Source organism: Neopelma chrysocephalum, unplaced genomic scaffold (assembly GCF_003984885.1).
Source record: "Neopelma chrysocephalum unplaced genomic scaffold, ASM398488v2 Primary Assembly neopelma1_96234, whole genome shotgun sequence".
NCBI classification, from domain to species: Eukaryota; Metazoa; Chordata; class Aves; order Passeriformes; family Pipridae; genus Neopelma; species Neopelma chrysocephalum.
Window position 1 is genome coordinate 452,031 of NW_020924883.1, and position 121,896 is coordinate 573,926.

At 38.2% G+C, this 121,896-nt stretch overlaps 3 protein-coding genes across 8 annotated transcripts in view; all 3 read left to right on the forward strand.

The window, feature by feature from the left end:
• Positions 1 to 23,447, forward strand: part of CARNMT1 (carnosine N-methyltransferase 1) — a 27,051-nt gene extending 3,604 nt beyond the window's left edge. Inside the window, exons 1-9 of one of the 5 annotated variants that reach the window (XR_003538347.1) lie at positions 2,012 to 2,356; positions 4,835 to 5,030; positions 6,002 to 6,165; positions 13,384 to 13,524; positions 17,646 to 17,824; positions 18,854 to 18,967; positions 19,935 to 20,038; positions 20,285 to 21,443; positions 21,563 to 23,447. Coding sequence is in view for 3 of the 5 variants with exons in the window: in XM_027708421.1 (XP_027564222.1) it covers positions 2,037 to 2,356; positions 4,835 to 5,030; positions 6,002 to 6,165; positions 13,384 to 13,524; positions 17,646 to 17,824; positions 18,854 to 18,967; positions 19,935 to 20,038; positions 20,285 to 20,386 (1,320 nt within the window). In the remaining 2 variants the exon portion in view is untranslated. Of the gene's footprint in view, positions 1 to 1,989; positions 2,357 to 2,378; positions 2,582 to 4,834; positions 5,031 to 6,001; positions 6,166 to 13,383; positions 13,525 to 17,645; positions 17,825 to 18,853; positions 18,968 to 19,934; positions 20,039 to 20,284 lie in introns of those variants that run through there. The other 4 variants (XM_027708422.1, XM_027708421.1, XR_003538348.1 and 1 more) reach the window with 4 other exon arrangements.
• A 377-nt stretch (positions 23,448 to 23,824) lies between these two features.
• CUNH9orf40 (chromosome unknown C9orf40 homolog) lies at positions 23,825 to 29,239 on the forward strand. Its single transcript, XM_027708431.1, has 2 exons — positions 23,825 to 24,163; positions 27,919 to 29,239. The coding sequence occupies exons 1-2, from the start codon at positions 23,840 to 23,842 to the stop codon at positions 28,072 to 28,074; spliced, it is 480 nt and encodes a 159-aa protein (XP_027564232.1). The 5' UTR covers positions 23,825 to 23,839; the 3' UTR covers positions 28,075 to 29,239.
• Positions 29,240 to 59,421: 30,182 nt separating this feature from the next.
• TRPM6 (transient receptor potential cation channel subfamily M member 6) lies at positions 59,422 to 121,547 on the forward strand. 2 transcript variants are annotated; one of them, XM_027708419.1, is made up of 36 exons: positions 59,422 to 59,586; positions 59,951 to 60,164; positions 60,980 to 61,104; positions 61,889 to 62,060; positions 63,347 to 63,521; positions 64,844 to 64,967; positions 68,219 to 68,291; positions 68,408 to 68,508; positions 72,051 to 72,185; positions 72,634 to 72,687; positions 75,019 to 75,159; positions 76,538 to 76,624; positions 76,958 to 77,238; positions 78,283 to 78,511; positions 79,115 to 79,270; positions 80,635 to 80,769; positions 81,847 to 81,975; positions 84,039 to 84,290; positions 85,218 to 85,392; positions 86,983 to 87,097; positions 88,821 to 89,020; positions 91,394 to 91,526; positions 93,851 to 94,995; positions 95,708 to 95,820; positions 96,735 to 96,861; positions 97,737 to 97,834; positions 100,046 to 100,104; positions 101,661 to 101,686; positions 103,346 to 103,396; positions 106,766 to 106,831; positions 109,195 to 109,481; positions 109,736 to 109,818; positions 110,352 to 110,557; positions 112,472 to 112,523; positions 117,570 to 117,676; positions 118,545 to 121,547. In XM_027708419.1, exons 1-36 carry the CDS (start codon positions 59,521 to 59,523, stop codon positions 118,664 to 118,666), a joined length of 5,814 nt encoding a protein of 1,937 aa, XP_027564220.1. In that variant the 5' UTR covers positions 59,422 to 59,520; the 3' UTR covers positions 118,667 to 121,547. The 2 variants fall into 2 exon arrangements, with proteins under 2 accessions (XP_027564220.1, XP_027564221.1); XM_027708420.1 differs by lacking the exons at positions 117,570 to 117,676; positions 118,545 to 121,547 and having other exon boundaries at positions 76,490 to 76,624; positions 112,472 to 112,744.
• The last annotated feature ends 349 nt before the right edge of the window (positions 121,548 to 121,896 follow it).

The following is a 121,896-nucleotide window of genomic DNA, read 5'->3' on the forward strand; positions in this document are numbered from 1 at the left end:
ACTAGTGACAGGTCAGCAGTCTGATGTTACCCCAGTCACTATTACTCTCTGTGCTTGACCTGTGAGCCAATTGCTCACCCACCACATGATGTGTTTATCCAGCTGTGGGCTGGATATTTTGTCCAGAAGGATCCTGTGAGAGACAGTATTGAAAGCTTTACTGAAATCCAAAAGATTACATCAACTGGCTTCCCCTGATCAACTAGGTGGATTATCTTATAAAAGGAACTCAGGTTTGACAAGCAGGTTTGATAAGACTGTGTTGTCTTTCACATGTTTTTCAATACCTGCCAGAATAATCTTCTCCATAAATTTATCAGGCACTGAAGTGAGAATGAACTTCTGTTTGGGAGATAAAAATATTTCGAGTGCCCTTACAAAAACTTAGAGAACTTCCTTGCAATGTTGCCATGTTGGCAGAATGCTTCTGCTTTAGAGGTAGTTCAGCCCCTGACAGGAAAACTCTAGTTTGCCCTTGGCAAATGCAGTTTGACTGCCAGGGCTGTGCTAGCTATGAAGTGGCTGCGGAGAGCTGCATGACAGGAGCCTGTGGTTCTTTAGTAGTGTTACCTCCTGCTCACAGCAATTTCAGGCTGTCACAGCTGAAAGCAAGCTTTGCTAAGTGTCTTGCATATGTTCAGAAACACTGTAGCAATAGAAGTGGTGTTGTTCTGTAGAAGGCAAATGGCTTATGTAAAAGAAGTGCAGAAATGTCAGTACGTGACTAGTTTAATATTTAGGTGATTTCCTCATGTCAAAATAACAGAACATGACAATGTACTAGTCATAAACACTGATGTAGCAGGTACAAATGTTTCATCTTGCAGAGTTATTGATCCTGCCCTAACCTTCAAAGTCTAAAAGCTGAATTTCTGTTTAGGCTGTGTATCATTGATTTAGATGTTGGTTTTATCACACACAAGGTGCTTCCTAATTAACAAAACCAGTAATGTGCCCTTGGGAACAATGACTCCTTTGTCCATCAAACTAAATATGATGTCTGTGCTTCCTCTCTGGCACTGCCACTGAACACAGTGTCCAGTGTCCACTGATATCCAGTGTCCCATCAGTTAATGGAGTTGCAAGAGAGTAGGAGCAGTGTGAAGGTAAAGAATACTGGAAAACATTGAGAGTAAAGTGAGAGTGTTAGGAGGCTGATGCTCCTATTTCTACGGAGAGAAGGTTAGTATGCCAAAAAACTTCTCTGTTCCTGTTACATTACTTGGATTACTAAATGACTACCATTGTCTTTAGACAGACAGCTACGTAGGGCATGCTCTTCAGCATCTCAAAATGGGGATGGGCTCTTGGGATCAGCCACTTCTTCTCAAAGCAGTTTGGAAAGGCACATAGTGACTTGCTGCAGGACGCAGGGTGTCTGCATCCAGTGAAACAAGTTTTGTCAGGTGAAGGAGGATGGGCTCAAGTGTCATCAGGGCCAAGGTGCGTTGTGGGGGGAAATTTAGTATCTAGAAACTCACGCATGGCAGTTAAGCGTGCCTCCTTGCTTTTCCCTCCCCATAGTTGGTCCTTGCATTTCCTTCTAGGAAACATAATCCGGCTTTAGTCTGGCGCAGAGGGTCTTGCAAAGTACTGCCTCGTCTCAGCACAGCTGCTCTGCTCGTGGCTGCCTGCTCAGCGGGGCTGGATGCATACCTTACCACAACCTGCTGCACGCAACCCGGCGGAGACCTGAGCTTTGACTGCTGCACCAGGACTTGACTGCGTGAGGACTCCGAAGGGGAGCATCCGCGTCAGGCACGAGAAAGAGTGCTTCAGCGTCACTGCCGCCGTGTGCCAGCCCCGCGGTGCCACTTCTCACACTGGCGGGGACGAGCAGTGCTCCACAGCCCACGTTGCTGCTGACAGCCGACTCCAAGGCAGGGAACACCCAGCCAGGACACCGACCCCGCCACCACTCCGGAGCTGTCCTGTCCCGCCCGTCTTCTCGCGATACTTCTTCCTGCGCCGAGCGGCCGGCGCGCGCCGGAAGGGAAGAGGGGCGCGTGCGCGCCTGGCGCGGGCGCGCGCGGGGAATGTCGGCCACGTGCGCCGTGTCCCGGAAAGCTCCGCCGCCGCTGTCCCGGGGCGAGGGGGATCCGTCGGCCAAAGTGATGCGCAGGGGGCTGCGGAGAGGCCGCGAGGAGGAGCAGGAGCAGCTGCCGTGGCCGGGGGAGAGCGCGTGCGGCCGGGGCGCGGAGCCCGAGGGGGAGCAGGCGGCCCCGCTCAGGGACGAGCGGCGGAGGCGGCAGCCGCTGGAGCCGAGGGCGCTGGCGGCGGCGGCCAGGGAGGAGGAGGAGGAACGTCTGGAGCGGGAGCATTTCCGGAGGATCATCAACGCCTTCCGATATTACGGGTAACGGAGACCTGATCCCTGTGCGTGGTGCCTGCGGGGGGGCCCTGCGCTCGCTGACCGGCCCCCGCAGGGTTCCGGGCTATCCTGCAGCTCCCGGAGCAGGGCGCTCCCCCGTGCGATCTGCGCTCCCTGGCGAGCACTGTGCCGGTGGCGGGGCACAGCAGCCCGAGTCGGGAAGGGGCTTCTGCGCCACTTACCTTTCTGGATACGCTCAAAGTCGCTTTGATACTTGTCAGTTCGGAAGCATAAAAGAAAGCACGAAACCTGAAGAGAATGTGAAAGATTTCTTAGGAGATAAAATACTCTAAGATACTGTAAAGTCTTCAAAACAGTAGTAGTTCGTGCTGGCAAAGAAATGCAAATAGTGTTTCAAATATTGCGGAAATCCATGAAAGATATTTTAGTTTGCACGAGAGATAAGGGCTAATGGCTGCCATTTTTAATAACATCTGTTGAGTTAGAAGAGGGCTTACTGGCCCCATAGAAATGAGATAAATCTAACTTTATGATTGAATCCATTGAATAGAAGAGGAAACAAGTTACTAAAATGGCGTGGTGGTGGAGACTGGCTGAAAAAGTCCAGTCTTTTTCAGTATTTTGATAAACTTTCCTGTTTTTAGGTTTGGGAAGCAGATTTGGTATGTAGCAACACTGTATATCTCTGTACTTCAGTTGACCAAGCCCCATCATGTGACTCATTACTAGGTTTTGAACCCTTTTTGTCACAAGCGTAATTTTTACATGATAGGGAGGTTCTTGATAGAAGTGGGTGATATTTATGTAACTTCTCCTGTTTGAGGTTTTCCTGTCTTCAGTTTTATTTGTTTTCCGGAATTAGTGTTTGAGCAGGGAGGTTGGTCTAGATGATACTTCAGTGTGTCTTCCAAAGTGAATTCTCTAATTCATTTGGGACGTATCAAAGACTTAGTTAAAAGTAGCCATTGATACTAGTGGCTATTAATGCAATTCCCAACTGTAATTTACTCATGAAATTTTATCCTCAGGCCTGACAAGCTGGGAACATCATTCTCAACCTCATGCTGAACTGTGGCTCTGGGTTGCTTTTGAATACTTGTTCTAGTAAATACATAAGAAAAAGATGTGACCTAAATTTTCAGTACAGAAGTTCAATTAAATTACTTCTGTCTCACAGAAATAACTCTGAATGTAGGTGAAATTACATATCTCAGTAGTTTAAAATAATTGGAATTTTTGTTTACATACAGATGTTTATTAATTGGGAACATCTGTATGAATAAGGCAATAACACACTTTCAGATGAGTCCAGATCTTGTTCTTCTCCTCTTAAGAGAAATAGACATAACTTCATTATTTGTAGTTCTGATTGCAGTGAATTATTAATTTTGCTAGATGGCTGCAATTAGCATGAAAGGGTGGAGAATTAGGTTCAAAGATATTTTTTTTTCGGATAAAACCTTTCAAGAAGATGATGTTAAGTTAAGCTGATGTGTTCTATATTGAGGATCAGTTTATTTTTCTATTGTTTCTTCTCTGTTACTTAATGTAATTTTAAACCAGTGTAGCTATTGTAGTGAAGAAGCCCTTCTCAGAAACATATGCATGAAATATTAACTGGTCAAATTTCAAGACTGAGGTTGCAACTAAAATTGCAGCAATTGCACCTTACTCTCACTGATGGTTAGTTTTCAACTTTGTACGGCTTTATGCTAACATAAGAGTTTGGGAAACTGCAGTATGACTTGACCAGCCTAAATGATTTGGTGGACAAAAGGGGCAGTGTCTCTTGTCCTGGCTTTATGACTGTGCTCAGCAACGAGACTTCTGTCAGTTTAGACAGAAGTCAAATCTAGAAAACTCTAGCAAAATCTTAGAAGGTTCACCTTTTTTGTGACACTTTTATCTTGGAGAAGTAGAAGAGGTATTTTTAGCTTGTATCAGTTCCATGATCAAATTCACAGTACTAATACTTAGGGTAATATGCTGTTAAAAGGGGGTAGGTTAGTATCTTAGTGTGGCTGATGGAACTCTGGCATGGTCCAGCTATGACTTTTGCAGTTCTTTCAGAAGCAGTTTATCTTGAGGATCCCAATTTGCACTCCATGTCATTATTTCTGTAACCAAAGTTTACCACTGCATCTAGCTATTCATTCAATTTAATTTGGATTTGGGAAACAATCTTGGAGATGGTTGTTTGTTAAATTTTGTAGACCCATGGATTAAGGTAGTGATCACCTGCTCTGGAAATAAGTGGCTAATGATGAAACTTAAGTCCTCTTAAGCAGGAACATGTTAAAAAGAGTGATAATGTAGAACTAGAGCTTTAAAAAATTTTTGCCTAAAAAATTCTTGAGAACTTGTTATCTTGTAAAGAATTACAAAGTCTGATCACTTTCTGTGTATAACAAAGTGAATAATTGTCATTGGAATAGCTTACAGTGAATTATTTACATGTAATTTGTGTATTGGTTCTAAATATCTAAAACTTTTGCTTTTTAGAACGAATATGCATGAACGAGTGAACAGAACAGAGAGGCAGTTTAAGTCTCTCCCAGCTAACCAACAGAGTCTTCTTCCTCAATTTCTTCCGCACCTTGACAAGATTCGGAAGTGCATTGATCATAATCAAGAGATACTACAGACCATTGTGAATGACTGCGTTCATATGTTTGAAAATAAAGAATATGGAGAAGACGTATGTGAAAGTGGACTTTTTCTTGATCCAAAACTAAAGTCTGTATGCTTTGGGATTTTCTACATTTGTTTTTCACACCTCTAGGCCTCCAACTTTCTTTCCTTTTGCCTTTATTTTCTCATTGCTTGTTTCTTGCTTGCTTACACTTTTCTCACTCTTTCACATTTTGCTAAGCTGATGCTTACTAGAGCTGTTTCTTGCTGGTTCTTTTAGTTACACTTAGGAAAACTAACTGTGAATCTGGCAAATGTTTGTAAAAAGGTATTTTTCTCTGTGGAGTTCTAGCTTTACTCTGCTTACATTTTAAAGTTATTTTTTCTATTAACTATGTAGAACAGAAATGATATTGTCTGTCTTACTGTAGGTTATTATATGTTACAGCATTCTGAATTGGTTGCAATTCTAGATAGGCCAAGTATTTTTAATGTTGTTATTGGTGAGCACTTTTTTACTACTTGACCTGCTTTTTTAGTGTGGTGTCTCTGTCAAACAAAATGGCCCTCAGACTTAAAAGACTGACAGAGATGGAAACTGAAGTCCTTTTTGGTATCGGCAGACAAAATTCAGTAATGGGCAACTCTAAAGTGAGCTTCTTAGTGTTGCCATACCAGTACCTAAAGGGATCCTCTTTTCAGAGTAACCAGTTCACCTTCTGCACTAGCTAGGCCCTGATCCTTTCCTGAATAAGGACTACTAATTTGCTTTGCTATGCCATACTGTGTATTTTTTTCTGATGTGGAAACTGGTCTGTTGGATGTCAAATGGAGACAGCAAACTCAGTTTATTTAGGATATTAAGGTGGACTTGAGCTCTGGTCCCAGGAATGAAAGGCAAGTGCTTTGTCAGCTAAAACTCCCAACAGCTCTTATAGCGTGGCATTTTTCTGTTTATAATTTCTTTTTTTTTTCCCCCAAGACTCAAAAAACTTTGTACATTTTCCACTAACTTTTTTTTTTCCCCACGTTAATCAGGGAAACGGGAAGATTACACCAGCTTCAACATTTGACATGGATAAATTAAAGTCCACATTGAAACAATTTGTGAGAGACTGGAGTGAAGAGGGAAAGTCTGAGAGAGATTCCTGCTACCAGCCAATCATTAGTGAAATTGTAAAGAACTTTCCAAAAGAAAGATGGTAATAGTGTCTTAAGACTTATATTTATGTGGAGATAAACTGTTGCACAAATCTAACGAAGTTTGTGTGGAGTAATGAAAAACTTTGTTTCAAAATATAGGAATTTTTGTGAACGCAGTGGAGTTTATTTTTTAATCAGGAAAGTTTTTATTTCTAATACAAGGTGTTGAAAAAACCCATATTAATAAACTTCACAAAGTAATACCAGGTAAATCAGGAATAGTGTTTTGTTGTTGTTCTGCAGCTTGGTGTACCAGAATGTATTTAACCTTTCAAGTAAAAGACTTCAGGAGTGTGTGAAGTTAACTCAGTTATGCTCAGCAAGGTAAAGTTTGCAGGTTAGCAGATTATCAAAGTGTGTGTGCTACAGATAAAAGCAAGGACCCTTGTGACAGCAGGAAGTATCACTATTGCCCTTCATGATGGAAGTAAGGAGGAATACTCTTAACCTCTAGTGCAGTTGCACTTAGTTGCACTAAGAATTTACTCTGAAAATAGTAAATTCTAGCCTTGGTTTCAAACAGGTGTTACAAGACAATTCTTAAAAAGCTTTGCTGCATGTATGAGGGTAACTTTGTAACCGTATTGGCTTGTTAACACTGTAAAATAGTTGTTGATGCAGGGTTTTTTGGGTAACTTCAGGTAGAAGTATACTGGTAAAATCTCAAAAGGTAGTAGTGCTATAAGAATTCCATATTTAATGATTCTGTCAATTAATCAACTCAGCTATCTTAAAGTATATTTTAGGTAAAACTTAACAGTCTTACAGTTAGAATATATGAGAACTTTCTACTCACAAATGTAACAAGCCACAACTTAGATTTGATATAGGTGGGTATTACTCTGCGTTTTTTCTCTCTCAGTAATTGTTAATAATGTACTAGTACAAATTCGGAAAATCTCTTCTACTAGCCATTTTTTAGTTTCCTCTTTGTGGTGGCAGAACATGGAGTGGATGTGGTTGATTTCTATTTTGCTTTGGACTGATTTATGTCAAGATAGAAAATGTTTTATCTGAAAGTGAACTTTGCAATGCTTTTTAGTGCTAATAGTGCCCTACATAAGATAAAAATGAATTAAATACTGCAGGTTACTTGGTGCATCTCTGATGTGTGGGTCTATAGGAAAACTCATAGTTAGGTAGCAGTTCACCTTTTTCTCTTGTATGCTAGGCTTTAATGGATTTTGTTTATGAGAGAGAGAGCTTATGTCAGATCTTAAAAGATCCATGACTGAGGCTGAAAAATCTTGACTTTTACATTTGTCATCAATGAACTCTATTTCAAAACCGCCAGTATGTATTAGGAAGCAACATGTGGTAACAGTTTGGGTGAATCTGAAGTTGGTGGGTTTGTGCTTCTTTACCAGGAGTTCTGGTGGTGGTCAAACAGAACTAATGTGACAGAGCATGTGTCCCTATTATGGTGGCTCTGAAATACCATTTGAGTTTATTTTGTCTCTACCAAAATCTCAATACATCACTGTATAGATCAAGCATCTCTACTACAAGTTTGAGTTTGTCAAACTACATGGTGGGTTTTTTAATTTCTTAAATATGTTTTAAATAAATACGTATTTAAAAGTTTAATATTCATTATCACTATGGAGCTGTTGTAGCACTTGTATAAAACCTTTTCTCTGTTCACATATTGTTAGCTACTGTCTAGCTCATTCTTTTTCCCAGTTACCAAAGGCACTCTCCTACTTATGTATACTTACCTCTTTGAGGTAAGAAGCAGAATCATGTACTATCAACTGGCAGTGCGAGAAGTAACTTCCCTGGCAGGGCATGCTAGCTAGTCGGTCTGGTATACAATTTTATACAACCTTCACTCTCATCCCCAGTGACAGGACTCGAGGAAAGAGCATGAAGCTGAGTCAGGGAATGTTTAGGTTGGATATCAGGAAAAAGTTATTCACCCAAAGGATGGTTGAGCACTGGAACAGGCTCCCCAGGGAAATGGTCACAGCACCAAGCCTGTCTGAGTTCAAGAAGTGTTTTGACAATATTCTCAGGCACAAGGTGGGATTTTTGGGGTGTCCTGTGCAGGGCCAGGAGTTGGACTTGATGATCCTGATGGGTCCTTTCCAACTTGGTATATTCTCTGATTTTATGATTTTGAAGCATAGCGGGTTTTTCAGTTTGAGGGGATAGACAGGGCCTGAACTGACCATAGTGGAGTTATTCTGTCTGTTGTTTATAGTGGGAGAGGACTAACTGTGGACACTAATGTATGAAAACAGGTTGTAGATGAACCTCAGAGTTCAGCTTTGCATTTCTTTAGAGTTCTCTTTTGTGCTGAAGTCTCCTGAGACGATGAAATGAAAGTGCTAGACAAAAAGTACATTGGTGGCACTGGATGATGAAAACAACTTTTTCTAGATGTATTTTACATTAAAAATGATAAAGAAATAAATATTTTAAATTTAAAACTGTCAGTGCAAGTCACTTTTTACTTTGTAAAAGAAATTGTAATACACATAAAATTTGTAATACTCAATGGAATGGTATATGCAGTTTCTAGTTAACATAATTTGTTAACATTATTGATTCCGTGCATTGGAATAATGTGAAAAAGGAGTTTAAATTTTTGAAACTATTAAAGTATATTTCGCTCCATGCACGCACATGTTGTAGTATGCTCTTTGCAAGATTGACCTGTATGGGTTCAGTTGGTACCTAAAGAACAGAAAAGCAGCGAAGTATTGTATATGCTTGCTCTTCTGGGAAGTAGAAGAAATACAAGCAACGGTTGAAAGTAGCTGTAAATTACAACAGTCTGAAGAGGTGCTACTGTTATCCTGTGTTTCAGTGTAGTCTTCTGATAAGACTGTCATCTAAAAATAAAATACATGGCCAGAGCTATTCCTGCCTCTTATTCCTCTTCAGAAATAATTCATTCTTTCTTCTTAGCAGAATCTGTTACTAGGATCAACCAAGCATTTTTAAGTGAAATCCCATGAGATCAGGTCTTCCTGAAGAACTGATAGATTTCCTGCATTATTCATGTTGGAATTTAATAGTGTTTCAGCTCCCAGGTGCTCTGTAGTATTTAAATTTCTTGTATTTCTTCAATCTGAATGAGCCATGATCACTGCTTTCTGAAGGAGAAAATAGTAAAACATAGATACATTTTTATTTCTTGATGGACTGTTTGTTAAAGCATTTTTGCAGGGAAGCATTTAAGTTGAAAATCTAAATAAGCATACTGATACATTTTTTCTGATTCCCCTTTTTTCTGTCGTCTTAATTTCATTTCACTTCTACTGTTGTTACCCTTCCTGTTTAAGTGAAAGGATGTAAAGATCATCAGCTTCTTTTCCAAAAGAAATCTAAGAAATAATTAACCTTTCTGTTAATTAAATTAATTAAATTTGTTAATTTAATTAATTCCATGGCCAAGAACAGTATACTTAGGTATTTTTTCCATTGTTTGCTTCTCATTACATGGCCTCTGGAATCAACTATAATTTGAAATTTATCTTTGTTATCCTGTCCAGCAATCAATTGCATTTTCCAAGGTGCTGGCAGAACAGCCCAAAAGAGATCACCAGAGCTTAGTTTCCTTTTTATAAGAAAAACAGCTTATTGGTCCTGAGCTTGGTTATACTTCTTGAATGTGCTCAGTCACATTTATAGTAGAGTTGAAATTTCTGCTTTATTTGAATTTTATTTAACTTTATAGAATATACATCTGTCCTTGGAGGTTTTTGTACTTAGCTTAAGCTTCCCTTTAAACATTGGACTTAAGAGCAAACTGTATTTTCAGTGTTACTACAGTCCACTGAGTGCTTTGCAGATCTTTACGTGACAGTATGTAAAACTCAGCTGCCAAGTTTGAGAAAAATTGGTCTTCAAATTATTGTGCTGTTCAGTGTTTGTCTTTAAAAAGTCTCTGAAAATATGATTTAAGTAAAATAATGAAAATCCTTTGCTGAGAATGGTATTTAAATATACAGACATTGTAAACACCAGGAAAGGATTCCCACAGTGTGATTTTATTTTGATATTTGCGCTGATCAGAAGCCCATCTCTGTATGGGATGTGTATTTATCACTTCTTTTCATTACATAAATTGAACTGCAGTGTTCAGTTTATGAAAATGAGTTTCATGTCTCATCAGATACACTAATTTTTATTTTGCTGAGCATGTCTACCACTTTAGCACCATTATTTTTGTTTACAGCACAATATGCATGAAATAAGCCTCTGTTTTAATCATGTTTAATGTTTCCTGTTAAAAAAAGCACACCTTTAAAAAAGTTAAAATCTTCCTTAAAAGCTGAAAATATATCACACTGCAAAATGCAGTACAAAAATGTCATGACAGACATGGTTATTTCTGATATTTCTCCACTATCTTTTTTTAAGAGACTTTTGCAGTTTCAGTAGTTGAGCCAAATAGAACCATGCAGCCCTCTTGCCTGCTTTCCCTGGTCTTTGGCTAGCCTCGTCTCCCCATACCTGCCAAGTTAATAGGCTAATGTTTCTACTCTACTGGACCACAATTATTTAGTGGATATTTGTTGGATACCCATTTATGTTCCTAACTGCTGCTAGATGTGTCATAGAAATCCTGCTGCTGCTGACTGGGTCAAGGCTAGTTTTCACTGTGGATAACTTTGCGTTATTATATTATTGCAGGTTTTGATTTTTTTTTTTAATTGTCTTAGCTACTGCTGCAATCACATATCCACCAAAGGAAAGTGTGTTTTTTCTAATCTATTAAAGGACTGTGGCCATTAAAAAAGCAGTTTCTGTGCAATTAAAGATTTTTAGCTATTGTCACGATTTAAAATTCAACACACATAGTGCATTGGGGTGCTTCCACTACCACAGCTTTCATACCTTGTTTTTTTTTTAATTCATTAATAGGTTGTCACAAACAATTCTTTCTAAGTCTTGAAAAGAAAAAGGTGTTTGACCATTTTTTCTGAAAACAGGGCACTACTTGTGTCACTACTTGTTATGCAGTCAGTTTGCCACATACCTAATTTCTCTGACTATAAATTAAAAAAAAATGCTCTTGAACCATTTTGGAAGGCTAGTTCAATGTTAGTGGATTGAGATTTGGTTATATTGTATTTTATTAGCTGTGCTCTGTAGGCTGAAATGAAGTTGATGGCCAGGGCCAGTGTCTGGCAACTGATGTAAAGAGTACAGGTAGAAATTACATTGCTAACAAATTTCCAGACAGGCTTTAATCCCGTAATAAAGGTACAAATGAAAGTTTAGTTAAGACTGCACTAGAAAAATACAATAGAAAACTACTTACTAAAAGAGAATTTGGAAAATTTGTTTAGAAATACGAAAACTTTATATTGTGAATGAAAAGGTACAAGACAATTACATGCAATTTAAAATCAACTCACTTTACTGTTAGAGGCTTTATCTTGTTTTAGGAGGCATAAAGGTGCAGATTTCAAAATACGAATACACCTGCATTATTAGGTTGTTTTAAGAAAAGTCTTTTTTCTAATCAATGTATCATAATCTTAAAAGTGGCTTAAGGCTTTTCAACCCACTCATTGTAGAAGTGTCCACATGGGTGCTAAAATCTATGTAGAACTAGTCTAAATATTTCATGAATAAAGTGAAATTGTAAGGAAATGAAGAAATAGATGAAGTTAGAAATAGATTTAGAATAACAGTGTATCACTATGAATAGGAAAAACTTTAGATTGAGGCTTTTCTAGCTTCTTCTGGAAAGTGCATTTTCTTCCTTCTTCTCCTGGTTCCATATTTTCAGAAGTATTGTCTTGAGCATGTAGTTTTCTCCTTAATTAATGTTTTGTTTTTTTTTTTCAGTAGGACCGTCTTCTGGCTTCCCTTGTAGAGTAGAGGTAGTAAGAACCATTGCTTCACAGGATTGCTCTTAAGAAATAACAAAGTCTTGATTTCCTACTTCTTTTTAATCAGAAAAAGAGCCTGCATATATAATGGAAATGAAATGAAAGGAATGATTTTTCCGTTTCAGAGGCGTCATCACTAATTACGTGATTAGGTCAAAACCCAAAAGACACTGTCAAAACTTCTTTGTTACGTTGTGTGCCCTTTAGAAAAGAGTAATACTTTCTGTTGATTTTTGGGTAATAGTGTTCAGAAATGCTTTTCAGAATTTACATAACTCCTTCAGTCATCTTTGTGCTTATGCAGCATGCTAACTCTTGAACCCTTCTTGGCATGCTGAATTTTTAAGTTGTCAAAGGCTTTGCATTTTGCTCTCTGTGCTTGGATCTTCTGTTTGTGGCCTTCTCTTCCATTTAGTTGTATATAAATTGATAGACATATGTTTTGTCTTGGCACATGACATGCAAAACAGAGAGTAGTATGAGTGTTCATGCTCTTTTTTGGTATATGAAATAAAGTCTTGTTCATGGCTGGAAACTGGAAAATTATTTCTTTTTAGATTAGGTATCTTTTCAGTTTGGCATGGGAGTGGGTTTTGTTATATGAGTGGAGATTTTATTGCACTGTGGTGGAAGCCTGATGGTTACAATAAGTCTGTATTGCCTTTTCTGCCTCAAAGAGGAGCAAATTTTGAGATTTTTGGTTCTCTTATTCGTTAGTTGCTGCACTTGGAAGATGGGAGAGATTTTTCTAGGTATTTCAGTAAACACACTGCAGGATGTCTTCTGGTTGTCTTCAACTTCATGCCTGGTTAGGGGTAAAGGGTTGGAGAGCCAATTTAGGAAATATGTCACTTAGACACTTCAGGGAAACCCACAGTTGCTGATGGTGACCAAGGTTTTTATGTTCTGAATTGTTCATCAGATTATGCAGGTTTTATGTTTCTCATTTCTCATGTCAAAATACTTGTTTATTTTTCATGCAAAGTAACAAAAGTGTATCTAGAATACTTACTGATTATCAGCGGGACTCGGACAAATATGTGGTTCTATATGATACTATTCTTCTATTCACTTAAGAGATTTTTGGCTTGATAACTGTAAAAGTTTTAAGGAAAAATATCGTTCACTAATTGTGCTCTGTATTCTGAATGAGGGTTGTGTATGTTCTTTTAGGTAGTTTCTGTGTATTGTTTTGACTGTACAATTAACCAATCTGATCAGAACTGGCTCAGTTTCCATTTAAAAGTAAAGTAATACAGGAAGTATAATATCTAAGTATATGGGGGGAAAATGTTTGAGTGGACCTCTAAGTTGTGTTAAGAGGTATCAGATAAAGACTTAACTATTATTTTTGTTCTATTGCAGGGATTTCTCCAAAGTTAATATCCTGGTACCTGGTGCTGGGCTAGGTAGATTGGCGTGGGAAATAGCTATGCTCGGTTATGCTTGCCAAGGAAATGAATGGAGCCTCTTTATGCTCTTTTCTTCTAACTTTGTACTCAACAGGTATATAGCTTACATTTTACTTGCTGATTAAAACCTAGAGAGGCCAAGTCATAAATGAGAAAAGTCTGAATATGTAAATCTCACAAGAACAGATTTGTAAGTCCTAATACAGGACACACATAACCACTGTTTACAATGTTTTAATGAAAAAAAAAAAAAGAAGTCATAGGGATAAATGGGGAAGGAGGGATTGTACCTGAGTCATTAAAATTATAGGAAGCATGGGTTTTAAGTTATGAGATTTAGAATCTCTAGATTGCACCACAGATTTTCTGCAAAATTTTGATTAGGTTTTGTGATTTATTTCACATGGTTCTGTAAAATGCGCACCTCTCTTACTGGTGTCAAATATGGGCTCATAAATATGTTCGTGGTATGTAGTGGTCATGATTATTAACAGAGGAAAGCTGCTAAAAGAAAGTATTACATTCCATACTAAGATTTTAGGCACTGTTTTGACATGAAAAACAACCACTGAAGCATGCTGAGCATGAGTGGCTAAAGTAAGAGTTAACAGTTCCCCAGTTATGCAGAGGTAATAGATTTGAATGTAGTAAATTTCACTTTACAGGTTTAATTTCAAATTACATTTTTGTATTTGGTATTCTGCCACTTGCATTGGAAATTACTGGTTTCAGAATAAAGTTATTAGAGAGGAAAGAAGGCAGCACATGCAACTGTTCTTTTAAGAAAGAGGGTAGGAAGACTACAGGTGGGCAAGTATGAAAGTGGTCTGGGGGATGTTTTGGTGGAGTTGGTGCCAAGTTCAGAGAGACGATTTGCCAGTCATTCATCAGTCTCTAAGTGTACACCTTTGCTGAAAACACCTAAACTATTGGTTTGTATTCTGTATTACCATAAAACATAAAGATCTGTTTATAGATTGATTGTCCACAGAGCACCGTGATGATCTTACATCTCTTACAGCTTACTGTTCAAAAACAGCAAGAGGAAAACACTGTTTATGATGGCTTCCGCATCTGCGTGTAACAGTAGTGGTCAATGTGTTGAAAATAGATATTTACTGGAGGTTCATTTGTTCTTTTTTCCTACATTATTCTCACATGCATCATCTGCTGGTGAAATTGTATATTACAGTTGATCTGACTGATGCCTTGCAGCTACTCAAAGGAAGTCACATTCCTCTTGCGCTTTGGAACTTTTGAAATTATTCAAAGCAGCAAAAAAATATTAATTTCCTGTCTTTTGTAGCACTGATCAACTGTCACAGAGGTTAACTTCATCCCTACCATCCCTACTTCATCCCTACCATCCTGCCTGATGGCAGGCTTCCTTAAATAATGAGTCTTTGGCCTATATGTGGAATTGTCCTGAAGATTCACGCTTAGCCAACAGTGGTAATCATTCTTAGCATCTAGTGCTCATGTAGTGTTTCCTGTTTATATAGGATATTTAGCAAAGAGGTGTATATGCATTAAACTTGCTAACAGTATGTGATTTTAGACAGCAAAATTGAGTGTTGTATAACTGCTGTAATCTTCATCACTTCTGGGCAAATTATCAGTTACATCTCCTTGGAAGAGAATACTGCTAGCCTGACTATGAACTGCAGTCAATTCAGTTCAAATCCAAGCATTTTCCTTTCTGCCAGATCTAGATGGGGGCTTGGTGTGTCTTTTACGAAGGTCTTAGGGACTTGGAGAATCTTTCAGTTTAGTCTTAAGTGGCTGTTCACAGTTCAGCCTTCTGAAATGGACATTTTTGATTTCCTGAAACTGGAAGAAACAGCAATTATCAATATGAGCTGAAAATAATAGTTAAGGAAGAGTGGTAAAAAACAAGGATTTAGTGACTTAGTTTTTAACTATAGTCTCAAGTTAATTTCTTTTTTTCAGTTGATGAAAGCATGAGGATTTTGCTAACATGTGCTTAACAGTTTGGATATACCTTCTTTCTCTGACCATGGTTCATTTTTAGGAGGATGAAGTACTGTTTTGAGTGTCAATCCAATTGCTACAGTAGGTTCCTAGATGTACAGTGACTTAATATTTCTGTACACAAAGTGGTATCTGCTGATTTTCACATATTTAAAAAAAACCTTTAATTTTCTTAGATGGTGAACTTCTGTTACAGTGGATAGAGTTGCATGCTATGATATGTAGAGTATGTGTTAAGGCATAACTGTGGTCACTGTAAGTATTTTAAATTATTTAGAGTGTGTTATTCTGTTGAGGAAGCACTAATTTGAGAATAAAGTGATCCTGGAGTACTTAAGCTACGATGGCTCCAAAGCTGCTTCAGTTCGTTTATGGGAAATTCTACTTTTCCTTGTATGCGTAAGGTTTTTATGTGGTGTATTTTTCTAGTGTTTACATGAGTTCTGGATATAATGACAGATGTCACAGGTGATCACTAGTGATACAGACACACTTCATTTCTTAAAGTTTTGGAAGAGGAAAAACTGAAAAGCATAATCTGTTCTGCGTCTGCCGAGCAGCCTAAAGCCACAGGATACTTTACTTCCTTGTGACGTCTGACAGGAGGGGAAACAACACTAGAGTGATATCTGTGTGGATGAGACAGGAGCAGCTGGTGTGCTTGTTTTCTACAGCTGGAGATTTAGAGCACAGGGTCAATAGCCTTGGTTTCACTCACTTTGAGAAAGTTCCATTCAAGTAATATAAAATCACTTTGTACACAAGTTAAAACAGAGTTAGTTTAAAAAAGCTTTAATTAACACCAGTAAAATTCATGCTAGTAATTGATTAATATGTACATTCTGGAAAGAATTTAATTTTAGATAAATCTTGACATTTGGAGAAGGCTTGTTTGTTGCATGTCCATGAAAGCCTTAGGATGAAAACAGTTAAATTACACTTGATCTATAAACCAGTGGTCAGAAGTGAGATTTGATCTATCAGTTTTTTCCAGAACTGAACAGTAAATGCCCTGCTCCTATGGAACATAAAGAAGTATGCCACAATTGAATATGTTAGAGTTTTATAATATAACGTATGTGACACATGTTTTATTGGAATGATGGAATTGCAAAGGGCTGGAGTACTTAGTTTTGAAGTACGGATTGCTGAAGCTGGAAATGGTGGTTTTCAAGCTTGTATATGAAAAGGGGTTGGTCTTTTCTATTAAATTAGCAATTTCCTTTGGAACTGTTTCAGTATACTGCTGCTCAAATAAAAGTCGGTTTTGTATTATTTTTTAATTGATAAAAAGAAATATAAATATGACATGAAGAAGGTAAAAAATGTTATTTCAAAGACTATCACAGATGTATTCTAACCACCAGCCAAAAGAATGCACTTTCTATAACCCAGTAGATTGCTTGCAGTTTATGGAGCATTCGATGACATGTATTTTATGGGACAGCTATGTCCTCTGTTGTTTCTGAAAGGAAATGTTTTTGTTTTTTAGTTACAAACTGATTTTACAAGACCATGGGAAAAGCTTCTTATTATACTTAAATGCTGTATTTTATCACTTTTTAAAAGAAGAGTTGGTTTAGTTAGTCATGTCAACCCAAAAATTTTATTCTACAAAGACATGTTTACTTAGTGTAATTGCAGTGATCCAGAGGTTACAAACTTAAAAATGACTTCTAGTGTGCTTTGTAAAATGGCATTTATTTATTTTTTGAAATTTTAAAGCATCCTTTCCGTTAGCATCTGGAAAATGCTATGTCTCAGAACCTTCTATGATTATGGTTCAGAAAAGACTGAAAAGTCTAGAATGAGAACAAACATTTCCAATAAAATTAATGGAACTAATGTTAATCCTTTTTTTTTTAATAGGAAGATATATGATCCAGAAAATCGTAGCTTTATAGAATATAGTAAATCATAAATTTCATTATTTTTACAAAATAAAGTTATGTATTTTCTTTTCAGCAGAGAAATGAGTTGGAGAAAATTATAAAAAGTTGGAAAAGAGAATTCTAAAACTGGGCAGTTATTTTGTGATAATAATTCGTATGTCAGAGTAAAATTAATTTTTGATCAGTTCATAATGATGGGCAATCTGAAGTGTTGTGAACTAGATTAAGTCCTTTAGCAAATGTGTAGCTTTTACAAGAACTTTGACACTTATATTTCTAAGAGGTAAGCAATTAGCTGAAACTGAATTTTGCCGATTTTCATATTTTGCAGATGCTCTGAAATTAACTCATGTAAGCTTTATCCCTGGATTCATCAATTTAGCAATAACAGAAGATCTGCTGATCAGATACGACCAATTTATTTCCCAGATGTCGATCCTCACAGCCTTCCTTCTGGTTCAAACTTCTCTATGACCGCAGGGGATTTTCAAGAAATTTATTCTGAGTGCAGTGAGTAAATGCAAACCTCTAGGCTATCCATGTAACTTCATGTATCTTCAGAGTATTTGGGATAGTTAATGATTAGAGAGAGAATGGAACTGTATCTACAAGCACTAAGGAAAACTGTAGAAAAACTGTAGTAAAACTAGCTACTAACTGTAGCAAGATTTTCTTATTCAGAATATTTCTCCAGCTGTATAATAAAATGCAAATCAATAGGTCTATTTCTTATTCCAAATCAGCTTTTCTTTTGTTCTTAGTTATAAAAAGAATACGGACGCCTCCTTGTCTAACAGATCTTGCAGGACTCTTCCTTACAGTTACTTAATTTTCTGAAGATTCTCTCTTTACCATTACAACATCTGATACTGGCATAAATCCTCGACTTTTTTTTTTTTTTTATTTACAGAACTTAAAACTTTTGCAATTTCAAGAATGCAATTTTAGAGAAAAACAGGGAGACTCATGCATTAAAAGGTAGATTTTGAAAGTTCCTGCTTGTTAAATTGACCAGTAAAAAACAGCTGGGGAGATATTCTGATACTGAATAAAATGTTTTAAAGCTAAGTGATTTGTGAATGTAGACTTGTATTGTTCTCAATACTAACTAGGGAGGCCTAAAATCACTGGGTATTTTTGCAGTTATATTTTTAACACTTGTCATATGAAGTTCATAGGACAGGTGAGTAATAGCACACTTGGGGCTTCATTTATATAAAATGTTACAACATTTACATTTTACCATATATATGTCATTTTATGTGTATGACCAATTTTATGAAGTGTATACATAACTATATAATGTTTTAGAGTGTGTGTGTACATATACACACTATACGGGTCAAATTAACCCAACCATAACAATTTTTAATATAAACCAAAATATTTTATTTACTTGTAAACAAAATTAGGAGCCTTCGGATGTTGTTAGTTGAAGGTAATTCCGAGTATGTGAACAAATGCCAGGGTTAAATGATGAACTTTCACAGGGTAAAAGCATTCAAACTAATCTCTGTATACTTTGCTCTTTTTATGCAGATACGTGGGACTGTGTAGCAACTTGCTTTTTCATAGATACAGCACATAATGTTATTGATTACATTGATACTATATGGAAAATACTAAAGCCTGGAGGAATATGGATAAATGTAGGCAAGTGTGACCACCCTCTCTTTTTGACTTATTTTTGATGAAATAACAGGCATCTAATACTTGAAAAGTGTGTGTGGATGAGTGTGTCTGTGCAGAAAACTGTACAGCTAGAAAAATACAGGGCTTGGAAATTATCTCAGAAATGTTCAAAATATGTCCAGATGTTTGCTAGTTACAATCAAGTCAACACCGTGTGATTTTTAAATAGGCAAGTAAATCTTCCTAGTGGCAGGTTTAGCATTTGTGCATCAAACATTTGTTATTTGACAAATGTAGTGTTCTGTATTCTTTTTTGCTATTTTTCTAAGAAAGTAAAACTTATTCTATGTGTAAATACACTCTTGCTTTTTTTTTTTAATGTCTAATTGGTACTATGCTTCTAAGCAGACGTTTTGGCAATGAGATTTATGTATGCCTTGGATCAAAACAAAAGAGATTTAATTGAAGTCTTCCGTGGTGAAAGAATGTCAGACAAAACTCAGGCATTAAATATTTTGCATAGTAGAAACTGGTCAGTCACTGGTCAGTCAGTCACTATCCCAGTCCTGGCCAGTCACAGAGTGCAGGCAGAGCTCCTGAGCTTTAGAGAGAGAGGTGATGCTGGACTGAAGAAATGTTAAGATACAGAAAACACAGTCTGGTGGGGAATGTGACAAATTGTTGAATAAGCAGCTGAAGTAATTTGTTTTAGTTTTGCATTGATTCTGAAATTCATTATAAAAATCATACTTGAGTGATAGAAATACATTCTTTTGTCAGTATTTATAGAATCATAGAGTGATTTGGCTTGGAAGGGACTTCAAAGATCATCTAGTTACAACCTCCCTGCTGTGGGCAGGGTACCTTCCACATTTTTGAATATGTGAGTCTGGATATAAGCATTTGTTGTACTTTCAATATGTGCTCTTGATTTTTAAAACATTTTTGTCTTTTTGATAGCCATTTCTATTGTATCTTTGTACTCTAGGTCCTCTCCTTTACCATTTTGAAAACTTGGGAAATGAACTTTCTATAGAATTAAGCTATGAGGATATAAAAAATGTTATCCTACAATATGGATTCCATATAGAGGTAAGAACGTGGTGCAGTTTGCAATGAGTAGTATTGGTATAAACCAAGCAAACTGCTTTGAATAAACCACCATAAATTTAGTTCAACATAATGGTATTTATTAATAACATCTAGGACTATGTGTTACAAATTATCTGCTTTTCTCATTTTTGAGAGGTGTACAGATGGGCCTTGAAGTCTAATATAGCAATTTCTTGTATAATTTCTGTAGAGAATCTGTCTTGAAAACTGCTGCTTTGTTTTTAGGTGGAGAAAGAATCTGTACTGTCAACTTACACTGTGAATGAACTCTCCATGATGAAATACTACTATGAATGCGTGTTGTTTGTGGTGAGAAAACCAGAATAGTAGTGGTCTGAATAGGTTAATGAGAAAAAAAATGTTGGTTTGAAAGCTAGAAATGAGGGTAAAATGGTCTGGGTGATGTATGAACACAACCTCAAATAGTGGTGCCTTCTTATTCCTAAGAGGATATAGATAGTGTCTATTTTCTTAATATCTCTATTGCTATTCGGACATACACTATGCCGTGCATATTTGTAATATACTTGTGAAGGTGGAGGATGTAATGTTCACATACACTGTCACTGTGTTTTGGAGTGCATTAAAAATAAAAGCAAAAATGTTTTCCTGAGAACAAAATTAAATGTTTGCCATAAGTAGGCTAATTCTCTGCATATGTTGCCTAATATTTCATAGATTTATAGTGATTTTTTTCTATTAGCTGATATTAGGAATGCATGGAGGTGCTTACTGTATTATCTGTGTCATGTTTAGAGAAGTATTTTTAAATGTATACTTAAATTATGAAGTCTGAAGTGGTTGGAAAGTGGTAAAATTATTCTTGACAGATAAAATAGCCATCAAAACTGGTAGAGCATTTTCTGTGGAACTGAAATGAAGTAGATTATTGTATAAATGCTAATCTTTGACTGTACCACTGTTAACAGTTTAATTAAAACACAGAGCCTGTGGGCAATTTGAAATACTATGTGAAAGCAGAATACTGAGTGAAGAAAAAGCAGAATGTCACAGAGAAGCAGTATGATAACCTCAGTTGAGGAATACTACCAATTTTGATTGAGCTTTTTGTTGAAACTGAAATGTGTTAGACGCTTTGCCATCTTGTAATACGTTGATTTTGAGTCATCTTCTGACTGCTCAAGCTAAAACTTCCAAAGTTGATAAACATAGCTGAGTTATCCATGCCATGTGTAGGTAGTACAACCTAAAAACATCTGTCGGGGCAGTGAAGTTATAAGAAATAAAATAAGTTTTTTTAATTACAAAACAAAATTATAGGTGCATTGTGAAGTTGTAAGGTATCCAGTTCCAAACTGGACTGGGTACCAGGGGTCTTTTGTGGCCGGAATAAGGGAAATATAAAGTTCCTAAAAATTAAAATGTTTCTGGGCCATTTGGCAAATTTTGAACAGAAGGGTTTCTTTTTTTCTCTTTGGGCTAAGAACAAGGGAAGATCCATCATTTTTGACAGAGGAAACCTTGCAGCCAATGGGAAAGAAGGGAAAGCCCCTTTTCGGAGAAAAGGAAGCCTTCTTAGGCAAAAATTAATATATTAAACTTATCTGAAAAAGGATGGGATTTCGTAAAACTATAAAATGCATGAAATTTAAACCCAAGAGGTCTTTTCTCCCCGGGACCTTGGTGTGAGATGAGACTGGCTCATGCTGAATAAACCTTTCCTTGATGATACAGTTCCTTTGTTTCACAGGTAATTGAATCTTTCTAAATTAAATAACGAGAGATTTCTCACAAAGTTACATGTAAATATGTCCTATAACCTAATCGCCTCTGCATGAGTCAGGATATGCAGGATAACTTCAAACACTTTATCCTTCTGAATTCTTGGTTTGTTCCTTATACTAATGTGTTTTTTTCCTAGCAGATGTGGCTTAGGTGAATTTTTAATGTACAAGTCATGATACTATACAAGAGGCTGAATCTCCTGTCACTTGGAAGTTATGTACATGAGAACAACATTAATTAATAATCACTATTCTGAGTGGAGGTGGTATGTTAAGCATTTTGTTTTCTTAATATATTAGTTACCTTAAGTATAATTTCCACGCATTTTCAAAATGGTCTTTAAAATATAAAAGCATTATGAGGACTCAAGTTTTTTTCATATTTGGCCTTAATGACACTGGTCAATATCTTGTTTATTTCCCATTATTTTTAGTCCTGTCTTTCATGGTGGTGTCCTAATCACCTCCCTTTAACAGATTTGTTACAGCTTTTGAAGATTTTTCCAATTAAGGCCAGAAATTTGTGCCTTTATTCCTAAATTGAAAATCTGCAAGGAGGAAAAACACCAACTTTTTTTTTTTAGTTTGAACACCACATAAGAAAGCATGCACCTGTATATGTTTCAGTACTTTGCCCCTTTCCATTCAGAATCCTTATTGAAATAGAGGTTTCTGGTCAACAGCAGTTTTTAAGTATACCCTGGCTTAAACTAGACTTATTTGTACTCTTCTTTCTAAAAGTGCACCACCATGATTCAGTTCCGTAAATGAGGTGTCAAAGGTCTACCCTGCTCCAAGAGAGGTGTGTTTCAAGAAGAAACAATGCTATTGCAACATAAAATTAAAAACCCTTGCACACCTAAAAATAAAAAAGCCACTTGCTTTAATTTCTGTATTGTACCATTTACTTTAATTTTTGAGGGAATTTATGATTCTTTGCTTTAAATCTGCTTTTTTTTCCTACCAGAATATGATTAGCATTTTACTTAATTTTCAAGCTCCTTGTAGTCAGACATAGCTTAAGTGAATGTCAATTGTGCTATTGCTGAGTAGTATATCTATCTGTAATGTTACCCAATTTCTGCCTCCTTTCCCGTCTGTAACTTGGAATGTGGTGTTCCTGCTTTTCACAAATAGGCAATGGGACTCCTTCTTTCTGGTTGAGTGTCATTATCCTTTGTTCTGGTAGTTTTGTTCCTTGCCACCCCATGTTGTCACAGGTGCCATTTTTATGTGTTTTCTGAAAATGTTTTTATTTGCTTACATCATGTATGATATGGTGGTGTGCTTTTATTTCTGATCTAGAAAATGCTGTTTTCCCCGCATAATATTCTTTTAAATCACAACAGTCACATTAAGAGTTGGAAGTAAAATAATCTTGTGAATGAGCCGTGTTAGTTGTGTTTTACCTACCTATTTATGAGTTCCTAGAATTCACCACTTGTACTGTTATGGGGATCTTTGTGTATTATAGAATGCGATTACTGTTGTATTTGGTTGTATACGTGGGGGAGAATGCTCAAGGTGTTCACCAGATGAGACTGTTTACTTTAGGTCGTTATTAAACTGTACATGGTAACAGATGTAAAATAAAATGCTGCATAACCTTAAGTGTAAAGCTTCTTTATATGGAGTTTGACAAATGTAAAATGGCCTGGGGTTTTTTGTTTGTTTATTTGTTTGGTTTTTTAGGTGGTACATTCTGAAGTCGGTTGCGAAGATAAAGATGGAAAGTTTCACGTTTCTGCGTCCACTTCCCGCTATTTTACAGTGTGTGTAATGGACCTGGGGCTTTTTGGATATTAAAGCTTGGGGCATGGCTTGATTTCGCTCGTGTTTGACTCTGCTTTACTGCCGGGTGCGTTTCATCGCTGCAGCGCTTCCCGCTCCCTCATCCCGTGAGGAAGTGCGGCGGGAGCCCTACCCAGCTCCCAGCGGCGGCGGGCGTGGCGCGCATGCGCGGTCCGTGCGCGGGCGCGGTGCATCTGTCGGCGGAGATCGCGAGCTCCGCGGAGCTGCCGGCGCGCGGCCCCTCATGCCCAAGCGGCGCGCGGAGCCGTTGATGTGTCACGTGCCTGTCAACAAGCGGCTCCTGCGCGTGCCGCCGCTGCCGCGCGCGGCCGAGCGGCGGCCTCGGGACGAACCGGCGCGCGCCGGCCCGGCCGCCCCGAAGCGGCCGCTGGAGGAGGCGGAGGCGCCGCCGGGAAAGCGGCCCGGACCCAGCGCCACCCGTGCGCCGCCGGGAGATGGGGAGGGCGGGTGGCGGCGGCGCGGCGGGTCCGCGGCGCCCCAGGACGAGCGGGTGGCGGAAGGATGCGGCGGTGGCCGGGGCAAAGAGCGGACCTCCGCCGCCGCCGAGGTAACGGAGTGGGGCGGGCCGGGCCCCTCGCCTCCGGGGAGAGAAATGGGCGGGCGGTGCCGGTAGCACCTGAAGCGTTACCGCGGGTGCTGGCGGGCCTTAGCCAGGCATGGCACAGCGCTCGGTGCTGCGCAGCTCCTTCTGTGCCTTCCGGGGTTAATCGGCCGTGGGCTTGTTTAAAACTTTTTTTTTTCTTTCCTTTTTTTCGTTTTCGAAACAAGAGAAGTAGCATCCAGCTTTCTCAACTCCACTCCCCTTCCTTCCCCCTCCCTCCGCCATGGAAAAACTGATGGAAAACAACCTGCCAGGAGTTCACCTTACTTGAGTCTGTACTCTGCCTCATCCCTTTCCCATCAGCGTGGTGGAAGCTTGGAGAGGTTATTGTAGTAGCATGTCTGTTGTGTGAGGGTGAGGGTCAGGCTCACTTACAGCATCAACTTCTTGAACTTCGTGTTTTCCATTTATTACCAATACCAAAGCTGTCTTTTAACCAAAACATCTATTGGAGTCTGTGGTCATAGGAAGAGTATCAGTGATTTAATGATCAGGGTATTACTTTTCTGGTTGACTTTGAACAGTACACGTTCTTCTTTCTGGTTTGACTGTGCTTTACACGGTAGTTCAGAAAACAAAATTTGGTACCAAGAAAGTTTTAATTTTCCAAAAATAAAATGCTAAGCCAAATTTCACACCTATCTAGAAGTTTGATGTATATAAACTCAATTTGTGTCCCACCTGGACCTTTTAAGTAAGACCACAATATTAGATCAAGTGATATGGAAGTAGCAGAAGGTCTTCGAATTACAATTGTAGACTGGTTTTGAGATGTTGGGGCCTTTCACTGTATAACACTCATCTGTAAACCCATCTGTAAAGAAAATGGTGGCTGTTCTTTCTCTTGCTCTGATTTTTCACGTTTTCTTTACTACTTCGTTGGTTGGTTAGTGGTTTTTTTTGGTGATGGATGGTAGAATTAAGGCAAAAAGGAAAATCTGAGGAAAAATTCTATGTCCTATGAAAATTATACAGCCTTTTTAGGCTGTGCCATTTAAACAAGAATCTCTTTCTTTTTTGAAGAGGGAACAAGTGTGTTTTGAAGCATAGCAATTAAACAAATTGAGCAAACCTCTAAAGAGCAGTTTAACTCCATCACAAATATAATGCTGGATTCTTTACTTATCCCTAGGGTTATTTGGCATAGTTTTAGCAGTGATAGGAAGATCAGAAGCCCCTTGAATGTCTACACTCTAAAGAGGATTACTCTGTATAAAATATTTTTGTAGGACTGTATTTTTAACAGGTTGTTTCTCTAAGTACAGTGTTGTATAAAAAGTGTTCTAGTTTTAAAATAAAGCTTGGTTAGCACCTGAGGCAAGAATGTTTCTTCCAGTTTTTTCCTACCCATATATTTTAAATCTTTTATAACGATATTTCTGATGATGATTTTTACACCTTTCTGAAAATACAGTCTCTAGGTTGGGATTATTCTTTGCTGGTTTTGGCTTGTGTATTTCATTACTTATATTCATAAGCTTGATCAGGATACTGTTAATTTCACACTGTCGAAGTTTAAAGCAATTCCAATTATATTACAGTTGGCCAGAGAAGAAATATTATTTTAATTTTATTTGCAAGCCCACTTTTGCAACTAGAGTTGGAACACTAACTAAAATTAAACAACTTAGTCCATAGAAACTGAGCATTTGTATCTCTGAGCTTGCTACATGTTGCCTATCTTGATAGAATTTATTCTCAAAACGTGTGTTGAAACCTATTTAGCTGAAGGTGAATATTTGATTCTTTATTTTGCCTTTTAGGTGTGAATGTTTAGTGTATGTGCCTGTCTTTTGTGCTTGATGGGTTTTTTCATTTTCTCACTGAATTTGGGAGTTATTAATATACTGAAATACTGTTGCTCTGTAGATGTGAAATGTTATGAGATTAATCAAGCATGTAGTCTGAGTCCAAAATTAAGAGTATGCATATTTTTGTGTTTATGAAGTTTTAGATTCTAATCACTTTGAAACAAGCGTGCAGTCGTTTACTCTGTGCATACAAAGTACAGGATTCTGTTTTTATGTACTTAGCTCTCAGCATGAGCAGAAACTTATTAAAATGTAAAGGGAGTTCAGATTAAACATATGGGAGTATTAGTAAAGGTAGTTGACAGTTTCTGAAACTCCACTGCCAGAGATTTTTTTCAAAGAATTTGTTTGCCACCTGCCTTGCACAGTTCTGTGTGAGTGAGGCTGCCTAGTTTGAAATACAGACTGGAAAACCATCCCTGCCACACGTTGTTGATTGTTTTTAATGCTGTGCCGTACACTGGCACTATATAATTTAATTGGTTTTGGTCTCAATTCCCATTAATGGAAATTTTTGTTCTTTGTTATTTTCTGAAGACAGTCTTTTCCCAGTGAGCAAATTCACATTAGTAGTATCCTGCAGGCACAGAACTAACTTGCTGCGATGAAACATGTGCATCTTTCATCCTCTCTTAATTATTATAGGTCTTGAATAATGCAGGTTTTTGCAGTAGAAACAGGTTACCTCGTACAACAGATTATATACAGTTCAGGAGAAGTCTGTGTGGTAAAAAATAGAAAAATGTTTTCTTTAAATGGGCAGTATGGTGAATATACATGTGTCTCTCTTTTGGGAAGTGGGAAGAAGCATAATTTTCCAGTACGTTAGAGAGTATAGGGATGATAACTGCTATTGTTTGAATGTTACATTTTTTTATTCTGTGGCAAAACCAGACAAATCATGAATTTTTTCAAGAGCCATACTGTAAAGGCCCAGAAAAGTTGATGGTGGTGGTGCATACACCACCCCCGCAGGCCACACTGCGGTCTGAGAAATACCAAAACAGTTATACCAGCTTATTTGTTACCACCTATTACAGCTGAGGCAGTAAAGTAAAATATTTAAAAATTCTAATTGTATGTTAGAAAAATGCAAACAAATATTATGTGGAAATGAATTATTTTAGATTTGTGACAGTACTGACTGTTTTTAAATACCAGAAGGAAATACATGTTCAAGATCTAAGGAACAACTTAAGAATTCCTCCTCTTTGTATTGTGTCCGTAGAAACAGTGGCACAGATTGGCCACTGTTTATAACAATGACATGGTTATAAACAGGTAGTGTGTTTTCTAATAGACATTTAAAACAATTTTTTAAAAATGTAATTCCATATTAAAATAGTAGATAAGTACATGTTGCTCCAAGATTTTTCTGATACTGCTTTCCAGTTCTTAAACTTTTCTCTCGAGTATGAAATTTAGACACAGAAAAGAAGAAACAAAGTGTGATTTATGCCTTAATTATCTTGCAATTATCATCATCTGAGTTGATGTAAAGTAAGTAAATACAGTCTTCTGAATGTTTTAAATGTGCATGAAATTTGCATACTGTTATGAGAGGAAAAAGCAGTGAGCAGTTTTTGTATGCAAAGTTCAGTAACTGCACAAGTTTTACAGTATTTTTCTGTGCAAAGGTTGTAAGTTGAAGAAATTGGTGCAGTTATGAATGTATTTCACAGAGGTTGTGTGATAGTTCTTTGCAAGAGTATTTAAAAAGGCAGAATAAATTGTGATTTACTTCAAAATCATAAAATTTTAAGAACTGCTAATATAGAACAGCTGAGTAAGTCCTCCTTGTTTTAGTTTCTTGCATAAAAAGTTTCTTTTTACTGCTGGAATACACATTAATGTTTTGTTGCCTCTTTGTCTATTTGTCTCTTTTCAAAGCAAGAAGAATTCTGTCCGTATAACTCATTCCTGTATTGGAGAGCACCACTGCCTACTATTGATTTGTCTGATATTCAGGACCTAGTTGGGGAGACTCCATCAAACACAAGAACTTCTTCGAAGACTGATACCACAGAGACTGAAATGGAAACCTGATCAGTTGTTTCATAGTTGGACATTTACTTGCTGGAAACTTGTTTCCAGTGGGATTCAGGGTTTGTTACTTGACTGAATAATAAGCATGCTTATGCCATCTTGAAGAAACTGTTGTGGCAGTCTGCAAAAGCAAGTCTGAGTTGCCTAAGTGAATGGGATAATCGGTATTGGGTACTTTATAGTAAGCTCTCTGGAGGTGTGCAGTATGGAGGAGGCTATGATGCCTAACAAGAATACTTGAAAACATGGAGGAAGACTAGAAGAAAAATACAGAAAATTAGAACTTAAGGGTGCAATTAAAAGAAACAGGTGGATATGTTACATATCAAAGGGGAATGGAAAATCATTTTGTCTGTCCTGAACAAAAAGATGTAACTGTGGTACCTGAAAGTGAAATATTTAACATGTGAATTTATCATAAAGCACATGATCCGTAGTGATTTTTAATGCGATTTTTTTCTGTGTAATAGCTAAACCAAAAATCTGTCTGTCAAGACCAGACAAAACATTCCCTTTTCTATGCAAACTAAAAATTTGTGTGGCAGAGAGGGGGAACGAAAAGGGGATATTTTCTTTTGTAAGCTGCCATTCTTCTGAAAGTTTTTCACATTCTCATTGTGGAAAAGTTTTTTCACTTCCTTTTTTTCACATTACACATTAATAGTTGACACTCAGCTTTTAGGGTTTTGGTCCATTATCAAACTGTTATTCTTAGTCTTTGTGACATTAGCTCTGAACCAGTTGGTAGTGTCTAAACAGCAAGTTTGTGCAGATGTGTCAAAAAAAGTTAATGCAATATTAAATTACCGCATACACTTTTTCAGACTGTACTGACTGAGGTGTAGTTTTTGCAGAGACTACGAATTTTGCAGAAATTTTTTACCGAAGTTCATTGAATTAGTGTTTTTTGCTGTGAAATACAAACTTAATGCTTGTGATTTGCAATTTATTTACAAATTGAAGTACAATTAGAAATAATAGACTGAAGTTTATGGGAAGACTGTTACATTTTGCAAATATGATTTGTCTTTAAGGATAGAAAACATTGTATTTTTCTGGAATCATCATTAAAGAAGGCAACTTTTGAATTTTATTTTTTTTTAATAATGTATTTGCTAAAGGACAATAAAGTTTTGCCTGCATGTATTTGAAAACTTTGGGACTATTACTGTGTGAAGTTCTTGATTTTATTTCTTAAAATTGTTGCTTCTGTAACTTTGTTGATTTATTAGGTCTATTTGCTTAAAATAGTCAGCTTGTTAGCTTTCTTGGTAAACATTTGGAAACTTTTTTCCAGTATTTGTGCTGTATAGGTATCTGTATTTGTTTATTGCATATTCATTTAGCTTGTTAGGGTCTCCGAATGCCTGCTGAAGAAAGGACAACGCTTAGTGACTCAAGCATTTCGTGCTTGTTTGGATATGCTTCAACTTTCTGTTAGATTAGCTGGATACATATTTGGACAATATGTATTTGTCTCAAGACATTTTTAACATTTTAAGTCCAAATACATCAACTTGTCTTAGGAGGTACTTGAAAAATTTTTTTTTAAATCTTTTCTGACAAAAATGCAACTATTTTGTGTTTACTCTAACCAAAATAAATTAATGAAGAAATAGATTTATTGATTTGTTGAGGTGTTTGATTTGGTTATATTACCTAGGATTTTTTTTTTACCCTTGCTAACATATGTGTTCCTATGTTTGTGGGGTTTATAATATTTCATACCATCCAGTGTTCTCAGGATCCAGTATTTTGCATTATTACTTAGTATCTTAGCAGCACATTTTAGTCACTTAAAATCTGCTTGGAGGTTCATACACAATAAGTATGTCCTAGCAATAGACTGCATTTTAGTGTTAAAATCTGTCTTTCCACTGTACTCATGGGACAGGAGATGTTAGTGGCACTGAAATACATATTTGATCTATTCCATAACAAAATAAATAAGTCCTTTAAAACAAATTAGGCTTGCAATGTGTTGTAGGCTGTACGTTTACTTCATTTGCAATTATGCTGTAGGCAAGCACTTTCGTCTTAGTTTGTTCCAGCTGTGGACTCCATAATGGGCTGGAATGTTACAGCTACTTTTAGAGCATTTGCTAAGCTGATTAATTTTTTCCATTCATCTGTTTGCAAATAGAGGTAAATTTAAAAGCCTTGGAAAACTTTTTGAAATTACTCTGAGACTCAGGTTATGCAAAAAGCTGGGAAAGGTAATGGGGACTGATGATAGGTTACATAAACTTTGCTTTAGAGCTGACAAAAGGTGTGATTGAGAAATTACATTTCTCAGTGTCTGGCGTCTCCAGATGCCATGTGTCACTGTGAACTATCAAAATGCTGGTCTTGACTTTTGATTCCATTTTTCTAGCGACCTTTTGTTCAAAAGCTGTATAAAAACTGTATGTAAGCTTAAGATGTTTTAATTTGCCAGCACAAGTCCTGAGACAATTCATTAGCTACATACTAACTGACAATCTTAATTTGATGTTTTTGAATTTCAGGAAAAAAAAATTGTTTATATTCTCTTCAGGTACCTGGGAGTTTGCTGTTCTTTAAAATATTTCTGTCTAAAAGGAAAACCCAGCATCACAAGTGTAAGAACATGTAAAGGATAACTGTACCTAGACATCATCCAGGTTGATAAGGGTGCTGCATCTGCAAGTAAATTTATGGGCATAATAATAAGTCAAATGCTTGAGTTCAGTATGCTTGAGTTCAATATGTTTCAGAGCAGATTTAAACAGCAAAGTAGTACACGTCTTTGTAAATTTTCTGCGTCATTCTAAACTTGAGGCCTGTTTTACACTGTCTGATGTGTGTTTATTGAAGACCTGCTTTATAGCTATGGTTCCCAAGATAGATAAGCCTCCGGGAGAAGCTTAAAGCTCAGTCCAGATCAGGAAAGTGAAGAACTGCTATGAAAAACAGGCTGCACAGATAACCATGTGTTGGGTAAGTAGACTGTGGTAGAAAGAAAGGAAGAAAAAAATTGGGCAATGGAAGGTAGATGATGATGAAGTAGTGCAGCCTATGGGTGAAAGTGTAGTTGGCCAGCAGATCAATAACAAGAAGCATTATTTTCAGCATTAGCTCCAGCACAGCAATAGTACACTAATTTGAATACGAGTATCAACAGTAAATTTATTAGGTTTCTCAGTGTTTTGACAGTTACTGGATGATGTTTTTTCCTGTTGGCAAGGCCAAGAATTTAGTTGACAATAACAAAGCACATGCTTATGTATATAGGCTGTTGGAAAGTCCACAGGATGCTTCACGAAGAAGATAAAGAATGTGAATGTATATGTGTGTTTTCAGGTGACAACAAAGACAATTAATGTCCAGCATTTGCCAGCATGTTCTGGTTACAGCAGATTCATTGTGGGGAATTCATGTACGCTTTAGTGAAAGCATCTCACAACTGCTGCAGTAAGAGGTGTTAGACTGCAGAGACTCACTGTTTGCTGCAGCAAAACTTATGCTCAAAGAAACATTTCATAATAATTAGTACGCCTGGGCTGGCTCAATTATTTCCATGGCTACAGTTATAACCTTGACTCTCTAGGTGGCAATACACATACACAGTAAGTTACAGTGAATCTGAAAAATGGTTTGGGTATGCTTTTATTCTGAACTGCTACTGAAAATTCAAGCAGTGACATCATGAATGCTAATCATTTCCTTACTGTGATACATAAATAAAGGCAGATCAAGTCGCAAGTTCCTGATCATAAGGTGACACAAGGTTTTCAGCATAACTAGAGTAAAAACATCGTGGCAAGAATTTTTGATTCATCTCTTAATTATCTCTTCAAGTCCCTTGCCCGGAAAAAAAACAAACCAAAAGCAACCAACCAAATCCAATTATCAATTTAGTACATGGGAATCTGTTGACACTGCTTCATAGCACTGTTTCCTTTAGTCAGAACTGGGAAACAAGATTTATCTGATTGTGTGTTGGATGGAAACCTTGATTGGTGGCTGAAGGCTACTTGAAATGTAAAGTGATAATATGAGGGGGAAAAAAGGTAAGTGGCAATTCATAAGAAACTAACTCATAAAGAAGTATTTAAATGTTTGTATATAGGTAACAATATATTTGATGTGTATGAGGAAATTTCAAATAGGGCTTTTCTGGTGGTCTTATTAAACTTCCTACTTCATGCTTTTTGTATTAGAGAATTTGATGATGTATAGTATACTTTAACAGTCTATTTTAATTGCTATTGCATTTATAAGTGAACTGATTAGTTGTTAATAAGTATGTTTTAAATACTCCTGGTGAAAAAAATAGTGTTCATGACTTTTTAGTCACTTCTAAGGACTTAAAAATCATTGCTCTTTCTTCTCTTAAAGCCCTACAGGTAGTAAATAACTTTTTCCACTACTGAAAGGAAAAAATAGTTTTCTTAAAAGTGATATGTCACCATTACCAGGAGAAAAAATGTGAAAGCAGGATGGAGGCAAAGTAAATTTTTGTGAAGTGTCACATGCCTCTTTCTGAGGCCTGATGCTTTATGCTGGATGTTTCCTTTTGATGCTTCAACTTGTAGAATATGAAAATTGCTTTCAGTTTCTTTTAATTCCTGGGATTTAAAAAAACCCTAATTTTATTTCTAATTGCGTAATTATTAAGTAAGAACTACTTTGGCTTAAAGTAAACTATCAAAATCATTTGCTTTGATGATTGTTAGCTGGTAACTGCAATGCTTTTTAAATCAGATAATCACAAGGGGTTGCATCTGTGTATCCGGTAACAGTTTTTCTACTTTTAAGAAATTGGAGAAACTTGTGGTTGAAAAGAGAAAAGTCTACTTCAAACCCCTGTATTTCCAAATGTGTAATGTGCAAATGCAGGGACAACAAAGACAGCTTTTAATTGTTTAAATTTAACTTGTAAAAATAATTCAAAACTATTATTGTGAAATATGGTATGATATGAGAAGGAAAGGTATGGATAACACGCAAAAACTGTTTATACTTTGGACACATCAAATCCAGAGTGTGAATATCAAAATGCCTTAAATTTCTATGACAGCACAAAGCTTAAGGAAGAAATTGTGCTGGATTTGGTGTACAGTATGGTGGTGTTTTTTCCTTAGGTCCATACATGCAGTGCAGAGATGCCCAAAGTGCTTTAAGTACTCCAGCTTAGTTACTGGAGTCCCTTTGAGTCAAAGAACTAGATGCTGAGTCTGCCTACTTTCCTACTAGCTTTTATGCCAACAAATAGTGTAAAAGGTAGAATAGGCTCCCTGTTATTTTTCTTTCTCATTATTTTGAGCCCTGACACAGGTTCTGGTACCTACATTTCAATGCGTTCCTTTCTTCCCTTTTTATGTTGTGCAGTTTATTTGTGAATATCTTGGATTTGTCGGTGCTAACTAGTCCAATCACAAATCATTTTGGGATTTCTGTTTTACCTTTTTTCAGGTGGTCTCAAATTAAAGTGAGGTCAGAATTGCTAATTTGTAAAGACCAGTCATTTCAATAACAAATTCAGCAATCAAAACTCTTTAACTCAAATTCCTTGGACCACATTCTATGCTGATTACCAGCCTCTGTGATTGACTTACAGGAATAATAGAAGTGCATTATTAGATTTTCAGTAACCAAAATTAGAAACACTTCGCCTTTTAAAGATACAATGTTTGAAGTTCTCTAATCTAGTTGTACTGTTTTACTAGAGATCTTAATAGTGGAATTTGATTTTTTGAGATGTATTCTGATTTGCAGTTTTCTAATTACAGCGTACTCATTCTATAGAGGATTTGTGCTTTCAGGACAGTGAGCAGTAACTCTGCTAATCTTTACAAGAACAGGTCCGTTTTTTGTCTTAAGTCTCAAGTAGTCAAGGAAAAAACAGTATTTTAGTGTGTTTTCTTAAAAAAATTAAAGGTCTATTTGATCATATAATATATTTTTAAAAAATAATCAGTCATACCAATTTGAACTAAGGATGCAACCAAACTTGTTTCCTCTCCTAGGCTGCTCAGTTTTTCCTCAGAAAGGAAAAATACTTAAAATGTTTTCATATGAGGTAACAAACTCCTTAATTTCTTGAATAGAAGTAAGCTTAAATTTACTTTACATTTCTTTTAGAAATCTACGCACCTAAAGACGAAATTAGAGCAGCCAGCAACACACAGCCAAGTTAATGTTTGAAGATTTATGTTTTGGTATACTTCTGTCCTTTATTATGGGCTAGCTCCTCAAAACACAGCCTGAAAGCTATAATAATCATAACAGCGCTCTGCCTAGCTGACACCAACATCTCAATTTTACTTGTGCCTGTGGTCGACTGCTTGCTGCTTTCATCAGGGTATGGTCAATGCCATGCATGCCCTGCCGGCCAGGTACAGCTCATAGGGTTAATCCATATATGGTCATTTGCCTCTTGTGCCATGGCTTTGCCATCAAGCTGTGCCTGAGGGGAACCCTCAGGTCCAGATCCCACAATTGCTAGATTAGGCTGTGAAAACCAAAAGTCAACTGTGTGTGACTTGCCTGCAGAGCAATCAGCAATTATTAAAGGCACAGTATCACATGAATGTGGATGTGCTTTCAGCTGCCTCAAGCCTTTGGAAGACTGGCATGGATAATAGACAATACTATTCATCGTGAATCAGCCCATCTTCTTAAGCTGGATCATTTGGTGTTGCCTTAAGTCTTGTATTCTACTCTGAAAATATGTGTGCTTAGTGTGTTTTACAAACGCCCTAGTAAGTTCAGGTTTTCCTCTTGCCTCCAGCCATGGGTCATTAAAGGCAGACTTCCTTCTTTCTTAAAGAAGCACAGTACTCTCTGTACATTCATCACTGTTTAGCCCTTGATTTTCAGATAAATAATTTTTGGTTAGTTCAAACTGAAGAAGTCATGTGGATAACTTTCTTTTTTTCACTCTGAAGCAGAAAGATTTTTGTTTGTCTCCTTTCCTCTGAAGTTCAAAGCATTTGCTTTGACAGGTCTTTGAGATTGAATACTAACACAAACCTCTTTCCAATTCTATCTTCTCTATAGTGCCTGTGAGAAAGATATCATAGAATCAGAATGTTAAGGGTTTGGAATGAACCTTAAAGATCATCTAGTCCCAACATGCTGTGCCATGGGCAGAGACACCTCCTACGAGACCAGGTTGCTCAAGGCCTTATCCAAACAGGCTTTGAACACTTCCAGGGTTGTGGCAATCACAACATGCCCATGCAACTTGTTCCAGTTGCAATCACAGTGTGTCCATGCAACTTGCTCTCAACACCCTCATAGTAAAAAATTTCTTCCTAATACCTAACTTAAATTTCCCCTTTCAGTTAGTACCCATTACTCCTTGTCTTATCTCCACAGTTCCTGACAAAGAGTCCCTCTCCAACTTCCCTGTAGGTCCTCTTTAGATATCGAAAGGTTGCTGTGAGGTCTCCAGGTAATCTCCTCTCCAGGCTGAAACAGCCCCAACTCGCTCATAGGGGTGGTGTTCCAGTCCTCTTAATAGCCTCATGGCCCTCCTCTGGACTTAATTCAACAGTTCCATGTCCTTCTTATGCTGGGGACACCAGAATTGGACACAGCATTCCACATGGAGAATAGAGAGTAGAGTAGAGAGGAAGAATCACCTCCTTCGGCCTGCTGGCTGTACTGCTTTTGATGCAGCCCAGAATTTGGTTGGCTTTCTGGGCCGTGAGCACATGTTGCTGGCTCATGTTGAGCTTTTTGTTGACCACCCCCCATGTCTTTCTTCGCAGGACTGTTCTCAATCACTTCTCCCCTCAACTAGATGTGCCTAGGGTTGCCACAACCCTAGCACTTTGCACTTTGCTTTTTTGAACTTAATGAGGTTTGCCTCAGCCCACCTTTCAAGCCTGTCTGGGTCCCTCTGGATTGGCCTCCCTGCCCTCCAGCATGTCAACTGCACTACACAACTTGTTGCCATCAGCAAACTTGCTGAGGGTGCAGTCAATTCCACTGTCCATGTCACCAACAAAGATTTTGAATAGTATCAGCCAGTGCCAACCCCACATATACTGTGTCTAGTATGGGGGAAAAAAAAAAGTGGGAAAGGAAAATAGAGATTTTGAAAACTGTTTTTAAATGAGGTTTTGAGAGCTGCGGGGTCACATCTGGAGAAAGTGTCACTGAAGAATCGATATATTGTCATTTAACTCAGTCCAGGGAGCTTAAAAGGCAGACAGAGTTCAAAATTTTTAGGGGTACTCTGAAAAATGATGCCTTTGAAAAATCTGTTAATCACTCTGAGGGATACAAGAGATGACAGAACAAACTGATGACAGCCAGTGTTGCCTGTGACTATTGTACAAAACCTTCAAGACTGCTTATTCTTAGAAGTAGGAATTGTGCTATTGGTCAAGGAAGACTCCCTAGAAACTTGGAAAATTTTTAAGATGTTACTGTTTAGATACACATACCATCTAAGGAGTCACTGAATGTTGAGGTAAGGGCCACTGAAGTAGTTAACCTTTGATTCTGCGTCTTTCTTGTCCTTCTCCCCACTACCTGAAAGGAGGTTATAGTGAAGTGGGTGTTCGTTTTTTGTCCCAAGCAACAAGATAGGGCAAGAGGAAATGTCCTCAAGTTGTGCCAATAGATTGGATATTATGGAAAGTTTCTTCACAGAAGGGGTTGCCAAGCATTGGAACAGCCTGCTCAGCGAAGTGGTTAAGTTACCATCCCTAGAGGTTTTCAAAAGATGTATAGATGTGGCACTTAAGTATTTTGCTTAATGGTGGACTTGGCAGTGCTGGGTTAATGGTTGGTTGATTTTAGAGGTCTTTTCCAATTGAAATGATTCTTTGAATCTATGATTGTTGCCCTGCAAAAATACATTGGGCTTCTCTATCACTGTGAAGGATTTATTCTCAAGAGAAGGAGGTTACTACATCTTAAAGCTGCCAAACACACTCCTACACTGAGTCCTCTTAGGGTGCCTTCACTAGTTTTCCTGCCTCTGTTAAGAAAATTGAGTAACAGAGACTACAGACAGCATCTGAAACGTTATTTCCCTATTCTGGACTGTGATGTCCTGCTTTAGGAAGTTGATTTCCATTGCATCATTGCTAGAAGCACAGAAACTATTCATGATTATAACAAGATTAAGCTGTACCATTGCGTTTTGCTCTTTGGGTCTGCACTGACTTCAAAGGTATTTCAGAACACATTTTGGGATAATTATGGTTCGATATTTGTGACTGTGACCATCAAGTTGAGGAAACCTACCCCACTACATTCCTGTAAACTTAGAAGCTCTAATAAAAACTTGTAAGAAGTCAATTTTTCTCATAGAATAAGTTCTGCAGACTGTCCTGCTGACTTCAAATAGTTCTTCATGTAAATACAATGTCATAACTATTTTGAATGATTTTGAGCCATACTCAGATATCATTATCTTGCAGCTTCTGGATGATCTGCTTAAAAATCACCAAAAGACCACAAAGCATTTTGTGTGTGTATAATTCAATATTCAAAACTGTCCTCCTTCTTGCCTCATGTTGAAGCACATCTGTCATGTGAACCAGTAGATGATGGACATTTATATGACTCCCCTGAGTTGGAAGTGACCCACAAGGATCATCAAGTCCACCTCTTCAGTGAATGGCCCATACAGGGATCAAACCCATGACCTCAGTGTTATTAGCACCATGTTCTAACCAACTGAGCTAAACTCATCCTTGAATCAAAAAATAATTGTATTTTTGATGAGGGAAGTAATGTTGTCCTTTGTTGGCAGATCAGTTTCTAATATCAGTGTGCGGTGGGCAGCAGGAAGGAGTAATCTGGAAAAATCATTGCATATTTGCATACTGTGAAATAAACCATAAAGCATGACTTAAGCTCATTCCATTAGTTTGTCTTTACACAGTGTATGTAGAAGGGGAAGACCAAGGCAAAAGATTCTGTTCTGTTGTAGTCCAGAATTTGCATGGTAAAACAAGATTTATATTTTGTGCTGTAAGTGCCACAATGTCTTTCCACAGCATGCTAAAGCAGAGGCTGAAATGGTCATCATCTGATGAGTGTGTTCAATGTATCTGCTGCAAGCCTTTGGTGTTTGACTGACTTATGAGGCTTCTTTAATTATGTTGGAAGACAGAGGTAAATTAGCCTAAGGCAGGCTGATTTGTTGATGATGATATGGACTGGGGAGAAATCTAGACGAAGTCTTTACCAGTTGTTGCTCTCTTTGCTGCATTATCAGTTCTTGAAGGTCTGCTAGGGCACTGAGGCAAAGGTAAAGGTTTGTACGTAGTCTTACAAAACAATGTCTTCAGTGTGCTTGGAGATGATGAAACAATGAAACTGGGAGATCCCTCTAAAACAGATTAGTGCATGAGATAGTTTTGGCTTTTTCTGGCAGATTCTGCCTGATTAAATGCAATGGATGGAAAAAATACCTTACTGGATATAAGGTATGATCTAACAGAACATAAGAACAGAGTGAGTATGTGGATCTTTATGCCTTTACAGGCCCCCCACGGAAACAACAGAAACAAAGCCATTGCTATTTTGATAAGGGTTTCTGTTAAGCATATTATCTTCCTTTAAGAATGCTTTTTGGTGTGACATTTTTGTACTTTGAAAATAGTGCAAGGTTATACATAAATTAATGCAGTCAGGCTTTGACATGTATGCATTTTACTTACTTAGGCCATGAAAAGCAGGACATCTGATGCACTGTTCCTGATGAGCATCTGAGAAATGAGCTGGCTGCACTGCTGTTGAGGTGACAGCTTAGGCACTGGAAATATAGGACTAACAAAAAAGAAGCCTAAAGGATGGGCAAGCAAGATAGCACTGATCCCAAGGTAAGTCTGTAGAAATAAGATTGATAAGGAGAAAACATCTCAGCAGTTCTGATTTCTAGAGATAACAGGAGAGTTATATGGACTTTGAACTACTAAAATGGCTGTTTTAAAATATACCACATGTATTTTCGTATCGGTGAAGTGCTGAGGAATTGGGTGTGGGAATTTGCAGCATGAGAATTGCTTTACACGGCTTTTCAGAGAAGATATTTAGGTTTTTGTACTAGATTACAAATGGCAGGACTTGATTCCAGGGAAAATTGACAATTTCGTATGTCTGAAAAAAATCTTCACAACTTAGAAAGAAATGGCAGAAACTTAGAATTAAGAAAATACTTGCAGTCAGAGCAATATGTACTCATAGCTGTGTCCCAGTAAGTCCAGTGCACCTGTGTGTGCTGGGATACATGTGCTTCAGGTTTCTTACCGAGTTCAGCTTCATATAAAGAGTTGTCATGGACATTTATTTATCTCATTTATAAACATCAGTGATACTAGCAAATCAAGCCGAAAACTTCTATGCTGACTCAGGATGACTTGTTTGAGAAAATTTAATTGAAAATAGTATCTAAAAAGGTGTACCTAGGTAAAGAATGAGTGTAATGTTCAACAGCTGCTAAAGTTTTTAGAAGTCCATTCTGTAATTAGAAGCGGTAATGCTTTTTTAAGACCTACTGTGTAGGAAGTGCAATATAAGAAACCTAAAGAAAAAATAGAAGCAGTGTAAGAAGTAGAAAATCATGTTCGGCAGGGGGCTGGAAGCAATTTTATTATTGTCCTTGTCTTTGAAGTAATAGTTTATGTGAAACCAGTGCTAAGTTTGACAGCCACTATTTCAAAAGGCCCTGAGGTGTGCTCCTGCTCTGGTTTTTGGGGTGCTGCTGAGTTTTTGGGGTTCTTGAACTAAAAGTGAAGTATTTTCTTCCTGATGCTCACTGAGGCTCTGCGCCCAGGCTCATGCACTGGAACAGCGTGATCCAAAGTCAAGCCTCTCCTGTAGGGGACAGGGAGAGAGAGCTGAACACCACAGAGGAAGATGAGACTTGGCTGGGCAGGAAAATTAAAAATGGAGAGACCAGAAAATGGGAGAAACATTTAGAAAGAGCAAGTGGATCGGAAATACAGATAAAATCCAGAGGCAGATGGATGCTGGAGCTCACAGTGGTACAACTGAAGGCAACAAAATAAAAGCAGCAGTGGGCTAGAAGCAGATGAGCAGGCAGAGCTGAGAAACCAAAGAACTGGAGCATGGCATAGGAAGAGGTTTAGTTTGGGACAAGAGAAATTGGAGATTGAATGAACAGTGAGGTTTGAGGTAAGTTGGAGAAAATACAAAAGACTGGAAACAAAACAAAACTCAGAATAAAGGGAGAATGGTGTATGCCTGTTTTATTAGTTCACATTTGGCACAACCAGCTATAATTGCTGCAGGTACTTGATTTGGTTTGATGGCTGTGGTCTTTGAGTTTTCTTTGTCAGTGTGGAAGAAATTATACAGAAGGTATATGAAGAAGACTAGGAAGATCAAGAACCTAAGTATTCAAAAATTTGGGTTTATATCCAAATTTCATCACTCTATGAAGACTTTAATACATACACTGGTCACATCCTATTTTCTTGTTCACTGCTTGAGTTCATTGTCATGAGCTGTAATACAGCTACTGTTTCTTTTTCACCTTTTGCCTTTAATAATGTCTTGTTTACATATGATTCCAGTGTTCACAATTCAAGAAAATTGTTGATTTACTCTTGGACCTTCCTCTTAGATTTGTCATGAGTGGTGTAACTTATACCACAAATTTACTTTTACAAGACCCTAAAAAATGACCAGGATCAAAACTCGAGCATTAGGGGGGGGAGCTGAGATGCAGGCAAACCATAGGCAAAAATCATATACTGAGTTCGGGATACTTATGATCCGGTTTCCCGACGTGAGGAAGAACTTGGCAAGGTGGAAGCAAAGCGCTGTTGGGCCCGGGGGGAAGCGTGTCCGCGGAGGGCTGCAGAGAGGGTGCTCGGCGCGGCCGTCGGTGCTTCCCCGGCGGGCGGCAGCGAAGGCAGAGCCGGTACTCGGCAGCCTCGCATAGGAAAGCGTCGTCGCTGCCTTGTGGCAGCGTACACCTTCAAATACTGGGGACAGAAACAGCGAAGCACATGGCTCACTGAGAGGCCGGGGGTAAAGGACGGAGCCCCGGGAGCCGCCGCGCCCGTGAGGGCGCCGCCCGCCCGCCCCGCCGCCGCCGCCGCCGCCGCGGGACAAGGATTGCGGGCCCGGCGGGCATGGCGGCGTGGCGGGACCTGCTCCTCTCGCCGCTGGGCTCCGTGTGCCGCGGCGGCCGGGACTGGCGGGGCGACGGCTGGCGGCCCCCGCCCCGCGAGCGCGCGGACCCGCAGGTGAGGGCGGCACCGGGGGCGCCGCTGCTCTCCCCGGGTGACTGGCGGCGGTGAGGACTGATACTCCTCGTCCTCTCCTGGGCCACGGTCTCTTCGGCTCTAGAGAGGCCGTCTCCGCGCAGAGTGGGTTGTGGGCAGCTGGCTCGGAGCTAAAGCTCTGTTGTTTCCGTCGGCGTGCACGGCACTCGCCGTGTCGTGAGCGGCGTCTGAGCTAATCCGCAAATGGCAACAGGGTCCGTCTGAAAGTCCAGGCGACTCGGGGAGAGAGCAGATCGGTTAGGTCTCGGCAAATAGAACCCTCCGGGCTCCACGGAGCTGTTTCGCCAGGGATTTGATGTTCTGGTGCCGATACTGATTAGTCCCCTGTGCTACTGCAAACGGGGACTTAAGTGATTTTATACACACACATACATCTGCTTGTATTCTGGTAGCCATGAAAGGCTTATAGCAAAAAATATTGCCCACGCTACGAGCAGGACATTGCACGGCGTTTTCGTGGTAGTGCTGTCTGAATGCCATGAGGTTAGGTGTAACATGCAAGACAAGTGCCTCTGGCTCTAGTAAACCTTCACTTCTTTTTACCATGATGCTGACTGAAAGGTTTTTTTGGGTATTCTTTTGGTTTGTTTTGGTTTTTTGTTTTGTTTCGGGGTTTGTTTGTTTGTTTGGGTTTTTTCTTCGGTTTCTTTTTGTGGTTTTTTTTTTTTTTTGTTTGATTTGGTTTTGCTCTGTTTTGTAATTTAAAGATGGAACGTTTGTGATTCAGATGTTGGGAGTTTAAGAAGAGAGCTCTGCTACTATACATAATATTGAATGGTATTTCACACAGATCATGCTGTAGCAACATATATACTGTATCCATTTCTGATATACTTGCTGACAAAAATATGTTTATAGTGTAATATTCTTTGTATATCTGTTTATGAATATAATTTTCAAAATTATATTTCAAAAAAAAACCCCAAAAAACAAGCTAGTGTTTTAAGTTCTGAACACCTAAAGTTAAACTACAAACTCCTGTTATGAAAATAGAGTGGTCAGTTTTTAAAGGTTCATGTATTTTGGACCTCCCAGGGGAATTGCAATGTTACCTATAAGCATAAGCTCATACTGGTATGAGCCTGAAATGAGTTTAAGGAAATATCATCATAGTGTGTTTTTAGTGTTTGGGGTTTTTTGTTGGTTTTTTTTTTTTCCCTAATTAAAAGCATGCTCTGAAGTAGTGAAATCAGTTTACAGACTTTGGTAAGTTTGTATTACAGCATAACAACCTTATTTAAAGTAGTAACAGGCTTATATAGTAGTGTAAAAACCACAATAAGCACAAAATCGATTGTTATGTTTGTACCTCTTTCCTTCATTGTTTTATGGCTTGATAAGGAAAAAATGCTGAAGCTTTCTTGGCTGTTATGAGGTCAGAAGTGCAGAGATTACTCAGTAGTGAATGTGCTGAAGTATGTTGTCCCTGAAGGTAACCAGAATCAGGAAGAAAACATAATAATCATACAGAACTGTACCAGAAAAAGGCATGTCTCTTAGAGCTCCACCTTCACTTGTTTTTTGGTTTAGTGTTGTAGGAACAGGGAACAGATAATTGCTACTTGTTACTGCTTCCCCCTCCTCCCCTTTGTGACCACCTAAGTGAAAAGTAAAAGGCCATGTAGTAGTTTTCAAAGACCAGAAGGTAGGTGAGTTTAAAATTTCTACAGCTCATAAAGGAAAATGTAGATAAATATGTCTGTGTGTGCATACACACGATTATGCAGTGCACACAGTACTCCACTCTAGGCTGCAGGTAACATTTTCAAAAACATCTCAATTATTTATGTGCCTGGGTTTCAGTTTTCAAAAATGTTGTTGGCACCTAAGAGTGTAGGTCCCTCTGGGGCCAATGAAACGTTGCATACCTTGTGACTGGCGTTGTTTGTGGAGAACCTCATGTGCCTGACAGCTGCAGCATGTCACTCCTCCATCATCCCAAAGAGTTCTTGTTCGCCCCTGTATAACCACAGTGAGAGAAGCCCCAAATAATAGAAAACAGGTTTTAATAGTCATGAGGCCAGAATTGTCCTTGATTTATAGTATTGCCTTTAAAGTGGGATTGCAGTACAGGATAGCATGTCAGGGGAAAAGCTGCAGCAGTAAGAAGGGAAGGTCAGTCCCTTCACGTTGTGGTCAGCACTACACTGAACATGACTGGTGTTACAAATAGGATGGCGCAGACCATGCTGGACCGTTATATCCCATCTACGATGTCCATCCATTTGTGTGGCTCTAATCTGGTCTGCTGAAGCTGAACGAAACCTTCCTAGGAGGAAAATCTATGGGAACAATGTGCAATACTCTTCCTACTTCTTTTTCTACATAAATCACTCCCTTCATCCCTGCTTTTTGTGGTTTAGATCATCTTAAATTTATTTTTCACTTAGTAGCACTATGTTAACTGAAGACATGGGTCCCCCCACACGTGTCCCCCAGTAAGCCAAGCTATAGATTTTTGTGTGCTATCCAGGGAGGTGGTAGGTCCAAGCAGGGTAATCCTATTTTTTGAGAATGAGTAATGAGTTTGAGACTCCTTGGGCACAATAGGAATCTGAGGTGGCCACAATTTGGCAAGTTTTGATCTTCCTTCTGTGTTGTTTTCAGACTGGCTCTATCAACCGCTGTGTAATACATAAATCTGTTTCTAGATAAACCGTTGTGATCCACTCTGTACACTTTGAATTACTAGTTCTTTTGCTTTATGTTCTCATCTCTAACGTTTTGCCTTAGTTTTTGAGCTGGTCATACTTTCCCCTCCCAGTCCTGAAAGAAGAGAGGCCCCTTTGAGGGACCATAGTGCTTAAGCCTCAAGAAAGGCCGGATGTATTAAGTACTTGTCTTCATCATTTCCTTGGGACTGTCGTTGCTTTGCATCTCTGCCATAGTGCTGTTGCTGGTACACGCTGTTCTGAGTTGTACAGTTCCTGCTGTCTATCCTATAGGAACAGAAGGAGGCATCCAAAAACAGTTTCTGGAGTTTCTAGCTTTTCACTAGGACAGAAGCTGAGTGCTGCTGTGCTGTACCTTGATAATTGCAAGTGAGAGAAAGGGTTTTGTGACATCATCTTGTCACTGTTTCCAAATCAAAAGTCCTTGATTTCCTAATGAAATTGGTGCTTCTGGTTTTTCCTGGTTATTAAGTCTCAGTGTTGCCAGTAATGAAAAACTCTGCACAGGAATTGTGTCTGGGCAGACTTGCCTCCCAACCTTCAGTGTTTTCAGAAGAATGGTCTAGAACTTGGTAAACACCATGGCTGCACCTTGGTGTCAGTTCTGTGATGTGAAAAAATAATGTGTTTTCATTATAAAAATGGCTTCCTAGCTACCATATAGCTAGGGATACACTGACAATGAGGGACTCAGTCATATCTCTGAAGGGCTGGTGGCCTATTGTGACTGTAATGTCAATCGGCCTAGGCTGCATTGCTGAGGTCAGGTTGTGGATATAAATTTTTTACCAACCTGGCTGGGGTGGAATGATCCCAGGTTTGATCAGTCCTACTGCTATAAGCCAGTGCAATTAATTACATTATGTTGGTGCAATTTGACCCCCAAAGAGGCATATCAGAGCTTCTACTAGTACATCCCAAATGCTTATGGAGTACATCCATCTCTGTGCCTGCCATCTAGCCAGTGTTTCAGAAAGGTTGGGTGGCAGTGCTGTGCAGCCTCAGCCCTGTCAGTATGTTTGTCCTGTCCATTCTCCTTGCAGTACCCTCCTTGTCCATGGTCTGGCCCTTCCCTCATCCTCTTGCCAGAACAGCCCATGACACCATCTGAACACCATCTGATGCAGATAGCTGTCTTGGTGAGCAGAGAGTGATGCTGGAAGGCTGAGTGCCATTTGGAGCTGTGACTGGAGGGAGAAGAGTTGTCATCAGGGTGGAGCAGACAGGGGAGTATGCCTTGAAACACAGCCTGGTCTGCTGGGAGCCAGGAGCCGCAGCTCAGCTTCATGCTGAGAGGGCAGTGGCGATGGCTGCCAAGTCATCCTGTGCAGCCCGGCATAAAATGCAACTGCAGCTGCTCCTTACTGTCTGGCCCCAGTGAAACCAAGCCTTTGGGGGTCCCTTTGGCTGCTGCTGTAACCTCCAGTGCAATAAACAATGGGATAAGCTTGGCATCACAGTGTGTGTCTTGGACATGAGGCTGAAACTGCAGTAAGATCTGGTGGAGAGCCCAAGAGTGTGTTCAGGTGACATGTGGGGCAAAGAGGCAGGAGGATGTTTCCTTGCAGTTCCCATTGGCTGCTCCCATGCCATAGCTGGCTCTTCCTCCAGCTGGTTTGAGGTGACTGCTCATGCGTCTGTGATATTTGTTGAGTTAATGACATGACTTATGTTTAACAGTGAGCTAGCACTGAAAAGGATATCTTTTTGTTTGCAAGGTGGTGTGGAGGGCAGAACTGATGAGAGTGGTGAGATGTGTCCAGGTGGGAAATGTAGAGGTGGGACTAACCATACCTTCAGCCTCTTTAGAAATCACATGAGCTTCATCTTTCTTTGGAAAATGGAATTTCAGTCCTGTGACAGCTTGCCTGTCTTGTAGTGTGTAGTGCAAGGGCTGCTGTATGCAGCTGTCAGGCCCATGAAGATTTTGTTACTGTGCCAATATAGGATTTCTAGCAATGTTTCTGGGACCTGTTTCAAGGATAGAGCTGAGGAATTAAATTGAGTTTTGAGATTTCTTGTGTTTAGCTCCTTTGCAAAAGCTGGGCTGCTGTCAGAGGTGTTGAGTGCCTACGCGGCCTTTCCCACCTGGTCCACTGCCCTGGGGTCTGCAATGGAACAGGACGGTCTGCTCAGACTCTCCAGCTGCAAACCATGTCCTAAGCTAGGCGTGCTCTTGTAGAACTGCTGTTTGATGTGTTTTTCTAAAACATTACATGTTCAGGGCAGAAAGCCTTAATTGATTACTAATAAATTTAAAAAGTAAAAAGTAACAATTTAATTAAAGGTCTAGTATTTCAGATTGGGCTAAGCTTTTCCTCAATTCACTAGCTCTGTGCTCCAGGAGTTAAGGTGGACCTTCTTTGACAGGGATAGTTTTGGTTTTAGTATTTCCTGTGTTTTGTTGTCATAGCCTCACTAATACTTGCGTTCAGAAATATTCTTCCAATTGTGTTGTGCAGTCTACTCTGGGATCAGAAACACCATGTTGGAAAGCCCATTAAAGTCAAAGAGTTTTTCTTTTATTGGCTAAGCTTGAGATCAAAATATTTGAAACAGTTTTATGAGTCTTTGATGTAAGACCCCAATCCAGAAAAGCACTTAGGCATCCATACTTAGCTTTTAAGTACAGTAGATTAATTGTGAAAGAAAATGTCATAGCATTCTGTGGATTGAAGACTGAATTTATATGTTTCTGAGAAGCTGACATGCTACATTTTTTTCTGAGGAAAAAAAATCTAAAATCTCTCTTAAGCATATCTGAAGAGTTTTAAGAAGTTCTGTTATCCTGCTCTGACTTGTGTCTGTATTTATCCTGCTAGTACAGATGACTTCTGTTAATATAGGCCGTGTATTTGTGAACATCTGAGAATATTTTGCAGTGGATAAGTTTGAATTAGTTACTAGGAAATAATCACAGAAATTCTGCTATGACCTGAAATTATTTCTGTCTTTAAAAGGGGAATCTGACAGCCTGCTGAATCTGCAGTCTGCTTGCAAAGGCAGTTTGAGATTAGCTGATAGCTGTTTTATAATTGGGCATGGTGAACTGGTGAACAGTGGAGGCATTCAAATGAAATTATTTGCACAATATTCTTGTAAGTCTTTTTGAAATTTAGTGAATAAAATTTTCTGGCAAATTCAATTACTTATAATTTTGTATTTCCACAGATGTGCAATCTTGATGCCCCAGTCTTGAACACTGGGGCAAAGAAGTAGGTAAGAAAGAGTAGAAAAGCAAAAGCTGCCAAATAGTAACAGATGTACTGACCTATTGTAGTGATGAAGATAAGAGGAACCCCAGCATATCTATGTTACAAAGCCAGGCAGTCACCCTATGGCAGGGTAGCTTGAACACAAGGAAATTCTAGAAGAGTGTGTTGAAAACATTACATGGGTTCATATTTTACTGCATGTGACCCTGGAGTATTACAATGTACTTCTATCCTAAGTGGAACTGAAGTGGTGTTCTTTGTTTAACGATCAGTTGTTATATTACTTCATACCATAAGCATGCGTGTAATGGATGCTGAACCAGAAAGTTCTTGCCCTGAAAAGCTTATGCAAGACAGCCTTTTAAGTTGGAAATCTCTTTAATGCTGGCAGTAATTTACCAGTTGCCATGAAGAGTTTCCAGGGGTAAGGGTTCAAGAGATACCAATATGCTTACACCCTGAGCTGTTGTGAAATAGTCTTGAGTGTTAGCTTACAAGAACTCTGGCTGCATTTCAGGTATCCAGTGTAACTGCAATTGACTTGCTCTATGCGTAGGTAATTTTAAAAGAGTTTAATATTTTAGGACACTCTTCTTGCAGTTAATTCTTGCAGTAGCTGTAATAAGGGAAAGTTCTTCTTTCCCTCCTCTGGTGTTTATGAGTAAAGGTTGGCCACAGACTGCAGTATGCTGACTTCTCACAGGCATGCTTTCACCTGAAAATATTACCTCCCTCATTCCCTGGTACTGAAAATCGGTTTGGATCTTTACAGGTACTGTATACTTGAGTACTGATGCAGTTCTATTAGCCTCAGAACTATCTGTTGCTTTTTAAAGAGTATTTGCTTTCATCTAATACTCTTTAAGGGTAACAACTTCCTAACTGGAAAAAGATGTATAGATGTGTAACTTTTTTTTTTTTGGTTAAAATTTTTACAAACCTGGTCAACAATGCAGAAATACTGGCTCTACTAGTTATAGTCTTTTAGAAAACACAAGTTCTTTGAAAGTGACATTGTGTACTGGTTTCACTACACGCACAGTGTATGCAGAGCTGAGTTATGGTGCTTGACAGCACTTTTTAGCTCTTGAAACAGTGTTTTGGCTAAGACACTCTGTTTCTCTGTTATCAATACAAATTTGTCGACGTTTCAGTAAGCTACTTACAACTTGATTGTTCTGGCTAGTTTCCAGTACAACTGTACTTTGCTTAGGTTGACTAACCTCTTACTTAAACTCACTAGTCATTATGTGATTTCTTATTACCTGCACCTGTCTGGAGCTATGATGTATCATTAAAGGCAGTTGCTACTATTTTGTCCAATAATTGATTATATTTCAAAAATGGATGAAATTATTCTGACAGAGAGACGTGTGCCTTTTAATTTCCTTTTGCAGGGGAAAAATTGTCTAAAGCACATGCTATTTCATTAGAAAGTGTGTGTATCTGTGCCTTTCACCCTAAAGTGAACATATGTACAGCTAATAATACTAAAAATTTGTTGTTTAGTATTAGCACTGCGACCTAGTTTCCCTGAGTTTGGTACTCAACCAATGAACAGTGCTTATTGTCTGGTCTTGAAGGAGCTGAATGTTTCTTGCAGCAGTTAATGAATGCACATTAACCCTCTTCTTATCAGTGTTTAATTGGTGCAGTGCGTCTACAGACTTTGGCCAGTCCTTTACAGGAGTGGTGGTGGAGAGTTGTATGGGCTGGGAGAGAAGAAAGCAGAAACAAAAATCAAAGCATTCACCTGTTTTTGCTGGGTGGGTGAGTGGTGAAATCAGTGCGGGGAGCAGTACAGCAGGGGATTGCAGGGCTGCGTTGCCCTGTCCTCTGAGACTGGTGAGCCAAGCACTGCATACCTGACTCCACCATGGTCACCTGCCTTGCAGGTGATAGCACCCCTGCATTTTGAAGGACAGATTACCTCTGTGCTAGGCAGGATTTTTAGGTTTTGTCTGCTTTCACTGCCCATCAGCTAGGATTTGAAAGAAATGAGTGGTGCAGGTGTTTCCCTAAATTTTACACTCTGATCTCCTTCCTTAGTTCTGGAGACCTTAATTTTTGAACATTAGTTATGTTTAACCACATTTGACCTGACAGTGTCCCTTTAATACCATATTATGCAAGGATCTCAGACATTAAAGATATTGGAGAAGTGATTAAAAGCAATTTTCTAAAAACTACTCATGTGCCTTAAATTTCAGAGCCAAACTCATGCCACTCCATTGACTAAATCAGTCTAGAAATCTCCAAAGCCTCTTCTGTGGTAGGGAAGTATAAGCAGCAATCCTAATCCTCAGACTGGCAAGAAATGAGAAGCCAAAACTCACAAAGGTCTGAGGACTTCCTTAGAGGAAAATTGGAAGGAAGGTTGCAACATAAACTTGGCTTCAGGTCTTTGGTATATCAGAACAGAAATTTGCCAGTCAGAAGGAACATGTAGGTTTATTTTTGCTTCCCTTTAGGGTTTGGTGGCAAAAAGGATACACGTTCATGCTGGCTGAGTTATATGTACCTCAATATAGTGACAGGAGAAATTTTAATTTGTTGTTGAAAGTTAATTAAATTATGGCACTTTTGGAATGTTAGGATTTTGTGGAAGGAGATACACATGTTACAGAGGTCTTTTACAAAGCTAGGAACCAAGAGCAAACAGACTGCAGTTCAGAGGTCTCCTTTTTTATTTTTACTTGCCCTGCCCTGAAGTCATATATGACTGTAAAAAACATGAAGTTTTACAACCCTTTTCCTGATCATACAATTAGCTTAAAAACCTAAGTAAAGCCTTAGATTAAGAAATTAATGTTGTTGTTATGGTGTAAATTTTACATACTAAGTGAAGATTTTACCTATATTAAATTAAGAATAATGGTAAATGTGTGTGTCTCACAGGTTTTTTTGAAAATCTTAAAATTTGTGCTTCACAAGATGGAATACAGTGATACAGTCTTGCATTTTATTTTTTCCTATTGTTTTCCTATGGTTGATTGGAATTTCAATATATACATATTTTTCAGTGGTATGATCTGTTCAAGAACTTCATTAAAGAAAAAAATGGTCGACTTTGCAAATGTTGGTTTTTGTTATATTCGCATGTTTATCATTTGAGATGATAATAAATGGCTTCATCAGGATCCTGTACAGTTAATATGCTATCCAAGTACTGCTTTTTAAAATGTAAAAACTACAGGAATCAAATAGGTGAAGGTGTAGCATAGACAGTACTCTGTCAAACTCTATGTAAATGAGCAAAAATTATTGGTGAAATATCTGTATGGGAACCTATTATGTTTCTTTGGCAGGCAGGGTGAAAACTCCCGGTGTTGTATTAATTGCACTTTGAAATTTTGTTTTCAGTCCTATTTACTGAGAATCCTGAAGTGGAATTAGCTGTTGTGATGTGCTAGGGGAGTATTTGTGCCACTGGGTGAAGAGCATCCTTTGTACTTAAGAGATTCAAAGGTCAAATAAATTTCATAGTGACCTTATTCATTTGGAATAATTGGGCATTTTTTTTAATGACCTGTGTAGCAGCAAGGAAAAATTCATGGCATGTGATCCAAAGCTATAGAGTTCTTTTTTCCATTGGCTTTGTTGGACCTTGAGCCCAAACCATTATCACTGGAGTGGCCTGATCAGCTGTGGTGTGTGTCAGTCACTGCCCTTACTGCCTCAGTTGCAGAAAAGAAAAAGGTACTTTTTAATCAAATTGAAAAAGGATACACAAATGTTAAGCATTGTTATTTTTGTCTTAAGTCATAATCACCCTCCGAAATCTAGAAAATGGAAACTTTTTAAAGCACGGGATGTCTTTTAGGGGGCAGTTTAGCTGATGTCAAAAATAGTAGAGAAGATGTCTTCTCATCTCCCATATTAGATATAATGTCAACTCACACAGTGTATTGCCATCACTGACGACTGCGAGTTATATTTTGGATTGAAATAACCATACCAAACAGCTGATGTATACCAGGAGACCTTGGCATTGATTTCCAGAGTATATAATGCTGGAGGTAAAGTAGCACAATGGGAGCTACCTGAGTCTGCGCAATGCCAAAAACTTGCTCAAAGTTTCTTTGAACTCTTACTTCTCTTACTAAATTAAAGTGACAGCAGTTGAATGTTATTCTTCTCTCACAAGGCTGAGCATGTTGCCTCAACAAATGCTGTAAGGCTTGTCAACCTCTTGGCCATTCTGTCACACCCGTTCCTGTTAATGAAAAGTTTAGTAAGAGTCATTCTTATCTGAGGCATCCCATAACATAAAAAGGTTTTTTGTTCCTTAGTTCTAGTGGAAAACAAATTACCAGAAATAGTAAAGGGTTTCAGAAAAATCAGAGACCCACAGTATTGTAGTATTAGAACCATTTTGTGGTTGCTTGATAGTTCAAACAACTAGAATAAAGTGGTTTAGGAAGCATGAAACAATACTGATTACTAAGGAAAATACTACCAAAAGCCCTGCCCTCAGGTAATGAAATTTGCTTCACTGCTTCCAGTGTTTTCCTCTGGATTTAATTTTTGCACTTCATCTTTACTATGTGTCTTTCAAAGTTAATTAATTTTCTTTCATGCCAATGCTCTGCTAGCCCAGAGGATCTTCCTCACTGTTTCTCCTTCATTCAAAGCTCAAACAAACACAATTCATTTAATTACTCCCAAAAGAATACACATGCACACCAATACCAGCAAACTGCTTTTTAATTATCTTATTCATCTTTGTCAGTGGGGGTCTGTTTCAGCATACAATAAAACCAATGGTAGGGCGTCTATTAATTTTGGTGGAATGTATGTCCAAGTAACTCATCGCCCTCTATAACTGCATGACTAGTTGGGCCTGCTTTATTAAGGACCGTAATTCCACTTGGGAGATAAAAGATAGGTGTTTTTATGAGCTATTGTTGAATTCTGTCCATAAAATGCTCCCAGCAATACTCTTAATAAGTTGAATTACTGACATTCTCAGGAATAGAATTGTTTTCTAAGTCATGGTATGAAAGACACATTTTAAAAACAGATATGGAGATAAGCACCTACCATAAGTATTTTCACAGGGATGACATTTTGCAGAGGAACAATTGTTTTTAAACATGAAGAGTGAATAAGGAGTTAATGTTTATTATTTGATTACTATATGCCTTGTACACCTAACCATAAACCAGGACACTGCTGTGCCCTGTCCTAGAGAGCTTGCTGTCTATTTGTAAGCTAGACAACAGATGTAGAGTGAGATGAACATGAGAAACAATAAGGCAATAATGACCAGTATAATTGTATTTACTCTTTATGATAAAATATCTGTCCATTGCACAGTTCATTGTGGGGGTAGTTCCCCTTGAAGACAAAAACAATCCTTTGCCTCCAGTGTTTACTAAATTCAGACCCAGAGATTTCAAAGTTCAGCATCCGAAAATTATTGTTCCTTTCAGGGAAGTTGATCCTGATAGACCTGAAGAGAAAGGTTCGAAGATTCCCAGTGAGATTCTTTGAAAAAAATCTGTGTACTACTAGTGACTATTCAGTTTGCTCAGCTGTAACTGACACAGTTTTCACAGTGTACCAGGAGGCCAGCGGAAAAAGGTCACCTACCATACACTCTCAGTGCTAGGTCTAGGTCCCTGCTTTTGCATTTCACTGTTCATATGTTCAGCAAACATATGACCAGGATGAATCTATTCTGTACTCTATTAAGAATGATAAAAGGAGGACTCAACCATCTCTCCCAGGTAAAATGAAAATCTTGCTTTTTTTAACTCAACATTAGTAAGATTGCCATTTGCTAGTCTTCTGACAGAAGGAGAGTGCAAACCTTAAAGCAATTCTGATTTGTCCTTGCCACTTTCTCTATTGTACATATGTTTGATAGAACCTCTAAATAATTTTCATGGTGGCAAAAAATTTTTATATTGATCTCTGGGGAATTCTGTAAAGCTTGGAGGCGAAGGGCTAGGCCTGTTCAGAGCTGTTTCAGCTTATCGTGTTTCACCCAACATGATGGGAATTGTTCTGAATTATGTTATCTGTATATAGCCATGTTGTCATTACAGTGCAATTTTTGACATCACGTTCTGATGTTCAGGAATACAATTAAATTTGAATTGTCCTTTTAGTCCCCCAAATCTTGGATCGAAGAGGTCTTCAGTAAAAGAGAATGTGCACACATCATTCCCAGCTCAAAAGATCCACACAGGTAAAACTATGAATTTCACTTTCTTTCCGTTACATTTAGAAAGAATCAGAATAATTTTTTTATGGGCATTGTGTGTGGTTTGGATGATGGTTTTCAGTGTCCTTTTTGGTGATTGCTGGTCTATGGGTTTTCATGGATCCTGTCACCAGTACATATTAAATCAGGCTGTTCATTTGAATTAGAACTTGGCAACAGTTAACCTTCATAGGCTTCTTAGATTTGTTGCTCTCAGTCCAGGAACCAAAACTAATACGGTATCCAACTGAGTGATTGAGTTGCACAGACATACTGCTGTACTGCTTTCTCCCTTCCTCAGAATAATCCCTCTGCTGATCAGTCGAGATAGAAATTTCTCCTCAGACTGGTGTAGAGTATGAAAAGAGTAAGGAAGATAACAAATCCTCAACCTGTGTTTTAGGACAAGGGAAAGCAAACATAACTTGGCATTCCAGATGGTGTATCTAGTGGATGCTGTTACCTAAATAAACTTGATGAACATTTTTTGAGGATCTAAAATTGTGAATTTGATCATATGGTTTTGAGTACATGGTTAATGTAGCATAGATAAGATAGATAACTCATCTACGAAATGAGGATTTGACATACAGTGTGATGTGTGAAATGCCGAACAAATCGCTAAAGTTATCCAGCACATCTTCCAGGGGTTAGTGCAGAAGACGACAGCCTGTAATGCTGTTGATAAGAGTTTTTTCACACTTGAATTGATCCTTTAAGAATAGCATTACAGGTATCTTTTTTTATGCAAGTATGTGTTAATTACCAACCTTTTATCACAGATGTCCTGCAGGATGCCAGGTGTGTCAGAATTTAATCAGGTAAGAGTACATAAATATATATCTATGATTTTTATAATGACCTAATAATAGGCATTCCTAGTCAAGGAAATAATAACAAGACAAATATTCTTCCTCTTATATGTTCAGAGCAGCATTTCTAGGGGTATGCTGGAGAATGCTTAGCATAAATGTAAGTAGAATAAATTGCATGATAGCCCTTACATTATTTGAAATGGAAAATTTTGTCCAAATACTTTGCGTGGGTGAGTTTGTCCTAATCTCCTGAGGAATGAAAGGCAGAAATGCTTCTTTCAATGAGACAATTCCAGCTATATCCTGGGTTATATGAAAGACTGTGAGTCAAAAGCAATGGAGAACAGTAAGAATTATGGAAAGAAGAAGAAGAAAATGAAGGGAGAAGAAAGAACATAATAGAAACATCCCCGATAAAAGGTTTTCTGAAGATTTTTCAACTTCTGTGCAGTAAGCATTCTGAGTTCCTGCTTTTGGGAAAGCAAGCAACAAAATAGCATCACTTTGGTGCTTTCAAGTAGTTTGTGATTTTTTTCAAACAACTTGTATTTTGTGGCTTGTATTAAGACATTGCTTTCAATCCAACATTTGTCTTTCAGCTGGTGTTACCAAAGAGGTTTTGGTACTGTGTATTTATGATAAGAAATTATCAGCTGTTGGAACACAAATTTCAATTTTCCTTGACATTTGTTTTGTGTTAAAGGCTTCTGAAGGCTGAAGCAACAGAAAACAATGAGTTTCCAATACCTGATGACTAGCAAGCTGATGCCAAGTAATCCTGTCACCTGCATGAGCAGGACTTTTTATTATGCTTCACATTTTATTTTGCTTCTAAGATTTATGTGAAGGGAGGAGTCATGCTTTACAAAAATTAAATAAATTACTCCTTAACATCAGATCACTGTAAAGGGCTGATATGCAGAATGGTGCTGGCCTGTAAGGCAAATTATTTGCATGGAATCTGTTTAGAAAGTTTCAGCTCCTTCTAAGAGAGTGGTCTCATGTACATTTTGCTTTAGAGCAGAAGAAGAGAGATTCAAAGATTTTTGGAGGTTTTCTGAAAGTAGAAATGCAGGGGGGATTCTAATGCTTCCTGCTAACCTGGAGATACCCAGCTGGTTATCTAAAGTTAACGTGTCCTTCAGAATATAGTAGTTTAATTCTATCTAAATCAAAATTACAGCACTTCTGTAATCCTCACCCTCTACCCCTGCAGAGTGACCACATTGTTAATTGGTCTGGGAAGCTCAATAATAGAGAAATTACCCTGAAGAGGTGGAAAACCAAACTAAGATTACCTTTCACCAAATCAGCCTCCTAATCAAACACAGTTTAACTGCATGAATGTGAATACTACACTGGGAGAGGGAGGAAGAGAAACAGGAAATGTGCACCCCAGTGGATGGGTTTGTTTTTTTCTTTCCTGTTTCTCTGTCAAGACATCTGTACCTTTGTGTGTTTTTTTGTCTTGTAGTTGTTTCTTTCACTTTTTCCTGAGCATTTCATGCTGATTTGTCAGTCTATGTTTGCAGAATGTCTGTGGATATCTGACATTATCTTGCAAGTACATTTTCCCAGATGTTAAGTGTTCTTGTCTTCTTGTATATCTCAATGTGTACACAGAGCTTGGTTCTAGGAGAAATTTTCTGTTCGAACAAGGTGAAATAATTTTCACATGATTGTTTCGACTGGTTATACTATATTTATTAGATCAGCAATGAAACAGGTTTTGGACCTCCTGAGATCTGTAGTTTTCCACAACAGTCTAAAAATCATGTGAATGTACTTGATGCCTACTATAATTTGATCTGATATTGTAGGCAAATGAAATCTGTTAATGATTTCTTACTTGCAGAGAAATTCCAAGATTTGCAAACAGTTTATGAATGGGTTATGCAACTATTTGCTAATTCTAAGTAGAATGACTCCATTTAGCAGTTGCTAATCAAATTTGAGTAATTTATTGGCACTTTTGTCCATGCTCCCCTAGTGTGTTGAAACGGCCTCGATCTACTCTTTTGTGCAGCACTCACAGAAACATCCCAGACAGCAGTTAGACTGATCTCATGATATGAATATTTAGCAAATGTTGTGCCAAATTTCTGCATCCTTATACATTTGAGATGCTCTCACAATTTTTCTCTATATCTGACCTTTAAGGCATAATTTTTGGATACAGCTTCTAAATTGCTGCCTGGTAGGGCACTGGATATTGTAGTCTGACTACTGCAGTTACTTTTACCTCAGTGTTGATCCTCTGGGTTTCTTCTTGTTGCTCAAAGTGTGATTTTTCTAGTAGCCTGCTTTTGTGTTACTGACAATGCCCCACCCTCTCCAGGAACATGTTCTTCAGTCCCAGCCCCTGCCCAGAGCATGCTCAGCCAGGGGGGTCAGACGAGGATGCTCAGGGTTTCACCCAGTTGTGGTGTGAAACCCCAAGGAGGGACAGAGCCCACCCTCCCCAAGCCATGATTCCACTGCTGGGTTGTCCTGGAAAAAGGACTTCTTCTAATTTCCAGCCTCAGCCTCCCATGCTTCAGCTGTGCTGCTGCCTTTCACCCTCCTGCCATGCACCACTGAAGAGCCCATCCACATCTTCTGTATCCTCTCCCATCAGTGCCAGGTGTGTTGCTGGGCCCCCTGAATCAGTCTCTCCTCCCAGCTGAACTATGTCCAGTCCCACAGTCTCTTCTCAGAGAACAAGGGCTGCAGCCCCACGATGACCAGGATAGTCACTCTGCCCCTGAAATCTCACCAGTTTGCTGGTGTCTCTTCTGTGTTGGGGGCCCAAACTGGGGGTGGTACCCAGAAAGGGGCTGACAAAGACTGAGCACAAGGGACAGTCCTTGCTGTCCCTCAGCTCTCAGGCAATGTCCTACTCACACTACCCCAGGCACCACTGTCCCCTGTTGCTGCTCAGGTACATGGATGGCCCTGGCTCAGCTCACTGGCCACCAGCATCTACTACTATGCCCCAGAACTGCCCCCTCCCCAGTGCTGCATGTTCCTTCCATCCCCTCCTCCACATTGCTGGTGGAGAGGCTAAACAGGACAGGCCCACTACAGACCCTGCAGGACCCTGCTTGATAGTGGTCCACCACCCAACCAGGTCCTCACCTGTCAGCATGTCATCCCTCCTGGACTGTAATGTCACAGACCAACTACTAAAGACTGGCTACAGTGGAGGTGATATCTGCTGCTCTGTTCTCATCCCCACAATTATGTTGCAGAAGGCAGTGCATGGGTCAGTCACCCTGGGTAAATCCTTGTTTACTGCTTCCTGTCACTGTCTGCTTCCTCATGTGCCCAGATGTGGGCTCCAGGAGGTCTCGTTTCTTGATTTTGCTTGGAAGTGATGGCCAGCTGACTGGCCTGTGGTTCCCCAGGATGCCTTTTGCTTTTTGAAGGCAGGTGTGACATTTACCTTTCTCCATTTATTGGGGACCTCCCTGATATCCACAGCCTTGGAGATCTGATGGAAACTGGCTGTTCAGGGACACCAGCCACCTACCTCAGCACCTTGGGTTGCAGCTTGACAGGTCCCAGGGACGTGTGTGGGAGCCAAGTGCCCCTCTGCTCCTCTCCTCTGACTCAACTATCATCTCAGGCTGTAGTGTCACTCCTCCTTTCATCCCGTCATTCTGCACGCAGCAGAAAACATCACCAAAACCCCCACAAACATCTGTATGTAATGTTTTGCTATGGCTTCCTCAACTTTCCTGAGAGCTTCTTAGTCTTGGGTTTAGATCTTCCAGGTAGCTCAGTGTTATAGTTTCAAACTTTTTCTAAGCAAATTTTCCACACCAAAGCATGGTTGGGCATGGGGAGAGCAAGACTCCACTAGGAGGAGATAGGTATCAAAGCTTCGTTGTTTTCAAGCTCGGATTCTAATGGCCCTCCTATTGAAAAGCCAATAGCTTTCTCTGCAGAGGTGAGACTGTTTCTTCTGCTCCCTAGGCAGTGGGGGAAGATCGAGTTTCCCTGTGTAACCTCAGCTGGGGTACCAGCTCAAAGGGAAGAGTCTAGGAGGGACAGGGGGATATCGCGCGAAGGGAGGCGACAGTTAAGGCTGCTGGCACTACTTGTTAGCCCGCTTTTGTTGTGCTGCTCGGCTCCTGAGGAGGAGTCCTCTGACTGCGCACCCCCGTAGGAGCAGGCCCTGTCCCTTGCCAGTCGCCACTCCCGCTGCTGAGAGGAGCCCGGGAGAGTCCCCACCGCTGCCGGCCGGGGGGTTCCCTTTGAGTGGAGCTATGTTCCACTCGTGAACCCCTGCACAGGGGGTAATTTTTCCTGCGTGAGGTGAGCCCTCGCCATGGACCGTTTGGAGCGAGGTACCCGCCCCAGCCCACGCCCTGCGCCGGTGCTGCACATCAGAGCATCCTCCTGCGGCGGCTGTCTCCTGTCTGTTTCCCTCCCCCGCTACCCAACGGGGCACTGACACAGCTCGCGGTCACCATTCTCATTGTTGCCTCCCGGAGCCCAACAGTGGTCCCTGCTGTTTGTGGTTAGAACAGCGCCGAAAGGCAAATATACTTAATTGTTTAAAAGTTTCAGTTACAGTGTTGTTGCTTGTTCTGTACTTGTTATATATGTTCCATAGTAAGGGACTGTTATTTCCTTTTCCACACTTTTTTTTTTCCTAAAGCTTCTTAATTTTCAAAGTTATAATAACTTGGAGGGAGGCGTTTGTTTCTTTTCCTCTTCTTACCTCAGGAAGGTTCCCATCCTCCTTGGCAAACATTTTGTCTTGTGTATCTGAGACACTCGGGAATCTTTAACATCTGCTAGATGGCTAGAGAGACCAAGAATGCCTGACTGGAGCAAAGCGTGAGCTATTTGGGAAATACCAGCTGTTACTGAATCACACAGAATCACAGCATGGTTTGGGTCAGAAGGGACCTTTGAAGACTATCTAGTCCAACCCCCCAAAATTGTTATCAGTGTTCCTCAGGTAGAGAACAAATTCTATATCCAACAAGACGTATTTTTGATTTCATTCAATGTCATTTTGCCATTGTTGAGTTCAACACAGTTAATTTTTATTATATTCCATGCGCAAAACCTGCGATATCCCTCTTTGTAGAAAAGCTGTTTAGACTATTCAGGTGAAGACTCTAGAGTGGTATGCAACTGAGTTTGATATAAAATAATTTTTGTATTTTTAATGTGAGATGTTGCTGTGGACGGCTAATTGGAGAACACCCAGGAGTACAGTACAGCTGGCCTGTTTATCAGGCTGGTTCACAGAGGGATGATGGAGAATGGTCTGTGCAAAAACACACCAAGATGAGCCCAACAGATGCCTTTGGTACAATCAATTTTCAATATGGAGACCACACTTACCATGCCAAGGTAATAGACACTGTATTTATATGTCCAACTTATTTTTATAATTTCAGCTTAAGGAAGACAAAAAGTGGTATTAGGTCAATATCAGAGTGATTGTCTTAAGAGGGCAGGGGACTCTGAAAGTAAGTCAGGTTAAAGTCTGTGTATGATATTTTTGCATTTGACTTCATGTTAACGTGATTAGGGATAGGCTGTCTTGTCTGTATTACTCACAGATGTATTTTTGTGCTATCCATTTTAGTGGTATTATGACACTTCTAATCCTTCACAGAATCTGCAGGACATTAATGCTGAGAACTTTGTAATGTGTGGCAGTTTCTTAGAGTATTTAAAATATGTTTGTTTAACCCATTATTATTCTTTCCAGTATATTAGACTCTCTTATGATAGCAATTCAGATCAGCTGTTGCACCTGATGGTTAAAGAATGGCAAATGGAGTTACCAAAGCTCGTGATCTCTGTTCATGGAGGCATTCAAAATTTCAAGCTTCCCTCAAAGGTCAAGAAGGTTTTCAGCAGAGGTTTGGTGAAGGCTGCTGAGGTTACAGGAGCATGGATAATTACAGAAGGCATCAACAGTGGTAGTGTAATTATTTTTCTTTGTTTCAGTCTGCCTTTGGTGTTTTTTCCCTGCATAAGACCATATACATTTAGGTCAAATACAGTGAAATCGTTTGAAAATTGGTGATATGGTAATACAAAATAAAACTGTTTTTTTTAAGGAAAAATGCATAATTCAAAGAGTGACATCATGTTCCTTTACTGCTGACAGGCATTTGAACATTTTTAATATTATTTTTTATTAAAACTCAGAGTATTCTACATGTAATAAGAAACACTGTATTTAACCAGAAGTTATTTGCAGTCAATTTATCTGCTTCATTAAAGTATTTAGGTTCTAAGGACTATAACTGGTCTTTTCAAGACAAAACTGTTTTCAAATCTAAATTTAACTTGTGTTTTATAATTAAGAAAATTTGAATTAGGATAATCCATTAATTAGCCATTAGTATCTGAAACTCCCTTTAGAGTACTTTCAAAAACTCAGGGGTCAGTAATCCAAGGAACTGAAAGAGTTTTACTTCTTTAGCTGGTGAGCTTACAGGAGAACTGTCCTGTGCATTTATGTAAGCAATGAAGTTTTATAGATGTTGAAAGCACCATTAGCAACATACAAGAATTTTACTAATTAGGAATATGTGCTGAGTTTGAAGAATTGGTGCATTATATGTGAGCCTTATGATTCCTGAAGTGTACATCAATAACACATGTTGGGTGGGATGTTTTTGTTAAAATATAACCATAGAATAAATTAAGTGATGGGAAAACCTTTCTTGGTGTCCTGGAGTAGGTCTCAGAATATAGAAGAAAAATGATGATTTCATTATCTGTTTAGGAGTGTCCAAGCGTGTTGGGGATGCACTGAAAGGCTGTGCCTCACCACACCTGAGAAAGATCTGCGCTATTGGGATTCCTCCATGGGGTGTCATTGAGAACCAGAGGGATCTCATTGGAAAAGATGTGAGTTGGATGGATTTTAATAATAAAAGCCTTCATATTCATGGGATCTTATAGCTTTCTCGCATGCTTGATTTTCTTTTTGATCCATTTCGCTGTACTGATACATTTTCTCAGTAACAGAGGCTTAGTAAAATCAGCCACTGATTTTACTCAGCTATTCATTCTGTGGCATGTTGAGGCACTGTATTTTGCTTTTCATGTGTAAATAGTTTTAAAATATTCCTCTTCTTACAGGAAATTGCCATTCCTTTTTCAAATTTTGTAATTAATTAGGCAACTCTCTTGTGGTTGCAGATTATGTATTTTTGTATTAAGATTCAGAATGAGCAATCAGATTGATGGTGTACACAAATACGCTATTAATATGTGTGATTTTTATACACAAACTGTAACTTTATGGGAGGGCCACTGTGAGGGCCCAATCTACTTAACTGTGTAAGAGCACTTGAGAGGTAAGGTGAAATCATTCCTGATAAATGTTAGCTCATATGTATTTAAAGGGAATACAACCAAGGAAACTATGCCATTGTTTTTCAGTTATTGCAAGGATTAGATTGTAATCCTTAGATTGTAATCTAAGTATTGCAAACCTAATCAGAAATGTTTTCTGTGCTATTAATTGTGATTTTGTTGCTTTTAAGAATGAAATGCTAAGAATGAAACGCAAAAAGCTTGATGGAGGATTTCAGACGATCACAGATTGATGAATACATACATGTGAGGCAACATACATGATGGTATTTTGTTTGTTTCCTTAAGGGTCTTTTTATTTTGGTTTTCCCAGGTAGTTTGCCTGTACCAGACTCTTGGTAACCCACTTAGCAAGCTGAGTACGCTCAACAGCATGCATTCTTATTTTCTAATGGCAGATGATGGCACAGTAGGCAAGTATGGTAGTGAGATGATGCTCAGGAGGAATTTGGAGAAGTACATATCACTTCAAAAAATACATATGAGTGAGTACTACTGTGGTCATCTTTGTGACTAAAAACATATCCTAAAAGTTGTGGAGGTACTTGACATTTCCTGTTACATGTTATACATCTTGATTTGCCATAGATTTCACTGAGGTCAAATGTTATTAATTGCATGTGTCTTGAACTCTGAATATCAAAAAATGAAAAGGACAGCATTTTTATATACATAAAGCATTATGCATTTGGATGAACTCACATATTGGTTTCTTAGTTGCAGAGACATCTAAATGACTCAGATTATTTAGTAAGTATTGAGCATTTGCTCACTTTGCAGTTTTCTGTGGTCTCTGTATCAGCACTAGATACTTTCCCAGCATTTTGCTAGGTGGAAAAGTTATTACATTCAACGGAATTCAAATCCTTTTTCCTCTGTTCACTACTTTTGTCCTCATCACTCTTCTCTATTGAAACCTGTGACGTCCTCAGGTACAGCAATAAAGACTGGTTGCAAAAGTAATACCTTTAGCCAATGTTTGACAGATTGCATAACTTCCACTGTTTGCTTATAGAGTAAACCAAGTTATGGTACAGAAATCATTAATTATTTATTACATAGACAAGTATTTCTTTTTAGGCACTAGGTTGTACAAATTGTTATATCACTTTTACCTAGTCATTTGAATCTCGAGGTATGTTAAAAAGGCATTAGCAGTTATGATGTTGAACCCTTGCTTCCTTTATGTGCTCACATTATTGAATTTACAAACGTAGAAACTAACTCAATTTTTAATATGTTCATATATAGAGCTTCTTACTCAGACTCTTATTTTTTTTCTTACTGTGAGTATTTACAAGTCAGGCTTTCTGTAGTATTTTCATTTCTATTGCATTGTATTTGAAATTTATTTCTGTTTTTAAAAAAACACACCCTGCTGCTGCAAAACTTGAGAGAGTCTCTGAAGAAATGCAAGATTACCTTTATGGGTATGTAGGTAACCGAATGGATATTGAACACATTTCAAACATCCTTGCATGAGACGTCTATCATAAAGGGCAGAGGGATGTTTGGAAGGATATTTTTAATTTCTAGTGCTAGGGCCACATACAGTTTATTCAGGAGTTTTCCGTGGTCTTTTTGATCTGGTTGCAGAAGTTCTGTGAAAGTCTTGAAAAGTGTATGTCAGCTTAGAGATGGTGAAGGCATGATTTCATCTTCATTGAACCATATATGAGATTCCTTCATGAGTATTTATTTCCCAGATGTTTTGATTTTTTTATGTGTGACTGAGACCTGTTTGTGACTGATTAGGTGTGTTTTGAAACAGGAATGAGCCAAGGTGTACCCATAGTTGGGTTGGTGATGGAAGGAGGCCCCAGTGTGATCCTAATGGTGTGGGAGTACGTGAGGGCCACCCCAGCTGTCCCTGTCGTAGTCTATGAGGGCACTGGCAGAGCTGCAGATATCCTGGCATTTACCCACAAACACACAGGTGATACAGGGTGAGTAGTGGCATAATGGTCCTCCTCCTTCATCTGTCATATTGGCAAGACCTGAAAACACCTATCTCAAAACCTCGTATATATTATGAGATAATTTGTAATGCTTCTAGGATGACCCCACTATGGCCTTTTGCCAGCTTTAACTTCTGTTGAGAGTGGAGTTTATTCCTTCTCTGTCTCAAACTAGTGCTGAAATAATTATTCTGCCAAATTTACTGGGGCTTTTTTGAAGACAGAAACCTGCATGTAGCTGTTTTGAGTTATTATAAAGTTTCTCACCTTTGTGAGAGACACTGTTGGATGACTCCAGAGTGTTTGCTTGTGTTTTGACTCTGTTGTTTCTCCTGCTATTAATACTCTGTATATGGGCTTGAATTTGGTTGCATAAAGCTTTTGAGACTAGAGCTGGGGTTAGTTGCTATAGGAACCTCAGACTGCAGCAGGAAGAGGACTAAGTTTCCTTGTCTTTTGCTTTGGTTTACTCAGTGGTAACCCAGATTTGTCACTCCTGTCTAGCTGTAACTGTGCCACTGCCAGTGCAGTTTCAGCTGCAGGTGCTATTGAACCTATCTTGGTGAAAATTTTTCATCCAAACTGGAAATAAATATATGTATTTGTAAAGGCAGTTAATATTATTTGTAAAAGTTTTCAAAGTCAGAGACCTTTTTAGATAAAAAAGTCAAATTTTAAAGAGGTGGTCTGGATTCCTTCTGATTTAAGCAAATAATTTAATAAATTTCGTGACCTAATTGTTTACTTATTGTCCTTTCTAAATATTATTTTGGAGAGGTAGTATTTGCCCCTAGTATGTTCTATTGAGAACTTTTTTCTTCACTTGCTTTTTTCCATATTTGCGATATTTAAAAAAAAAATCCTTCCATTTCAAAAGAAAGTGTGGGAAATGTTAATGGAAAGATAAATAAAGGGGAGAAAGATAGGAGAGATATGAAGTCTAACAAAAAAATAGTGAGCAATTTCATTTTATCTCTATATGATTATTGAAAGAAAGAAAAAGTTTGCTAAACTTCCACTGATTTTTAGCTCTATGTTCACAGACAATCCTTTCAAAATTGTTAACTTATTCATGTGTTACATTTCCAATAGTAAATATGTATGTCAGAACAAATACCCATGGGAATAATAATTTATGTTATGTGATGCCTTCGCTTTGTTGTGCTGAAAGAAGGCAGGATTAAGTAGAAAAAGAAGAGATTTCCTATATGTCTCTGCTTAGTATAAGTTTCATCTTTTCTGAAGTGACATTTGGGCAGGTAAGAAGTAGCTAAAATATAACTGTTCTTGCTTGTATGTCTCTTTTCCAGGGACCTGTGCCCTCAAGTGAAGAAAGAGGTCTTAGTGATGATTCAAAACACATTTGGTTTGGAACAGAAACAGTCCAGTCATCTATTTCACATTTTGATGGAATGCATGGAACACAGAGAGTCCGTGAGTGGGGCTCATGCCCTGAATTTACGATGTCTTAATTTGGTGTTACCCTTTTTGCTCCTTCTGTGGTGGGTTGGCGCAGACACAGGTGTAATATAAAGATAACACAAAGGTGTCTGTGCCAATTTCTATATTGAGTAGCTCTAGAGAGCCCATTTAGTTGACTTCTAAAGTTTCAGCGGTTGTTTATGAAATGACAGCCTTTCTGATTTTAGTAAAAGGCCATACATCTTTATTTTCACTGGAAAGATCAAGTAACTCCTAGTTTTTTGTTTCTTTAGTAGAGTCTTATTTATAATTTAGAAAGGTTTCCTTCCATTCTTCTACTTAAAACAGAATTTTGCTAGAAGTTGTAATGCAATGTACTCCTGTGATTTGCTGGTATGTTTAGCAGCTCAAGTGCTCATTTGCACGGAGAATCATAGAACCACAGAATGGTTTGGGTTGGAAGTGACCTTAAAGACCATGTAGTTTCACCACCCCTGCCATGGGCAAGGACACAAGATGAGGTTGTTGAAAGCCCCATCCAACCTGGCCTTGAGCACTTCTAGGGATGGGACATCCACAACTTCTCTGGGCAAGCTGTTCCAGTGCTTCCCTCCTCTCACAGTAAATAATTTCTTTCAAACATCTAATTTAAATCTACCCTCTTTAAGTTTAAAACTGTTACCCCTTGTCCTATCCCTACACTCCCTGATAAAGAATCCCTCCTCATCTTTCTTGTAGACCCCATTTAGAAAGTGGAAGCTAGCTACAAGGTCTCCCTTGAGATTTGTCTTCTCTAGGCTAAACAATCCCAAAGGAGAGGTGCTCTAGTCATCATCTTTGTGGCCCTCCTCTGGACATGCTTGAGTAGGTCCACATCCTTCTTATGTTGGGGACCCCAGAGCTGGACACAGAACTCCAGGTGGGATCTCACCAGAGCAGAGTAGAGGGGAAGAATCACAGAATCAGTTAGGCTGGAAAAGACCTCTGAGATCATCAAGTCCAACTTTTGACTGAACACCACCATATCAACTAGATCAAGTGTCACATCCAGTCTTGGTCTTTTCTTAAGCGCCTCCAGGGATGGTGACTCTACCACTTCCCTTGGCAGTAGATTCCTATGTTTATTCACCCTTTCTGTGAAGAATTTCCTCCTAATGTCCAACCTGAACTCCCCTGGCACAGCTTGAGACTGTGTCCCTTTGTCCTGTCACTAGTTGCTTGGCAGGAAGTGCCAGTTGACTACAACCTCCTTTCAGGTAGTTGTGTAGGCTGATAAGGTCACACATGAGCCTTCTCTTCTCTAGGCTAAACAACCCCAGCTGCCTCAGCTGCTTATCATAGGACTTACTCTACAGACCCTTCACCAGCTTCATTTTCCATGTCTGGACTCACTTCAGCATCTCAATGTCTTTCTTGAAGTGAGTGACCCAGAACTGGACACAGGACTTGAGGTGCAACCTCACCAGTGCTGATTATAGGGGGACAATCACTTTCCTAGTCCTGCTGGCCACACTATTTCTGATACATTTCAGGATGCCAAGTGGCCTTTTTGGCCACCTGGGCACATGCTGGCTCTTGTTCAGCCTGATGTCAGCCAGCACCTCCAGGTCCTTTTCAGTTGGGCCACTTTCCAACTACTCTACGCCCAACCTGTAGCACTGCATGGAGTTATTGTGGCCAAAGTGTAGAACCCAGCACTTGGTCTTATTGAACCTCAGGCCATTGGTCTCGATTCATTTATTCAACCTGTCCAGATCCCTCTTCAGAGCCTTTGTATCCTCTAGCAATTTGACACTCCCACCCAACTTGATGTTGTCCTCAAATTTACTAAAATTTTACTAAATTTTACTAAATTTACTAAAATTACTAAACTTACTAAATTTACTTACACTTGATCCTCTCATACAGATCATCAATAAAGATATTGGACAGAACTGGGCCAAATACTGCTGACCATGCTGCTTTTGAGTCAGTCTAGGATATGGTTGGCTTTCTAGGCTGCCAGTGCACATTACAGTTCTTGTTGATCCTTTTTCCCACCAACATACCTGTCTTTCTTTCCGGGGCTGCTCTCAATCCATTCTCTTCCCAGGCTATATTTGTTCTTGGGATTGCCTTGACCCAAGTACAGGTCCTTGCACTTGGCCTTGTTGAACTTCATGAGGTCTGCACACCTCTCAAGCCTGTCAAGGTCACTGTGGATGGTATCTCTTCCCTTTAGGGTATCAACACCACTCGACTTGGTGTCATCCACAAACTTGCTGTGTGCATTCAATCCCAGAGTCCATGTCCCCAGCAAACGCCTTAAATAATACTAACTCCAGTGCTGACCTTTGAGGGACACTTCTTGTCACTGGTCTGCACTTGGACACTAAGCCATTGACTGCAACTCTTCTGAGTGCCACCATCCAGCCAATTCCTTATCCACGGGGTGGTCCACCAATCAAATCCATGTTGGCCTAGTTTAGAGACAAGGATGTTGTGCAGTACATTATCAAATGCTTTGCACAAGTCCAAGTAGATGACATCAGTTGCTCTTGCCTTATCCATCGATGGTGTAACTCTGCAATAGAAGGCCATCAGATTTGTCAGGCATGATTTGCCCTTAATGAAGCCATGTGGGCTGTCACCAATCACCTCCTTATTTTCCATGTGCCTTAGCACAGTTTCCAGGAGGATCTGCCCCATGATCTTGCCAGGCAAGAGGCAAGAGCTGAGACTGACTGGTCTATGGTTTACCAAGTCTTTCTTTCCAGCCTTTTTAAAAATGGTAGTTATATTTCCCCTTTTCCAGTTACTGGGAAATTCACCAGTCTGCCACAACTTTTCAAATATGATGGAGTACCAAGTATTTATTGTAGGAGTAATGAGAATTGTAGCAAGGATCAGTAAAATGGAAACTACCCAATATATTTTCAGTATTTTTTGTTTTACTTTATTTGAGTGCCTGTTTTCTAGTTGAAAACTGAGTGGATATCAAACATGTTATGTTTCTATATTTCTCAGCTTTAAAGGCTAATCTAAAGGAAATAGCCTCATGGAGACTCATGCAGTACGTTGATTCCAGTTTGGTTGAGATGCCATTGCATTAAAAAACAAAATGGTGCATTTTCTGTCTGATACAAAGGAAAATTATGTCTGGGCCTTTGCCATTGTTTGTGTTGAAATGTGTATAATTTAATCTACCACAGCCCGTACCAAGAAGAAATAACTACAGACTTCTCTGCCTCACCTCAAATAGTATACTTCTGCAATTCTAACAGATAACCATATTTGATGCGGAGTCTGAAGATGAGCAGGACATTGATTTGGCAATTCTGACTGCACTCTTGAAAGGTATTGAAAAATATGACCTATTTTCATATGATATAGAGTCTCATTGACTTGCCTGTTCAAAGCAAAGAAGTAACATTAATGTGTGAAAACTGCTAGGTCCTTTACTTGTTTCCTAGGTACACATATGTCTACTTCAGATCAGCTAGATTTGGCATTGGCCTGGAACCAGCTAGATATCGCCAAGAAACACATACTCATTTATGGACAGCACTGGAAGGTACAATTACCTTTTATTTTTCACAGTGTCTTTACACTTTATTATGATGACTAATTTTCCATGATTTACATTTTTCAAGCTTTAATTAAGAAATAGTTTGATGATTGGAGTTAGTCTCCTGTAATCTACTGTGATTTCGGAGAGGCATTATCCTTAAAACTGTGGAGTATTCAACTGCAGAGCACATCAGATCTCTTCTGTTTCTCCAGAGAGGAGTTGACAATTATCTGTTGTCAGGGATATTTCATTTAAGCCCAAAATATTATTTTCTCCAAAGATGTAAGCTCTGAAGGAATGTTGCATCTATTTTCCTAGCTCTAGACAGAAATATAGAAATCACAGTGTAAATCACCAGGTTAAAAAAAGGTAAAATTAACTGTGGTAACATGTCATTATCTTAGATATTGTTTCTTAGGAATACCCACAATGAAGGCAAGCCATGATTTAGACCTACATTATCTGTGTGAAAGAACATAAAGTAGGAATTAAATCAGTCCCATAAATTGTGGTTTCCAAGTTTTCAGATGTAATCCAGTATTTAAGGATAACCTCCCTTAGTAATTTTTTTATGTACATAACATGATTTTTATATATGACAAGTATAAAACTCTATGTGCCTTAACGTGTTTTTCCCATTTTTATAGAAGTTAGTATTTTGCTCAAGAAATAATATCTGATGGTCCCAGAAGTACTTCCTAAGTTTTCCCTGCCAAGAATTACAAGGTTGACTTTTCCAGTCCCAAGTGTGTCTTCTTCTTTAAAATGTAAATTTTGGAAAATGTACAGTTGTATATACATATTTGAGTGGCCGTAGCTGGTTGTTTGCCACAACAAGAGACCTGAATTTTTTGTCACCAGCCCATATTTTCCTGTGGTGTGTTAAGCTGAAGGAGGACTATGCCTGAGACGTCTACAATTAAACATCCATGAATTCAATATTGGATATTAGGAAAAATTTGTTCCCCAAAGCAGTTATCAACCATTAGAACAGCCTACACAGGGTGTGGTTGAGTCACCATTCCTGGAACTATTTAAAAGACACGTACAGATGTGGCACTTCATGACATGGTTTAGGGGTGGACTCATCAGTGTTAGGTTTGCAGATTGACCTGATGATCTAAAGATCATCATACTAGGTGATTCAATGATTCTGTGTGTACAGGAAGTAAGGAGTAACATCTTCCTAGTCCCCACCTCTTTGACACAAAGGAGTTTAGACAACTATTGAATAGTTCAGCCTCTTTATTCCTGGCTCTTCCAAGGTGATTATCTGTTCAGTTTTTCCGTTTTTCTGACCATATTTTCTGCTCTTCTGTGTGCTTTTTTTCAGGTGTAAAAGTCATCTATTGAGACAGGCAGACCAGCACTGTACTCAGTTTTCTAATTTAGATATTTAGTGAACTGCTAATATTTTACAGATTGTTCTTTACTCATCTAAGGATAATTATCTAAGAAAAATTATCTAAGAATAAATCTAAGATAACTATCTAAGAATAATTATCTAAGGATAAATCCTCATAGGTTGTATGCTTTTTTTACTGGTTTCTAACTTATATTCATACCTTCAGAAGGTAGGTCCACTAGAATTTTAACCTTGCTTCCACTTACTCTACTGTATTTACCCATTTTCTACTGTCTTCCATGATGCTGTTACAGGAGCTGAATTCAACTGTACTTCAGTTCTCTGGAAACTCTTAGGTGAATACAGTTTGCTACCAATCTATGGGTGACTTCTATAGTCTTTTCTACTGACACTTCAATTGGACACAGTTCCTCAGATTTCTCTGCCATAAAGAAAAGCTTCAAGTATAGGACTTTCCCAAACTGTTCTGTAGTGAGCAGTGAGGCAATGAATTAGTTTACTGTGTCTGCAATAACCTTATCTCCTTGAGTGTTTCTTTTATACCCTGATTATCCTCTGACCTTACAGATCCACTGGCAGGACCCCTACTCCCACTCTTCTGCTTCCGATATGTTTGAAAAAAATCTGTGTACCTATTTATATCTACTTCAGTACAATTGTTCAGCGGCATTTGAAATGAAAAGCCACTGTCAAATGATGACTATATTCTCCACTTTCAGTAAGACATAAAGATCTCATAATAAATAAGCCTCAGATCTTTTGCTTCTCCAAGCCAAAATTAAAATGACGTATACTCCTGAAAGTTTTTTTTTTGACTGAGCAGAAAAAAATAATCTTAAATAACAACTACTTTCTTCTTGCACTGAGAAAAAAAAAGTATAAACACAGTATTTAAGTTTGCCTTTAAATTAGTTGCTTTCTAATTAAAGAGGTGTAACCCTCTGACTGTCAGGAACTGCCAGACCTGCAATTGTCAGAGACTACAGCTTCTACAGGGTTATTTTGATTGTGTGTTCAAATTTTGAATTATGTTTTTAAGCAGCAATTTTTAGGTGATTGTGGAGTCTTAGTATATTTCTGTCTATGTAAGTGTTTCAAGGAAACATGCACAATTAGGCACAGATTGTGGCCATTTCTTTTAGAACTCTGGTCCTAGAAGTTCAGAAGGTAAAGACTGTAACGAGCTGTAATTATGTTTCTGCTTAAATGTCGAGTCAATCTCAAATGGACTTCACACCAAAGAATGTCATTCTAGTAGTTACCAAATAGCTGTCTAAACCTTTTCAGACACACTGCCAGCTCAGGGAATGACTCCTTAAAGAAATTTAATACAAGAATGGTCAGTCACTCTGAGATATTTCTGGAAGAAACACTAATAATTAAGGATCAGTGCATAAGTATTCTTTTTACATGTGAAAATTCTGTCATATTTATTGGTCATCTTTTGACATAATTTCTGTCAGACGTCAATACGTACGTGGAATGGACTAACTTCAGGCTAGCAGCAACTCCTACCCCAGTGCCAGCCTCCTCATTCTGCTCACCCCACTGCATTTCCTGTGCGTGTGTGTTCTGTAGAAAAACTTTCTATGAATTTATATGAACCTCATATGTCTAACTCCTTTGCTATTTTGCATGTAGAAACCCTGCTGAGCTCTGCGCAAGTGCCATGTAGAGTACTTTCACTGTTTGGACACTATTGTAGGTAGATTTCTGCTTCATGGTTTCTTCAAGAGAATTTATTCTAATACGTGTTCTCTCTTATTTGAAAAAAGTCTGCTTTAAAGAAATTTCAGTTCTGTAGAGAGGTTTTGAAATAGAGTACCTTGAAATATCTTTTGTCATATGTCAAAAGAAAGGCTTCCCTCCACCCACTGCATTATCCTACATTGGCTTTTGAAGCGAATTAGAGAGTAGAGAATGTATTGTCAGAGCCCAGTTGTAAAGTTACATTCGTGGAAGTCTCTACAGATGTTGAGTTTATGGTAACTCAGTTTTGCTTCTCCTCTTTGTTGGACTTTTTTACACAGATGCTTCCTCCAGCATATTTTTCTTTTGTACTCTGCACTTTAAAGAAACATAGTCATTTTGGTAAAGAGATTATTAGCTGTTCAGGAATGTTTTATTTATTTCCAAATGTAATTTTCTACGTTTTTCCTCCAACTCTGTCCATTTGGAGGTTGGTGCCTTGGAACAGGCAATGCTGGATGCTTTAGTGATGGACCGTGTGGATTTTGTGAAGCTGTTAATAGAGCATGGAGTGAACATGCACCGTTTTCTTACCGTATCTCGTTTAGAAGAACTCTACAATACGGTGAGTATTTGAAATTCCAGTGTACAACTGGAAATTAATGGGTTTTGCTAATTTTTGATTGTAATGTGGGATTTTTGGGTTGATGTACCAGCTAGTTATTTTTGATTCACTGTCTTAAACCAGACTGAGTATTCACAGGAAGCTCATGAGAAATATGTTCAGATTTAAATCCGGTATTTGATACATGCTTGTCTTGCTGAAAATGCTATGGTGTTTAGACCAAAGCTGTATCAGCTTCTTTCTAGAATATGTCATGATTTAAGATAGTAGAGGTGTTGCAGATTAGTGTTGAAATATTTTTGAGGAGACTTGTGTGTAGATGTTAAATGGGGAGAGCTTCAATTGCAGTAGCTTATTCTGAAGATTTTTTAGCTGCTTTCTTTTACTGTATTGATTTTCTAATGTAGAGTGGCATGTTTGTTTACTGTTTTTTCTTTTCACACCACAGAAACAAGGACCATCAAATCTACTTTTATATCACCTACTTCGAGATGTGAAACAGGTAATAGACATAGGAAAGGCTGGGGAGCAAAAATGGTAGCTTAGAACTTCAGTGTCCACTAGCACACTGCTATTAGATAATACAGGGAAATTTTAGGAATGGAAGTGATGGGTTCATTATTATGGTCCTATATCTGCTAAATGGTTTTGTCTTAATCCCACTGATCCCCTAAGAAATTAACTAGCACACTTCTACTGAGGCTCCCAAGGATCCTGTACTTTAATTTCAAAGCCAAGCAGTTCGTGTAGATCAGACTCTCTTTCTCAAATTACTAATGTGATATTATGAAGTGATTGTACAAAAGACTTAGTGAATTAGTGCAATAATTACTGTCATTGTTTCAGGGTTTTCCTTTTTTCCCCCAGGCTAAAATATTCTTTCCTTATTGAGCAATAACAAACAGATACTGTGACAAGCTATAATGTTATTTTAGAGTGTTGCTTTGCCTAGGAGAACAGAGGGTGGCAGTGGATGACTACTGCATGTAGCACTGGCTCCATTAGTAATTTAGTGTCAGCCTTGTTATTTGGGTACATCATTCATTTATTTCATGTTTCTGTTATCTGTTGTACCCTTCCTTAGCCAGGAAGGGATGAGCTGTTATTTAGGCATCTGGACTTCACTGCAGGGGATTCCTAGATCCAAAAGTAGATTAATTGACTAGTTCCTTCCAGGGTATGAATGCTAAGAAAAAATCCTAATCTTTGCAGAGTTCTGTTGTATTTGTGGTGTGATTTTGTTATTGTGGGTGATTTTCATGTCAATCTCTTTTATGGTTCTTTAGATAGATGTATGGTATTCTGGTCTCCATAACAGACTATTTTGTGTATTTTCCCTTATTGATGAACATATTCAAGGTCTGATTTATGTGAAAGATCTGGAAGAGTTCAGTGTTGAAAAAACATCTAACTTATCCAAGCTGAAAAATCTGTCTCCCTCACTGATACTGAAGTAATTGATATGACCTCTCTCCTAAAATCCATGCTCTGTATGTATCTCAGGACACTTTGGGAAAACTCAGTGTGATCTGAAGAGAAACTTTTGGCACTTGATATATGTTAATGGAATTTATGTAAAAATTATCTGCACAATATCAAAACTTTCTATGCCATTTTGTAAGCTAAACTTACTTGGGATCTGCACTCAGGGCTAAATGCTGTAAACCCTTTTTCACTGGAGCTTCTGTTAGTATGCGTAAGTGCTCTGTTAATGGGTCATGCAGTTGTAGTCTACTATAGTGACACAGTAGGTGGGACAGTCATCAGAGTGATGTGATCATGGATTTCAGAATATTTTCTCCATTAGGGTCACCACCTTTGATGCTGCTTCATTTGAATGGAGATACATTACAGTCTGCTCGGATATCGTAAAATGTGGGGCTTAGTGCAGAGAAGTATCTACAAGTATAGGTAGTCAGAAATATTTGCCTAACTAACTCTCAATGACAGAACTGACAAGTTCCATTCTGTGAGATGTGCTTTTGCCCCAGAGTGTTCAACATGCTGAAGCCTTCTGCTACTCAGGGCTGGGTGGCCTTAGCTGACTGTACGGAGGCTTGCTATTGAAGTCTATTGTAAAAAACCTCAGTCCAGAAGAAAGACTTTTCACAGTCTGAAAGGCATATACTGCTAGGAATACATAATGTCTCAGATCCTATTTATGTACAGGCCCATTTTTCACTTTAAAGACTTGCACTTTAAGGTTTTACCAGTAATTTTTACATCTGTGTGGAAAATAATCTATTCTTCAGAGAATTTGTCACAAACCAAAGGGTGTGAAGGTACTTTAAGCAGAAGTGGTGAGAGACTCAGAAGGTAGAGCTAATGCACATACAGTTTCTGTCCTAGTTGACAAGACAGTCTTGAGCCTCTACAAGGCATTTCCAGTCTCCAGGAACTATCTGCATCATTAAATACATGCTTCAGGTACTTCTTGATTTTTAGTTAATGAATGAGCTTAATGACCAAATCACACCATGCTAGTTTTCTCTTGTTATGAGAAGAAGATTTTTATCTGTCTGATGTTCATGATTGTCCTGAAGAACAACTACCCTCACCGTTGAATGAAGCTGGTCTTGGGATCATGCATTATATGTCCCTATGCAACGTGTGTGCAGTGAACTGTAAACATCACATTTTTCAGCCTGAAAATGGGATGCGCCTGTGTTCTCTTTCCAGGAGAGTTCCATATGCCTAATGAATGTATACAGTTTCCTGAGAGCAGGAGCTCTCAGTTGCACATTTTTCCAGACTACCTCTTAGTAGGGCTCTGACATGGCTGAGTGTGGTATATAATAGCATCGTGAAAAGTTTGTGACATTTGGTGTTTCAGAATACCCTTCCTTTGGATTACAAGATATCACTGATTGATATTGGACTGGTAATAGAGTACCTCCTTGGTGAAGCTTATCGGAGCAGCTACACAAGGAAGCATTTCCGAATTCACTACAATGATCTCTACAGAAAACATAAGGTAATTTCTTCGAAGTTATTACCACTGGTCTCCAAGAAAAGCCAAAATGTGACACCTGAAAATAGCTCAGGTTGTCATTGTGGTTTGCCTGAAGAGCATCAGTTAAATGTATGCCAGGCTTGTCTGTTTTATGAATCTCTTTGCCAGCTGTGGGGAGGTTGCAAATAAAACAGACAAATTCCCAAGAGTACCAGTTGTTAAATTAACTATTAATTCAGTAAATTTACCTTTGTGTCCAGTAGTTGGATTGTGTTCTTTGTCTGTCATCCATTAATAAAGATCAACAAGACTGTGCCAACCATCATTTTCCCTTTTCTGAAGCAGTTGCATGTTTCTGTTCTTGCAACTTGAACCACATCACAGAAATACTGAATTCCACATGCATTGAACTAGACTTAGGGCATGTCATCATTTTCCCTGTTGACTTCCCAAAACCAGTAACTTAAAAGCAGCCAGAACTTCTCAATAAATTAGCTGAATATCATTGCCAACTTCACTGCATAAAAATTCTGCCCAGTTTTTACAGTAGGACTGGACTTTGATTGAAGTAGTTCCACATGTTAAAAAACAAACAACAAAACCCTATCATCCCCATGAACTGCTTTCATGACTAAGAGAAGAATCTCAGGAGGATCAGGGAAAATGAAAAGAAATAATGAAGACTGTTACTTGTAGTGAAACAGAGAAACAGAGAAAAAGTTTCCTGTATGTCACTGGTTTAATACAATGCTTAAAAAAAGATATATGAGCAGTTGTAACACTTTTCACTGTTTTTTGATGAAATATAACCTTAACAGGAATGGATGAAACTTTATAATCATATAACTAAGTACTACAGGAAAGAGCATTAGTGATTCAGCTCGTAACATTCTTCCCTCTGCGTCAACACTGAACAAAATTTATAGGGATGCTAGATGTTCAAAGGAAACAAACAGCAAAAAATTCAGAGACTTCTGTTTTCCAAAGGACTTACGGCACTTTATAAAAAAGATTGGCATTCAGAAGGGCTTCCAGTTGGATTATTCCAGTCTGGTAAAAACCCTGTTGTTGTTTTAATTGATGGATGCTATTTGGAAAATCAATATTTTGAATTCAGAGTTTCAGAAAAAAATATATTTTTTTAACTAAGATGTGAAACAGGCTATTTTTTCCTTTATAGTATAAGCTCCAATGGTAGTTATGGTGATTATTGACTCACTAGTTTTTGAATGACATCAGTTTTCTACATGCAGGATTGCAGTCAGAAAGTACAAGCAAATATCTACAGGCACAAAATCATATCTAATTTGCATTTCTTTCCTTGTGTTTTGTGGTATGCCTTCGGATCTAGAGAGTGCTCTCCAGCTTTTCTCAGAGCCTGTCCCATTCCTTTCATCAGAGTAATCAGATGAATAGTGGAATGGGATCTACTGAAAGTACTTTGCATTCTCAGTTCTTCAGAACAGCACAGCCTTACAAATACAAGGTAATGTAATTGCTTACTTTAGACTTGGGGATCTTGGAGTCACAGGGTTTAGAGAATGCCCAACACTCTGGAAAAGGAAGCTATAAAAGGCATGGATACAGAGCAAGGAGTATTTTTCCTTCACTAGTATTACCAGCTTCTTAGCATTGGTAATCTGAACATGATCGCAGCTTGTGGTTTATAACTTAAATATGTATAGCTCTCAAACAATTGCAATTGTTTGCAATATCAAATACTTGCAATTCAGATTTGTGTGCAGTTTATTCTTATGAATCTGAACCTCAATCATTTGTTGGGATTTTCCTTTTTTTTTTTTTTTTAACAAATTTACAGGAAAGATCCAGTGCTTTCCATAAGTGTAAGAAGAAATTAAAAGAGGATATAAACTATGCAGAGAATTGTGAGTCAACTGGCTTTATCTACCCCTATAATGACCTCCTGGTTTGGGCAGTATTAATGAAAAGACAGAAGATGGCAATGTTCTTCTGGCAGCATGGAGAAGAAGCCATGGTCAAAGCTGTTGTAGCTTGTAAACTCTACAGGGCAATGGCACATGAAGCTAAACAGAGCAACATGGTGGATGATACTTCAGAAGAACTCAAGAAGTATTCAAAGTACGAGTTCTCCCTTCAGTTAATAAAGTTCTGCAGTGGTTGGAATGGTTAGATATTTTCCTAATCCACTAAGAGTTTATAGGGTTAGTGATGCCATGGACTATGGAGTATAAAACAAATTTATCGGTATTATATAATGGATCTATGTATTGGTGTGCAATCTGGTTGAGAGTTAAAGAAAAGCTATTTGTATATTCCCTAGATGCTTATTTGAAAATTAAAATATAGGTGAGTAATGCATGGGTCTCTGTCTGCTAAATGATCAAGTGAAAGTTTGAAATTTCCCTTACAGCTTCCCTTACAGTTCAATTTGTTAAGAAGCCATATGGCACACAGGTGTTGGACTTTTCAAATCTGTAACAAGTAGTAATGAACGAACTAAAATCAGTGCTAAAATCCTGCTCTGTGTAAGACTAAATGAAAAATGTGTCCTGAAGTAATTGAGTGAATAAAAGGAAAGTAGGCAAAGAATTTTCTTCAGGTTTGCAATTTTCAGTTAGTGTTTTCTGATAGTTTTTCTTGTTAGTAATATATTTTGTGCTTTGTCGACTTCATGCCTAAGATTCAGGTACAATAAAAATGTACTGCTGTCTTTTGTATGCAGCTCCAAAGCTTAATTTGAAGGAATTGTAATTTCCTTGGAGAGTGTTGCCTCCATGTTTTAAAACCTGTGTAATAGAAGAGACTTTTGCAACTGCCTGCAATGCTTGCCCACAGTGGTGATGAGTCTGTTGAAGGATATACACAGAACTTCGTAGGGTCCATTTTGATCACTGAGAGAGCTTAAGAACAAAACAAATAAAAAAATAGAAAACAGGATGACTCTAAACATTGTGATCAGGAATAAATAGTTAAGTTTACTCCCTAAAATGCTTTTCACTAGTTATATTGTTAAAGCAATGAGAAAAATGGGAGAAGGCATGCTTACTCAGATTTCTAGCTGAACTTTAGTTATGAGAGTATTCACAACAACCTCTTTGCAGCAATGATTCTGAGTTTGGATAGATCCCTGTTATACTGACTGTTAATTCTTTTCTGCTTTAGGGAATTTGGGCAGCTTGCCTTAGATGTACTGGACAAAGCATTCAAACAAAATGAGCAGATGGCCATGAAATTGCTGACCTATGAACTGAAAAACTGGAGCAACTCAACTTGTTTAAAACTAGCGGTTTCTGTAGGCCTGCGGCCTTTTGTATCCCATACATGCACACAGATGCTGCTGACTGATATGTGGATGGGACGCTTGAAGATGCGGAAGAACTCCTGGTTTAAGGTAACGCAACTCTAGCTTTTTCTGAGTATTTAGAAGCTCTTTAGATGCTTTATGCTTGTTTTGGTGATTATGAACATGGCTAATGCAGCTTCGGAGAGTTGTGCTTAAGCACGTATTGGAATGTGCACATATGGGAAACAAAAGAAAGGCAGGGAGGGGAAACTACTTGCTTCTTGTTTATTTCTTTGCAAAAGCACCTGTGGGATGACATTAGGAGGGAGGATGTATTTTCCTATTCCTATTATGTTCCCATTCTCTCAGCACCCTTCAGTCCCCCCTCACCTGCTCTTGCTTCTGCACATTGCTTGTTCCCTGGCAGAGCTGCTGATGGGAGTAATGCTCTCTGAACATAGGAAGCAGTATTGTAAGCATCCCCAGATACCATGGCACTCTTGAAAGCCACAAAACAGACAAGAACAATACACTCCTTCAGAGGCTGTCAGAGTGCGATACAGAGATTCCCAGCACCAGTGGCTTCCTCCCAGACCACTGGAATTGCGCTGGGTTCGTGCTGACACTATACATGGCTGACTGTGGCTTCACGTCTATAGAGCAATTAATTTCTGCTGAAATAATTTCCTAAATCTTGTGTTTCCCTTTTAGGTCATTATGAGTATTCTCCTGCCTCCTGCCATCTTGATGCTAGAGTTTAAAAGCAAGGCAGAAATGTCTCATGTTCCTCAATCTCAAGACTTCCACCAGTTCACGTGGTATCATGGGGATCAGAGCCCAATCAGCTCTAAAGATACTTTGTCTCTGGTTAGTCTGTGATGATCATAATTTGAGTGTCAGAGTTTGTTTGTTTACCACAGTATAATTCTAAGGAGGGAAAAGATGGTCATCAGCTGGAAGTGCTGGAACCCAATTCTCATGATGTAGGCATTAGATCCCTGATTTGGATGTGGACTGATGTGAACTTGGGCAAGTTGCTTCATCTGTCCTGGATGACACTTCTATACTGGTCATAATGAGAAAATCCTTCCCAACCTCACACAAGTATATTGAGATTATACTTATCTGTCAGTTGCAGGTCTTTTAGGGCACAAACTATTCGAGCTGCAGATAAATACCTATGTAATCTTGGGTACCAATGTGATCTTGTATACCAAATAGTCTAAGAAAGATTTCATGTCATACGCAAAATCACAACTATAAAACTCAATTCAGGTTGCCCAGGTGGGCAGGGAAACAGCAGAACTGTGACAGTCCAGGCCCCATCCTTTCCAACTCACTCCTCCTTCCCATTCTGCCTGATCAGTGGCCAACGCTCTGCATCTCAGCCTCAGCCTCTCCCCTCCTCCATGACCATCCTTCCCTCTTACTCTCTCCTTGTAGTTTTGTTTCCTGAATTACGTCGTAGCCCTTCCAGAGGTCTAGCCCCCTGCTATGTCTGCAGCTTGTTTTAGGGCTTCAGCAGCAATCAGATATTTGAACTTTCGGAGGTGTACTCAAACAAATTTGTTTTGTGTGGATACAAAATGAAGTATGTTTGCTTTCTTGGGTTTCACTTTGTTTTTATTTTACTGAAAAAAATAAAGGAATTATCTGTATATTTTGTAGGCACATCTTAGTTAGAAAGTACTTATTTCAACCTTATCTTCTAATCAGACATAAAATACAGCAAAAATAACAATTAGATTCTGTATTTAGAATTTCACTGTCTTGACATTTTCTGTGCAACTGTATATATGAGCAGAAATGTGATCCTCTTTTTTCAGAATGTGATCACAATTGTTAGTGGAGTTCTAGCTAACACAGTTATGTTGAATGGAAGTTGTTATTTATATACATGTAGATGGGGAAAGTGAGACGAAGAGTGATTACGTGATGCTTAGAGACTTAAAGAAATGTGTGGCAGAAATAGGAGTGGACTCAGGTCTGCTGACACCTGGTCCACTGTCTGTAGTCATAAGAGCAAATTCTAAATTAGTATATCTAGTGGGAAAGTGTGCATGGTAATTATTGAAAATGAGATGGTTGTAACCAGAATAAAGCAAGCTACAGTAATGGTTTAGACCAGAGCAAAGTTTAGACATCTGTGTCTGTTTTCCCTCTGAAACGACACTATATTTGCAATCATAGACTGTTGTTTCTTACTTTTAAAATGCTGTTTTCTTTTAAAGAAGGATTATGATGTGGAAAAGCTTGCTCAGAAGTCTGGTGAAAGCCAAGTAGATGGTGGACAAGGAGACCTACCTGGCACTAGAAAAATCTATGAGTTCTACAATGCACCAATTGTCAAGTTCTGGTTTCACACGGTTAGTGATCGTGATAGAACTTGGATTGATAAATCCTCCCTTTGATCCTTCAAATGCCACTTAATTCTGCTTTTACTTTGCAGTCACTGGTAGGTGTAGACGGGATGATATTTGAATATTTCTCTGACAATTAAGTGGAAAGATTTTCTACTAAAGTCATCTAACTGCATCAAAACAAAAAAAAGAAAGAACAGAAAAACAATGATAAGGAACTAAAGAAAAACTCAAGCATAGGTTTTTACAGTGGTCAATTGCACATGTAGAGACAGATTTGAAGCTGGCCTTAAATACCTTTATTATCTCACAGATATTTATGTCCCTTTCTTTGGGAACTGTTTCTGAAAGAGTGAATATTAATCTATAGGAGATAATTTGCTACAGAAAAATATGCATTTGATAAATCAGTTTAAGTAACCCTGTGTCAGTAGAGCTCAGGATGTTTAAGATCAGGCTGCCCATTGGGTCAGACCACCATGTACATAAATGTTTACTCCTTTAACGGGCTGTGCTTAAATGCTTTATAGATTGTTAATCCATTATGTCAGATACATTTATAGCATGTTTTCCACCATATATTGTTCTTCCTGGGTTTTGGAAGGCACTGATTAACCAGCAGTGATTTATATAACTTTGAGAATTGTTGCCTCCTATAGAAGGTTGGGATAAAAGCATAGGACTGCCTTTATGTTCAAGAAATAGTGTGCAGACCACAGAACAGAATCACAGAATAGTTAGGGTTGGAAGGGACCTCTGGAGACCATTTTGTCCAACATCCAAGATGAAATAGTCTGTCTCATATGTGGGGTGAACATGTGCTGCAATAGTTTATTTCCTGCTCCTACCTATTTTTTCAGCACTATAGTAGCAATTTCCAAATGGTGTTTAAGGACATTCCCATAAAACCAAAACAAAATAAAACAAAACTTTGGAGAACTAGAATAAAGATTTTGCGTTCAAACATTTGACAGTGCGCCAGTAGTTTGAATACATATATTCAGGTTAATCACCTATTACTACGTTTGCAGAAATTTGTTGGAGATTTTTGTGCATATGGATTATATACCTTGTTTTCTGTAGATGTCATACATGGCATTCCTCATGCTCTTTACTTATACTGTGTTGGTGAAGATGGGACCAAGACCAAGTGTGCAAGAATGGCTTGTTATCATTTATATTTTCACCACTGCTATTGAAAAAGTCAGGGAGGTAAGCTTTTCCATTCACTCTTCTCATCTGTAGAGGATATATTATAACCCAGAGAATACCATAATCTGAAGAATGCCAAATCCTGCATTATTTTTGTATGGAATTTAGCAGAGGAAATAATTATACAGGGAATTAATTTATTAGAAGACTTTTATTTGAAGACCAGTGCTTTGGCCTTGAAAATGCACCTTAAATTTTGTCCTTCTTTTCTGTGTAGAGCTGGTGGTAATGTGCAGGTCACTTGAGAGTGACTGTGCTGAATTGAGATTTGGAGCCTTGATGTAGTCACATGTTTCTTAATTTTTTTGAGTGGACCACCAGATTTCTAATAATGAAGATATTTAGATATTTATATTAGATATTAAACCTATGTGGACATTGTTATGAACTAGTAAGTATTATTCATAGCAAAATCTAGGGCTCTCCCTCGAGACTAACTGACCTTCTATAAATGAACTTGGAAAAAACCCACCATCCACTTTTAATGCTGGATACATTGAGCACAGAAAAATGATATTCCAATCAAAATTGATTGCAATTATTTGCTGTTGATTAGACATAAGCTTCTGGACACAACTTGCTCTCCAAACCTGAGTGTGGGTACAAATGGAGCTATGTATTTCCCAATTTACTGTATCTGAGCCAACTTACTTTCACTGTAAAATTAGCACATAATAAACAATAGTAATGTGAATTATCTTTTGTATGACATTTGAAATGCTGTACTTCCAGAGGAATAAATAGCAAAAAATCAGCCACAGTTCTGAGTGAAGTTAATGTTAATGCAGATCACTCAGAAGACTGTGAGAGCACTATTGAGAGAGGTGAAAGATTTCGAGGGGTGGCACAAATTCTGGAAATATATAGAAGCTTGGATAAACTTGCAAGTTCTGTGTCTGCATGAGATAAGATTGAAAAAATCACCAGGATTCCCTAAATGAGAAAAATGCTGAAATTTGGAAATCTCTGTTGGACTCTTTTATCATCTTGATGGTGGGACAGTGGAAACATCAGCTCTTCTTTCTAGCTTTATCATTCACTGCACAGTTTGAAATTGATGTCTTCTACTTGATTTTCTTTATCCATGTTCTAATTCTGTTCTGTTGGCAAAGACTTTGTAGGACACTTCGTCTTACACATGCAGCTTTTAACTCCTGAGGGCCTTGTTATGTATAACTGCAAACCTCTATTTCTCTAGATTGTATCAACTAATTGTTAAAGCCTTAGGCCCTGATCCTGCAACTACTTAGTCATGTGAGTTAGTCCAGATCACTTGTTTACATTAATGTGTTTGTATACATAAATTCTTGCAAGATTGGGGCATAACATTTCAAAATCTCTCCTTTACTTGGTACTTATCAGTGTGACCTTACACACTGCATAATTGGCCTCACTTGCGGCAATGTGCAAAGGTTTTATTTACAGCCTCCCAGAGATTCCACTTCACACATTTGCTCAGTGAAGCTTAAAATCCCTTTGGGGCATCTCACAGTTCAAGGAGTGAACATTTCACTCTTTACCTTGCTAGTTGCCAGCACTCCTTTTTTTTAATGTGTCCTTGGTGGAATACAAGGATCTTTCTTTATATTTTTGGTCTGAAGTAAAAGGCATTAGTTATTTTCCCATCAGCAAGGTTAGGCTGGTAGTTTCCATTACTTAGGGGTTTATGAAAAGGCCACTGCAGGTCATGACCATCCCTTTAGAAAATGTCTGTTAATTTGTAATGATACCTATGCGTAACAATTCTATACTGGCTGTTCTCTTCTGCTGAGGTATGTGCCCTTTAGTGAATGGATTCAGGTTTGGAATCCATTTTTCCTTAAGAAGAGTTATTTGGCATACTTGAGCAATATGACACTATAGATTAAGTACAAACCTCAGTTGATGGCGAATGGCAGTATGCAGTTAATGGGTCTAAAGCAGAAATAAAGAAAAGGGCTAGGGGCAGGGGAGGAAATGATACATTCCCAAATATTGTAAAATAGTTCAGACAGAAAAGGTTAAATAATATATCTGTGATTTTAATGGCATTTTATTGTGGACTTTTTCCACATTCTACTCAGGTATTTATCTCAGAACCTGGAAAATTCTGCCAAAAAGTGAAGGTGTGGATTTATGAATACTGGAATTTTACTGATTCTATAGCTATCATCCTGTTCATGATTGGTTTTGGTTTGCGCTGGTCCAACCCACCTGTTCAAACTGCAGGGAGGCTACTTTACTGCTTGGATATTATATTTTGGTATACTCGGCTCCTTGATCTTTTTGCTGTGAACCAGCATGCTGGCCCATACCTGACAATGATTGGGAAAATGGTAAGTATTGTGCTTGGGAGCAATATTTTTGTAGTTAAAGGCATCTATTCAGTAATATGTAAAGCTGAGAAGTGACAGAAAAGAGTGATGGTCAAAGGAGAGGTCACCTAATAATTCATAGTGAATGTGTTACCTGAAAATACAGTGACTTCTTCTGTTTGTGGGTTGACCATAATCAGATTTAATTTTTCTTTAATTTATTAATTATGTGAATTTATTCAAAAAAGCCATTTTTACTTCATTCCTTAGAGAAGGGTTGCATTTGAATTAATTTTCTGATCCAGCTTGATTACGGAAGAAAAGCCACTGCCTCTTGCAGATGGGCTCACTAGTATAGATTGTTCCCCTAGTTCTTGGGAACTGTTTCATTATTATTTTACTTCTTGATTAAAATAATTGTATCCCATTTTATCAGAGATCAAAGTTAATTTTTTTTTCTCTTTTAGTATAAGAACTGCTGCTGAACTGCTGCGAAGTCTTGAGAGACTTGTGCAAATTCCCACTGTAATTTCACTTCGTTATTGGGGTCTACCTTCTTAATACTTTTACATTTTTTCTTGCATGGTAATTCCAATTCCATGTTAGAAGGCAAAATAATTTTCACTGGTGTTCTTTCCTCTCAGTTTGAAAGAAACACCACTGAAGAAAATCATCTTCGTAAGATCTCTGCATTTTCAAATCTTGCTTAAGATCTAAGAGGGACATAAGAAGCAAGTAGGACTTGTGGCTTTTTTGGTCCAGGAGGATTTTAACCTCTACAAAATGTTCATGTAGTCCAGGTCATGGAAATAAAATATTTTATTTTCTCCAGCATATTAGATACCGCTGTTTTATACTCTGATTTGTAAAAGCAGATTTCCCTATAATGTGTGTCTCTTTCACATATAATTAACACAACTAATTCTTTCACACAAACATGTCTTCCAGACAGCAAACATGTTCTATATTGTGATTATGATGGCCATAGTTCTGTTGAGTTTTGGGGTGTCACGAAAGGCAATTCTTTCACCAGAGGAGCCTCCTTCGTGGACTCTGGCACGAGATATTGTATTTCAGCCCTACTGGATGATGTTTGGTGAGGTCTATGCTGGAGAAATAGATGGTAGGTAATTTTCATAATACAGTTCAACAGCTTAAATGTAATACCTGCAGAAACACACCCATTTTGGGCTACTAGAGTTTTGACTACCTATTGAGTCTGTTCTTTCTCAAACAATTCTGATTCCAGCATATGTATGTCCTTAATGAGTAATACTGCATGAATAATGTTGAGAATATTAGTTTCTTTGTTAAAAATAAAGATTAAGCTCTAAACCCTTCAAATTTAGTGTTTAAAATTAAGTATATTGCAAATCTCAGAGCAAAGCACATAGGAAGTAATATTTAGCTACTTCATGGTTGGGGGATCTGGCATTGAAATGAATTTCTAATCAGGTGAATACAAAACTGCTGGTCTCTTGAAGAAAAGACTACAAAATTGCCTTAAAAAAGAAAAAATTAGGTGGGGGAAAAAAAGGGAGAAATAAGTTACCTGGCATCATTCTTAAGTAGATAAACCATGTGAACATAGGAAAAATAGAACCAATCAATGTAAATAGGAAAAACAATGTATCTTGGTTATGGCTCTGAACTTGTCTCAGCAAGACAGAAGAACCAGACACTCCAGGAGGTGTGTCAGCATTACTGAAGGAAGGCACTCTCATGCTACTGTGTGATGGGTACAAGTAAAGCAGTCCCTAGAATGGACAAGTAGGTATGGAAATAGATACATATATTTAAGTTACATAGTTCAGCATAGACCCAATTCATTAAAATAATTTAGAATATTGCATACATTATTACTGCTTGAACAGTCACATGATGACTATGTATTTTGGTTATATAGGTCAAAATTCTTTTAGTGAAAGCACACTGTTAAGTTTCACAGTTTAATCCACTTAATCACTTAGTAATGCTAAACCCTTAGAAATTTGACACTTCCCAAATAAAACTATGATTTCTTTAGTGACTTTTTATGCTCAGAATATGTCCTGAATTTAGAGCTGCTGCTTTATAAATATGTGTTAAAATTTCATCAAAGGTCTAAAATTTGATTAGGCATTAAAAGGACTGAAAAATATTTATTTTGATATTTTAAAAACATTAAAAGAGATCCCTTAATTTCTATGATTTGTTGCTTCATCCCACAAATATGCATAGCCTTATGTATCTTTTTGCATATGAGTCAATGTGATTTTAACTTGTGTGTGAAGCTCTAAATGAATATCACTCAGTACTGATAAAGCAGCTTTGAGCTCTATCTTTTCCACAGTGGAGTCTGTGAAAGCTTTGCCGCTTGCTTTAAGGATCAAAGATTTGGATTTCGGTTTGCTTGAGTGTGTGCCATCTCTAATGCATTTCAGCTGCATTGTTTTTCCCCTTAACAAAAAGTTTGAGTTACTGGAATAAGAACTGATATGTATGAAGTGGTGTCTGCAGCTTCTGAACTGCAAGGGTAACTATGGGATTGTAGTAGCATGAAGAGGTTGCAGTTTTCCTTTAGGTGAAGGTTGACCTTTTAGTTGGAAGTTTAGTGATCTATATCTGTGAAATTAATGAGGACTATTCTGTTTCTTGCTGGGACAAATGAGAAGCACAGGCCATTGCTGTGCTCTGCTCTGATTTCCATGCTAACTATGCTCTTAATTTCCAGTTTGTGAAAACAATGAAGACTGTCCTCCTGGCTCCTTCCTCACACCGTTCCTCCAAGCTGTCTACCTCTTTGTGCAGTATATCATCATGGTCAACTTGCTTATTGCTTTCTTTAAGTAGGTACCTTGATATATTGCTGCAAAAGCAACTAACGCTTCTGCCAACGCTTCTCAAAAGCCTTTCACCAAAAATGCCTCTGGCAAGGCCATGTTAATGGTGGTTGTTACCATAAATGGGTGTTGTACCACCATGTCTTCCATGGAGGTAAGGTGAATAAGAGTAATGGTAACAAGACAGTGCAAGGAAAGGGATAGTGAGAAGACATCCTAAATTGTTTTGCCATTTAGCAAACGTCTGACTCTGTGAAAGCAGACAACTCCAGCTGGCAAAAAAGGTAACATTAATTCAGCTCTGAAGTAATTTTTCTTTGTTCCTAAAAGTTGTATGTGTTGTGCTGAGAACCTATATAACATTCATCATAGGGTAGCCCAAATTTTAAGTTGACAGATCAGCGGAGGTGTTCAAGGGAAGAGAATAATGACTGTAGGAGTATGCTCTTCCTTTAGCAAATAATTTGAAAATTCCTGTTGTTTGATGCAATCTCTTATGAGAAATTCTCTTATGAGAAATCTAACTGTAGTTTTTTTAACAATCTGCCTTTTAATGTCTGCTGTCATTACTAATCCCTGAGTAGGAAGGGTCTTTATACTAATTCTATAGTAATTCATAGTAATTCTATGGTAATTAATCACTGTCTTTATAGTCATTTTAACCTTTCAAGTTTTAACAGGGAGCTCCTAGTAGTGGATCAAGTTCTGTAAAATATAAGAAAAGACAGCCTAACCCAAGTAGTTAATTATTTTTTCCTAGCGTTCTAACATATCTGAGGAAGAAAACGTCAGCTGTAGGTTAAAACAAAATTTAAATGAATAAATGTAGTGATTAATATTCAAGAAAAATGAACTGTCAAAAGTCATTCTATTCCCACTTCCAATTAAAAATCCCTTTCCTGAAATTTTGGCATGGAATTAGTCTATTATTTTATATTACACAGCTGTGAAACTGCAATTTGAATTATTTCTGGAATTAAACCTTCAGCAATGATGATATGATAAATCTTCTACCTAGTGATTTGATTGTTCCAGAAATGGGAAAAAAAATGGCTATGAGCAATGTATTTAATTATGCTCTCAGAAGCAAAGCTGATGTATTTGTGACTGTATGCTGTGTGTGTAGTATGATAGTTCAAATGAAATTACAATGCCAGAAACCACAACGTTGCTTTCCTGTGCTTGGGTCTATGATAGTAGATATGGAAAATTATTCTGTGCGACAGCAGTTGTGTTTAATAATGCCAGAGCTCCAGTGAGTATCCTGCAGAAGAATGGCTCATGTAGCTGCAGTATTTTGTTTAGAGGGAGTGCACAGAACCGTTTCGTTAACAGTCTTCCCTTAGCCTGGTACCTACTTTTAGTCCAGTCCGAAGAGGCAGACAATGTTGAATTTTCAATTAGGCTATGCATTAAAGTTTAAATAATATGGCTGAGATTTCAAAGCCGCTTCAGTGACATCTTCTGCCCAAGTTCCATTAATGTGAATGGGAATTGAATCTCCAAATCTATTAGGCAGCTTTGCAGGTCTCATTCTCAGTGCACTAGCTGCTGACACATGCTGCTGTTTTGTTAAATGAAAATTGCTAAACAGATTTACTTCACTGGAGGAATGGCACTGTTCTTCAGTGTCGGATTAGATCCGTACACAAGCGTCTTGCGCTATATTGGCAGTACTCCTCACAATGTTTTACCCTTCTTCTCCCTCCCTCTGTCACTCTCTTCTCAGTAATGTTTATTTTGATTTGAAATCCATATCGAACAAGCTCTGGAAGTATAACCGGTACCGCTACATTATGACCTACCATGAGAAGCCATGGCTGCCTCCACCATTCATCCTGCTGAGCCACATCGGACTTCTTATAAATCGCATCTTCCACCATCAGCCCCCAAATGAGCTGGATCAAGAGGAAGGCGATGTTGGACTAAGTAAGCTGGGGATCAAAAGAAATAACTGGTGACAATTGTTTGTCAGCCTCCCATCACCTTGAAGTTGAGTTCCTAAAAAAAACAAAAAAGAAAAAAAAAAGAAAAAATATTCTCTGGGTAGGGGACTGTTTTAATTTGAAAAACTGAATTTAACTTGACTCTTTGAGAATTCTTGAAGGAAAAAATGACTAGGTGACTAGGGGAATGCTTTGCTGTGCTACATACTGTGCATCAGTCAAGATACCTCACAGCTCTGAAATAAAGTGACACACAGCTGAAATAAAGTGACAGCAATTTATTCTGTAGGAATTAATAGCCTTATTTTTAAAGAAATTAAACAGTAGTGAGAGTATAAATTTCTGTATGTTTGTCATGAAAAGACCAACAATTCCTTTTTCATTACCTAGAGAAAGAAGGTGCAGAATGCAAGGACAAAGGAGATCAAGTGATGGCAGATGCAGAGAGAGAGCATAGGGGATTCCCACCTTCTCACTGTTTCCTTTTCCTTTGTGCACTGGCTTGTCACTGCACATTCTCAGCCTGGATGTCTTCATCCCAGGGTCCTTCCTAATGCCTCTGCAAGGTGATGTCAGTTCCCTGTCTCACTGTTGCCAGCTCTGCCAGGAGTAGCTCTAGCTGTTGAGGGGACGGGACCACAAGATGTTGGGATGGGAATGAATACTCAGTAATGGGGCTTGGTGGTTGAGGTGAGGCAGAGGAATGGGGAGGAGGAGAGGCTGGTGGCTATAACCTTTTCTACAAAAACATTGGGGAACATGGTGTATAATATTATACAGCCTCATCCTTTTTGATGCAACATACACCCTTGGAACCTAATAAGAGATGTGGGGAGGATCCTGCCTGAGTTATGCTTTACTTAGGATTTGCTCTGCTGAACAATGAATCCCTGAAGAGATCTGGCATGCTCGCAGGTAGTTACAGGGTTCAAAACCAGGCTTAAATAATCAACGCTGAGCTGTTTTAGTGCTGCTCCCAGGCTCACCTGCTCCATCATGACTGGATACACTAGATACAAAGTAGGCACTTTGAAGTGCCACTGATTATAAACATGAATAGCATAAATAACTGATGTAGCATAGAGAGTGTCTTGTAAGGTGCATCAGGCTAAAGGAGAACTAAAACCCTGCTTAGCACATCTAAAAGTCCTTGGATAGAAGAGGGCTCATGACTTGCTTACACTTCTCTCAGAAGGAGAATTTTTCCCATTTGTATACCTCTGTGCCCCTTTTCTATATACCTGTGCATTTCTTGGTAAGTTTCTTCTACTTTAATTTTGGTGTGGTTATAATTAACTGGTTTTCGCAATGAGGATCCAGTGCCACCCTGTGGAAAATCAGTGAAAATACCAATGTACAGAGTAAAATATTGGAGGAAAGAACACAGATAGGTTATGGGGGAAAAGATCCTCAAAGGTGATCAAGTCCCATTGGGAGTGAAAGGGATAACCCCAGAACACTGCTGGGGTTTTGGCTGCTGAGCTATGTGTTGCAGCTTTTTTTTACATGCTTGTGACAAACACTGCCTTGTTACCTGATAGAGATATTCCCTTATCAAGTACAGTGAGGACTCTGGTACCTAAAATAAAGAAAGAAAAGAGGAGCTTGGAAAATGTGGAGTTTGAATCAAGAAACAGCTTTCCACCACATGCATTTCTTTGTACTGTTTTTTAATCAATCTGTTCTCTCAGAAATCTTGGTGTGCTAGAAGAATAGCATCATGAACAGCCCAAATTGTGGAGTTGTAAACTTCTGAGTGTTTTCTTCCCCCTCTAGGAATCTTGGGGAGGAAGGGGGTGGGGAGAAGATCTTAATGTTTTATACATATGAATGTTGATTAAGAACTTCTTCATGTTTTATACATATGCACATGTCAATCATTTAGTTGGGAAAGAAAGCTTTGCAGCTTTGAATGCCTGAAAGGACTGCAACTGTAGGTGATTAGCCCGAAGTGAATGCCTGAACCACATTGAAGTGACATTTTTGTAAGCCTTTATATGTATATCTACATCTTGTAAGTGACACATGCATGACAAAATAAAGGAAAAAGTTTGTGAGAAGATACATCTTTGTGTGCAGCCATTTGGGTGTGTGCTTTAAAGGGGAGTGCACTGGAATTTTTGTCAGTATGATTATGTTCCCTGTCTAAAGAAAGATAAAAAACATAATTTCCTCTATTTGGCACGTAGGGTCTTTATGCATAAGCCCAAATTCACAGAGTTAGGCCTGATTCTTTCTTTTCAAGGAAGGGAGTGTAAACAAGTTCTGACAGGTTTTTTATTTTTTCCCCATGGGTGTTCATAAACAATTGTAATTATCAGCATGCTTCATACTGATTCCTACCTCCTTTGTTCAGAGCTCTACCTGAGTGATGAGGAGTTAAAGAAACTTCATGACTTTGAGGAACAGTGTGTGGAAAAATATTTTCATGAAAAGAAGGAAAGCCTGAATTCCAGTGACAGTGAAAGGATCCATCTGACCACAGAAAGGTGTGTTTTGCTGAAGATTTGTGTTCTTTGTATAAATTTGTCATATAAAAAGACTTTGGTAAACTAATGCTTTTGAAACAGATTATGGTCACTGTGAACATGCATAGACCTTGCTAATTTGATGGAAATATATCTGTTTGAGATGCATGTCAGGTCTGTCTGGGAAGCCTTGCTGGCAGAACTGCATCCCCAGATGTGTGTAGGTGGTTAAAGGGGTACAGTTAGGTGTTGCTAAGTTTCACTTTTGCAGACCAGTTAGCACTACAAAAACATGCCAGAAAACATCATATAATATATGTGTTTGTTTAAAAGCCTAGCAGTGTAGGAATGCTGTGAGAATATTGCTTGTGATTGAGTATAATTGCTGTTTACCATGCTGAAATAACCATAAAACCATTTTAACATTATTTTCAATATAGTGTCTTGGTTTGCAAAATGCTAATACACAACTGTCAATAGGGCTTCAAAACTCTCAGTATTGGCCTAATTTAGCATTCTATTGAAATCAATGGCAAATCTGCCATTAAATTTAAGGGGAAGAGTTAAAAAAAGTCTTAGTGAATGCCAACACTGATCTCACCTAAGAAATTCGTTTTGCCTAGAGAAAGATAGGCTTTTAATCTTTGCCTGTTTATAATCTTACTTTCTCCAGCTTAAAACAAAACAGCAGCAGTATAAGCATCGCTCGTAAAAGAAATTAAATTAACAGCTTTGTTCAAAAGCTACAGAATTGATTAAATCAAGAAGATTTCATTTACTGGATAAATATAGAATTGGAAAGGAATTTTTTTCTGAGTGCAAAAGTGAAATGCGCTCCACAGGATTACATAACATTCATGCAAGAAATTAATTTAGATGAAAAAAATGTTCTGGAATACTGATCTTTGATTTTATTCAGCAATTAGTTAATACTATATCTTTTAGTTACTCTGTGACAAGTGGAAGAAATGACTACTGCATATTGCCTGCAGGTAGTTTATCATTGTCTTAGTGATAAAGCGCCAGAAAGTATCTTCAGGAAATGTGAGAATAATTATTTGGTTAAAATGATATAATTCCAGGCCAAGAAGTATATATATAATATAATGGCCCATCTTCGCGAACGAAGATTTGGGGAAAGGTCTTTTACCTTTCCAGCCTGCTCAATGGATTTTTTAGGTGAGACACAGCCTGCGCTGAACTGAGCCCACCCTTTAATCCTAAGGTTCATCTGCCGGGGCCAAGCAAGCTTGGACAATGGCAGTGAGGTCCTCAGGACGTAGGTTTGTTTAGAGTGTCCTTCTCATAGATGGATGGCCTCACAGGGCTAATGGGCTCCATCTGCCCGGGAGGGACTGGGAATCGAACCTGGGTCGCAGCAGTGAGAGTCCCACATGCTAACCACTAGGCCACCAGGGCTCCTGGTGGCCTAGTGGTTAGCATGCAGGACTTTCACTGCTGCGACCACGGGTTCGAGTCCCCGGTCTCCTGGCCTGATGGAGGTCGTTAGCCCTGTGTGGCCATCCATCTATGAGAAGAACACTCTAAACAAACCTACGTCCTGAGGACCTCACTGCCATTGTCCAAGCTTGCTTGGCCCCGGCAGATGAACCTTAGGATTAAAGGGTGGGCTCAGTTCAGCGCAGGCTGTGTCTCACCTAAAAAATCCATTGCGCAGGCTGGAAAGGTAAAAAGACCTTTCCCCAAATCTTCGTTCGCGAAGATGGGCCATTAAAAGGCCAAGAAGTTCTTGCACTTTTTACTGGAGATTTGAAGATGATAAAAAAATAGGCTTTGCTTTTTAGAAAGTGAATTTTACCTAAAGGTAACTGATGCCATAAGAATCCGCTTCCAGAGGCCAAATAGGTTCTTGGGAAGACCTCTTTCCCAGCAGTCTCTAGCATTTGAGAAATGCAAGACTGAAAAATACATATAGGTTTATGTAAGTCTTGTCCTCATGCTTGCACAAGAAATGTAGAAGTGCAGGATGACTAGCTGACAAGAAATGACCTTTATAGCATTTTACACTGGCAGCAATAGCTGCCTGCTGTCCATGGTTTAGTAGTTCAATGGCAATGAATGGCTATTAGCAGGAAAAAAAGAGTTTTTAAAATAGGTACTCTTTGAGCAAAAAGTCTGTTTCTTTAAGAAACACTGGCTGTTGGCTGGGTTTTGTCAAGTATAGATATTTGACAAAAATGAAAGTCACCATTAAAAAAAAAAAAAAGTCTCCTGCTTGAAACGCTGACTTTTTGAAATGTGTTAATGGCTTCCTTCATTATCTTGCAAAAGGACATAAAGATCTATATTTTGGTATTTTAATTATATTTTGTTTTTCTACTTAGAGTGGAGGAGATGTTTCTACAGCTTAAAGAGGTGCATAAGAAGGTATTTTATATCAAGGAGGCTTTACTTTCCCTGGACAGCCAGCTAGGACACTTGCAAGACTTGTCTGCCTTGACAGTGGACATCCTGAAAGTCCTTTCTGCTGTAGACACCTTGCAGGTGGAAGAAGCCTTGCTGGCTGACACAAAACATCAAATGTGTAGGAAGCTGCCACATAGCTGGAGCAATGCACTCTATTCTGAGACCCTGAGCAGTCTGGAGTGTTTGTATGACAAGAAATACCACTACTACAGCATGCCACCCTCCCTCTTACGGAGCGTGGTAAGGAGTCCGTGTCCATCAGAGTGCAAAGACCATGTAGGGAGGTCTGAGAGTAACAAGGTGATAGAAGACAGCTCTCGAAAAATAGAGATAGAAGGTGACACACCCACTTCAGGAGTATCCTCTGAGACTAAGTCAACCCTTAGGTATGGACAGTTTTTGCTGGTGCCCCCTGACCATCAGGGAGGGTCTTTGTCTCAGGATGTCACCTTAAATTTGTCCTTTTTGAGCACTCCTGCCAAGTACAAGGATGAAGTGGTCAGAGATGACCTGCAAAGTAGCACTGTGATGCAGCAAAATTTGCCGAGTGTCAGCCTCATTGGAAAAGAGACAGAAGATTATCATTGGAGCCAGAAAGATTTTGCTATTCATTTGCCATCAGAAAAGACTAATGCTATAGAGGCTGATCATCCTCTGGGTCTCCAGCCACCGCTGGATATTGAAGAGAGTGCAGCTTCCCCCTGCGATGATGGGGAAGAAACTGAAGGTGGTTATGTGAACTGGGGGTTCTCTGAAGGTGATGAAAAAGGAGTTTTCATCTCAGATTCAAAGAAGAAAGCCATGTACATACATTCCTCCTATGACAGGGACAATAATTGCAAGAGTAGTCCTCCCAGGCATGTCCAGTTAATAGAATCAAAGTCCTTCTCCTACAACTCTGACTGGTCACATCACAGCAGCAGCAGCATCTCTCAGAACATGCTGAAACGAAGCACCTCCTTCTGGATCAGCCCACTCTGGAAGGACTGGAGTTTCTGCAGAAGCAACTGCTTACAGTCCCCTAAGAAAGAGAGATCAGGGAAAACCTGCAAGGCTATAGGCGGTAATTATAAAACATTACACCTGTACAGTATCTTTTACTGGAGAGTCCTAGACACTATAAAAATCTTTCATTTGCACCGATAAGATATTAGCTGCAGTTGATGGTAGTAGCAGAGGTTCCAGAGTTACTCTTTCACTTTCTTTGTTGTGGGTCTGGCAGTTGTTGGGAATTTCTGAAGTGTGCCTTGTACCCAAGCTGCAATACACCTGTGTGTCAGCCACCCTGATTCTCCCCTTCTCATGGGTTCTCTTTGTCTGTGGTTACACAAATGGGGTAACAGAAGGATTGTGCTCACTCTGGGGAAGTCTCTTTGCCATGGGGATGCAATGCAAGAGTTGCAGGACCCAAAATAAATTACACAATCCCGTAGAGATACATTAGCATTATCGTAGATCAGGTGGGTGCATGGAGAATGAAGAGGCATACACTTTTGTAGTGAGTTTAAATCCCTCCCTGTCCACCACGAAGTTTACTTACCAAGAACTAAAATACAGCAAATTCTTGTTCTAATTATGAATAATGTGAGATGATGGATAACATTTCTTGTTTTATGTCTTGTGATGGTGCACAACTATGCACTGAACTGCATGATTATTAACTTTGGATGTCACAAGTCTTTCTCAGCTTACCTTAGAGATCTGCCAGTTCTCAGTCTTACCTTAGTAAAGGAAACTGTCTAACTTAAAGGTGGTTTTTTGGCTCTTTTCTGCAGAGTCTTTACGATCCAGTGAGCTACACCACAGTGAGGCAACAAAAGCAAAACAGCAAAACAGAGACAGAAAGTCTGGGAGAGGAAAGAGGAATCAAAAACCCCTTCAGGTGCCGGTATGGGCAGATGCAAGAGAATCACATATCTCAAAACTGTCTTTTTCATTCATTAAGAGCAGTTTGCAGTGGGATTTAATTGAAAATGTATACATTTAAAATGCTGCACACAAATTGGGGTATCGCTTGTGTGTGTCTAGCTTTGCTTCAATTTTCCTTTTATTTGAAATGTGTGGGATTTCCCTTTTGAACTTGTCGATGCTCAGGGACTTTGCTAGATAGTGTACCGGAGTGATACTGATTTTACACAAGAATAAATCAGTCCTTGCACTTCAGTTGGCAGAAGAACTTGAGGAGGCTTCATAGGATCTAGGATAGACTGAAGAAGGGGCCATATCCAGGTGGTATACAACTGTAAACAAGGAAGCTAGGCCTCATAAGGTTATCTCCTGCCTACAAGAGTCCCACAATCTTTTTTGATGGCAAATATTTAGCATGATGCAGAAAGCATATTGATTGTGTCATATGTATGGTGCAACTTTTTGTAACTGTATCTGTGTGTTCATATATAAAAATCTAATTGTAGAGCTATAAAGAAATTACTAGTGTCTTTGTCAACTAGAAAGAGTTATCACTGTTTAATGAGATGAATGCTGAAGACTGTTTTGTTTACAGAAGATGCTCAGGTCAGCAAATACTCAAACTTTGAGATCAAATACCTCTGAATTATTAGATCTTGAAGTTCAAATATGTTTAAATAGTGTGAGATCTTTCATGAGTTGTATTTACTAGACAAATGCAACGTCTTCTGCAACTTGTAACAAAAAATTGGAAAAACTGTTTCTCGGTTGGTAGTATGTTCAGTCTTGGCATTTCAGTGATGCTCTGAAAGGCCACACCATAGGCTATCAGAGGAACTGCAGAGATGCTAGTTATCCTGTAAATTGAGTATTGTTTTGTCTCTGTATTGCCAGGTGATTAGAGTGGATGATTGTCCCCAGAACACTCAAGTGATCTCAGAGCCTGCAGAGATCAATGTCTGGGATGAGCAAGAGAAACACAGCAAGAATTGGCTCACCGTGTCTAATTTCAGTCAGCTAAGTATGTGACATTTTGCAAACAGTGAATTTCAGAACAGTTTTTAAAAAGAATCACGAATTCAAAGTGTCATCCACCATTTTCACCTCATGGCATAATTTCCACAAAATTAGACTTCGGTTGCAAGCACACATGGCTTGGTTATTTGCTGCATCACTGAAGAGAGATATAGGTTGGATAGAAGGTCAGTTGAATCTTGCTGGGAGCACTGCCTCTCTTGCATGGGAGACAATAGAGTGCTGATCTCAGGAATAAGTGGGAAGAAGGAGGGTGTTGTCTTTGTCTCCTCTCCTGAAGTATCTTTTAAAGTGGCATCCTGGCTAGTTGCAAAAATAAACTCATGATTTTCCAGGACATTTACACTCACAGGCAGTGCTATGATACTGTATTTTCTGGCAGATCCCCTACTTGCATTATTCATTTCTCATTGCTCAGAAAGACATCCTCCAAATGGAAGATATGAATTTTGTATTGTCTTTTTTGAAATGAAAAGGAATGATGTCCTTACTCTTCTTTTAGTAATTCTCCATCTCTTTCATTCTCAGAAGTTCTTTGTATAGTTCATCTTATCTTTCAGCTTTGCTGTGATGTAGCTCACTAGTTTCATCCTGAGAGCTGCTGGGAGAAATATGGGGGAATGGTGTGACTCAGTACCTCATGATCTGAGGAGGGCTGCACTCCTCCCAAATCTGCTGCCAAAGAATGGAAATAGTCTGTTTTATCCCTATGAAATTCTGTTATTGTTTTTATAAAATAGGGGTCTGCTGGGACAGTATAATATATACATGTTCATTTTATAGCACTGCATAGGTATTTAGTTTATAGTGATAGAGCTGTTCATTACACTCTAGAAATAGCTGACGTGCTCTTTCGACTAGGTCTGGAACGTCTCAGTTTCACGCACCAGAAAATGAAAAATCAAGACATCAGTAGGCATACCATACCATTCTGTGATTACCTGGGGCATTCTCGAGAGGTAAGACCTACGACTACACATCCTAGTCCATAATTTTGGCTAGGATGAGCCTAGGGTAGCTCTACTGTTGTCTCCAGATTTGCCACTACAGATTCTTTGTCATGATATACCTCTTTGAGAGATGAGAAACTTTGTTGTCTGCTGGCTCAGTCTATGTGTGCAAGTAAATGAATAATTTAACATCTATTAACACTCTACTAAGATTATCAAAGTAGGATATTAAATTATTGAATCACAGAGTGGTTCTGAATATGAAGTTAGTCAGAAATGGCATGTGTGTTTATGTTTCATTAGGCAATGCCTGAGCACACAGCTTAGTCTTGAACCTGTGGGCAGAATGGCTCAGAAGCAAATTTTGAAAAGTTAGCTACCTAGTGTTCACTCTGTCACATAGAGATAGTTATTTCTTGCAAAACAGTAGTTAAATATTGATAAGAATTGCAAAGTGTAGATTTCTTAACCATTGGCTTATTAAAACATATTTTGTGATTTAACAGAATTAATTTGCAGCTCCTTAATCTAAAGGTCGTCAGCCTGTGGAAATCAATGCGATGGAGCTAGACCAATTTGTATTTCACAGGTATAAAAGGAAATAAAGACTAAGTTAAGAAAAGGAAGTGTGAAAGTATCCTTTCCTTTTCATTTTCAGCAGTAGAAAAGTACCCTTCCTTGTCTGTTTTACTTCTGGCATGATTATTAAAATGGTGATCTTTCAAAGCTTAGCTTATTTTTCACTGTAAATGTTATTATTTGCCTTTTTCTGTTGTTTTCCTTTTTTTTTTTTTTAGGAATAAAGATAAACCAGATAATTTCAGATATGACAGTGTTGTAGAATTTGAATCCCAAATACCAGGAAAGAGAACTTGAATGTCAGTTTTAAAAATGGTGGGGTTTTCTATGAAAAAATGAAAAGAAAGAGAGAAATAGAAATAAATTTACTGAATTTGTATTCTGTAAAACCTGAGCTTGGAGTATAAATCAATAAATCTTTGAAATGTTGAACACAAGATCAGACAAGCAAAATGAAAGTAAAGTCAGGAAAACTGTGTGAAGGAACCAAGTCATCTGGTTCTTCAAAACTCGTATGAAGATATTCTTGGGTAAAACTCAAGGGTAGAATCTTTAAAATTCTCAAAAAAATCCAGTGATTAATAGCAGTATTGGAGTTATGCTGAAACCAGTCACTTTCAGAACATTAACTTCAGATTACTTATTCCAAGATACAGTCTTCAATAACCACAGAATTATTATGCCTCTCCCTAAGTCCCCTCAGGACTATGAAAGTTTATATTTATCACTGAGATGTAATAAAATTGCTGCATCCAACTGTTCCACTTGGAGTATGATATATTTTAAGAAATCTCTCTTTCCTGAAGTGGTACTTCTCAGATTTATCCACTGCATACTAGTAGTTTAGGAATCCCTACTGGTAGGTAGCAGGGAGCAAGGATGTGTGTAGGAAGATTTTTAAAAGATTTTTGCATCTGCAGATCAAGCTATAACGTCAAAATACGAGAGAAATAAAAAAAGTTACGTTTCAGATTAAATTAGAAGCTGAATTTTAGATGGTTTATCTTTAAACTTAGCTGTCTCTGAACATTTTTTGGAGGGGCCTTTTTCTTTTGAGAATTGAAATCTGCCTGACTACTACTCAGAAGAAAAATTCTGTTTCTGACTAGCACATTAGGAGGACCTAGCTGACCCATTTTTCCCTAATATTGCTGGAAGTTTAAAAGACTACTTCAGTATTTCTTTAAACAAAAGACCTGTAAAATATGTGATCTAAATATCACTATAAAGCCGCTCAGTGTGTCACCTTCTTCTGTTATAGAGGTTTAGAGTGAATTTTATTTTCAACAATTGCAAAGCCTATCCCTAAACTGGAATTTTCCAACATAAAGTTAGTTCTCTGATACTGTCCATTTTAGAACATCTTTAACAAGCTTTGTGAGTGTATTGAGATATGGGTGGGTACCTGAGTATTTCATTCAAATGTATGGAGGCAACATGGAACACTGCGATGTGAGCTAATTAGTTTCATTTTAGTGTAGGTTTGGCAGTACTGTGATTCACCTGCCTGTTGGTGTCATTATTTATGTTAACAATAAGCATATCAATAACTGGTTTTAAGACTGTAGCTTTTTGAGCTGTGCAATGTGCATATTATAGTGATGTGCATATTTTACCAGTAAAAGTATCTCTCTTTTTTAGGGTTTCAGTAATAGAGTATTTGGAAATATGAAGAAAAGTAATCTGAACAGGAACTCCTCGTATGTATTATTAGTGTATTAAGATACCCTTCACATGTTTTCAGAAAGAGATGTCTAATACTGTCTGCAGATTTCCACTTCAGTTTTGTTTCTGATACTTCAGATGAGAAACTTATGTGAAATGAAGAGTTAAGGCAATTCAGTTTTTTAAGATTCTTAGAGGAAGCCTTGTTACTGGAGATAAAGGAGATCCATTTAAACGAAGTGTATGATTTTGAGTGGAATACACACCCATTCCAATTTGAATAATAATTCAATTTTCTATGTCAGTCACTAAGATGACAGTCAGACTTCATGATCTTAAAGGCCTTTTCCACCCTTAATGATTCTGTGATTCTGTGGTTTTATGACCATCTTTAATTGACCATTTTTCCAATCTAGTGAGTATGAAAAGTTGCATTTGCTTTTTGCTGTGCAAATTGTATGCTTCCTTTTTTAATAATTAAAATAGTAGCAGCCCCTGAAAGCTTCTCTCACTCTCTGATTAATGTCTTTTGTGCTGAGTTGCATAAAATACGAAATACTTACCTTAGTTTTCTTCATGCATTTTCAAAAGTTATTAAGCTTTGATTATATTTGGTGAAAGTATACTGGTTTCACAAGTGGTTTCCATCCCTCCCAGCTTGATTAATCATTATCTTAATATTAGGAGTATATTAGATGCAGTGCTGTCGTATGTTCCCTTTCCTTTTCTTTCTTATTTTCACCAATTTCTTTTAGATTGCTCTTATTTTGTAGCACTGTGGATGTAATAAATAAAAGATACTAGAAAGCTGTCACATCCTGTGTGATTTCACCATGGGGAGAGGAGGAAAAAGGTTACTGTGGGTTTTTTTTGTTTTTATGCATACTGGTTTTGTTATTTTGGGTAGTTTTGGGTGGTTTTCCTTTTCTTTCTTCTTTTTTTTTTTCTTTGCTCCAACTCATTTATAGGTGGTAGGCAAACCACATATGTACCAGCAGGATATACAGGCTCTTGAGTGGCCTGATTCTGTCACTTAGTCAGTTGTCCTCAGTGGGGATTCTTTGGTCTGTGAGGTGAATTGTATCTTCTGTGTTCTGTGAAAGACTGTTTTAATGTTATTACTGATGCAATAGTATTTTTGTATAAGCAGACTTGTTAATCCAAAAGACCATCAATTTAAAAACTATGTTTTTGTACATACAGAAGTGGTGGCGATACATGTAGCTGTGAATACATCTCAGCATTGATTGACAAATGAACCATTGTGTATGTGATTGAAGGGTCTGTAACTGATACTGTTATTACAGTGTAAAAGATACGAACAGCAGCGCAGAATCAAGAGCAGCACATAAAGCAGAGAAAGAACCATGCAGAAAAATGTGTCACATTTTCAATACCTGAAGGTGGTTTGCTGATTGCTGCATTGAACAAAGTTGCACTGAGGGTTGTTTTGTTTTGTGATTGCTGATCAAACCTTTGTGAGTTTAGCCTTCACATAGATCACATCTCTTTATATGCGATCGATGTGTACCAGTATTAGCTTAATGACAGAAATTTCAGATTAAAATATCAAGTATTTGTTTTTAAATAGGTTGAGAGCTTCAGAGGAAACTGACAGTAAGTTTTTCATTGCTTCGTGCTCATTTTAGTTCCCATTTGCAAATCTCACTCTGACAATTCTGAAGTACAAAATCCAAAAAGGAAATTAATTTGCTGTAGTTGAGGGTTATAGGAAAATGTGCAGATATCGTTTCATTATTTCATGAAACAATACAAACAATTACAAACTTTAATTTGTACTTTAAGGGGTTTTTTTTTATGAGGAGATGTTTTTCTCATAATAACTGCCTAATCTTAAATGGAAAAATCTATTTTTATTCTAGTCTGCCCAGGAATTTCAGCAGGAAAAAGATCTTTAAGATGATGGTTCTTCTTTAATCCCTTACAGTATGAGAGACCTCCTGAGTTAAACCAGGGTGTTAGTCTGAAGACAGATTGTGATATAAAATTTTTAATGTATGTTCAATTTTTCAAGTTGCAATTTTGTGTAATTCCTCCGTTTGTGTTGTTTACCTGAAATTATGACATCAGTGAAGGATTGAATTTATTTTGAAATGTCTAATGAAGAAATTCAAGGTTTTAGTGAGGAAATACTTTGCTCCTCAAAAGTAGAGTATTAGCTTCACTTATATTTGTTGCATTTTAGTCTTATCTTCCAGTTTTCCTGACATGACTCTTAGCTGTAAGAGGCTGAGCATCTGGGCATCTGTCGCTTTTTGAGGCTAGATGTGATGCAGAAATGAGTAGCCCTTAGTCTTATCTCTCCTTCAAGTGCTGCTCTTTCAGGGTTCGTCTCTGCACAAAGCACTACAGTGCCAAAGCATACTGCAGCAAGCAGAGTTGTTGGATCCAGCAAGAAAGAAAGCACAAGGAACTTCGAATCACTAAGGGCAGTGAAAATGCTGGGCCTTTCCCCAACATCTGTTGATATTTCTATATAAGATCTCTTGCTAGATAAGGAAGTATAAGCAAATAGAATATACCAAGAAGAAAAGTGTTAAGTTCAAAAATCTGATGAACGTTGTTTTGATTATCTCATTTTTTTCAGAATTAATAGTAGTACAGTATATATAATTCTAAAATCTGGCATTTTGAAGAACTGTTTTCTAGCCAAACAAAATTATTTCATCCACCTAATGGGAACATGCTCATTAATCTTGGCTGTAATAAAAACATCTTTCTGTAAAGCCAAGATTTTTGGACCAAATTTGATCTGGTTGAGCCTGTTGAATGTCACCACATAAATTGTTTGCCTGCTTATATTTTAACAGCGTGTTAGATGCTGTGGGTTAATGGGACAGTATTATTATAACTTTGGTTCAGTAGTATAGTTAATGGAATGCTTAATGGCTTAGAATGGAGTTGGAAAAATCATGCCTTTGGGAGGCCAAGAAGCATGGTGGACAGCAAAGTTCTTTTGTTATCCCAGAGATGTAATTGGCTTAACATGTCCTTGAGGCTAATAACACAACTTTCCCACCATTTTCCTGAGGAAATAAGTAATCTGTCTATATTACACTGATAACTGAAATCTGCCAATATACAGTACATTACAATGTAGTTAAAGCCAATTAGTAATTCTCCTCTTTGGAATGCTGAGACAGTAATTCTGATCAGCCTGTCTCGTGACAAACTCTAGGATAGAGGGAATTAAAAAATCATGCATTCGTGTCTTCTATAATAATTAATGTAATGATCCTTTAAACATTATTTCAGATATCTTCGCCTGCTTGAAAACATCTCAAGATTTGCATCATCACTACTCAGGTAAGGAGGAGTGAAGGCATCGTGGGCACAGACCCTGGCGCCTGGGGTGGCAGACGCCTGAATCAGCTTTATTGAAAACAACCACATCTTATATATGGGGTTTGAAAAGTAACAAACGATGTTTAACCAATCACATACAAGCATTCCATGGAGCATGTGCAACAGAGTGTAAAGAACTACATTTCCCAGAATGCTCCTCAGCATTTTTCCTGTAACAATCTGCCACAGAGGAGGCACCAGAATAATAGCTGAGAAATTTAAGCAATTAAAAAGAACATTAGTCCTCCCCTTGTCATCTTCTGTGACTTTCATTTTGAAGAGTTGTACAGTTCACCACTGCTAAGAAGGTTCTCTGTTAATTCATGCCTAATGCTTAAGTGAGAGCATTATTAATTATTTTCTTGCTAATAATTTCTCCGTTCTGGGTATATATGGCAAATCCAGAGCAGATTGTAGATAATCACGTTCAAAATATCATTGGAAACGATGAATACACATCCAGTTCCTGAGGGGGCAGAAGAGGCGCTCATTTGTTGGTAGCTGTCACTTCCCCTCACACCTCCCACATCGTCCTTTGTACTTTCTAGAATTCTTTTCTTCAGTAAATTGGTGCTATACTACTTAATCTGTGTTTATTACCTATGAACTCCTGAAAATATGGCAGGGAATAGATAATTTGAATGCTGAGTTCCTGCAGTCCTGTCTTCTCCTGAGCTGAGTGTACAAAGATTATCCCATGAGGCATGGATTCCAGTTTTTCTCAGGTTGCCAGTAGATTGCCCACAGGACTTGGCCTCTTTTACAGGCAAGACTGGGGCAAACCAGAAGTAGTAGCAGCCTCCTTAAATTCAAAATCTATATTGTTTTCACTGGGAATAACACCTCCTGGATTTTAATGAGTTATACAGCAGTAATTTGTCTGACATGTTGGCATTGTTGCCGTGATTAATTTGTCCCTCATTAGGTTTACTATTTGAGATGAGGTAGGATTTTTTTAGCACAGATGAAAGTGGTTTCCACTATGAGTTGACAAATATCTTAAGAGGTTGCAGCGTAGTTTTCTTTTCTCAGGAAAACCTGAATGGAATTTAGCCAACTAGGCCCAAAAATTGGACACTAAAATCCTGTACCATATATTGCTTATGCATTATTTTTCTATCATGCTGAGCAAGCAAATAAAATTCTGCCTCATTGCACATCCAAAAGAATTAGATTTTTGTCTCAGATTCAGCAGCTGGTGCAAGTCCATGTCGTGTAACTTCTCAAGGTTGTAGGGTGACTGCTGGCAGAGTCTGACAGATTGCACAGGTTTGGCAGCTGCTGTGTTCACAACCTTGTCCCTGCTATGCACTAATTTCATGATCAAAGCATGCTCCTAGTCATCATCAAAGGAAGATCTTGATTTTCAGTCCATGCTCCAAGACTAGTCCGAAGTGTAGATCTTCTCAGATGAGGACCCTAATTCATGGGTTGATGAGTCATGGGTCCCCTTTGCTCTACCCTTGTGGACTCAATAATCTCTAATTAAGTACTGCTTGGAGAAGTAATCTTAGAAGAAGGATAGACAATGTACAATCTGTGTAAGACTGCCACCACGGCTTTTTCGGTTACTCTACAGAGAAACACAGCTCTGCTGTCGTTCATTCTTATTACCTAAAATCAGCTCTTAAAAGAAACCTCTAATACTCTACTTGTGAGTTTTAGCAGGCAGGCATTCTTTTATTACAATATACTGGATGATTTAAGCATGCCAGGTGCACTGGTAATCACTTCACCAAAGTGCACACAGAGGTATCTTCACTACAGCTTATATACCAGCATTACATGATTATTTGTTTTTTGCTCCCTGCATTCTTGTTACATATTCATGAAATTTCCCAACACTTATCGAGGGTCTCCAGTGGTCTTCTCTGTCTGGAGCCCCTGAAGTTCTAAGTGACCACCTTATGAACTTCTTCAGGACAATTCACCTGGTTATAGAGTAACTTGGTGTTGCTTGACTGGCTGCCTCCATTGCCTTCTTCATTGTTTCTTCACTTTGCTTGGTTAGTTCGTTTAAATCACTTGGCTTAGCTATATGTAGTTCCCATGGTACATTCTGTTGCAAATACTATTAGTTCTTGTTACGTCTCTAAACCCTGAAATCGCTCTCTGCTTTGGATGGTAGTTTTGCTTTCAACCACTGAATAGACAAATTAGATAGAACTGTAACATCCAAGTAGCCTCCTCGTTCTACCCTCTTACCCTCTGTGGCTGACTTTACACCTCTCTCCCCTTTCCTGATAACTCAGTTATTGTGAGGACTGTATTTAGCTGACTCTGAAATTTTGAAGGTAGTGTTTTGAAGCCTGAGTAATAAGCTGCCAGATAGGGAGATATAATAATGTTACTGACATTGTTTGACAAGAAGCCCAAATGCAGAAACAGTGCTCTGTGCAAGGGAAGCTTGGATTTTTCCTGTCATGCCTTTCAAAATCTCCAGGTGTTTTTGAGCCTGACGAGACAGGCAGTGAAGGCTGTTGAAGTCAGTGCATCTCACTGGCACAGTGTCAATATTACTGCATGGAAATTGGCAGGAGCAGAAATCAGCAGCAGCCCTTGGTGAAAGGAGGAGGATAAGGAAGTAGCAGAAGCAGTCCTTGTAGCAGGGTGCAAGGGAGCCTCCCAGAGAACCTGTTTCTTTGGAAGGAAGGAATTCATGAATGGTGAAAAGAGCAGCAGCTGATGCTTGTGAGATACCATGAGTGTGTGTCCTGGTTCTGGCCAGGACAGGGCTAATTTTGGCAGTAGCTAAGAGGGCATGGCTAGGACCCAGAGGTTATTCTATACTGCCTCATGTCATTTTCCAGGGACAGGGGAATGGGTCCTTTCTGGGTCAGGGTAACGTGGCTGAGGTTCGTGTATTGCCGGTTTCCATGTGGTGAGCATTCACCTGTGAATCATTTACCTGTCTTGTACCGTCTGTTATTAATAGTGTTGCTGTTACTGCTCATTTTCTTATCTCATTGCTGTTTCCAGTAAATTGTTCTTATCTCAACCCATGATCTCTACTTTTTGTGCCTCCAGTTCTCCTCTCCATCCCACTGCAGAAGGGAGAGGAATAGGGAGGGGGCAGTGAGGGAGCAGTGCATGGTTTGGAGCGTTTCAGTGGGAACGCTAAATTGGGCTCCTAAACCATGACAGTGTGCAAAGGGGAGTTGCTGACTCGGTAGAGTGAATGGTGATCAGATCTGACACAGGATCACACTGGCTTTGTACACTGTAGTGTACTCCTTGGCTTTGTACACTATAGTAAAGTGCCGCCAGGTGTTTTTGAAGTTCAGCCAGCTTGTTTATTCAATATAGTGGTGACATCTATGTTGTTTGCAGCTGTTGAAAGAAACAACTTAATGAGACTTGCTCAGACTATACCATTTACACCAGTCCAGCTCTTTGGTGAGTACTAATTTCCTGGTTATGTTTTTTTGCTTTTTAAATAGTTAATGCATTATCTTTTTAAAGACTCTGTTTGAGAAATTGTCTTGGACTAATTTCAGCAATTCTTCTTTTTGAAAGAGATGAAACAGATAAAATTTTAGTCATGCACTAATCTGGGGACTTTGAAGGTTGTCTTGTCCATCTCCCTCTGTGGTCAATTCAGATCAGGTTGCTGACACCCTACACAATTACATTTTGAATATGTCTATAAATACAAATTCCTCAGTTTTGTTGGGCAACCTCTTCTAGATTTGGACTGACATTGCTGTAAATCTAGTAGTTTTTCTGGAATTTGTTGAGGTTTCCCTTGCTACAGCTTGTATCTGTTGGCATTCATGTGATTGCTGTCAACCTCAGAGATTAATCTAACTCCATCTTCTATATATCTATTAGGATAGCTGAAGACAACAAAAAGTTTCCCCTTAGCCTTGATAACTTCATTCTCTCTGTTCGTCTTTCACATACAGACACAGATGTAAATAGATGTGTAGGATATACCAACAAGAAGAAAACCAGATATTGCTTTAAAGGGCACTATTCCTGTACCTGTCACAGAAGACTTGTAGTGTGTTAAGGAAAAAAGAACTGTGCTGTAACTGAAGAGCAGTAGAGAATAATCATAAGCTATTGGGAAGAGATCTGAAATTAGCATGTAATATTGACTTATAGCAGCAGAAGCTCTGCCTCTAGACACTTGAGATCTAGGTGCCAGCTTCTCAATAGGTAGAATATTTTGTCTCACAGCAACAAATTGTTGATACTGCAGCATCATAGGATTTCTTGAGACCAGATTGCTGCAGATAATTAATATAACTATGACCATATTGAACATTCTAATCTTTGAAGCTCCCAGGAGATACTTTTCTAGGTATTAAACTATCAAAAGGTAATAAAATGAAGATTTAATATACAATTAAAAAAATGTTTCTAGTTATAGTATCTTTATACAAGTGTCCATATTTTACGTAAGACACTGTTCCAGTTGCTTTATTTTAAATTAAAATGTGTGTAAATTGCAGCATTCAACAGCATCTACATTTGTGCTTATTAGTGCAGGTAAATTTGAGAGTGGGAAGGAAATCTATTAATCTGAATCCAGTTTATCGTTGCTTATGCCATTCTTTGCCATTTTGCAGATGTAGTTATCTTGTCACACTTGCAAATGAAAACCTGTTTCTTATGAATTAACATTGCAAATAAAGTGAGTTGCAAGAAGGAAAGCCAGATTTAAAAAATCACTCTACTTTTCTGTTAGTTTACAAACAGTGGCAATTGAAAGGTGTCTTGATTTTTTCAGAAAAAACGTTACTAGCAGGAGCAGAACATCTGAAACATTTATGCATTGCAAATAACAATGGAATTTCTAGAAAAAAAAATCTAATCTTAGTTTAAGATACTGAAACTGTAAGCTTCCTGTTAATTTGCTTGAGTTTGTTCTTGTGGGAATGTCCTTTTGAATCTAATTTCACTGGCTCATCTCATCGTGGCCAAGTCATCACTTTTGAAACAACTCAGCTGTCTGTCTGCACCAAAAGGTGGCACTCTTGACTACAGTCTATTTTGTATCAACTACAAAATTAAAGGCCTTTAATGGTATAATCAATAACTATTATATGCTGTGTGTTTGCTTGATATCATGATTTTTTTCATAGATTTATTTTTAGCTATTATTTTAAACTATTATTTTAACTATTATTTTTAAACTAAGATTTTAATTTTTTTTCTTACAAATTCCAATGTTATTGCAATGCATAAATGTTTCGGATCTTCTGCTCCTTCTGGTTTGTTTGGGTGTTTGTTGGTTTTGAGGGTTTACTTTGTGAAACACAGTAAAAAAAAATACTGTGTGCGTTCCATGGGTCATGATTAACTTAAAACAAGTCTTACTAAAAATTCCCCTTCCACATAAGTGCATAAAGTGCACTCAGTATATTTAGAGTTCATACACTGCAGATAAAAATGATAACCCTTTAAAAATATGTGCTTTTAAATGACTACTATAGACTAGAATATGTGAGCTTTGTTTCTGTGGAAGTATCCAGGAGGTCTTAAATCATCTCTGTTTAGAGGTGGATACAAGCTCTTTGGACCAATTATTGTTATAGTAGAAGAATGTATGTACTAAATCGTGTAAGTTTAGGCTGGAGAAGTTTTCAGATAGATGAACGGTTATGATAAAAAGGCTTTCTTCTAAAAAAGTGTGGCTTACAAAGGTGTGTAAAGTGGTATGTATACTTACTTAAAGACTTCAAATCAAAATGTAGTTCTCTCCTGTTTCTGCAATATATGTCTTTTGCTGACAAAACTTCCTTTTATTTAAGCTGGAGAGGAAGTGACAGTCTATCAGCTACAAGAAAGTTCACCTATGAACCTTGATAAAAGCATGTCTTCCTGGTCCCAGCGTGGTATGGCTGCAATGATCCAAGTCTTGTCACGGGAGGAGATGGATGGAGGTCTGCGGAGGGCCATGAAGGTCATTTGTACTTGGTCTGAGAATGATGTATTAAAGTTGGGACAAGTATTTATTGTGAAGTCTTTTCTACCAGAGGTGGTTCAAACTTGGCAAAAGATCTTTCACGATGGCACAGTGTTACATCTCTGCCTGAGGGTGAGTTCAGAACCGAAGACACTGACTGGTCTAGCTTGATGTTATATTGCTTACGTGTTAATGTCTTCAGCATGGCTGACACGTGGTTTGATGTTATCTTTCATAAAGAAAAAAGGGTTTTAAGGAAGATACATCTCCCATTTGTAAGCAATATCTAATCAGTGTGTGTGTATGTTTCTCTGTTTGTTTTGACAAATTCATGACACCTTTCTTCATGAAAATGAAAGTGGTGTTTATAACATTATTTTTTTCAGGAGATCCAGCAGCAAAGGGCTGCCCAGAAGTTAATCTATACCTTCAACCAAGTGAAGCCTCATAGTATTCCTTATACTCCAAGGTAAATTCAGTGTCTTCAAGATTAGGTGCCAAAGGTTTTTCTTTTGCTGTGTCCCAGGTCTGATTCAGCTTCCTTTTCCATAGAGGGTTGCAATGATAATGCAATGATAATTGCAATGATAAAGATAATGTCTAATGATAGCTAATAAACTTTTAAGAGGAAAGTTAGGCAACTTGGAAGTTTGTATTTGTAGCTGCATGTGGTAGCAAAATAAGCATACTGTTCCTTAAGCAAGAATTGCCTTTTGTGCAATTAATATAAAACAATTTGGCATAGCTGATTTACAGTGGGCTGGAGTAGATCAGATTATGTTGTTTGTTCATAAACTATACTTTTCTGATTGGGTGCTTTGTTTTAAGAGTTATCAGACCAAGAAAGCTTTTGTTCTCTCTACCATTTTGTACCTCCTGCTGTTCAAAATACTCCTGCTAGGGAAGACATTTTGGTATATTTGCACTGCAGCATGACTTTTGCTGGCTGTGAGGATGCTCATTATCTTGCCAACTCCTGATAGATGGTATTTATATCTACAGATTCCTGGAAGTTTTTCTCATCTACCGCCATTCAGTGAACCAGTGGCTGACCATCGAGAAGTACATGACTGGTGAATTTCGGAAATACAACAACAACAATGGAGATGAGATTACTCCCAGCAGCTTGCTGGAAGAGTTGATGCTGGCCTTCTCTCACTGGACATATGTGTACACCTGTGGGGAGCTCCTTGTCCTGGATTTGCAAGGTGACTGCTAGCATGTGATCACTATTTGAAACCAAATGAAAAGCAATTATCTCAAAAGAGAAGTTAGTACTGAGGAATGGGCCAAATTCTCAATTACATGAGAAAACGCAAAGCTCAAGAAACCCCTGAATATCTGTTTGATACTGGTAAATGAGAATCTGTGGAAACAGTCTATATTAATGTAGATGTAATAGGAAAATAATTTTGCTTCAAATGCCTCTAGGCTGAATGAGCAAAAGAGCAGTTAGATAAACTGTACAGAAACATTTCAGCCAGCTCCAAAAAAACTGCTCCACATATTACAATGCATAAAAATACATTTAAAGTATTTTCATTTTTCATAAGACATAAAAAATACAGAGATTCAAGTGTACCCATGTGTATATGCACACTTAATGTATATCTGTCAAAAGAGTGTGAACTGCTATCTGTGGTTCTATTCTTTTTATTGTTCATATTAATAAATCTGTAAGCAGTTTACATAAACTGTAAGCCTGAATGCTATTCACAAAGTCTGGTGACTCCTTCAAAGAGCATGGGATCACTTTACTGTACATATGTAAGTGGGAAGGCGGCATATCTTGAGGAGATAAAGAGTTGACAATGTTCAGAAGACAAACATCACCCATCAAACCATATAAATGCTATTTGTCATTTCTGTCAAGGAAAATGTGTATGGGTAGTCAAAGACTTAACATATTTACATTTTACAGCATCCAGTAGCTGTGAATTACAAAAAGACATACTTATCAAGCAATTCAGCAAACCTATAATTCCATTGTTGCCCTTAGTGGTTTTAGCTGCACATGAAAAAAAGGTACAGAGAGAATAAGTGTGTCTTCACTGTAGCCTACAAGAATTTGCCTGAAGTTTGCTTCGGCTTCTTATACAACTCTTGACAGTTCCAGACAAATTGTGTTGGCTCAAAAATGAAGAATTTAAACATCCATGTAAATCTCAGTTTTCATCTCAAACTAACTGAAATAATCTCCAGTTTGGGCCTTATTTATCTTTAATTCTCTAATCTAGGGCTAAGGAAAAGTACAAGGGCTGCTCCCCTTGAAGTTCTAATAGGATGAATTTATATCACAATTTATTATATAATATCAGAGCCATCTCCACATACCTATATATAGACTGCATTTTCCTAATTTACATTAATTGAAATGGCCTTCATTGCAATTTGGGGGCATTTCAGTCACATTATGCTGTTACTGAAATCTTTACCTTTTTTTTTGCAGAATGTAAATTTACTATATTTAAATAAAAATAATTGCATATTGTGTGGTCATATGATCATAGATTTTTCCTTAGTGTAAAAGCATAATGATTTCTTCACATATAAAAAAAGATGGTTTTCGTAAATGGTAGTATGTCAACAGTTTGGGGAAAACTGCAATGTAGATATCACATTCAGGTATCATAATGAAATTTTTTTTTAATATGCCACCCAGGTGAAAAGAGGGATAACAGACCCAAACATCTGCACATCATGAAGTTGTGGCTTTTTGTGTTTGTTACCTTGAAGAGAATGTGTCTCTGAGAGTAGATCTATTGATATCTGCAAGATCTATATCTGATGATCCTTCACACCAACTAAAATAACAGTGTTTTATTGGTCACATTTTGCTTAGTTAGTTGAGCTTCAATATAACGTTTACTGTATTTGCATACACCTTCCATCTGCATATAAATAAACGTCAAAGCAGCTGAAGTCAAGATTGTAATAAGAACTATACATGCTTGCCAATACTTAACGGATTTTTATATTCATAGCATTTTCTTTTTAGCTCATAACCACTTTGACAACTTATGATCTACTGAAAATGGTTAATTACATTTTTGTTAAGTGCCAGAGTATGAAATCATTACTATCTTCCTTTGTAACACACACACACTGTTGATTTGTTGTAGGTGTTGGGGAGAACCTTACAGATCCATCTGTGATTAAACCTGAAGACAAAAAGTAGGTTTCTTTCTGATGAAATTATCATTTATTTTAGACATAATGCCAACATTCTGTATATTTAGGATGGTTTTTTATGTTTTTTGTGTGGGATTTAATTATTTTTCCATGGTGTTTGGATTAAATGAAAGTATGATGCCAATGGAAAGACTATATCCTCTCCTGTGCTTTGGCGGACTGTAAGTGTTCCATTTCTCAGCATGCGGTGACAGGCGTATGAAGGTGAGGAGAGTCTGTGTTGCTGTGCTGGGAGCATAAGATTTTTCAAGGGCTATGCAGGGAAAGCAGGGATGGGAGATAGAAGACCTAAACAAGAGATGTACATCTCTTCACAAATTTGTACCAAAGGAGGTAATAAGTAACTTGAATGTGGCAGTCTAGTTTCTCCTGCCTGGTGGGGCACTGTTTCATGGAGTATATGGGACCACAAGGTCTTAAGAGGATAAGGAGAAGGCCTCTTGCAACACTTAAGGCCTTAGTGTTGCATTTGAGCATGCAGTGTGTTACGCTTTCAGAGCTATGATATGGGAGATGTGGAAACTTACAAAAATTAGAGAGACTACATACACAGAAGGAGCAGCCTGCCTTCATGAATCAAATTTCAGGATCAGAACTACGGCCGTCGTCCCATTCTGTGACCTTGCTCTGCAATGGTATTTCCTGTAGTGAGAGCAGAAGCACTGGTGTTGATGGCTGCTCTGCTACAGGCTACCCTTCCTAAACCCACACGTCTCTCCAGATGCCCCTCCTGTCTCTGGTGCTAATCTTGGCTCCCTCTTACTCAGCTCATGTCGTCTGATTGAAGGGAAGGAAGGAAGGAGGGAGGGGAGGGAAGGAGGGAGGGAGGGAGTTCAAGTAGATTTTTTAAATATCAGTGGTAGCATAAACTGTGATAGTTATTGCTGAAAACAGTGGCCAGGCATTGACCACAGTACTTCACATGGCAAGTCATCTCATCCTCTTAAAAACAGGGATAATATTTATCTACCTTATTTCAAAGCTTATGCTTATTAGTGTCCTTCTGGATTGTTTTTGTTATTAAACAATTTTGTCATGATTACTAAAACTTGATCATACAGATCTTATTTTCAGATTTTTTTTTATCATCTGCAAAATAGTTAGTCCTAGTTAGAGAGCAAGCGTTGATTAATTAAGCAAAACTAGCTTGATTTTCTTATATTCAGGGAAATCTTCAGAACAGCAAGTAATGAAGAAACACTTTCTAAAACAGTAGTATCAATAGTAATGTAAAAGCTCTGTCTTTGCTTTAACCTTCATTTTCTCACAGGAGAAACGTTTCTGACAGAGCCAAGGTGTGTTTTAAGTTTTCATTTGTAAATAAGATACTTAATAATTAACCCTAACCTGTACACTGCCTCAAAAGTTGCTTTGAGCTCATGTTCTTCTAGAAGACTGGGAGAAAACTGGTGGCATTTCACTGATGGGGCTGATTCAAATTTTAGCATAACTTAGAATTAAATTATCTGTCTTTTGGTTCTTCAACTCCATTGATTTAGTCATGTCATTGTCATGTCATGTAAGTCTTTTTAGTTATGCATTCTGCATTCTGTCTTGAAATGGCAAAGGCATTTGCAATGGCGAAGTGTGACCCCTAGCTCTGTGAGAGGGCATTGTGCCTTGGTTTTATATGCAATATCAAGATAAATATAATACATCTGTTTGGAAAGTATGCCCGATGCTTTGACAATGCAGACATATCCTGACCTGATGTAAATCAATGTAAGATCTCACCTAGTGGACATGTGATAAAATGATAAAGGTATAATGTTCGTAAAAAGATTTCCTTTAAGAGCAGATGTAATAGAGGCACAGCAACAAGCTTTTAACACAGTGCAGTCCTTGCAGATTCCTGTATCCCCCAAACATTGAGAAGACTTGCCACATAGGCAGTACTCTGGATGCTTTCTTTAGCATGTACTATTTGCCAAATCCACAACAAAAGTGCATGCGAGTTTTCAGTAACATTAAGTGCAGATTCAGAGATGAAGAAAATAGTGTTCTTGAGTTTCAAATTGGAAAGAACTGATACAATAGACCTACTCAGAGAGATGAGAGAAAAGGTAATCAAAAATCTCATTACAACCATGTGAAAAGGAGTCAGAGGTGCTCTTAACTCTCCTTTTTGAAAGCTCTCGAGCAGATAGTGATGGACTGAAGTTTTTACTATTGAGTGGAGACTATGATCTCTGAAGCTACTCATTAGCATGTGTTTTGAAGAAAAAAATCTATTGAATTTCACCAAACTGTGCACTTTCAGCCAAAGAATTTCCAGTAGGTTTGCTGCCAACAGACAAAACATCTGTATGAAATGAACTTCTACTCTAGAAATCTACACAACTGAAACAGGTGCATTAGAGGCTAAAACTACAAAAAAACCCCGAATAAATTACTTGAACACCTCCCTGGAAAGATGCTACTTGTCACCAAGCCCCCACAGTCCTTTACCTTCCATCGGTAAAGCCCTGTAAATATCTTATTGTCTGCTTTAAACATTTCTGTCTCCGGACTATTGAGGAGCACTCTCTGCTTCAGCACAGTCTCTGTAACCTGCTTGGACCAATGTCATACAATCTAGTAGGCATTTATGGAACATAACTCTTAAGTAAGGTTTTGCAGAAAAGGAGGAACATGTTTTGTTTTTTTCAGCCCATTAGCTCACATTAATGCTTGGGAAATAGAAAATCTGGGCTCAGTATTTTTCTCTCATTGAAAAAACAGGCAAACCTCGAATAACCAGTCGAGTGACCCAAACAGTTTATCTGGGTCATTCCTGGCTTTACAGGTCTTGTATAGACAAGGACGACTTTAAAAACTTCCCAGAGCATCTGTTTTCAATAGTTTTATATCATGACTGTCTGAAATGTTTCTTTCTGGTTCTGTTTACTGTCAACACAGAGGAAAAAAAAAATTCAATGAGTCTTCTCCTCCAAAATTTTTTTATTTGTTTGTTTGTTTTTGTTTTCTCTTTTTTTTTCATCTTAGACTACCCCCTAATCTTTACGTGTCATGGTTTCTAGGCTGCTGATCATTTCCAGTTTATCCCCATATTTCTTGAAATAGTTTTCCAAACTTAAATGCAGTATTCCTCTTGAACCATTGCCAATACTGGGTAGAGAGGAAGGATTACCCCATACATCTTACAAAAAATATATCTGTGAGAAAATATCAATCTGTCTTGAGCTATTTGCTGCATCTCGCATGGAGTAATTTTAGATCAGAGGAAGCATCAGAGTGGTTGGGTGGCCTTGGAATTAGCAAAATCTTCTCAATTTCCTATATTCGCTCAAGCAAATACTTCAGTACATTCTATTTCTACTGGCATTTCACCAGATTATAGCAAGGGATATAAATGATTATACAGGATCATGTCATTTAAAGTGTATATATGGCACTTGATTAATAATTTACCTTTTGCCTTGTTTGATGTATTAATTTGCATTAAAGCATGATTAGACAAGTCCTTCAGAGGATCCAGGAGACATATAGTCTCTAGTGTCTGCCAGAAATTAAAGAGATACTAAGTTTTTATAGTAGTTTTGGCCAATCATTGCTTTTCTCCTGTGTGAAAGGGAAGAGTTTCATATTTCAAAACTGCTTTCTTTAGACAGGATATATTTTTGCTGGTGTGAATTACAGATAGATTTGAGAGAGTTAAAATCTTTTTCTATAGCTTCTCAGAACTGTAATTGATTTCAGATTTTAAAATGTGCTGTTTCCACTCTGCATATCATTAAAATAAAATACTAGCATTTGTAAAGTTTCCTTGGAAGTGTTTCTTGTGTGCTGTGTTCCATAATGTCTAGAATGTCAATTAAATTCTTGAGAATAATGGTGGAGTGATACTATAATTAATAACACTGATCTTTCAGACTACATTAAGAATCTGTTATAATTATGTGGTATTTCTAATACATGTGTGAATATAGCTTGCTTCCGTTTGTAATTGTGACAGCTTCATTCAGAATATGCAATATGCCCTAGTAGCATTGTTGAATTGGTCAGTGTGACCAATTGTATGCATGCAGGTTCCCCAGATACTGGGCCACAGCTAAGGATCTAAGAAAAGTTTATTTCCAGAAGTCAAACCCACTAACAAATACAGTGCTAATTTACACCAGGTAGATGCAGAGTACCTGCTCTCTTGGTACCTTTTACTACAACACCTTTCACATGCGCAATAAAACCCCAGGCTGTGTTGTCCCCTGTGCTTTATGGCCTGCCTGGCACCCCTGTGGGGGCCTCCAGACATGCCTGTGAGAACACTACCTTTCTTGTAACAGGGAGTCAGCCTCCCTGGCAGGCAGGGAGAGTGACACACATAAAGCTATTCATGGAAAAAGTCTTCTCCCAGGCAGCAAAGTTTCCCTGAGCGAACACTATTTTTTCCCTCCTTCTTCTGAAGGTTGTTCTACGCTTACAGATACATGGATATACACTTACAGACACACAGATACAGAGCACAGATACATGGAAATGAGCTCAGGAAGAAGCCAATAAATTTTAAAACTTTGCCTATAAGCAGCATACTGTGGGTTTGTTTTTTATTTTATTTTTCTGTGCTGCATATTAATGTACTAGGGCTGTGCTTGCTTTTGCCTTTCTGTTTTTAAATAAGGTTGAAATAAGTCCTTGCTAGTTCTGGTGTGTTCCCAGGTGCTCACCATCAAAACTGAAACCAAACTATTTACTTGATGCAACAGAGTCACTCAGATTATGGCATACGTCATCAAAATGTCACTGTGCCCAGATTTCCTTTGAGCATTTTAGTAGGAACTGCTGGGTCTGTCCTGTCTCCATTTGACAAAAAGAGAGAAGTAGTGTGGGGTATGTGTAGGCTAATATTTTACAGGAACTGGCAGGTTTTTTGTCTCAGAGCTAAGAAACTTGTGATGTATGTTAATCTTTGATTGCTTTGTTACAAAGGGCTAACTTATCTCTCATTTAAAAAATAAAAAACATTATAATCTCCCTCCCCTATAATATCTACTTTATTTTGCATTCATTGATTTTCAGTATTTCTTTTAGATCCGGAAAAATGGTATTCGGACCAGCAAACCTAGGAGAAGGTGCAATAAGAAACTTCATTGCAAAGCATCATTGTAACTCTTGCTGCAGGAGGCTGAAACTTCCTGGTATGCAAAGTAAATATTAATTTTTAATCTGTGTATAACTTTTTCAGTCCAGTAAAAGTAAAGGCCTAGGTGTGCTATAAAAGCAAGAACTGAGAGTCTGATGAGCTGAAAGCTTATGGTAGGCACAGTCTTTATATGCAAAGGCTCTTTTGTCTAGCATGTAAGGGCTTGAGCTCACTAACCTGATGCTGGCATTCAGCATGAAAACTTCTCATTGAATTGTTTTTCTTACTTTGTGAAATTTACCCTATTTTTCCAGTGTCATTACTACAGGTAATATCAGTAATTTTTAGAATAAGAAAGAGTAACAATAGAAAAAATGGCAGTCTATTAGCTGGGGAAAACTCACTGGATGTTTCATGGTCCTGCAAAGGGTATTATACACTGCAGCCTCTGCTTAGTTGTTCATGTTATGTTTGGTAAAATATGCTTCTGTTTGATGTGGGGCAGGTTTTAAAGACTCAAAGCCAAAACAGATTGCTTTCTGGGTGACTTTCCAGGCACCAATTTTTTTTCTATAGGGAAAGCTCTTTCCTTTCAGTGCCTATATGGAGTAATAATTGCTGTTTGATTTTGAAACAGAAACTGCAGTGTTATTGGTTTTGATTATTTGTGTCTGTGGCAGCTAGAGATAATAGAGTGGAAAATCAGCTGAATGAATACAGTCAGGGAAGGTTCATTCATATCGGCTCACACCATTAAGTCCTCCAAGGGCTCTCGTGTCCCTGGTTTTGACTTGTCCTGCTGCAGATTTTCTTCCTCCTGGAAACAGCAAACAGATCAGTCATTGGGTTGGACACTGCTCGGGGAGTATGTGGTTTTCAAATGTTTTCTTGGCTGGATTGTTGAATTTATTTTCTTGCCATAGATTTGAGAAGAAGTGCCTACACATTGGAAATGGATGGTCCAGCCTTTGAAACAGAAATGGAAACAAGCACCAGAGGAGCTGACAATGGAGATGAGCCTTTGGAGTATGACACGCGACTATGAAGCAGTGGCTCTGAGGAGAGCCCATGTGTTTGCATGCTTGAAAACCTGCTCATTATCACTGCCAAGAGTCAGTCCAAAAGCACAAAATGCAGATGTCTGAGTGGAGCATCTATCTGCCCTTGCTGGACACTATAGGCAAGGAATTAAAAAATTAACTTTATTTACTCCCCTTACATGCTTTATTGCTGGTCTTTCTTGTGCAGGTCAATGAATTGCAAGGAGCAGGTCACCCCTTAGGTAGATGAACTGTCCCATCAGTGCCTTTAGTTTTTAAATGTGGATTGTGGTTCCAAACTCTGCTTTCTTAGGAAAATGACTTTGACAAGTTTACTTCCAAGGGGGAGTAATTTGTTGTTACTCTCTCTACTCTTTAGTAAATAAACAAATGCATACACATGTGCAAATAATTTAATTTTAGAGTCAGAGCCCACTCAGCCCTATGCTCACTTTTCCTTGGGCATAGAAGGAAATTCCAGAAATATTCCTCTTAATTGTTGATTTTGATGCAGAGACAAACCAGGAATATATGAGTAATGAATTAGTGGTTTAAATAATAGTCTCTGATAAAACAGGTAGACTGAAAAAGTTTGTAGAAACTTCACTTTGAATTCTTTTCAAATACCAAACAAAATGGACAACGAAGGGGCAGATTACTGGACCCACAAGCATCATTGACATTTCTTATTCTGAGCTGATGAAGTAGATAAATCTATGATCTTTATACAAACGTAAAGAATAATCTTGAATGTGATTTGACTTTTAGGACTTGCCTTTCTTTGTATTATTTTAGCTTCTGAATGTTTTAAAGTTGCAATTGGAACAAAGATTTTAGAAGTCACAAAAAATATCATGTTCCATTTGGTATTTAACTTGTCAATGTCAGGTTGTACATAGGACTGTTATCTAACAGTGGTGCAATTATATTTTGCAGCATCTACATCTGTTTCTATTGATGTCCTCTAATTTCAGTTGAAGTTCAGAAAGCAGAAAAATCAATTATGTGCAATATGATTTTTGTAGAAAAAAGACTGAAAAGAAATGCTCAGCAGAAATTTTTCTAATGCAACTGGTGTTTTATTATAGATCATATGTATCATTAAAGCAACATTGTACTTTTTTATTGAGTAGAAACACCTAATGTTCAAATGTCAGTCACTAGAAAACTTTATGCTTGAATAAGAAACAAAATCATATTTCTACCACAGCTGACAGCAAATTTTAATGTGTAAGGGGGCTTTTTGTTATGATCTATGATTACTTTGGTGTATTTAGTAAGTGTCTACATATACATGGGATTTGGAAATTACATGTTTCCAGTTTTTATATTGATTATGATATTAATGATGCCATTGAACACTATGTTTAGCTGAGATGCCTGCAGTTTCTGAAAACGTTCAGAAGAGATTCCTATTGCTTTTTTTCTTCTTTGTGAAAATAGCTTTTTATAAGATAATTTTAGTGGAACCCCCCACATTTTCCCCTATTAGATTATATTTTTCATTTTACAAAATATATATTTTCCTTTAGCTTTTTTTGGAAGCAATTCAATCTATCAGAAGACTTAGCTTGTCTGGGAAAGAGATAGTTTAATTGCATCTCTATAGACTTATGGCGAATTTTGGTCCCTTTGCTCATAAGGTAGTAGAGCTGCTTCCCATGGTTATAACCTTAAAATCTAACTTCAGGGAGATATGTGCTTACATGCATACATATATACTTTAAAGACAGAACTTTCACTAAAGAGTCTCTAACTGTTAATATGCCTTTAAATTCAGTTTAGTTAAATGACACATAAATACATCTTTAAAGTCAAGGATGATTTAACTCCTGCCCTGATAGTGTCGCTTTCCTCAAACATTACCTAAAATTCTGAACACATATATACTAGACACAAAAAATTAACTTTCCACCAGACTGGGCATGAGAACCTTTCCTTTCTTTATAAGTTTTGAAGGTATACACAAACCATACTTCAGATGATCTTTTCTTGGCAACTCTCCTGTTGCCTTTAACAGTGAGTGGCTTCTGCATTCATAGCAACATTTGTGAGAATTCTTATGACATGTAGTTCAGTGTAGATTACTTATTCCTTCTTGTAAGAATCTGTCAAGGTACATATTACCTTCCACTGAAATAGGGGATCCTTGCAAGGTAATAATCTGTGTTACAGTATAGTTTAGGTATACAGTATTTATACCTGTACAGTATAGTACAGGTATAAATATGATTGCTATTTAATTTTGTTCATTGTGAAGTATTAAGGGGATGAAACAAGAAAAGGAGGCATTGCAAAGTCTTCCATTGTGTATTTGTATCCTAATTTTTCCGTGCATGGAGACACTAAATTGAAAAAGTCCAGTGATTCTGCTAGTTAATAAATTACGCTTCACCTTTCTTTTTGCATTTTTTGGGAGGGCTGATTCACATTTCACTAAAGTGTAGATTTGAGTATTTGGTTAAAGACCACCCTCCTCTCCCAATTGATAGTTCACTAATAAATTATAATGAAAATAATTTGAAAAAATATTTTTATTTCTTTTGAGTCCTTGGTGTCTTTCTTTCTACAAATCCTGTACATTCTTTAAATTGTTTTTTGATGTCCAAATAGTGACCTTGGATTGGAGCCCATGCCCACTGAACATATGAAAAACTCCCAACAGCCTTTAATGGGAACAGCAACAAGCCCCACCCACACTAAAACTGTGGTATTTGTGGAAGGAAAGGTATGGAGGTCAGGGGTTTTTTTGCAGCTGCTTGACAACCAGTGAGGAAGAGGAAAACCTGTGTGTCAAACCACAGGATTTTCTGATTATTAGTTTCAATGTTTGATGACGCTGAAAAGCACATACAGAAATTTGTTTTATAATTCTGGTGGGTTCAGGAAAAAGGAAGACCTGTTTACTTAGTTCAGATAAGTTAGGCAGTAAGGTTTTGAATAAACAAAACAAAATAAGTCAAAACCACTGGAATATTTATATGCTCACATTTTAATATAAGTTTAAAAGAGCTTACTTGGGAATTCACTTGGGATTATTCAAAGCAAAATGTGTTTCTGGCATCTGCTCCATTGGAGATGTAGCTTAAATGCATGAAAAATCTTCAGAAATTGAAAACCTCATACTCAGGAAGGCTTTTTTAAAAATTGTGGTGTATTTGAGGTTTTTCATTTATTGTTAGTGCAATAAAGTCAAAAGGGATATTACATCTGTATTTTCTAGAAATGGATTTGT

Excerpts from the sequence above, each read along its gene's own strand:
- TRPM6 (XM_027708419.1), top strand. The coding sequence starts at position 59,521 with ATGAGCCCAACAGATGCCTTTGGTACAATCAATTTTCAATATGGAGAC. Across the intron at positions 72,688-75,018 it reads TACTTCGAGATGTGAAACAG|AATACCCTTCCTTTGGATTA; the intron begins GTAATAGACATA and ends TTGGTGTTTCAG. Across the intron at positions 100,105-101,660 it reads AATCTGAACAGGAACTCCTC|GTTGAGAGCTTCAGAGGAAA; the intron begins GTATGTATTATT and ends GTTTTTAAATAG.
- CUNH9orf40 (XM_027708431.1), top strand. The coding sequence starts at position 23,840 with ATGCCCAAGCGGCGCGCGGAGCCGTTGATGTGTCACGTGCCTGTCAAC. Across the intron at positions 24,164-27,918 it reads GGACCTCCGCCGCCGCCGAG|CAAGAAGAATTCTGTCCGTA; the intron begins GTAACGGAGTGG and ends CTCTTTTCAAAG.